Below are 129,092 nucleotides of genomic sequence, written 5' to 3' on the forward strand. Positions count from 1 at the left end.
AAAAAAAACGTACAAGTACGTGCCCACCCACCAAAAAATAAAATAGGGATAATACGAGTATATAATTATAGACTATACAAAAATATGGACACGATTCAAAATCGGGCAGTGCCCATAACTCAATTTAAAATGATGAAATCCAAATAATTGCTTGAATCAGTGGATAATTTGCATGAAGTAAAATAAGTGCTGCGCTTGAAATAAGACAGCAAAATCCAGGTAGATAAAATTAAATGTAATAGAATCCCAACGACTTCCTCTGTCTCTGATAGATATAAACAAAATGTTTCAAATGTCCGTATACGATTATGGTAGCTGAGAAATCGCCAGGATTAGCCTTGCAGTAAATATATATAAATAAAGCTGATCTCGAATGCTGTAAATTTTGGGTCTGAGTTTCCTATATCGCATAGAAATATACAAGTCAAAATCTATGGGAGACATCGCTCGCTGTCTATCTCGTCAGATTGCTATTTTATTCACAGCGTTTGGAGCAAATGGTAACATTTCAGAATTTAACGAAGCTCAAGTTACCCAGAAAAAAAATCCACTTGTTCATAAGTAAAAACTGAATTTATTCTTAGGCCTCTGAAAAACATTACTCGTAAGTAGCACAAGAGTCAGAATTCACGTCAATATTTTCTTCAATTTCGGTCCCTCTGAAGCAACAAACTCAAAGCTTAGCAGTATGCCGTTCGATTCAGGAGAGAAAAAATATAATGAAAACTATGCGAAATGTTGAATGATTTTCAGCAAAAACTTACAATCATATTAGTTTTTCGTTTCTATTTCGACCTTTGGAGCAAGCATGATATTTTGATTGCGATTTTAGTCAAAAAAAAATTAAATCGTAAAATTAAATTGTAACGTTCAAGGTGGGGCAATTTTTTTTAACAATCAAATATCCGAGTTTCACTCCTTGTTCCGAGCAGAAGGGCATTTGTCGATATATGCGAAATGTAGAATTTTTAGCAACAGAATAAGGCTACGCATAAGCAAACGAAATGGCGTACTCATCAATTCAAATCGTATTGTGTACAGCAGTGGTTCTTAAACTGGGTTCGATCGAACCCCTGGGGTTCGGTGGAGCTGTTCCAGGGGTTCGACGAAGGTGCTCTGAAACAATTGCATATTATGAGACTTTTTTATCACCCTGCATACTAATTATGCAAAAATAACTATAGTTCATGATGACTAATTACTAATGACTTGAACAATTGAATGGAACAATTAATTGGTGTTACCCTTATTCATATTCTACCGTACTAATAAAATTTAACTCAATTTTACGGATAAATCGAAGATAGGCAGTAATTGTACATGAATGAATGCAAAATCATAGCGTGTTTGAATTTCACTAGGTGATAAATTTGCGACAAGGAATAGTTTATCGCAGAGCTTTACCCGAAATTATTATGATCCATTCAGGACAACCTCGATATGGCGCCGAATTAATCCTATCTCTATTTCTGTAAAATAAAACAATTGGCAAACGATTTTATTCGCATTTCAGCGCAGTTTAAAGTTTGAGAACAAATTGCTTGAACTACCAACGTTTATGGGGTATATTATCATCTTTCGGATTTTCAAAGTTATTTTTTATCAGTTTTCGCCTGTTCACCCGCATAACTTATACAACAAAAACCATCTGCTCATTCTGCCGCCAACGTCATTGTGACAAAACAATGGTTATTGCCACATGGTTATTGATATCTAAGGTTTCATCACAATGTTCATATTCTATAACCTTGCAAGAATTAGCTTCCGCTTTATGACGTTACGGTTTGGCTTCTAATTTCAACCGTTCAGTACAATGGGGTTCGGCGGGAGCTTGCAGAATAGCGCAGGGGTTCGGCAGGCTCACAAAGATTAAGAACCACTGGTGTACAGTGTATGTGTTATGCTAATAATACCTTATTATGAGCGGAAAGACACGACGAACGTCTACACAACATTTGGTGGGGAATTATAGCGTACGCATGCTGTTGAAGTTTTAATATTGTTGTATTCAATCTTCGGAGGAGGAAATTTTGCAATACGAAACTTATCCCCGCTCCGAACAAGGCCAGGTACAAGCAGCAACTAGATTCTCTCCACAGACTTACCTCGCTGTCGAAGTTATCCGAAATACTTGGTTATTTCTTTGCATGCTTCGATGATCAAAAATCATTAAAATAATAAGTTTCTTTTCAATAGTAGTATTGGTTCATATTTCGATTAGTTTATCATGATTATTTGGTCGCACATACTATTTTGCAATGGATTGAAGCTTCTCGTTTCACCGCACACTATATTACTTTGTTTTCGATTCCGCACCGGTATACTCATTTTACTGTTTAGTTATATGTATAGAGTAGACCATATGAGGTTATGTAAAAAAGCTTATGGTATATATGTGAAATTTTGCTACTTGTATAAGTTTAGCGTACTATGTATGAACCGCGTACGTGATATTTTAATTTGGTTCTGGGGAAGATATAATACATTAGTGTGTATTGGGGGTGATTGCCGCAGTGTTTAACGCGAGTGCACACAGCCCTCAGTACCATAACATGTCTCCGTATTCATCACTTGGTTTGTATTTCCCCTGCTCCAAGGTCTGGGTCGCCGACATGTATTAGGGCGAGACTCGCACGCTAACTTCTTTTTTTTACATATATCTCGTATTGTCACAATGTTCCGATTAGACACTTCTGTTCTTTTCACTTGAATTCATCTCCGAGTTTGAAGCCAGGTTGGAGGGTATCTTATTATCCCATGCCCCAAGATGAGATTGCCCATGTAGTAGGTTATAGTAGTTTCGTTTCATGTCTTACGTTTGGATTTCATTTGAAGTTTAGGCAAATTTTCAGATTTAATAAAAGCTGAATATCTTTCATAATGTTATTGCTAGATTTGTCGTCACTCTGCTTCTCGAAATCGTGCGCAGTGTGAGAGCAACTTCAAAAAACCTTGAGACGTCTGAAATAACTTGCTGAAAAATTCTCCAGTTTTACTAGATTGGATCTCCAAACCAGTCAAACTATGAGGTAGTTTATTTGTTTTTCATGATTTTATTATCTAAAAACTATGAAGCAGAAGATGCAATTTTACGAGATTACTTATTCACGAAGTCTTTAATAGTGTATTTGGTTGCAACACTATCTGGCATGAACCGCCAGCAATATTGGAAATGCAGGTTAAAATTGAAAAAAAAAAACGGTAGGAGCGCATTAAGACTTACCAAGACCTGGGTAATGATTTCATGGTTACTATATAAAATGTTCAACTGTGCCTCACGTGCAACGACATGAAAACAAAAGACAACAGGTCGAAGCATAGCGCAAAAAATTACAAAAAAAATAGTTAGCTCCCACTGTTTATCACTGTATAACTCATTGGATAATGAATAATACATTACACAATTAATTAATCATGTATATAATACAGAAAACATAGCAAGCTGTCGACCTAACAAAATATATATATGTAGTTGTGTCGCGATCGGTTGCTGTAATGTGGCTGTGAGATCAGAAGACCTAAGATTCCGAATTGGTTTTTGGTGAAAACAGAAACTCGCCAAGTGGAATAAATAGCAAATAGCATCCGACCTCAAGTCTAGCCGGCGAAGAAGGAAATAAATATTTCATGGGGTGTGACCGGGGTCCCATAATGCAATTTAGAATGGTTACATATTAGTTGGAACCGGCAAAAACAGTCTATATAATGTGTCTGCATAATAGTATGAGATAACATAGAAATGTATATTACAATGTAAAGACGGACATTAAACAAGCTCCGTGACAGACTCTCTTATTCAAAATGCACATCGTCCCCTCAAACTAGAACAACGTTTCCTATAGATAATTGCTCGCATTGTACACACGAGCTCATAGGGGAAATAAAATTAGGGTAGTTGCGAACGAGTTTGTACACACAATATAAAATAATATTATTCAATCACAGTGGTAATCCTTCAAATATTTAGGTCTTTTTATAACTGGGTTCACTAGTGTTCGTCAGTTTAGAAATTGCGAAAATCTCCCACATGATTAACTATTCACATCTGGGCCATTACCACGGGCGCAAACATGATTTATGCATGATTTAGCCATTATTTGAGTTTAAGCACCAGAAACACATCTGATTACTACAGAACATGGCTCGAATTGAGACAAATTATCACGCGCCAATAAATGTAAAAAAATCATTTTTTGTACCATTTGTTTATATTACCGGAAGCCATCATTCTAGTACATTTACATATTAATGATAACACAAAAATACTTGGTAAAATCACAGTTTCACTTGAATAAGCAACTATTATTAAATACAGAATAGGAATTTAAGGACGTAGAGAAGTTAATGATAATGAAAAAAAAATCAAATTTCACGAGTTGCAGTTTGTAACGAGTCAAGTGCTTTTAAGATTTGTTCCTCTGGAACATTTTGTTCAATTAGAGCTTCTACAAGACGGAAAGTCTTCACACTTTCCGTAAGTTGCTGTCGGCGCATTGTTGCAAATGCTGGATCCACGTTGGTGACCAATGGTATTGTCCCTCCAACCTAAGATGAAACAAATTTTGATTTCAACGGTTATTAGATTTTACTTACGAAGGGAGTCAGTAGGGATGAATGAAAAATTGTTACCGATTTCACGGTATGTCTATATGCAAAAACATCACTTCCGTTTAAAACTCTCCAATCATAAGTAGTTGACGAAATAATTTATTATTACATAGTATGTTGAGAAATATTTAAAGTTGATATCTGGAAGGTTTTAGAAGGTGATTGGATTCAAAACTCGGTTTGCTTTAAATTTGTGGCAAGCTTATGTCTTTAGTTTATCCGTCTATTAGCAAATTTACCAACAATTTTGAACTTCTGAAATTAGATAATTTGAGTTGAATCATACGGAGAGTTTAACATCGTTGATTAAGTTTTAAACATCATTCCACATACAATAATTGAATAATCCCAGAACTGACTTTGGGCCATTCACCAAACTTCGTTACAAGTTTAGTAGCAAAGCATCAAAAAGTAAAGTATGGCAGGAGGACTCGCTTTCAAACAATGTGTTACTCGCCAGCTGATGGAAGCAAGTGAGCTGGATAAGTGATCAAAAAATAAATTTTGTTCAACGAGTACCATGGGCAAGATAGTCGATGGGAGTTCCGTCAAGGCAATGTCAACAATTATTTCGATGTTACCTATACGCAATAAATGATCGCTGCATACCCGAACAGTCAACTCGTTTTTGTGTTTGATTATAACAAATTTTGGCAAATACGCCCTGTGCCTTTTTGCGACGTTTGGTTAATTTTGGAAATTATATTAATGAAACAAAATTATAGAAAATGAAGTATCACTTTGGTGTGTGAAAAAAATCTATGGTGTGTATAGTTCAGAAAGAGATTCATAGCCCTTCCCGAGATAATTTTTTAAACATTCTATCCTATTCCTATATTCAAGTATGGATACAAGTTAGTTTGTTAGTTAATCTTTTGTTCAAGATTAATTTAATTAAGATTAATTAAATGCAAATTAGATGTACCCCAAAAAACTTTACCAAAGTTATTTTATCAAACAAACCACAAACACTACTTTTGCCATGCAACTGTAAATCTGGCATGCTGTAGAGGCATTAGATAAATATTTGTGTTCTATTGTGGAGTTTGCAAGAGCATGAAACGGAATATCACAATTTAATTTCATATACCGGTACATTAATGAAATATTTTCCACTGTGAAAAATAAGTAACTGATGCATTCCTACTATCAGGAATGAAATTTTGATGAAGAAGAATTTTGCTATTTTAAAATTTATTGTGAATAGTAGAAGGATAAAGTACCTTTTCTTGTAGTTGTGATCCACGGGCGCTCCAAGGTCTGAAATCCTGACCACCATATTGTTGTTGTGACGAATAGGAATTGACATTTTTTGCGCTTAAAATGCAAAAAAATTAAAATGCTATGTGTGATCAACTCAAAGTATTTTTCATTTTATCCTTGTACTTTCGATTTCCTTGGTGGGTAGGACATTCCACTAATGGCCAATGAACAAGCCTATTTCATTAGGTTTTTAAAGTTGAACCTTGTTTACTCAGGGAAAAATGAAAACGGAAAAATGAAAAACACTACATTCCAGCAAATTATATTCTTAACATAATTATCACCTTTTTGAAATTCTGTGCTTTTCCAACTTCGATTGCATCTTTTGTGTTCCGTTACCTTTATAATGTTGCGTTTTACTATGTGTTTGGAAACTTTGGTCTTCGGGTTTGGAAATTTTACTGAAAATTCCACCATCAATTGAAATAATATTCGCAGAAATTTGTTTTGAAGATGTATCAAGTTGAGATGAGCCCCAAGCTATTTTCCTGGATAATTTACCACAAGTCATATATTGGATTTATGTTAAACATCAGTTAAAAATAAATGATATTCCAACTATATGGTTTTTAGGCATTAATTTTTTCGATTACATATATTTTCCTTTCAATTTGTTCGCTGCACGATAACCAACATTGTTTTTTTTCGCGTCACCCTTCACCGTGAAATGCCATTTTTGTGTTGTTTTCCTAGTTTTTGTTTGCATCAAGTGTATGTTCATTTTGATGAAAAATAAACTACTGACTGACTGACTGACTACTACTGACATGGATTAGGAATGTCTATATTTAAGCATCATTACTTATTTTCGAAGAAAACTTTGGCGCGTATCATGATTTTATTGTGAAAATCGTCTCTATTTAAATATGAAAATATAATCCTATTCATGAACAGCTTCAATTAGATTTACCTTTCTGAAGTACCATAATCATTCTTTACTGCAGCAGTATTATTTGTAATTCGACTTTTATTCCATGCTAAATATGCTCTAACCTGGAAACAATAAAAAATAGCATCACCTCCAAGTTTTACTTGTTAATGCACAAATCATTCATGAAAAATAGTTGAAGGAATAATCTGTGACAATTGAGTCAACATAAAAAAAATCAACTTATATAAATGAAATGCATCCGAAAGCAAGTTATATACCGGTAATTTGGTATGCAGTATACTTCACATTCAAACTATTTAGTTTTTAAATATGTCTCCCATTATAAATTGCAAAGAATCATGTTCACCTTATCCCATAACAAATCAATCTCTTGGTCTGTGGGCGTACCATTCAAAGGTATTCTATGTGTTATATCAGTAGACAAATTTTTCCTCCATGAACTACTTCCATAGGTTATGGGTTTTGAACTTGTAACATTTATTGTCACCTATAAAATAATAACACTAATAATATAGAAAATACATATTTATCATGGAGGAGAGATAAGAACATATAATCTGGCGAAAAACCGGCCTCTCATCCGGCTACCAGTCCATGTCACCAGGTTTGGGATTGGTTAGCCAGTTATTTTTTTCGTTTTCAGATGTGTGGACTTGATAGTGGAGCAAGTCATAACCGACCAGCGGTTACATGAACCACCCCACGACGGCAAGGAGTCTAGCCATCCTCTTACACATAATTCTTCCATAATTCTTCTCTCAGGATTCTACAGACTCACACAAGGTAAAGAGGTGCAGTAGCGAGCATATTCCTAATGCTATCAAAATGTGCCACACCGCTGAGTGAGTATTCCTAATTAATGTGGTGCAATCTATTCCAAAATAATACACTACAAAAAAACACTTGAATTGGAATTAGTACAAATTTTGATGGCAAATACTGACCTGATTTCCTTGATTGACATTTCTGATTTCATCACTTGGTTGCGATAAGTTTCCTTGACTTTTCAAAGTACTCATTGTTACAGCTTCTCCTCTGTTATCAAGTTTTCCTTTCCGATGAAACATTATCTTATTATGTAATACTGATGCTCTTTTGTTGTTATTAGCGGCAGGCGAACGTTGACGAGTGACACCTTAAACCATTATCATTCAATGAGTCACAAGAGATATCCATATTTTAAAATGAGTTTTACAATTTAGTTAGATTTTCAAGTTTTAACTTTGTTGACATAAAACCAATGTTATACAAACTTTACCTGTATGTCTTAACATAAAGCCTGTATAGTCTGCACTAAACGATTTGAGCATAAAAGGACCACGAAATTACTTTACAGCTCAGCCCAAACAAAAAGCATAATTATGCACTTTGATTAAGCACAAAATTCCAAATCTACCTTACCAATACAAGATGATTATTGTAGAACATAACAACAAAATGCTTGAAACAACAAGTGGTACATTGTGCTAAGCCCTAAAATTAGTTCGAATTTCGAAGGAAATTATTCAAAGGGGTTGTTACAGTCAATCTCATGGTCACGGCTTCCTCAATCATCCATGCAATAGGTAGCCTAAACACCGATTTGAACAAAGTAGAAGCACTGAACTTGTCTAATTCTTACACTATTCGTGAATACTTTGTAAGCAGTTTCTCATTGATAAAACTCAAATCTAACAACATTTTATAAATGAAAATTCCTAAATTTCTTGAAAGGAAAGTGGATAAGATAGCTCATTCGTACTGCAAACTCTGGCATATGTTCTGATTACCAGTCAAGGTTGGGTGTAATAATAGCTAATCAGTTTCTGATGCATGGCAGTGAGTTTTCAGAATATAATTCCTTCCACAAATCTCAGAGGACCACACTAGCTTATCTCTTATACCGACATCGTTTTGAAAGAGGTGTGATCCAACTCAATTTCTGGATTAGGTTTCGGAATGCTTCAGGCATACTCGTATCATGTACTACTAAATAATGATTCCAATGACAAGCATATCTGCATGATGCCTATAACGTATCAGCTTCATTAAAGATCGTTAGATACAACTTAGACACAACACAAGTAAGATTTTTAAAAAACAAATTAAGATTTCATGTAGCGGTATATTTGTATAGGATTTTTGATATAGGACAATAAAGCCGATAAGATAGGTCACTGTGGCTGTAGCTAACCATATACAACTTAAGTAGTAAGTGATTTACCAAATTTATTTCTTGCCATTGTTGTAAACTGCTTGTCTGAGGAAGTCTGACTCTGGTCGGACGAAACGTTACAGAAATACATTTGTGTTAGTGTGCAGCTGGACTCTTTAATTGAATAACTTAAGTAGTGTTGCAAAATTTTTTATAAAGACCTACCTGCACTATTGACAAAAATTTCTCCCGGTGAAGCTTTAACATCTCTAGAAGGTTTGGAATCTTCATTTGGATCTATAGAGTAATTTATACAAGTAGACATTGACAAATTTGGTGATTTTTTTTGTGGGGGTGGATGAGGTTGGATCTTTACAGAAACTTCTTTGGCTTGATAAAATTTTCTGCCGCTACCTCTTCCTTTACCACCTTTTATTGCCCTTGCAGGGGATGTTTTGGGTCGAACTGGAATTTTTTTTGAAGATTGTTTGACAGATTTTTCTGAATTTCTCACTACTTGCGGTTTGGGTACTGGTGATGCCTGAAACTGTACAGGAGTGTTTTCATGCATATCAAGTGCGGATGATGTTCCATCATTGTATTGTACTTGATGCCATCTTACACTTTTTGTTTCTGCAGAATGAGCACGATTTCTGTTCCTGTCTCTGTCATCAGTTGTAATAACATTGATTCCATGTAGCCATTTCTGACGCGCAATACCGGCTGACTGATAAGCTGGACGTGCGAACGCATTTCGCAATTCACTGTCATATTTGGAGTATCGTCGTAAAATTCCTTTCAGTGCAATTCGTTCTTTCTTGTTGTCATCCTGATCACATTGTGCGTCATCAGATTGCTCATCAATCTTGTCATTTTTGGGCGTCTTCTGGCCTATTACATTATCAGGCGAGGTTACGAATCCAATTTTAGTCACACTGATTTTTTTTGTAGCTGCAGGAGTATTTTCTTGTCTCATTTCAAAAGTATTTGCAATCGCTGTAGGGTCTTTATTTGAAGTTACAACTGCATTTTTTTGGTTTTGTTCTTCATTAAAAAATGGACTTACAGGGGTTGACGTTGTTCCTCTACGAATGGATGCAGAAGTCTGCGAAGGTTTAATATCAATATAAGGTGTTTCTGGAACTTTTCGGGGCTGTTGCGTAGGTTTTCTTGACTGATGGAGGACAATAGGTGTTTTGTTGTGAATTATATACCCAGCACTCGAAGTCCATGATTCGAAATGTTTTTGTGAAGTTTTGGTTGGAGAAATTGGTAGGTTAGGTTTAGATTCTTCGTAAGATGATCTAGAGCGTATATTCAGTGATTCAGTAATATTGTTGAATGAATTAGTCTTCTGTGATTTATTTGTCATTCCCGCACTCCAAGGCCTGTACGATTTCACATAATATGTTATTCGGCCTGTTGTAGCATCTCTTTTGCAAAGCACACCAGTCTCAAAACTATGCATAATAGGTTTGCCATTTGCTTCTGAAACACTTGTATTAGGTGGCTCTTTATTTTCAACATAGGTAGTCAGAGCAGCATTGGTGTAATTTGTCTGTGAAGTAAAAGGTTGATTAGATTTACATATTTATCATGGAGGGGGGGGGGGGGGAGGGAGGAAAGTCGATGAGACAGCTTAAGCATATGGCTGACCACTGCCTCTCGTCCGATTACCAGTCCATGTTGGGTAAGGCATTGGATAGCCAGTTATTTTTTCAGATGCATGAACTTCGTGATGGAGGACGTCGTAACCGACCACCAGTTACATGAACCACCCTATGGCGGCGAAAAGTCCAGCAATCCACTCGCACATAATTATCCCCCATGGGATTCGAACCTGCAAACCCACACAGGGTAATCAGAGATTTGGTGGCGAGCGTTATTCCTGATGCTTAGCACGAAGTGCTACACCGCTCAGCCAAGGAGACACAAAAAACTAAATACCCTATGTCACGCTTCATTTATATTTTAAAGAAAATCGATAGTTTTTAGTGTAATTCGACCTACATTTTGTAATTGAGGTGATGGAGGTATTTCATGTTCTGTTGCAATATGATGATTGTTTTTATGCTGGAATTTCAAATCACTGCTGATAGTACTATTAGTAGAATTATCATATTTCTTTATGTAGTTAGTTGAAACAGATGAAGAACCAGAAAGTGAACTTCCATGCAGTGAATCTTGACCATCATTATCTATAAAAACAAAAACAAGAAAATTACAAACAAGCCAATTACAGAGTCAAGAATGACGGGTCGTGATTGATTTTCATCGACTAAATCTCAAAATTTATGTGGAAGATTAATGCATAATAGAAATAACAACATGGCAAGGTGGCAACTGCATTATGCAGAATTTTTGGTTAAGATACTGATTAGTACGATAATACAAATAGATGAATACTAACGTAATCAGACTTCAATATTTTAGATTTTACTTTCATTTCTCTTTTTTGTGGATAGAAAATATGACATTAGTTAATCTTATATACAAAAATGTTTTCTTTAATCTGCAGCAATATCTTATACTGAACTCACCATCCAGCAAGTTGACATCCTGTTGTAATCCACTTTCTGCATGTTTTAACTCAAGTATTTCACGATTTATATCTTCAGAAAACTCCTATGTTGAAAATTATAAAACCCATATCAATTCCTGGAATGACTCAAATTAGGAGAGGTGTTTGGTAAAAAAGAAGACTGAGCATTTGGACCAGAATGGCTTTCAAAAGTATTTTCTGAATAGTCACTTTCTGGGTTAATCAGAAAGATGGAGCTTTGAAGCATGTTGCATACGTGGTAGTATGAATAGATTACAATTTGTATCTGTCCAACAAAACTTTTTAGTCATGCTTTAAGCTTATTTGCGTTAGTCTTCCTGAACTCTTAGAAGGTTTATTCATTTTTAGTGATTGTAGGTTTATTAAAATTATATATTACTATCGCCCATACCTTTGCTGTTTGTGGAGTTGATCGTGTTGTTTGGTTCGGTGTTTGGTTTTCATATTGTCGAGGTTGATGCAATGATGTAGGAGTCGATCTAGGATGATAAAACATAAGATGATGTCAAAAGTATTAAGCAAAGGATAAACGGCCATTAAAATGTCACATTTTACTTTTGAGATCAACAAAATTAACAAATACTCAAAAGAATTGACAATTATGCAGCATGAATAAAAGTAAGGACATGCTTGCTCAGAAAAAGTGAATCACCATCAATTTCCTCATCCCGATAGCTTTTCGCACCCTATTCACTAATTTACCAATTATCTATATTCCACAACTAACTTTGCATAATCTTGATATGTCACAGTTGAATTGACACCATCTCCGTCACCTCCTCTTACTCGCTGCAAAATCTCCTCAAGACTTGGTATCGTTTGAGTAAGTTCTAAGTAAATAAAATATGGAAAAATTTTTTTCAAATAATTCATTAAATATGTCGCAATGGTTTGAAAACATGTAGACACTTCGTTAATGGTTTTAACACTTACTACAAAGACGTCAGGATTCCAATTTCTAAAAAAAACTCGTTGTCCTGATACAACTATAACTAAACATTCCTCCTAACAATACAATACAACAATGAGAAACATGAGAATATCGAGTATTGGTAATCAATAGGCTTTGTACAATGGTAGTTTGTACCCAACCCAAAATGTGATGGAGAAATCATGTGCACTCAATTCTAATGCTATATTCAACCTGGGTCTTGACCAGAAAGAAACTTGTTTCATATATATTTGTCAAGGTATTATCAAAAAAATGTTGATCCCTTAGATTGGTGTGAAAGTATAATTATAAAAGCATATATAGTATATAGGCATGATTATGAAAGCAGAAATGAGTCAGATTGACAAGTTAAATACATTGGAAGAAAACAAAAAAAAATAAGGAGGTAGGTATTACTATCAAGACTTGAAAGGGACACATGTGTGAATAGGAAACTGGGACTGGATTTCATTAAAACTCTGGAATCAAAATTTTTCATTTTGGGCTCTGCAGATCAACAAACTCAGTCACTAACAACAAGTCACTGGAAATACATATATTTTTGGCAAAAGTCCACATATGCCCAATTTTTCCATATATATATTATGTAATTAAGACAGTATTTTGTCTGCACATGGAGTGTAAAAAGAATCAGAATTCAATATCAAATATGTGTCATATTTTTCTTTTACTAAATTTACAACTTTATTAATCATAGACGCAATGCATTCATCTCAAGTTCAGTTCTCTAAAATGACCAAAGAATATTGCCAAATTGCAAACATTTTATTATCATCAGATTAAAACAGCAATAGTTAATTTTTCTTTGATTTGGAAAAACTTTTTGCAGGTAACACAGCTCATGAATCTGAGTAAAGATTGTGTCTGAGTTCTAAACTATATTGCCAAAAAATGTCAAAACAAAACACTGTTAATGAAATATAATTAACACTTGTAAAACAAAGCAGACATGTTCCCCACACTAATTTTGTTGATGAAGCAAATCATTTTAAAATCTGCAGTTGGTCATAAACATGAAACAATGTTATGAAAATATAATTAACGTAACACTTGTAACAGAAGGCAGATAGCTTTTTAATACTAATATAGGTAAATGATGATAACGGATCATTTCAAAACCTGCAGTATGATCTTTTCTATCTTTTGCATTAATGCGAAAGTGTTGATATCTCTCTGTTGCTTCAATTTGTCGTTGGCGTCTTTTGAAAAGTTCAAGTTCCCTTTTTCTATTTTCTCTTCTCTCAGCCAGTCTTTTTCGGTCTTCCAGTGCTCTGTTTAAAGAAAATAATACTGAAAAAAATGGAATGAAACAACAGATGTTGGTTGAAAATATTTACAGAGTCTGGTAAACTATAGTAACAGGGATGTCCAAAACAAATTGAATATTCAAAGTTCATTATATTCAATATATAAATTTATGAATTTAGGAATAATCAAGACTATTTTTATTCGAAAACTAGACAAGCCGATCAAATTGTAAGATATCTTAACTGATAAGAAACAATACAGAAAAAAGGATGACCATTTATATTCATCTCATTTTAGATGTGATCAATATTGAGATATAGTAATTCATATAATTTTTCACATAAACTTGCCCCCAATTTAGAATGTAGGCCTATTCAATATTCCATATTCAAAAATATTTTGTCAGAATGTATTCGGAATAGTGAAATATTCGGTTTTGGCCATCCATGTATTCAACTTCATTAAAACTTCACAAAGAATAAGGGCAATGAATAAGTAAAAAATAACTCATTTAAGATATGCAAATGTTGCTAATAATAAGACTATTTAAACCTTGAGACTTGGGTTATGCCCAACTTTCTCAATTATAAATAAATCCATGACGTTCGTTAATGATTCGATACATCCATTAGGGCGATTCATGACAATTTAAATTATTAATTAAATGAAATTTCAGGATAAATTATTAATTTTATTTTCTGACAACTGCATTGTATTTCTAAAAGTTGAATGTGAAGCCATTGGGAAAATTCAGAGAAGAGATATATTATAGTGTTTGTCCAATTTACACACAGATACCTTCGTCTTTTATTGGTAGCCAAAGAAAGTTTTTTCGCATGTTCTCGTTCTAATCTTCTCTTTTCCCAATCCTCTTGAGTCATAATTAGAGAATATGTTTCATTTCCAACCTGAACCCCATACTTTCGACCACTTCCAGGCATACTTTATAGATGGTGCAATCGGGTGTACAAGAAGCTTCTTCACGTTTCAAATGAGTAGCAAATGCAGTAGACAAAAAGATAAATATGACTATAAAATAACTGGTAATTCCATAGTTTTTTCATTCTTTTGTTGCAGAAAATAAGAAAGTTTATTTTAGATATAATGAAAAAGAAGTCTCAGCATGGATATGGGTCGATCTGTTTTCTCTATTTCTATTTTCTCTTCCTAACTACGAGAATGCTCATGTTGATAGATGGTTTCAAGGTATAAACGAGAATATCGGTCAGAAACCGAAGACTTATCGATCGAAAGTTAGGGGATCCCCCAAAACAGCGCTTTTACTCCATAGTGACACCTTGTGTCCCATCACTAATTAATTAATAACTTGCTAATTATACTACATAATTTATCCAAAATCAATAGGTTTCTGGTACGACATATGATGAATGCACATGCAAAATCTGGAGCAGATTCAATCTCGCTTTCGTGAGATATCACGTGCATCTAACAGACAAACAAACAGAAATTCACTGTTTGATTACAGAAAGAGGAAAGGATTCACACATTTATCCGGGAGGAGGAGTCTGGAAATCCTCTCGAACATAATTATCCCTCACAGGATTTGAACATACCTACCCACGAAGGGTAATCAGAGGCACGGTGGCGAGCGCATTCCTAACGTTTAGCATGATGCGGAACACCGCTGAAGATAAAAGCATGAGGAGCGCATGGCAAACAACTATTGGTACCAATATAATAATACTAAATAGTATTCAAAACCAATGATATTGTTTATAATAATTTTAGAATGTTCTTCACCTGTAATACACACATACACGACTATAGTATATTTATTTAACTAGGGGGTGCGTATTATGCATTGGTGCAGGAACATATCAAAGAATATTAATATATTATTTATTCCCGGGTATTATGGTAAGTTGCTTTTCTGGACCTTTCTGAATTTTTTGCCCTGATTCAGGGAAGGGGTGTCTTATTGAGCGACTATGCCTATTTTATTTTTCTAGGGTCGGTTTAATTTTTGTATGAGTCTTCTCAAACATGACTTTATATCTGATATATTTTATAATGACCTCGACGAAAAAGTGTCAGCCAATCACTTAAATTAGGCAGGATAAGATAGGATTTGCATATTTGTCCCAGGGGAGAAGAAAGTGAATAAGACGGCTTAACCATATGGCGAACCACGACCTCTCGTCCGGTAATCATTCATTAATCATGTCGGGTATGGGATTAGTCAGTCATTTGTTTTCGGTAGCATGGACTTGATGGTGGAGGGAGCCGTAACTGACCAGCGGTTACGTGAACCACCCTACGGCGGCGAGGAGTCCAGCAATCCTCTCACACATAACTATCCCTGCATGGGATTCGAACCTGGGAACCCACGCAGAGTAAGCAGAGATGCGGTGGCGAGCGTATTCCTAACGCTTAGCACGATGAGCCACACTGCTATTATCTTACTGTAATTGTGTCTGCCTGCTGCCAGGCGGATAATTTATGTAAAGATAACTGGCATGCTGGGATAATTCATTCTGCTATGAGCTGATAAGCGGCTTGTAAATATTCTACTAATTAGACAAAGAAAGCTATTAATTAAATTTACCAACTATTTACTTTGAGTTCGCAAACCTAGTTTGCACATTGAATACTCTAAATATCATACAATCCCACATATGCGTCAAAATTCTCAACAGACAGACATGAGATATCGCGACAAAAACTCTAGAAAAGGCCGTAGCGACGTTGTAGCAACCGTCCGCAAACAGTGTAGCGACACCTAGAGATTAATCGATCGTTCAATAACATTTGTTTTATCCACGGAAGACTTTTCATATCATAATTTGTTTGCGAAACACCAAATCAAGATTTCAGAGTTTTCAGGAAAACTATTCAATTAAGTTGCAGTTACATTGATCAGTTTTGGTAAGATGTGAGGTGTTCTATAAAAACAGCACATTGCAAGGTACATGCTCCTTTGTGCAAAATGTTTTCCGTACTAACAGTAATGCTGTCTCATGTAATGTCTATCCAAATATGACGCTGTTGAACCGTATATATTTACGGTTGAACACTGCGATAGTGAATGAGGATGCGCTATATCACACAATCACAATCAGTCTTTCCATATCTTCCACAAAATTGTAAATTGCATTGATTAACATATTTTTCAATCAACTTTTAGGAAATCAAGAACGAACTATTTCACGAATTTGCATTTTATTTTTAATAATATTCGATTCGTCATTTGAATGTAATGTATTTACTATCTATGCATATCATTGATGCAAATCTTTATCAGCTTTTATGACCTCCTGAACGCAGAATCTCGTTAACGACTGATACATAATTAAGTCACACCCATAAATATCCAAGATTCTAGGCTGTGAAACTAAATACTCAAAAATAACTAGCTGATAAATGTGGGTAACCACTTCCTAATAAAATTTGTTGCAGGATTGTGCCGAAAATTTTGACAGTGTGGATCCAAGAAAGGTTTTAGTAGGAGTTACGCCTCGAACTTTTCGTTATATGTATGGTATGAGAGAGCTATGCAGTCAATTTCCTCGTGGTTATGAACTTAATCCCTATCCCTAGCGCAATTGAGCATACAAAATAAAAATCCTTCTCGTTTTATAAAATGAGTTTAGGGGGTGTAGTTTTGACAGATACGACACATGAACCAGCTGCTAATGTATATGTTCAAAAATCTCTAAATCAGAAGCGAAAGACCATTCGAGACTTGGTGATCGACATGTTAGTCACTAATGTCGATGGGCACACAACAACGTTGACATACCGCACGCACACATCCTTATTATAAAATTTTCCGTTTATTTATTAGTTAACTCTCGGGATGTGTGGACGTGACTCAGAGCTTGCGACAATCTTATATCTTTCTACAACAATGTTTTCAATAACGTTAATTCATTTGCTGCATCAGTTTTCTTTGTTGTTGATTTTTTTGGAATAACGAGTAAACGTTTGGCTGAATGACTGATTCGAATATATGAATATATTATATAGAATATCGTTGATTTCGCAAGCGAAATTATTGCCACTTTCGATATAACATGTCAATATATATATATATATGTATATACTGTATATGTATAATACTTTAAACTGTACCCGGCTATTTTAATATATGTAATTATTGTTGTAAATTAACGGACGTAGGAAAATGTGTATGTGTAATATTATTGCTCAGTGTTTGTAGTAGGAAGTGACGCTTTATGTAAGAACAATAAACAGGTGGATCTTCGCGTAACGTATCCTTCTTCCTTGAATAACTTAATGCATTATCTGCCTGAAACAGTAACGGTCGCTCTACCACCGATGTATGCTTGTCGTTTAAATGCAATAGGTCAGAGTATTTTAGAAAGTAGAGTAGTTTTGTTGTTACGAGACAATATCTTTTGGAGATATTGACCTAATTCTTATGACGTCGAATGTAGTCACAATTACGCAGAGGTTGATTTTCCAAGCCATTGTTGATAATAATAAAACGTAGGCTACATAATAAAGATACTAAAGGACAGCAAAATACCTTGAAGCAATTACCCCCTGAGAAATAAATATATGGCGAGGTGGACAGCGTTGGCTGTCGTGTACAGTTTTGATATATCCACGCTAAAGATGTTAGAGTCATATTCAGTTAAATTAGGGCTTCTATTTAAACATGAGAAATTTGGGAAGTCAATAATCTGCGAGTCATAGAGCGGTTATTGGAAAATAATCTGGCAATGTATTTCACTATGTCCGTTCAGGACGTTCATTGAAACATGAAGGGAAGTGATCACCATTCTGCTCATTTCATTGTCAATGAATGTTTAGAAGTTAATAACAATTTGAGTCCATAGAGCGATTTTAGCAAAATAATTTGGGAAATAGCTTCGCTGTGTACGCGTAACATTACAGGTTATACTGGGAGGTTTTCGTTTGTCTGCCTGGGAGAAAATTATAAATGATTGCAACTTATTTAGTCTACGGTAGATACCAGTCTTTTTATTGCCCTTCGGGATGCCCACTACCTAGCAGGAAACGTCGGGTATCTCTAAATTTTACTCCAGTAGCATATTTATGGGTTTAAGCAAACTATGTAACTACTTACTGTACCGTAATAATTGAACGACGAATTCACTCCAAAACGTTTTGCAAAGTAATGCATCGTCGTCATAACGACATTGGAAATGCGCTGGTTCACTAAATGAAGTTTTCTCAAAAGTATTTTCGCAATAGTATTTTACTATTAAATTTCGTTAAGGTCAATTAATTGTTAATTGACAACAAAAATGGATATACCACCTCCTGTCCCCAACAATGAGATAGAAATGGTTGACACAGGAAAGGGACCTTGGTTTCCGATGAATATGGAACCGGCTCAACAAAGAAAGGTATAACCGATGTGACTTTAACTGATGATTGACATTCTAAGTAGAATGTTCAACAAACTTTCTGTTTTTTTTGTCGTTATCTGAGGTTAGAAAGATTTTTCTCTCGAAAATAAAACACAAATAGTTTTACCATATTAAGACGCCGTTAGTCAAAGCCCTTGAGCATACAGCATTTAATCTTTGAAGTAATTGTTAATGTGAATATTGTTCCTAACTTTTTATACTGAAATATTTGTAAAATAATAAAATAATGTAATAAGCCGTAAAAACAATTAGAAATTAACCGTTTCGATGACTGTTTCTAGGTTCGCAATCTAGTGCTTGCAGCAAAAAATGGCGATACGGAACAAGTCAAAGAGATTTTAAAAACCGGAGAAGTTCAGATCAATAGTAAATATAAATGGGTGAGTACATAGGTGCATTGTTTACAATTACTTATATAGGTAGGTAGTGTCCATCACTAATAACATACGTTTTTAACAAACATTTCAAAGTACAGTTGTCGAAGGATGCAGGACAATAATAATATCAAGTCTAAAATGTTTGTACTTTTTCCCTTGAACAGTGCTTATCGCTGTCATTAAGTGAATTTCATATGATGCTATTATTCATATTTTTCTGTGTGCTTTCAGGAAACTCCGTTAATGGTCGCGGCAAGATCAAATAACATGAATCTTTGTCAGCTATTACTTAATCATGGCGCTGACTGTAATGTCAGCAGAGTTATGCAGGTAAGAATTATTGATAAACAAAATGACTTTAAATAAGAAAGCAATTCAACATAGGAAAACAGCTTGATTCGAAATCAAGAATCTAGACGAGTAAATACCATGAACTCAAGGCTTTTCAAAAATGTTTTACGAAAAATTCAGTCTAACTTGTACTATAAAGTCATATTTCACTCAATGTTTTCCATACATACATGTGGGATGGGTTTAAATAATAACAAAGATATATTATTATTATCGGGAGTCATAAGTGGGCTGCCTCGCAGAGCTAAAACTATGAACCATGCTGCTCCGATCATTGAAGTCTAAAAAGTTTACACCCCTGTCCTTTGACACTTTTTTCTAGTTTACCAGATGAACTTTTTTATAGAAATAATATAGTTATTTTAATAATCCATAATTTGTAGAGATTGCACTCATTGGTCTTGGCATTAATCGCCAAAACTATTTTTGCATACCAAGAAATGGTTTCAGCGTATTCTCCCGAGTTTCAAAGAATATATTAGCTGTATATACATATGGCAATGACTGTATATGAATTGGGTGTATCTGCATATGGGTGGGCGATATGTACATATGGCATGGAATGTATATGCATACGACATTGGTTGTATTATATGCACATGAGTTGTCTGTATGTACATATGAGTTTGTTTTTTGTGCATATGAGTGTGCTGTATATGCATATGAATTGGCTGTCTATGTATATTAGTTAGTGTAAATACATATAGCATTGGCTTAAACTCATATACATATGCAGCCAATGTTATATCGACATACAGCCGATTTTTTTAAATATACATTCATTCAAGTAATGTAGTCTACATCGACAGCATGTATACTTAACTCAATATACATATACAGTCGTTCAAGTGATTTACATACAAGAGCCAATGTCATACTCACATACATCCAATGTCATATGCATATACAGTCAAATCATACACATATATATCCACATGTCATGTGCACATGCAGCCATATATGTACAGCCAATGTACATATACAGCAAACTCATATGTGTATACAGGAAACTCATATACATATAGCTCCAATGCCAATATAAAATATACAGTCATTCGGATAATATACACAATTACATATGTAGCCAATGTCATATGCATATACAGCCAGTTTTATATAAGATGCGTTCATTCAAACAATGTGCATAATGTAATGTACATATATAGTTATTGCAATTACTAATTTTAGCAATACAGACCATGTGAGTTTGCAAAGGTCATATGCATATACAGTCAATGCCATATGTATATACAGGCATTGTCATATGCACATATAATTAACTCAATATACAAATATAGCCATTCGAATGATATACATAACTACATATGCAGCCAATGTCATATGCGTATACAGCCAATTCTATATGTTATGCATTTATTTAAATAATGTACATATACATCATATATACTCAACTCAATATACATATACAGTCATTCAAGTGATCATATTCACCTACATCCAATGGCATATATACATATACAGCCAAATCATACACATATACAGCCAACAAAAGATGCATATACAGCCAACTTATATTCATATGCACATGCAGCCAATGTCATATACAGCCAACCTATATTCAAATACAGCCAACTCATATGTACATACAGTCAGCTAATTGCATGTTCAGTCAATGCCATATGTATATACAGCCAACTTAATATTTATATATAGCTATTCGGATGATATACATAATTACATATGTCGGAAATGTCATATGCATATCCAACCAATTTTGTATAATATGGATTCATTCAAATAACGTGCATACACAGCATATATATATATTCAACTCAATTTACATATACATATATTACAGTTACTATTTTTAGCTCAACACAGAATATGTGAGTTTGCAAATGTCATATGCAAATACAGTCGATGTCATTTGTATTCACAGGAATTGCCATATGCATATACAGCCAACTCAAAATACATATATAGCCATTCGGATGATATACATAATCACGTATGCAGCCAATGTCATATACAGCCAATTCTATAAAGTATGTATTCTTTGAATTAATGTACATACATAGCATACATAACTCACTGTACATATACTTTTATTACAGTAATTTTAGCAATACAGAACATGTGAGTTTGAACCAAGCAAAACCAATAAAATTCGTATCAGTCATATTGCACAAAACTCTCGGATGCTTTTGAATTGGAAATACAAATATGAGAGTAATATAGTTGCTTGCGATGATTGTTTTCAAAAAAAATCCATTCGAACTGATGGTTTGGTGATATTTTTGTTTTAGCAAACACCACTTTGGATAGCTGCATCATATGGAAATCTGGAAGTTATGAAGCTTATGTTAGATACAAAAGGCTGTTCACAAGCTAATATGGTAAATATAATGTTTACCTTTGAAAATAATCATTGGTATTCGGTTGTTTATGTGGGATGTGCTCTGTTGAAAATAAGCATCTAACAGATTTTTATTACCACAATTGTTCATGAAGTGTTTTCACTATATTTTTATTTGGGATTATTTCCTGTGGTAATCAATTTGTCTGAAAAAAGGGGGGGGGGGGGGGGGACGGCAAACTTTGGTCGCTTGCGGGCCAAAATTAAGGATTGCAAGTCATTGGCGGGCCGCATATGTTTTTAGTAAGTTGAAAACCGAACGGATGATACTTTTTATAATAAAAATCAAGCAGTGATACATCTCTCGAAAAGAATATCGATTTATTTTCTCGTTGCATTGCATCTCAAAAAATTCCATATGAGTATTTTCGGCGCCATTGAACCCTTTGCACTTAGCATCAACTTTTCTGCGTTTTGTTGTCATTTGTCTAATTCTAATTAAATTATTATTAAGCTCATTAAACGAGTAATTGTGAATTTTGTACTTGTTAGATTATAATATAATTTAGTCTACAGGTGTCTCACTATAAATTCTAAAACGTAAAGAATATAATCGTCAAAACAGCTGCTTTGCTACTATAATTCAGTGAAGCGTCGCGGGCCGGATGTTGCTAGGAATTATGAAATATCCAGACATGATTTGATTCATGATGCATTGATTTCAAGTACACGCGCATGTTGCATGACTTTATTCAATGTTTCAAAATCTTTACAGAATAATTCACTGCGACTTTGTGCCATCATGAATTTCCTGCATGGATGTGAAGCAATGCTTATATCCGGTGCTGACATTAATGCTCCAGATTCTACAGGGGTATGATATACTAGTCTTATGTTTATTATTGATTTATATGGTTAATGGATATTTTTCATTTTTTTTATTACTCTGAGTTTGAGTCAATAACACATCTGATTTGATAGCACGAACTCGGCATGTTTCGCTTGATCAAGCAGTCTGATTCTGTAATTTCATAACTACACATTACCATCTTTGGTACGTCATTATGTAATGAATTTAGGTAACTTAAGGGTTTGCCTGTTTAAATTACAAACAATATTAAAACTTATTTCCTAATCTTGTTTTACAATGGTACATTATGCACAGAACCTTATCATTTATTTATATTGTCCTTCAATGAATTTCAGTGCACTCCACTACACTATGCTGCTGGATCTCATAAAGAAGAATGCCACGAGTCCAAATATTGGAAAATATGTAATCCGGTTAGCAAAACATTTTTTAAATCCGATCGGATAATAATTACAAATATTCCAAAATAGCCTGAATATTTTTTGTAATCATTAGCTTACTAATTTAGGATATTTCGACATGGCCAATCTTTTTTATAAAAAGGTTTTTGAATGATTTACACGTAAAAGAAACCCACTCATATTCATAAATAAGATGACATAGCATTTGCAAGTTACGAGATTTATTGTCACTATTCTAGAACTGTCAGGGCGCATAACATTCGAATATACCGAATCCTATCTCAACTCTCATTTAGGAAATCTTACAACTTAGAGATTTCTACCCACCAATTCGATTTGACCGGCGTTTTCCACTCAAAACAAAGTCGCGTTTTTTTGCAAAAGCCACAGTAAATGACTCTTGTTTGGGATGCCAAGTTGAAGGTATTCACACCGACAGCTCCTTTTTTTTGCTCTATCTTGCGTCTATTATCAATGGTATTTGGTCCCTAATTATTCTCCCATACGAATGCTATATTTACGCGCCAGTTACATTGAAATAAGTTTATGTTTTATTACAGGATAGTTGGATGCATTATCATGGTACTCCATTTGAAACGGCTGAATTATTAGCCATGTGGAATGCCAATGTGCATACTCTAGATTCGACACAGGTCAGTTACGGTGGTTGAAAATATTTTCATTATGTAAAATTTTTAATACTATGAACGGCATTTATAATTGAATAAGCGTTAGAAATATGTGACGTATTCCAATTTACAACTAAATATAATTCTGATATTGCAAACATGTAACTAACTATTATACTTAAAATTCAGACAACGAGGAGTTAGCTAATATTATTAGTAGCGATAAGTGTGTTATATGGTACAAAGTATTTTTATTGTTTGATCTAGTCCAAAATAAATCCATAACATCATATTAAAAAAAAAAATTGTAAAATGTTCCCATCGTTTTTTTAGTCTACACCTCTGCATTATGCATGCAAAACAGGAAATCAAGATATCGTTAAACTTCTCATAGAAAACGAAGCTGACGTAAATGCTATCAGTGGGAATGAGCAAGTATGTCTTTCTCACTGTGTTGATAGTTACCATTTTGTAACAACCACTGCATATCACCTGGACTGCAGCTGACGACTAGCGCTATATTTATCGTTTTGAATGTCATGTGTTATTATGTAAAGCGCCTCATGCTTACGAAAGGAGATATACATTTTATGAAATATGACAGAACCCATTGTTATTGAGTTTGATACAAAAGAAAATTCGATATTGAAATTTGAATTCCACCACCGGATATAACTTGATTTTATCGATTCAAGGCAAATATTTCCTTCATAATTTTATGCACATTAAATACCCATAAAAGCTTGTAACGCACATGTTGCAGGAGGATGCCAGAAACTTTGAAGTACACGAATATGCTATCATTGGCGTCTGTGAGTTCAAGTTAGGGATCCTGAGAACAAATTTCTTGTCTTACTATATACCCATTGCTTAACGAGAGGGCTAACAATACGAATTTTGTTTGTTTGATGTACTCAGCTACGACTTGTCTTACTAATTCCATGATCCATTCGATCGGTTAATTCATCAAAATAATATGGTATGACTCAATCGCACATACTGTCTTCAGTCACGGGTTTGTCACGAAAAAAGTAGTGTTATATTAAACTTTTGTTCCATGTAATATGCATTAATAAATATCGCTTGCATAGGTGACTTTACTTAGACAATCTATCGCCTTCGCTAAACCTCCATGTATGACGAAAATGAGTGTACATGATACACGTATTCTATTTCCGATCATTTTGTATTAATTACTCATATAGTCTGTTATACATATTTAACTGCTTCTTGGTACATAAAATAAATATTATTTTTATTTCAGAAAACTCCGCTTCATATTGCTGTGAACAATAATTCTGCTTATTTAGTAGAAATATTGCTTAAACACCCAGAGATCAAAGCAAATATAGTTGATGCCGAAAAAGACACCGCGCTATTGACTGCGATTCAATTGCACAATAAGGTAAGAAACATCTGTAATGTTTTTGGACTTGAATGTAACTTCTCACAGTATTTATTGTTACAGGAATGTGTGCGGTTATTTCTTGCACACGAAAAGTGGGCAGAATATATGTCAGTTGCAAAGGATGTGGATGGTAGCAAAGAAATAGAAACACCAATGAGACAATTAATACGTTTGATGCCAGATATTGCCGCTCTTGTGATGGACAAATGTATCGAACTCAGCTGCTATAAAGATCCAAAACACCCAGAATTTATGGTGAAAACTTTCATTACTATTAGCGCAAGCTGACAATGCTAAGCAAGATAAAATTCTTGTTCGAATGGAATATGATTTTATGGCATTCAATATTTAGTAAATATTGAAATTTAAACTAGTTTCTTGTTATTCAGGCGCGATTTAACTTCGCTTTCCTTGATGACACATATACAAGTAAATACTGGATGGTACATAGAGGCTGGAATGATATTAATAACTGCATAGAAGGGTATGAAATAAAGTTTTTTGATATTCATATTGCGTTGTTAAAGCAATCCAAACAATATCTTCAGAAATATTCATTTGGACTTGAATATACCATACTTGTCAACATATTAGATTTATGTATTGTGATGGACAAAAAGGATAACGTGAACCGTATTTAATATATTTGTGTTTTTTGCAGATATGAAAATTGTTCTGAGACAACACCAGTATCCACGCTTAATAACAAAAAGAATGATCGCACCGATGGTTTGTTTAATATTGGAAAGAGGATAACAGAAACAGGTAAGATTATTTTTTATTGGTCTATTATCAGACTTTCTCATAAGGTGAATAACATTTGCATTAAATTAAAAGCATATTATGTATGTAACATTTTGTTTGCTCATTAGCACATGATTTAAATCTTATTACAGATGGACCAACAACGCACTTTTCAGATGGTATGTAGAAAATTTCAATATCTTTAATGTTAATATTTAAAAAAAAAACGCAACATGTGTGTGTGTTATGAACTGATCTTGTGTTTGGAATTTTGTAGTTAGCACCTCGCTTTATAAAACTGACCTCTGATTTTAGCATAAAATGTCCACGGTTAGCAAAAAATTTACCCCTTTCGATCGTAGTATTCATTCTATCCGAACAAGTAAGGAACGAAAATATGCCATTATGAAGTTGCTCCACAAGTGTTCGGTTTTATAGTCGTAGAATTTTATCATTGTATTTGGTTTTGCAAGAAATATTGTTCCATTCCACAGCCGAAGCCTGGAATCTCAGTGATAAAGAGCACACTAATAAAGTCACTCCGGACTGTGATGAAAGAAGTTTTATTTGTAATAATACTGTAATGAAGTGTAAGTTGACAAGTCATGCAAAGCCTTACACTGAGAAGAGACAAGTAGTGAGAGACAATCATCCCTTAACTATTGCGGTGAGTTCAAGGGCTAATATCAAATATATATTGTACTCCACCAATTACTGAAAAATCTTCGTTCTAGCAAAAATCCCATCGACGTTAACTATGTTTAAAATATATTTTACAACTTGTGAATAGCTGACCAAAGGTGAGAAGATGACCAAACATGGCTTCGTTACTTTCAACAAGTTTATTAGTGTGACAAACAAATAGTTAGAAAAATAAAAATCTTTTCACTAATTAGAATTATTTTTCTGGAAAACATTTGGAACACAAGTGAATAAAATTCATGTTTATTACTTTTACTTTTTAGTGTCATGAAAAATGCAACCTGGTTCTTGGTCACCCTCTAGCAATTGCTCTCATAAATCACAAATGGCAGAGTATAGGAAGTTACTACTTCTATGGAGGGCTGTTTATTTATGTGGCGTATGTCGCAATGCTCACATTCTATGTGAAAATGACGAATGTGAGATTGCATGTTTACTTGTGTTCGCTTCTTTTCATTTTCTTTATGTTTGAAATTCTAATAATTTTATTATACTACATTTTATCATATTATTTTAACAAGAATTATTTGCGACATTTATTTGAAAATTGAAATACAAGGAAGGTATTATTGATATGATTCATACCATTTTTATAAAATAGCCCAAACTAAGTAACAAGCGCTTACAGATTAAGTGTATTCAGCCCTACATAAAAGTCATGCTGGAAGCTTAATGAAACTTCAACTGTATTGAAATCCTTGTAGCCATCACAAAGTATTTATATTACCCTTTTTGTTATGTAATTATACTGAAAATCATTTATCAATCTTTGTATTGCTTGCGATATTATAAGTTCAACGTTTTTGCGAATCGGAAACTTTCACACTATTTTTATGGCATAGACAGAATAAGGTTTTTACCGCTCAAGGTTTACATTTTAGCAACTAAATTCACAAGTTCAAGGCAAAAAATGTTTTATGTAATAGCCGTTGTTAGCTATACATAACCGTCTGTTTATTCATTCTAAAAAAGATTAGATTTCACATTTTTTGTCAGTCCATTGCTCTTTTTTCAGACTCATCATTTCACGAACGAAACCATTAATACTACTGATGCCGAAGTTAGAAATGGTACTAGCGATGTTTCTGTTGGAGTTGTATCTATAATTCTTCTTGTAATCTCTTTTATTAGCATTGTAAAAGATGTAAGTACATAGGATATGCCATTGATAGATATTGTGGGAACTACATTTGAAAAAAATGCGAAAACCAACAAACCGGCATAATATTTTTGCTGTCATATTTTTGCTTATGTCCAAAAGCATCCAGAAGGTTTCTGATACAATGTGAAGTGAAATTCGTCCACATTTCAAACTCTATGTCGACTAGGATAATTATTTTTTTTATCTTTGATGCGTTCTTTTCTAACGAAAAATATAAATCTTTTTCAAATTGGTTCAGTATTCGAAAGTTTTTAGGTTTTAGGTGCTGGATATGGTTTAAAAAAATCAAAATGGCATATATTTTGTGTGAAAGAATTATACAATGATGCACGTTCCAGTATTTTTATCAACCTGATGACATTTGTCTGCCAAGAGCTCGCAAAGTCATTGATTGTAATTTTTCACGCTTTATAAAAAGCCCGCTCTGTCTGAAGCCTTATATATATAAGGTTTACATACGTTTTGAGTAGATTTGTTTATTTTTCTTTTATCAGCTGGTTTCAATAGTTGTTGAATTTCCTTCCTATTTATTTACATTTGGACACTGGTTGAAAATGTTAGTTTATATCTGCACCTGTATACTTGTATTGGATGATGGCTTCTTATCGCATGAGTTGGTAAGTCGAATGTCAGCATGCGATGAATCTTTATAGTCCAGAGCGTTTATGCTCGTTATTATTATAAATAGGAAAAACCATATAAATAGTTAGTAGTAACTATACACTTGAACAAGGATGTAGATAAAATAGCAGTAAATCAATTTTTTCGTTTAGTTAATTAGGCACTAAATTGGCACTTCAAAAAATCGAATATTTTAGCCAAATATTAATCAAAGATATTTAAAAACGTATTGTTTGTTTTAACAGAAGGATTACCCACTGGCAGCGATCTGCGTCTTTACAGCGTGGTTTAACATTCTTCTGACGATGAGACAGCTACCAGTTATTGGAATATTTTTCATCATGTTTACAAGAATCCTGAAAAATTCTTTTATTGTCATATTTATTTTCTTTCCAATTATTATAGGATTCGCAGTGACATTTAGTATTCTACTGGATTTCATGGTGAATATACTTATTTTTTTTAATTATAGTTTAAAAATACTAGTACTTATTAGTAAGAATAAATGGGTTTAATAGCTGGCAATTTCAAATGTATTACCTAAGAAATAAATATATATACATAAATATATGTTGTTTATTCCAAATAACTTTTAATTAAGATAAATTGAATAATCATACTCTCTCAGTTCTGTAAAGCTTAACCAATAAAAATATCATAGAAAATAGTTAGTGCAGTTTGTCTAATGAAAATTGCAGTCAATGTTTTTTGTTTCTTGTGAATTCAGCTTTCAATAAAAAAAACTACTTCATGTCCCACAACAGTTTGTAAATGTAAATAACATTACCACAAATACAACCCACACAACTCTGTTCCTGCAAAACTGTTCAGCACCAAATTCCGTTTTCGTAACACTACATTCTCATAACAGCGCATTCCAACTAATTTTTATTCCGCATAAAGCCGTTTAGAAAGAAAGTCTCGCTGGTATGAATAACCATATAGTTATTTGTTTACAAATCGCATAATCTTTTAAAACATGCACAAAGACACATATATATTTAGTTTCAGTTTATGTAAATTGCCTTTATGTTTAACATAATTTGTTGTAAAATGTTATAATGATGGTAAATAAAATAATTTTAGCCACTGTTCAAAGGAGAAATGTCCATTGCAACTGTTTTGGTAATGATGTCTGGAGAGGTTGAATATGTGGATACACTGACATCAAACAATGCTCTAGTAAGAATTGTTTATGATTAATTTTGTGAGTAGCCTAACTGTTAGAGGGCGTGCAATCATGTGATCTGAACGAAATATTTGCTGCGAAATTAAACTAATTCACTAGTTTACAAGTGTGCATTTCAGGATGTTACAGTGGTTTAGATATTGGATCAGGAAATATTATAAAAAAATACTATAGCATATATATTTTAATATATCCATTTTAAATTTTTTTGCTTGTAGAATACTAATATCCGACACGCAGGAATTACTCTGACAACGTATGTTTTTTTCATTGTGATTGTTGTGATCTGCCTTCTAAATCTTCTGGTGGGTCTGGCTGTATCAGACGTTGATACGTTACACAAAGAATCAGAAGCAGAGATGATGTCTTTAAAGGTATTGTTATTATTGAACAGTAACTTGATACAGATATTAGTCACCGCACATTATACAATAGTTTTTTTATGCTGTAGTGTATTGTTTTCGCGATTTCGAATTATGATGGCAAGCTCCGGCGAATTTGTCCATATATTTTAGAACTAGTTCAGAACACTTATTGGTACAAGCTAAGAATGAAAAATAAATTCTAAAGTATATTTAAAATCAATTTTCATAATTTAAACACTAATTTTCTCTAAATGATTAAGAAAAATATCAGAAAATGAATAAACAAAATACATACAAATGTAACAATCGTTATAAAACATTTGTATATGGTAAACAACATACTCAGTTTTCAACAATTAACCCATTGCAAGAGTTTTAAAACGTAATACTGAAAAAAATACTCGAATATGAAAAACGTTGTTTTGGTAAATTGTCGCAAATAATTGTTTCTAAACCCCACAAATTCAATTACATTATCGTTATCCCTTGGTTAAATCAGGAATATTGTTTCAAATTTGCCTTAAACTGATTTTACAATCTTTTCAGCCTTTGGCTGTTGAATGCACCAATAATCAAATATTTCACCGTCCTACAGGTATAAATAACAGAATCAATCTACAAATGCTTGCAAATTACAAGTGTACGATTGGCCCGCTCTGCTACGAGCTTATCCAGATTACATACGATACCAGCATTACTATTATTTAAATTCAAAAATATTTATCCAGTCGCATACTCCAATAACACTTAAGGCAAATGTTAAATCGGAAATATAGTGTCACGGACTTTCATATTGTACTCAAAATGTAAAAGACGTATGAGTGATATTGTAATAATAATATTATGATAATGCCGGTATCAAAATCGACACGCGTAACAACCCACTATATTAGTACAGGGCATACTGGGAACAATAAATGTGACATGTTTTATTGCACTCAAACTAATCAATGATAAATTATCATATATAGTGTATATTTGGCTTATAATTATAATTACATAATATTTGTAATCTCGGATACTAATGCGAGCAATGTTGATTGACAAATACCGCCCATTTTAATGAACTCATTTTGCAATCTTTCAATATTCAATTCCATTCAACATGTGGTTTCTTGCGTAGTTTCCTTGTTATTTATAAATTTCATTGTCCATTTTATTGCTTAAATTAAATAATCAATCAGACGTAGTCTGCTACCTTTTAAACAGAATACAATAAGACGGCAATGCACACATTTTTGACAAAAATGTACCAAGTTCAAATATGACGAGCCTCTTTGTCCGTCATTTCTCACTCTGCCTTATGCATTTCCCATACAATTTCTGATGCCAAACCACGGAAGAGTTATAGACGTGTTGTCCGTAATTACCTTAGTTGCGGGATGTAAGCATCGTACTGATGGTGTAATATTTACAAACTACTCGACTCTGGTAGTATGAACCTCTGATTATATATGTATTTATATTTACTTCTATTTACAATTTTGTTTATTTGTTATAATACAGTATATTTATATATCGTCATGACAATAACTAAATTGTGTAAGTCTCTCTATGGCTATTTTGGGTTTTTCATAAAATAGTTATTTATTTACGTAATGCTGCGCACCAGTCGAATAACTCAGATATATGCCGCAACGCATATAAGGGATATATAAGGTGACATATAGACATGCAGATTTTTGCAATTGTTCCGTAATAATAAATTGTTTAACACGAGACTACTGTGATGTCACAAAGGTCAGTAAACCGACTTAAGGAAAATGGGCGCTTGTGGTATTCAATTATTTGAATCCAATTCATATCACCGTATTTCCCCTAAAATAGGACTGGGTCTTATTTCAATATTTTCCTGAAAAATGACACTAGAGCTTATTTTCAAAGAATGTCTTATATTTTCATTATCAGAAACACAATTACAAAGTACAAATATAAAAACCCATGTCCTTTTACTCATAAATAATACGTTTTTATTCAAAATAACTGCAAAACATAGATTATCAATCATTTAAAACGATCAGAGATTTCTGGTTATTGACTAGGACACTAGGTCAAAAAAACGGGGTAATTGGCTAGGTCTTATTTTCAGGGTAGGCCTTATTTTTGGGGAAACACGGTAGATGACTAGATGGATGCAACGGCTTTATATGCAATAGTTGTGGAAAATCCAATCATTGGTAGGTGCGAACAGGGTGTCACATTGATAAAAATATATTTCAAACATGAAAAATGATGTTATGAAAACTGATAATTCATTTTGGGATTAGACATCGTATGTATATACCGTAGCTTACAAACGTTTTCTGAAATTTAGTTTTTCAGGATTGATGGATATATATAATCAATGCAAAATTGTGTATGTCCTCAATTTGTAGACATATTTCTGCGTAAGTCACAGTGACGTCACGCCATTATGACGTAACACGCCATTATGACGACTGCGTTATACTAACACATTTAAATCGGGCTACGATTAACAAATTTAACCATGGGAAATTATTTACTCTTGATGACAAAAAAATATCTCAAATAAACTTTTTTATGTTTTACTCCAAACCGATAAGAATGTCTTACGCACTTTTGTTATGAGCGTGACAATATATATTTACATATATATATCATTTCCTTTCTTCAAGTAAATTATTTTATTATCCTCTGCTTGTCGTTTATTTTCATCATATATATGAACGCTTTATTATTTGTAACATCACATATAAGATGGGTATCTACATGCTGGCTCAAATTTTTAGCAATTGACGCATTGTAAAACTAACGTTTTTACAGGCAGGTAACGTCATTTCTGGAGAGTATTACTTTTCACTACTACCCGGGAGAATTAGAAAAAGCGCAGCTTGTGGGTGCTTAAAGTATCAGCCGAATAAAATCACTTCATGCTGCAGTGCTGGTCTAACAAAGATGCGCGTTAAAAAGAGAATTTGGGCGTGGTACGTGACGTTTTTGAATTTGTTATTTTAAGAATCTTTCATGTGAACAATGATGAAGAATATTTTAAATTTTTATGTCCAGAAACGTATAATAAAAACGAACTCATTTATTCATAATTCCGTACCAAATTTGTCTATTTTCCGTCTTATTCAAAAAACCGACGATTTCCCTTTTACTTCATCACATTGTTTTATTTATTACAGGTTTAGTGTGTTTGATTTTAATGACTATCGACTTGGAGCAACTAATTTAATGAAGACACTTAAAAAAGAACAATCAGTAAGTTAATAAACAAATAATTAAGTTTTGCATCAATTACTCGTATATAGAAATTAGTATTAAGTATGTATAGAATTCCGATAGAAGTATTCGAACCATATCATCCCATGTATGGTGCGGTAATTAATAAAATGCTGATTTTCTCCACAGAAAGCCTCGTTTCCCAATATTATTCAAGGATGTGTAGTGTAAGTAAGATAAATAGAATGAATCGATTTTTGGAGATTTAGCCCGAACGTTGCTGCCCATTTTCTTCTACATTGATATACAAATATATGTATACCCTGTTTTGTCATACCCGAGATTTTTGTTGGTTTTGTGGCATTTGATAATAGAAAATTGGTTGTTCATATTTTCAGGTCAATTATATGCCATAGCTAGTTTGGTTTGAACCTATTTGAAGTCCTATTGAGATGATCATCAATACTAAAAAACTGCTTTGCCGATGTCGCATTTTCTTAATAATATATCTCCACCATCCTGGCCTAGATGTCATTTCGCTGGTAGAGCTGCAGTCTGCAGTACCTCCTTCAGTCCGTTGGCATGGTGCGTCTGGTGTCTCAAAAATGTCGTGTGCTACTTATCCCGCGCATGTCCCACTTAACCTGCTTATCCCACTGTGTCCTACACTTGTGCCAGTTATCCAACACTTGTATCACTTGTCCTACTCCTACGTACCCCAGTTTTCCCGCACTTGTCTGGTCCAAACAAGTCCTATTTGTGTATAACTTCCCCTACTTGTCCCACACCTGATCCAACGGGCCAGGTGGGACATGTAGGACAAGTGGGACTCACGAGGCAAGTGTGACACGTAAAACGAATGGAACAAGCGGGACACGTGGGAAAAGTGCGACGCAGTGTGGAACAAGTATATTTAATTAAAAGCTGCGCATGTAAAATGGCGAGCATAAATATCGTGGGAAAGAATGCACTCCGTGTCATGGTCGGTTACATAATCAGGCTCGATCTTGGCTACATTTTAAGTATTCATAAAAACCATTAAATTTATTATTTTTGTTGTTGTCGCCGCGCATTCTGACGCATAAGGCGCATAATGTGGTTCAGATACCGGCGATTATGAAATAGAATTTTCAATATCAGTCCGACCATGTGCAATTTCCAAGGCGCGTGAGCCAAGAGAGCCGTGTTTAATGTACGCGTATACGTACATTGCATATTATGTTCCTGGGTCTTCTAATCTTATAAACCGCAGTACAATAAACAAACTGTGACACTATGTGCCTGCACGCCCCAACCCATTTTGAACTCCCGCAGTACCCATGAATGAAAAAGTTTATTGGATAATTTTTCCGTCGCCGTGATATCCAACATTAATATAATGAAATTATGTTCATGATTGAAATGACTCATGATGTAAATCATTTTTACAACATTGGAACTTTTGTTTTTTACAGACATATGACATGCTACGTAGAGAACTTTCAAACTTCCAAAATCAACTGCATGCGAATGTATTCACTCCTCATGTTGATAGTAATGGAATCGAAAGAAAAAGTCAAAGCAAAAGATTTGTAGTTCCAGGGGCTCGAATGTTAAAGAGGCAAAATCTGCAATAAGATGTAATTTAAAATACTGGGAACTGAATTTTTTTCGCTGAATCAATATATTTTCTGGTTCTAGAAAAATTCGCCGCAGGAAATTTCGCCGCAAGAGCATTTTCCTGTAAAACAAGTATATATTTGTGATAAAAACAGTTAGGTTTTTGAAGTACCTTTTTATTTATAAAAGATTCGTTATTTAAGAACATACCCTAATCCTAACCTTATAAGCCAGACTGTTTTTATCACAAATATATACTTGTTTTACAGCAAAATGCTCTTGCGGCGATTTTTCATGAAGAGAATTTTCCTATGCGGTGAAATTTCCTTCGGCGAGATTTCCTACGGCGAATTTTCCGGACACGATATTTCTCATTAACTTCTCTCTAAATAGAGTATTATTTTTCTTTATGCTAAAATATACATGTTTCAACTGGCATTGCATATAATGATGTACCGGTATATATATATATATATTATGTATGTATATTTTATTATGTATATATCATAAATTTGCTTTCTGTCTTAATACAATACTACGTATCAACGTTTAAAAATAAAATAAGAATACTAATCTCATCATATCTGTAATAATTTTATATATTTATTCATAATTATTTTTAATAAGTAGCCATATTCGTGGAAATTAACTCGGTCTTACTGCTGAAGCATTAAAAATGCTCTGCCCCGCGGGATCTCTCTGTTATTCAATACTCAATATTCGAAAATTCCACCAGATGTCTAAATTTGTCTAGAGTTTTTGATATTAAATTATAATCTTTCAAATACAAATATTACACGTTGACACTTTTTTTTTTACTTTTGTGATGTGTTTAGAGTTTAACTCTGTCAAAACTTTTAACGCCGTGATTGCTTTTCGAAATTGCTATCTGTATTAACCCTGACTATTGTAACAACATTTTCTACCTTTACATCATCAGAAAAATTTGCTTGAATGGGAAAGTATAGATAGATATGATTGCATTCATTGTGAACTATTCTTTGATTTGTTGCGATTGAAAAAGACGGGTCACTTAAATTGTATATATATATAACGTTATACAGGCAGATGCAATTTATTAGGCATTCTCGTGCTAGGACACGGAAATACTTGTTACTTTATATATGACGTGGGGATATGTGAATGCAAGCTTAACGCCAACATGGTATTATACGAACTGCGTCAAAAAAAAAAAAAAAAACGAGAAAACCCGTTTCAAATAATATTTATGACAAATTAAACAAATATTTAAATAACTGTGAGCGACCTTCAAAACTAGATGTGCAGCAATTCTTTTTTAATTAAAAGAGCAAAATTCAATAGTTCCAATCAGGTAGTTGTATCCGAGCACTTGAAAACTAATAAACAAAGGCAGCAACAAAAATTCGAAAAAAGAAGAATGATGTTGAGTTCAAAACAGGCAAAAAATGAATACTACGAGGGGTGGGGAAGGATGTATCACTGTGTAGATGCAGGATAAGATTAGTAAATACATTCCTCGAATAATATTCTCCGACCAATAATGAGTACTCCAGAAGTATGTGCACCAAGATGGCGGACACCGAAACGTCGTATGTGTACCAGGTTTGGGTTAGGCCATAATTTTAGGTACAAATACTACGGGAGTCAGTCACTTGGCTAGTCACCGAATTCGTAATGGAACTAAAATAAGAAAAATTGATATAAAATTATGGCCTAAACTCAGATTGTCCCATTAGCAAAAATATTTAACTCATTTAACACGTCACTGTGAATCAGTTCATGATATAGCATCGAATTCTATATAAGTCGTACGCTATTGTAACAGTGGGCATTGAGGGGTGAAGAGTGGAGTAAAGAAGTAATCATCATAAACAAGTTATTTATATAATATAAAATGAATATAACCTGGTACACATACGACGTTCCTATACTAACTGTGATGAGACTATACTAACTGTGATGAAATTACTGTAATGAGGCAGTAAATGATGAGTGCGCGGTCCATCCACGTACAATAATTTATACTATAAAACAATCCAGATCAGATCAAGGAGCCGACGATATCAGTTCATTTTTAACCGATTCCGTATCGAAAAATTGACCGATATATCTCTAGCACAAACAAGACTAGTACCGGTAATTTATTTTGTCTGATTGTCTTCTCTAATAATGCTGGGCAGTTCAGTCCACCTGTTACCAGTGATTGCTCGTGAATTGAAATAGTATAGTAATATAGTATATATATATACAGATATAGTAATAGCGTCCATACCAGCTTGAAAACACTCGATCTTGTCTGATCTCGAAACCGATACTTGAACTCAGATTACTTACAAACTAAGTGCACGAATAGAATATCATGCATTACTAGAAGATATATATATAATCGTGTCCGGAAAATTCGCCGTAGGAAATCTCGCCGCATAGGAAAAATCGCAAGGGCATTTTGCTGTAAAACAAGTATATATTTGTGATTAAAACAGTTAGGTTTATAGGGTTAGGGCTTAGGGCAGGGATGGCGAACCACTGACCCGCGGTTCACAAAGGGACCCACCGAGTTTTATTCGTAACACGTCAACGCACGAATAAAATAAAAAAAATGCTAATATATCAGTACTCAAAATTGATAAAACCGGCCTTAAATTAATTTAACAATAAGTAAACTATTATAATTTACCGTCAGTTGGGCAGTCAGGGCTGCGATCGCTCATATTCAAATTATTAATTTTCGGGTCGGCATGGTAATTTTCAAAACCCCTAATCTTGGACGCATGTCTGCACCGCTGTGTACCGTCTTTCAGCTATTGGCTCTGATATCGTTTATGACATAACAATGCAATTGGTCTTTTCATCTATCGCAACATTTTGTCTTATTCAGAAGCGCATCTGCAGACTGTTTTAGGGGTTATACGAGAACTAGATGCAACTTAGTATTGCATTTTATCAGTTTCTCGCCTACAATACCAAAAACAAAAATCATTCAGACTCGAAATAAAAACCTAGAAATCTGAAATAACAATGAGGAGGTGTAAAAGTGCTTTAATGTGGTTGAAAGCTGATCGAAAAAAGTAACACTATCAGAGTGGAATTCCCTCCAAACTCTTTGGAACCGTAAAATAATTTGCTGAATCATCCTAAACGTTTTTGGTTATTCATATGCGTGTTTTCGTACACTAATTTCATAAAATCGAGTGCCAGGAAAAGTCCCTGCTAGAAGTGCTGCATTAGTGAAGCCCAAAACTACACCAACACCAACAGAAGCTTATAACATTAGTTTCAGAATTTTCCTAATTCCAAATAGGTAATAGTTATGTAACAGTTGCTTTCAATTCTGTAGTGAATATCCTTCTAAACTAAATACCGGTGAAATTTCGCCGCAGAATTGAAAGCAACCGTTACATAACTATTACCTATTTGCTGAAAGATACGTTCCATAATATAGATCAGATAGTTGCATTGATAAATAATTGAACCATCTAGGCTTGCACGTAATTGACAAAAATCAATTCCGTAATTACGGCCAAATCGATTACGTAATGACCCCGTAATTGCGATATTTTTTCACACATTTAAACCTATAATAACAACCAATTGAATCCACTTCATTTTCGATTGGGACATCGAGTTTGGGTTTTCATATTCCTGGCAGTACTACACGCCGGCGACAGATGTTGGGACAAGAGTGAATTCAAATTAATTTTATTCTGATTTTTATCTTTTGTGCTAGCTTTGATTTCCTTTATCACCTTCGCAAATTAACCGTCCCAATTATATGCGATCAATTTTATCATTACCGACACTGGTATACGGATATTTATGAAACGATAGTTGACTTTTTTAAAATCGTATTAAAAAAAATGTCGGGTTTCCAATTTATCAATGCCACGACGAGCGTATGCTCTCGTTTGATTATACTTGCGCTTGCCTCGCAACGAAGACTTGTTATTGCACCGTTTATAACCTTATTCGACTTTACTACCTAGTCAGCATTTTATAATAATTATTGATGCGGACTTATTGACGTTATTCCGATTACCATGCTTCATTTTACATTAAATCATTTCGCGGCCTAAATGTTGTAACATTATTTGCGACAAATTTAGATCAAATATTAATTATTTGCGCATAATTTAAATACCGTACTTATGTGACATGGTATTTCCGAAAATACAAAGTTATATCGCAAAAAAATGCGTATTGTGACATTTATTTTGCACTCACGAAAAAATTAACTTATTTTTCTAACTCAAGTCGACGATCCTATCGGCCAAGATTGACACAAATTTGGTCGAGTGTCGGTGGTATTCAAGAATCAAAATAAGTTGCCGTATTTGGTAAAGACAGTTAATCATATTTGGCCGAAATATTGCGAGGCATTGTGGAAAATATGTTGAGCAAGGACAAGTCCGGACTGATATAAAACGATAAAACCGGTAACAGAACATCAAGATTTTGTAATTGAAAATGGTTTTCGCACAGAATAAACACACTGGCTCATACTTGATAGTAGTTAAATTGAGAATATTGAACTGTTGCAAACAAAAAAACGATCGTCGAAATTCTTAAATCTCGTTGCCTTGGTTAAATATAATCCAATGATCAGGACATTTTCAATTAAATACTGCACAAAGATAGTTATACATTGAACATTTAGGCTGCAATTTAGCTTTTTTTTTTAAATTTCAATCATGCATTGTGGTGGAGAAATCCCACTATTTAAATACGGGTAACTATAAAAATAGAATAGGATTCTTGATTCGATTTGAGTATTCTAAAACAGTGGTTCCCAACCACCGGTCAACGGTCCGCAAAGGATTTTTACCGGATCGCGGGAAATCCCGTCATATTTTTGTTTCTCTGCCGTCTCAATCGCTTTACCAATCGCGAAAGCGCTCGACCAACAATTACGACTTTACGTAATTCGTAACTTCCCTTCCGTAACTCGAAATAATTCCGTAAATCTGTAAATTACGTGCAAGCCTAGAACCATCATTCAAAGCCGTGGTGTGCAACCTGCGCCTAACAAGGAAAAATTGTGCGGCCCGAAAAGGAGGGCCAATTCTGAATGGTGTGTGGACTGCGAAACGAGTTTTTAATTTGTTTAATCTAGTACGCGCGAGTACTCCATTGCGTTGCAAAGCCTATACCGAAGCGAACAACACATGTCAAAAGATCAATAACCAAAATTATTTTTGTTCCTGCAACTATCAGAAAGCCTCCTGTATGTGAAATAGAGGCGAGACTCCCGATTTCACCCCTGCCCTTCTGTATTGAGGGTTACACACCCTTAATTTAAAGCAAATGATATATATCGAATAAAGAGATAACCTATTTTAACCATGGTGCATAAAGATAACAAGGCGTGGGGCGGATTCCCAGGAAAATGTTAGAATGCAGATTAAACTGGTGGCATAAAAGTTCCACATTAGCATTTTCACCTTGTGACTTGTCGACAGATAGTATTTCTAAAATACCTGCCGTTCCCTTTTTGTGTGGCTCATCCCGGAGTCCACATTAAGCATCTAAACGAATTTCATAAGAAGCTAAACTTGTTTATTGTAAGTTTTCCCGGAAAATAAATTATTGGTCTAATAATACAATATAATACTATTTGAGATAAAAATAATTCTACACAGAATAAAAAGGGAAATATAAATATTTTCGGTTACCATTCAATGTCCCATATTTTTCTACTGTCCAAATTTTCTACAATAAATATGAACTACAAAAACAAGCATTACAAAATAGGATGTGCACCAAAATGGCACACAACCTGAACCCTAATCTGGTACAACTACTATGTTCAGGTTGTGCGCCATCTTGGGCACATACTTCTGGAGTTCCCAAAATAGCACAATAGCATACCCCAAATACAAAGCTATTGGTTCATATCTGATATATAAAAATGTTGGGTATGTACCAGAGTCATCTATTTCAATGTATTATAAAAAGGTTGTATACAATTGGATATTGTATGTTATAGTTTCAATCTATTGACTATTTGTTAGCGTATTTTATGCATGCTGTTTTGATCAGCTTTTTGTGGAATAGAAAAGATCGGTTACTCGCAAATTTTTCTCAAAATTTTGTTCCTTGCATGAATCATTCTGACATAAGAGAAAAGTCCATGAAGTGATTATCCCAATAAATCCCTAAACCAACTAAAATGAAAATATTTATTAGATACAGGGTCCTATCAGAAAAATATATGGCAATCGTACACACTGCACATGAGTAATTATAAAATTTTACAATTGCTTGTCAACTGTGCGGCAGTAAAGAGAAAAGGCAGATGTATAAAATAGGCTGTTTTTATATAAAAAATACACATTGTGCATACACAGTTTTGCCTAAAGTATAAAAGAACGAAAAAACAGCAAGACAAAATAAAATTGCTGGGAATGAAATTTTTAGGTGATTTTTATCGAATAAATCTTTAAAAAATACCCACAGTAACAATAATACATTCAAATCCATTGCAACAAAATGCTTTTTGATCCACTTAAGTGTAAGGAAGCACAAGTCAAGGTACTAAAAAACTTTGTCATATAATCTAAGGTTAACTATGTATAATTTTAAAGATTGGTAATGCTTTAAAAACGATGTTGGCACAGTGTTACAAAAAACAGCTTATTGAAAAAAACTTCATATCAACAAAAATTTTTAGGATATAGTCCTACTATATAAAATATACAGCAGATGTCGCCAACATGATGCCCACATGAACAAGTATCTATCACAGGCACTGAGTGACATGCTATCCATTTATGGAAATTCATTCATATGACATTCAAAAATTTCTAATGCTATATTAAAATTACATGCATATAATTTCCTATCTATGATCTACTACTGGTATGCATCTAATCTTTACTGATAGCAATTCAGGATGATTCATGAAAACATCATATACATTCTCATTTACGAAATACGCTGTTTGAAAACTTTATTAATAGACATTGCCAAATTTCATGAGGTTTTCCGGACCAACTATTTGACGTAACAATAGTTTGAAGAGCATACTTCTGTCAACTTTGGATGTTGTGATTTTTTAATTGCTTACTGGAATTTCTCCAATATTTTGATTATTTAAATAAGCAGTGATTCAGAAACTGCTAAATATCAAGTTTCCTTACTGAATATATCCTATAGGTAATTAAACTTACAAAGTAGTTTTTTTATAGTATGAAAACAGTGAAGAACCATCTCTAGCAACGTAAAGCATGTGTCAAAATAATCAGGAGGTATTTCAATACATAATGCAGTCATACAGAATAGAGATTCAATCTTTTAGTACACAACCTCTTACTCACTCCATTTACAGTTCCTCTGCACAAAAGGATTGCTGAACTGTACTGTATTTAAAATAGTACAACAGCGTTGATGTATGCACGTTCAAATGAACCACCCAAAATGTGTATATAAAATATACCAACTATAAATTAGAGGTAAATAAAGCTGGTAATATGCTGTATATCTTCATACTCACAAAAGCTCGAAATGTTGATTTCTTTTTATGTTCAGTGAATAATAGCAAGTAATATTAGCATAAGCAATAAATTATTTCACACTCCTGGCACTTAGTTTGGCTTCAACAGAAGTCACTGTACTCACAGAGTTCCATTTTCTAGCAGATGATAGTTTTCTAAATCACAAAAAAATACAATATTGTTAGAAAATGGACACATATATTTGCTGGTATACATACAGATACATACTGGGATTTCATATAAAGGCTTTGATACATTGGATAAGATTCACATATTTATTACGGGGAGAGGAAAGCCGACACAATAATCATATGGCGAACCAAAGCCTCTCGTCCGATTACCAGTTTATGTCGGGTATGGGATTAGTTAGCCAGTTTTTTTTTCGGAAGCATGGACTTGATGGTGGAGAAAGCCACTTTACGTTGGCGAAGATTTCATCAATTTTTTCGACATAACTATACCTGCATGGGATTCGAACCTGTGAACCCACGCAGGGTAATCAGAGATGCGTTGGCGAGCGTATTCTTAATGCTCAGCACAGTGGCCATATCGCATACAGCTAAAAATCTTGATGGCACTGAGATTTTAAGAAATTACTAATGACATGATATATTTTGCGCTCATGTGATGTCATATTTTAACTAGCACCAGATTGCGATGGCCCATTTGTTTTTCTCAAATAACATAGTACCAAAAATTAAGAGCAAAAACAAACCATGTTTACCTGGGTAATGAAACTATAGATGTTGAACTTGTGTTTGAGCAAAGTGAAGGTATTGACGCTGAAGATTTGATCATTAACGGGAGATATTTAGGATCTGTTCTGTAATTGAATTACCAAAATTATTAGGTTGAAAAAGGGTACATGTTTCAATGCGTCACAAAATCTAAATAACAATAGAAGATGAGTGATGTTGAAATATTCACAATGCCAATCTTGCATTTCATGTCTGTTAGATAAGAGAGCAAAAATATTTCCTCATTGACAACTTTTTTCCAAATGTTTGTACGGATTTGTCTGAATTGTGTCGTTGCTTAAGCGACGTTCGTTAGATGATTTCAGTACACAGAGAAACAAAACCAAGTTTGTAAACGTCAAATTGCAAAAGGGACCAAAAAAAATGTTGCAAGAGTAAATTCTTCCGCTCTCAAGGGTTGGTACGAATAAAAGTACATCATGTTATTAACAAATTCAAAAATAACCTTGGAGAGGAAAATAGCTTGCTTGTTCTTGACATCGTCCAGACATGTTCCATAGGGACAGATCGAGTACTTTGAGTTGAATTTCCTAATAAATGTAGACCCCGTCGACAAAATGTTTCAAGTAACGATATTCCTGCATAATAAGAAATAATAAACTTTCATATTTATGCTGAAGATAAGAAAAGTGGATAAAACAGCTCAGTCATATCGCGCAGTGTTTCCCAAAACTGGGTTGCCTAAAATGTTCTTGTGTCGCTTGTTGTTCAACAAAAAACTAAAGGTTACTAATTTTCTTTTTGTAGATAATTTTTTTGTTCATTTTATATTTAGTATTGAAGTGTTGCTTAATAGTAATTGTATATGTGGGAAGTATTACAGTGTAAAAACTCTGCAGCATTTATTTTGTTTTGGTTAGGTAAAACCACATCACTCAAAATCTCGCTGAGGGCAAACTAGCAAAATTTTCTCATTTTGTTTTATATTAGTCATTCAATTTTGCTGTATACTGCCATGCCATCTAGTATTCGAGCATATCCTTGGGTCACAATATTTTGGATTGCTTGAAAAAAGGTTGGGAACCACAGATATAGTGAATCACAGCCTCTTATTCCTGTTACTTGCTCTAGCCAGGCTAATCCTATGAACTGGAATGCAGATGAATAGGTATTAGAACAATAGTTATTTCATTATATTCATCCACATGAAATATGAGCCTGCAAATCCCTGTATGGGATTTAATTGTGTATTGAAAATCATGCTTCCATATCCTAATACAATACGAATACAAGCAGAGGTAAAAGTCATCTATAAATACATTGGGGTCAAACCCCGAAACTTTTTGTGAGGACGTGATCGGTTGACACTTAATTTTACTTTTCATGAGCTATGCCTGTTAACATGGTCCCATACAACGACTGTCCAACAAAGTGTAGATATAGAATAGTTGCTAAAAATTTTTTAGTGTTGTTGGGAAAATCAGTAAGCCTGTTACCTATACCTATTTAGGCTTTGAGAAGTGGCAAATTTGAAAGCATATTATGATAATATATCACTGTTATGTAAAATTCAATTATTAATAAAGGCAAGTAAAACATTGCAACAAATTTTTTCATGTTTATTGGTTCGTCTGCGTTTTTTTTACACCAGTGAACATAACATGAACTGCAAGGTCAAAAACAAGAATATTTCTGGGTGCTGAAGGGACACTGCTATTTAAAGATTGCTTGGTACGACTTCGATAATTTAATTTTGCGTCGTCCCAAGGCTTCCCACATTTGAGTGACAAGCTTGTCTTAATCGTAACATCATAATACTTCGTAGCAACTCAATCTAGGAGAAATAGTGCAGAATATGAAGTTTTGTTTGACCCAATACAGTACATACATTTGTGAACAATCTTATTTTATGTTTAGCCTTAAAAACATATAATGGTAAACAGTTTCTTTGATAATATACTGTTCCCAAATAACAGCTCTCCATTCAATAAAGGATGTTTGCATGGTAATTAAAAGGGCACTTGAAACAAGGTTACTACCTATTGTCTCACATCTGGTTGATGAAATCCAAGAGCACACAACACTCGTATTAAATAAATAAGAATTATTGTGTCGTCAAAGACAAACATATGTAACTTTTCAATAATAGAAATTGTGTATTCAATTCTGAGTATTTCTATAGATATATAAGTCATAATATGACATATGATACACTAATACTGCTCACCTCTTTGTTTCTGATTTTGATACTTTAATTCCCACATATGTAAAAGTATATTATTGTAGCGCGGTTGTTCAAAATAATGCATATATTTCCTAAGAGTGAAAAAAAAATAATAATTGAAATAAATATTGATGGGCAGTCAAAATAGTTAGACGTAAAACAACTTGTTGTGTAAATTGAAAAATTCCGGAGATAGCGAATATGGTTCCCTTACATTTGAACCCACGACAATTGCACCTATAGAAATTTTTTTTGTTTTATGGATATTTGAACCCATACTAACCCTAACCCATGGTTTTAGCCCCCGCATATAGATTGAACCCGCGAATATACACATGGGTTCAAATGTACGTGGGTTCAAATGTACAGTCACCGGCGAATATGCCATGAATGTGAAATATAAAAATACTAGGTTCTAGATTTGAAGCCAAATACTACTAGTATTGTGGCAAGTATAGTATTTAAACTTGTGTCAATTTTTCTCAGTTTTTTATTACACATTTCATCTATTTGGTTTAATTGAACTACAGTAAATACAATTTGTACATCACAGTAAAAGAAAAAAAAAATACTCTTTTTACTGCAACAGAGAGCATGTGAATGTAAATTTTGCTGAAGGACCCAGTAACAATTTTGCTCTACGGTTCCAGTGTCGATTCTGGTCATATTTTTAATGAAGTTCAATATAACACATCATTCAAATGCGAAAATAATCGTGTAATACCTACAAATTTATGACGAAGTACTCAAAATTTCAGGCACGCAGATGGTGATGGTCAGTGATGTATTGACTATAACTATGATGTACAAGTTGTATCAGATTATAAGAATTGATGACAAAGAAGGGACGATTTCACTGAGACACAAAAATCCTTAGATAGCTAATTCTTTTTTTACAAATCATCTCCCATACCGTGTCTCTTCGGCTCCTGGAAAAATTCGTTCAAATCTTCCCCTTCTACTGTTTTCATCTTCGCTCTCAACTAACATTTGAATATCATTTACGGTTAAAACATCAAGCATCATCATCATGAGTTCAATCTGGAAAATAAACATGTTTGATCGTATAAAAGAGTAAAAATAAGATATGGATCAATCAATGCGTAAGATTACAGTTGAGTTTCTGAAATTAATACTAAATCAAGCTCTTTGTGAGATATCAAGACTCAAATTGCCTGGCTTTTTAACTTGCACCACCATCAAATATTATTGTTTGTTGTTGTTACACGTTTTCTGTGGTAACTACCGGTATTTAAAATTTGATAAATCTGGCTAAGCAGGGGTGACATTGATGCACTGGTGCAGTGGTTACGTCAATCTATCTAAAGTATATGAAACAGTTTTAACAGGAATAACAGTTTTGCCCTTCAACTGTATATCACTTTGCGTACTTAGCATTGCTAAAAAAATGAAACAAATGTGTTGCATTTTGATCCATCGACTCATTTGCTCAATTTTTATAAAATAATAAATTACATTCTGCGCCCACATTACAAGCTTGCCATTTATTCATATCTTTGTTTTTTAATATTCAATTATTCAGTTATTATCTGATTAAAAGCTGTGTTTATATACTATTCAATATGAATCCAAATTTATGAGTAAAAATGATTAAAAAAGACCTAGCAAGAGTAGCAGTTTTTAAATAACACAACAACCAACAACAAATGACCTTCCTTGTAAATAAATCAAAATATTGTTGTTTCGTGCAACCAGCCCTTTTCATCCAGATACTGTTTTAGATAGAAATTTGCCTCTTATTCAGATCACATAAGAGATTTATTATTTTTCTTACCTCGTCAAACTGTTTAAAATGTCGAGCAAAATATGTATGTTTGGCCCGTGTATCGCAAGTTATTTCTAAACTTTCTTTTCTCTTGTCTTGACTGAAGCTTGAACCAGAATTTGAAACTCTACAAAATGCAACAAAATAACAATACAGTTACATATAGCAAAGAAGCAGATAAAACAGTCCATCTGTTCGAATAGTTCACAACGAAAAATATATTTACGGTAAGCATTATTTTTGCACTTACACAAAACCCACTGAAATGATATTTTTAGTTAAGCATTGCCAATATAATTTGGTGCAACTCATGGTAGCCACATTACATACATGAAAAACCACGATTAGTTCGGGTTATCTCAAGTCGATAATATTTTATTTCTAAGAAATTAAGCACGGTATCTTACATTCCGTTACTTGTAGTTTGTGTATTGATCATGAGCTCTCTTTTATCAGGAATTAGAAATCCAGCCAGATTGAACATATCTGATACCATCTGTCCTTTGATTTCAACATCCAATGGTGAATTTGAATGCAAACTTAACAAACAGAAATTGAGATTATTTATTTCTAAATACTGTCAGAATTTTTTAGTTGAAGTTATTACTAGCTATGTTCTTTAAATTTTTTTAAAATCAGATTATGAAAATAATGAACAAGCAAAAATATCTTAGAAAAATGATAAATGGCTCGGCGGTATGGCGCATCATGCTGAACATTCGGAATACGCTCGTCACAGCACCTCTGATTACCCTGCATGGGTTCGGGGGTTCAAATCTCATGCCGGGATGTGCGAGAGGATTGCTGGACTCCTCGCCGCCGTAGGGTGGTTCAAATAACCTCTGGTCGGTTACGACTTCCCTTCCGAAAACAAATAACTGGCTAACTAATCCCATACCCGACATGGACTGGTAACCGAGCAAGAAGCCGTGATTAAGCTGCCTCATCGACTTTCCTCTCCCCGGGATAAATATGTAAATCCTATCCTAGATAGCATAAAAATTTACTTCAACCAAATAAATACACAGTAGAGCCAAACATTGGCTGCGTACCAGAGCATTGAAAAATTCTAAGATAATTAAAAATTAGAAGCCAATTGCAAAACCAATTATTGTGCCTATGATATTTCACATTGACTTGGATAATGATTACAAATTATTACCTGGGTGAAATATTAACTTCCAAAATCCATGGTTGATATTTATCATCGAGCATAATATCGAAACCAAATAGTTCATGACAGCACGACCGCCTTCTACAATTTGCTTTTACAAGACTATTTATAAATTGTTCAACACTAAAATAAACATTAATTTAATGTTAAAACAAGAAATAATAAAATGTTGGATTGCAACATGTTAGGAAATAATGACACATTCAAAATCCAGTAAAATTCTCAACTGCTTTGTCATAATGAGTCTCATTCTCAACAAATAAAATTTAAAATTTTTCAAAATTCAGTTGTGCATTTTCTGCTCCAGATTGTTTACCATAAAATATCAGAAACCTTAAACTTACAATATCAGTTAAATCAATTTTATTTCACAATGATCATTTACATGTTCTGCAGTGGCACGTCGATAAGTTGCACAGTGATGAAGTGAAAAGTATTAAGGAAACACTGATTCAAATGACAAGGTGTAATATCCCTGATCATCACAAAAAGATCCGATTCCAGCCCCCTCACCAATCCAAGACAATACATTCAAAATGAACATGGATATCGAAGATTGTTGAAAATAATATTTCCAAGCATAACTATAATAACAATGAATGCTGGAGTCCTCTGTTCAGCCCAGATTCAACAGAAAATATTATCAGAGGTGTTTCTTACCTAAGAAATGAAAATCATACCATACCTTATTAGAGTCTTTGTGACAATATCCTTCATTTGTTGCCATATTTTGTCAGTATTGATGCCCTTTTCTGTTTGTAAAAATTTCCAAAGTGCTTTCAAACTCCTGAGAAACGAATTGTCAAAAGCTATGTAATTGAATTGATATGTACTAACTTAAACTACTCCCAAGTCTGCTATTTATCAGCATTTCGTTGTTTGGCAGGACCATAATTCTATATAATTTCAAATGTTGGCATTTCATTGATAGCCTATATCTTTGCTCAAGAGATAGGTAGTGTGACAATATGAGTGAATAGGAAAGCCATTTTTTTATATTTAAGATAGTAACAATATTTGTGTTGTGTTTTACTTCATATTTATTCTAATAATGCTTGAGTTTACAGATTGCATGAATCAAGGTCCTCAGTTTCTAATTCATTACAAAAAGAATACAAGGATAAAAATCAAATAAAGATAACTACTTTAAGTCTAGTTTAGGTGTTCAACTCACTTAATTGGATTTTTTTGATATAGAATAAATTCTATGGAAAAAAATTGCAAAACAAGATATAGACAAAAATCAGACAAAATATTTGATCCACAACAATGATTTAAAACTGAATCATGTAAAGACTTTCTATAAAAGTTTATTTATCAAATTCTAACTAAAATTTAATTACCAGGAAGAATTATAATATTTGGTATGAAAGCAAAATTGAAAATCATATTATAGTGACACATAATATATTGAAACAGGGCTAGGAAGCCGGAGCTGGAGCCAAGCTTAGCATGTTGAATGAAGCCGGAGCCTGAGCTACCAGGAATTCTAGTGGCTCTAGCACCTGACCTTCCAATTTTCTTTAGCATCTATAATTTCCTAATACTTCATACAAATAATAAAAACTATCCTTTTCAGCTCATAAATTTTTTAAATTCGAATTTAAAATATTATTTTTGAGTTCCGACGTAAAAAAATGAAATTTTGGCGCCGGAGATACAGTGATTTTTGAACCAGATCCCCAGATCTGATTAAAAGACCTCATTATACTGTTGCCATTCTAACTTACTGAGAGATTTTACATTAACAGTAGATGATATATAAATTATTCAATGAAATTAATTGAACTTGATAAACCAAGGTATGATATGAAATATCCATCTACTAAACATTGCAATTTGTTATACTCATACCACTTGTGACCTTGACAAATATTGACATCATCATTTTGCTGGAAATCTCCGGAATGCTTATTAATACTGTAATTTGTTAAATGCATATATCTGTTTGGCAAATGCTTCGTAGAAGATGAATATCTAAAGAAAATAAAAACAATATAAGAGAAAATCAAATTTTATGAAATAATTTAATCTATTAAGTAGAGTGACATCGGGATATAGGTCGCTTAAATGTGTATTATTATTTACGACTTTTGTTAGTATCTCAAGTTTGACTTTTTTTTCTCAGTATGATATAATTTTAGTCTCACTCCCTCATAGGTGACGCTGCTCGATAACCATCACTGGTTTTTCGCGTCTCCCGTCACGCTGAAACGTATTTTTTATATCGTTTGTAATTATGTTTGTCCATTGTATACTTTTGGTATGTGATAAAATAAACTACTGACTGACTGACTGAATTTAGTTTAGTGCCTAACTGTTTTCTACTGCTAGACGTAATTTCATAATTCAGAGATTTTTCTGTATTGTGCCTAGACAAACCCAATTTAACTGTATTAAAAGTAAAGAGCAACAAAGGCTTTCTAGTACGCACAAGTCAGCTGTTAGGCATTGTAACGTCATAGGCATAGATAATAAATTAGACCCAGGTGAATGCTCTGGGATTGGAATTACTCACACATACCAGATTACATTGGATTAAAGAAACTAGTTTCGTGGATTGCACACCATTTCAAATTGGCACTTTTACGTGGGCCGCACAAATTTTCATTGTGGGCCGCGGGTTGCACTTGTATAGAGTACAAATTTTTACTAAAATCGAGCATTTTATGCTTGGATTTCATTTGATACATTTATTCATTTGAACATTGCAAAACATGTAAAAACTGTTTCACTACCATGCCAAGTCAGTTTAGTAATTGGAAAAAGTGATGGGGATGACGAAACTGTCAAAATTCAGGAAGCTCACGAATGAATAAAATATTTGAAGGTAAGAAAACGAGGAAATGAAGAAAATTGGCAGCCAGATATATCGGTCAAACCCTACATATAATATAGGCAAGCTATAATCATTCAATTACAATAGCAGGAGTCTGAGTTACAGTTTCTAATAAATGATGTGCTTATGTCAGAGTCACAGACTTCTACTCTGGGGCTTGCCAACTTACTTCCATAAAAATCAAAATCTAGATATTATTTCAAACACACTTAGCTGTAGCGAATCTCACAAGGCCATCATCAAAGAGGTAGATACGAAGAGGATCAAACGAAGTAACATAAACGTAAAGACGAATATCAAATTTGTAGCCGTTGAGCAGTAACGGACGAGATAAATATCTGTTAAAAGCATACAATCATTGTTACAATAGTGATATCATGAATAAAATGTTTTGAAAAAAGAAAAAAACTTACTTTTGTACAAGAACAGGTTTCTTTGTTGGAATTTGATTCCATTTGTGAACTAATCTTATTCCAATACCTCGTGCTGAAGCAGGCTAAGAGATAAATATTGGCAATGAAAGTGAGGATGTCTGCAAAAATCGTGGCTAACCCATTGATGAATGAAAGTTAAATTTGAATGCATATTTAAATCAAATCAGTTGCAGAGTGATGCTGATAACAGGGATGGCCAGCGTGGGTGTTATTTGGCCAGTCGACATCAGTAAGCTAAATTTTGTTGTATCTCTATCTTACTTTTGCCCCCATATACACAAAAAAATGTTTGCCGGCCAAATTGTACGTTGAATAAAAAACGCAAAATTTATTATGCAATCATCATCAACGAGGGTTATTATGCGCCAAAAATGATAAAGGAGTGAATTCGCAACCTATATGCGAAAATTTGTACAAGGTGGTTGATATTATTATGAACACTAAAATCGATATTCAGAGTTTGTAATATTCGGCTTTGATTTGACATCCCTGGTGGCGTAACCGGAATCAAGCATAACAGGAATTGTATCTAAATTCCTATAAATTTTTAATTTACAGATGTGTTTCAACTATTTCTAGAATTAGAATTACCGTAGAATATATTTTCTTGGATTATGGTTGATAAAATAAATGTGTTCACCTACCGGTTTAATTATATATTTTTGTTTTGAGCCACCTTCTTCCCATGCTGACTTTAATAATTTTTTGTCCCATGGTAAAACATACGAGTGAGGTATGAATCCAAATTCCTTCTTTCCAAATTTTGCCTTTTCAAACAATATTATGATAAGACTAACAATATGACAAAATCATTTTCTCATCAGTTATAGCATGATTGAGTCGGCTTGCCAAAGTAAAATGTTACAAAATGTTGGAATATGATCTCGAAGCTTGACAATGAAAAAAATAGGCTTGAAGGACAAACGACAGCTTGATAAATCTCTTTTCGCCTTGCCCAGAATAACATGCCATCCAGGTCAAGACAGTTTCATCATATGGCGAAACACAATCTCTTGTCTGTTTACTGGACCAGGTTGGATATGGGATGAATTAGCCAGTTGTTTCAGATGTTGGAACATGATGGTGTAACCGGACAGCAGTTACGTGAACCCCCTACGGCGAAAGGTTCACGATTCCTTGCACATAATTATTTCCCATAGGATTCGTATACATAATCAAGCAGGGTAATCAGAGGTGTGTATTCCTGATATTCAGCACAATGCGCCACACCACAGAGCCTTCAGAATTAGTTATAGTTAAAATTCTAATTTTTTTGTATTCTAATTTGAAAAATGTGAAAACCAAACAAAAACCAAGCCTGACCAAACTTTTCAGCACTACAAGGGTCAATCACCACGAATATAATATATTATGATAGATGAAAATTTTATCATTGGACATGATACAATTACTATATATTCCATATAAGAAAAAATATTTTGTTTGGGTCATCCTTGATGTTACCTGCATCCGAGATAAATTCCTCCATAACCTATCTTTTCTTCCCACCTGGAATGATCCAGGAAAATGATTTACCTGAAACAAAGTTGTGCAAATGAAAGGGTTATATACTATGAAAGTTCTATAAATAATAGTAATAAATAAAAGAGAAAATAGATTTATTTTAAAATTATAAAATTTTCAAACTAATTTAGTTCACATTATGAAGTTGAACGTTCTAAAAAAAAAAGATTTACTTGTACCATTAGATGTTAATATACCCATATTCTTTCCCTAAAACTACTTCATTTATCTAATCGTTGAGTTACTTGAGTATAGTTCTTGGTTGGCTACGAGAACATGATCCAACAATAGGAAATGGTCACAATGAAAATAACAATAGCTGTCATTTAGTCTATCATCAAGTAAAATGATAAAGCATCTCAAACAACAATCTTACTTTTTGATATTGCCTCAACGACCTAAAGCCACTTGCTTTCATGTGTTTTCCAAAGTAACCAATCCAGTCATGATGTTCTGAGAAGTAAACAATGTGTTCAATCATCCTGAAGCATTAAGTCTCTGATATTTATATCAAATGGAAAAGCAAGGCAATGCGTAATTATAAAATAAAGCTTTGGATACATAACTATAGACTCTGAGAACACGTTTGGAACTTAAAATCAGAGTACGGTACTTTGGTCAAAATATAATAAGTAAAGACATTAAAGATGATAAACAATTAAAGAAATGATATCTTGATGAGGGTGATAACTGATAAGATTCACCAGATAATGCAAAATACATGATATACACATATTTTGAGAACTTACTTTTGGATGGTTTAAATCCTGATCTTGCAACAGTGTGCTTGACAACGATTGGAGTTATCGGACTCATTTTCCAGCGTAATAGTTTTCGCAAATGGGCGGGAAGTTGTTCAACTACAAAAATGTTAAAGATATATAAATGAAAAAATGGAAAATTACACAATCTGACTTAACTTGAAAAATATTTTGGGCCTCCATTTAGATTTGCTATCCAAATATTTTGCCAATCCTAGTTATATTTTAGTCCGTGCTTGATAAATTTAATAACCTTATTAATCCATGTCTAGTCTCAACTTAATTATAAATAATATAAGGTTCACTAACAACACCAGTCTGGTCAGTCTGCAAGGCAATAAGATGACTTGGTTTAAAATAACTTTGAAGTAAAAAATCAATGTATGTTTATATTTTATACCTTTCTCATGCTTGGTACCGAAGTTAATCACAGAAGGGCAATTGCTGAATAAACTATCTATCATTGCAGGCTTGATGAAAGTCTCTTCTTCCAATCCCTCAGTTGAATTACAAGTACGAACTGAATCTGACATTTCAATTTCTACAAAAACAATTGAGGTATGATGCTGCAAGTTAATACTGTATAAGTTTTAACTAATTAGGTCCTAACGTTTTGAGTAAGCCAACTATACAATATAGATAGAATCACAAGCTGTACTAAAGGAAAAAAATTTTGTACATGAATCGCTCGTGACCTCGAGCACAGGTCTTGCTACATTTGCTTGATATTTCTTTCAGTGGTTGCTGTCACCAAGCCGTAGCACAGAAATTTGAATAGGATAGGATATACATATTTATCCCGATAAGACGGCTTAATCATATGACGAACCACAGCCTCTCCGCCGGTTACCATTCCATGTCGGGTATGGGAATAGTTGGTTATTCGTTTTTGGAAGGCAGTGGCCATGTACTTACACATTTAAATGAGAAAATAAGCAGCTATAAACTGCATTTAAAAATATATTCATATAATGCACCCATGAATCTTGATGAGATCTCCTTTCTTTATTTTGTATTTAAACAATCCTATTTGAAATGTACTTTTCCAAGCACGGTAAATAATTACCAATAATAAGGCTTGTTTCGTTTCTGCTGAACACATAAATATATTGCCCAGACTTTGTTGATACTACCAAAGGTGTTCATAAGAACATCTGAAGAGTACAACTAAACAAAACATTAAATTTCTACCGTCTTGAGAGGTTACCAACTAAAAAAGTAAATTTTTTCAAATGAGAATCTGTGCCTATTTTCAGCACTACAAAAAAGGGGTTTTTCATACAGCCCTCCAATAAGTAGAAATAAGAGGAAAAATTGCTTCTCTGTTTGTCACTTGAGCACTAATATGCGCTTGTAATTTTATAGAATTAGCTGTGTTTTAACAGATATGTTTTCCGGTTTGTGTGGTTTTTCCCTGAATCAGCAAAACCAAAGGGTCAAAAATCAATCAACTTTATCTAATTGGTGGCCCTTTTCTTTTTGAAGTACCTGGTGGTAGCCGTTTTCTTTTTCTTTATGACTACCCAACCGTTATCGGGCACAAACAGGAAGTGCTTGGTTGCCACAAAGTTTTTAAAAAGAATAGAACATATAACGGTTGGCAGTACGAAGTCAATTAAATAATGTGATGGGCAGACACTTTAGTCTCAAGAATAGTTATAAAATTAATTAACCCAGGCCAGGAAATACGAAATATATTTTTAAAGATCTTGCATGACCAGGTTTGACAAGATAATTGATTGTGCGAAGCTCTATAAGAGTACCGATATTCACCTCTAGTTGTAATTTGTCAATTTGTAATTCATCAATTTGTGAATATAGAATATGGATTCGTGGCCATTTCCTAGTTCTAATTATAACAAGATAATAAAAAGACATCATCCCTATTTAGCTTCTTTCATCGACTCAGCCCACTTAGATTTCTTAATGCTTAGGACTACTAAACACTTTACTAATGGCCAATACCTAGTCAGTAATCACAGATGGTATAACAAAAATTTCTTTCTTGTAATATTGGTACTTGCTTAATTGAGATAAGATTTTTGATATTTCATTCCAGACTAGAAGAAAGTTGCTGAAGAGGCTCAATGGTATGGTAAACGGTGGGCTTCTGTAAGTTAACAGTTTAACATAAGACTGGGATAAAATTATCAGTTTAATTTTACATCTAACCAGTGATGAAAAATTTCATGCAGTTTACAAAATATTCAAGAAAATAAATATGAGACGACATTTGCGACAAGCATGAAAAAGTATATATAAAAAGAAAATTGTTACCCTCAGTTTCTGCAGCATTGTCATCTTCAAGGCAACTTATCGCTGTGTCATCTGCGCAGTCAATGTCGTTTCCATCATCTTCATCCAAACAGTAAGAATCTTGACATCCAGATTCCTCTGGCTGAAATAAAAAAAAATTATAAATGTGTCAGAAAAAAGATTTTTTTCACGGCGACGACCAATTTGCGCCCAATTTTTTTGTATCTTCTTGAGTATATTTTTACTGATAACAAGTCAGGCAAAGTAATCAACCACAAATATATTATTCCAACGCATTAATGCATTCACACCCTAAATAAACCATAATAAATTAAAATCTTAGCTGAGCAGAGAAAATGAAAAGTGGCACAAACAAACAAATTTTAATATTATTGTTTGAGAAGAAAATCATCGAGCATACATTTTGGTTTTTTACATTTTTAGTTACAATACATTTTTGAATGTCCAGTAGCTAACCAATTTTCATATGGAAGTTTAATCTACAATACCAATATAGCATATTTTGTGTTATTTTCTGTTATTTGTGTCTTTAAAACATTGCTGTATATTTCACAAATATTTAGTTCACTCAAAGATGAAAACAACAATTGATAAGATTATTTTTCGGGATGAATGTTGCTTGCATACACCAAAACTATATCAAAAATAGGATAATAATGAATGACAATTACACCATTTTTTAATATTATTCTAATTTAAAATTAATTTTATCGTGAAAGTGGATCATAAACAATATGTGCATACTTGATATAGGGCTATAAAATGTATTCAAATAGTAGCCTAATAGAGCTTTCGATAAACTAACCACTTCTGTTCCAAAATCACTTTCTAATGTTTCGTTATCTGCATTATCTTGCGTGTGTACAGAGACTTCATCGTTATAATTTTCTGATAAATCAGGACTCTCGGCCAAAGGTCTGAAACACAAATATATAAACCATATTTTGTCCATCCATAGGGATGGGCAATTCAGAATAATTTACTATTTTAAAATACTCTAGAATTGAATCCAGAATACCAAATGCTAGCTTCTTCTTATTCAAGGCAAGCTATTAAGCCTGTAACTGCTGTAGTTACCAGGTATACTTATAGTTAAGTGGCATTGGAGTATATTACTATTCAATTTACTAAACGAATATTTGGGCCAGTCCATGTCGTTAAAGTTTGTCTAAAAGACATTCTTCAGGAGGAACAGAGAAACTAAAACGAACAAGAGAGAACAAAAGCTAAATGAAAGAAACTTATTTGCATTGGTTGTGAATCTAATCAACCTTATTATACTCTAAAATTCCCACATAAGTTGAATTTATAGCAACTGATGTTGCTTTCAGATGAAAACGCAGTTTTTATTCTTCATGAATACAAATTGATCAGGTAACTAAATGTCCTTGCCAACATAGTTAACAATAGAACTGGTGACAAAGTGAAACCACCATCACTGCCTGATGAAACATTCGAAAACTATTTTATGTTGAATAAAATAAACAGCAATTCAAAAATTTTTCTTATGTCTGCAATGGCTAAAACCATGATATCTCATATGAAACATTGAAGTTAACTACAAAGCTCGGGGTGCCAGCTTTCCCAATACTTTCCTTGAATGGCATCCCTTACACAGTCATTTAATGGTCTGTGTTAACATTATGTAAACAATTCAATTGCATTCCAATCATTATACAGAACACCATAGTAGCCTACCTACATGGCCATATATTATTACTTTTAGTGAAAATGTTAATATACCTGGAATGTATTTCAGAATAGGAATTTCCTGTTTCATTGCTGGTTGGTGATAAAAGAGAAGGTGACCTTTCTAGATGCTTCTTGTTTTTTAAATTTGCAGTGTGAGGCCGACGTTTCTTACCATCGGGATGTTTAAAATTCACTCTACCATTTTGAGGGGTGCTAGATGCATGCATCTTCGTTTCAGAAATTCCAAGCTGCTGAATAGCTTTTGTAACTCCTAAAATTGGGCTTGTGCCATTGGAACTTTTTAATTTTTGTCGGAATGATATGGATGGAACACTTTCTTCAGCACTAAGCATTTCTTCAGTTCTACTTGTGGTGATCTGTAAACTTCTTTCATGAGGTAATTCTGAAAGATTGGATTTTCTATGAGCATAACTATTTTGTACTCTAGAGTTCGCATAAGATGATGCTGATGGAGGACGCCTTGAAGATCCTTTTAATCTACCATATCCTTGTTCACTATAAGATGATAATTTGGAATCATTCCTAGATGCAAATGTATATTTTGAAAAAGGAGTCACTCGTTGATTATGAAGATTACTGGAATAGATGCTGAAATCTCCATCTTTACCAGAAAGTAGATCTCTAGAAAAAGTACCATGAGCAGACATCATATTTCTACTATAATTTCTTCCATTGTAAGATTGTCTGTATTTTATTTTATCTGTATGCGAATCAACCATACCGATTTGTGGTGTCACTAATTGCTTTGTTCTGGGCATGGTATTTGTGACTGCAATGTCTTGTAGCAAATTTCCAATAGTGACAGATTGTTTTGAAGCTGTATCATTTTGAAATTCTCCACTTTCAATGAAAGTTTTAGAGAGTCTTGAAATATTATTAGATTCAGGATTGTTTGCTTTAAAGACGTCAGTTGGTTTAACAAATATATCTCCCGTAGCAAGCATATATGCAGTTTCTGCACTTCTTAACGAGTTGATAGCATTTTTATTACCAGAAACTTGTCTTTGAAGCAAAGCATTTTCAGGAAGACTTTGACAATACAAGTTTCGATTTTCATGACCAATACTACTAGATGGTCTCAATGGAGGTACGAGATGCATTTCCGCGCTGCTTTTCGCACTTGCATTTCCAGATAGAACTTTTGATGTGACGCGAGTTTGCAATCTGAGTGATGCCAAATCCCTACTTCTTATTTGAGTTTCATAATTTGCAAGCTCTAGGTGACATTTTGTTTCGTCAAGATTCATGCTGATAAACTTTCACCATACTCATCAACTACAATCAAAATGAGATGAGTGACTAAACAGCCAAATCCTATTAAGTTACATCATGCTTTCATATCCATTTGTGACAACATATTTCCCAATGTCAATTTAAAGAAACTTTACTATCCAAGAATCTGGAACTTTCGAGCAGATTAAATATGCTATCCAGGTATAAAATTAATAACCAAGTATTCCTTAAGTCATATGTGTTGTAATTTTTTTGGAGGTCATGGGTAACTTGATTGTATGTTTGCATTCAGTCAACATCGATGCATGGTGAAGTTTATTCAGTCTTGAGGCCAAAAAATCGTATTACATGTTCAGTTTAAAATAGTAAGAAAATAAAGCCTATCTAAATAAAACAAGTAGTAAACCCTATTTTAAAGATTGGAATGCTCAAATAATGATAATTCCGTCTTTTCGCGTGTTTTTAGTAAATTTAATAAACTCAGTTTGTATATAGCCTACATACCGTATTTCCCGGCGAATAAGTCTAACCGGTCAATAAGACGAGACCCGTTTTTAGGCCTGAAAAAATTGGTTTTTGCATATAACCTGCCATTAAGTCGAGATAGTAAAATCGCATCAACAGAGGAATCTCAAATTACCACGCAATGCCTTTTAAGCGGTCGCCGCATTTGCGCATTGGTTAAAATAGCCTATAATAACGTTTTCTTGTAGCGTAATATTCAATCCATAATAACTACGGAAATTCAAACTGTCTTTAAATTTTAATCTAATTGTGTTCAACTCGCGATTGCGTCCACCATAAAAGAACATTACCTAATACATAATAAGGTGACACCAATAAAATGAAAATTATCATACTCGCTTAATAAGACGACCCCCCCCCCCAAAAAATAAGGCCAAAAAATTTGGGTCTAGAAAAGCGCCTAATTCGCCGGGAAATACGGTATATAAAAATATAGGCATGCTATTTCAGTTCACCATATTACTGTATTAATTGGATTTAGATATTTCCGAATTCATGATTTATGCACGTTCTTGTAATTATCTATTTCTTGAGTCTCCGACAAATATGAAAGTCTACTCTAAACTAAAACTACTACACCTTCTTCGATACGCTTTATTTTAAATATAGGCTAGTGAATGCATGCGACCTTGATTTAAGCTAATTTTCCTAATAAAATTTCTTTGTAAATGTGCGCGGCAGAAAATCGGAAAAATTGGAATTGTCAGAATCGTAGAAAATTCCCACGCATAAATCGAGTGTTCCTACAGATTTCTTATCATACTGTACGTATTTGATCAGGTTTCGAATAGCGATTAGAATAAAAAAAATGGTACCTACACAAAACACATTGCTAATTTATATTACACACACAAAGTCTGTAATGCCGTATGAAAAAATTCAAGTTATTTTTATGGATCGCCCACAATATTTTTTCTTGTGAATTAACGAACTAATATATAAAACACACTAATATTTCAGTGATAAATTGATAATAAATCTGGCCTTAATTCAATTTAACTGAAAGTGAACTATTATAGGTTTTTCGATAATTAAAGCTAAACTACACAATTACAACCAAGGATTTAGAAGTCTTGCGAAAAAAAGCAACGGCAATTTTTTTTTTTGTATTGACGCAGACATCGCTTATATCCATGACCCGCAGGCGTCTTCTCCGCAAAAAGTACAATTTTCGACCGATTCATAAAAAAAGTTTTGCCATGCATGTTTTAGGCAAGATATACTAGGCCGACACCATTTCGTGTGGGCGCCCTTTAAAAATGATGTCATGAGCTCTATAAAAATCACTCATGACGTCACAATATACTATGGTTTTGTGGAAATTTATTATGGCGTCATAAACATTTTCAAAAAATGTTAAAACATGATAGTTCACAATTTAGCTACGGACATGTTTTATTTACACGTGTACTAATAACCGAGTAGATCTCGTTCAGCTCTTAGCCCAAAGCCGCTCTCATAATTAAAGATAGTTTCCATAGGCTCATTTCACCTAACACCATTGCATAGCCTCCGCAGTTTTTTTTTAAATTTTGATGTCAAGGAGCCCGTGGAGTGGTTGACTATTATTTATGAACTCACAATAAACTTATAAAAATTATCTATTGGAACTTATAAAATAGATCATGTCATATTGGATTAGCGCCTTGTTTCCATATTTCGACGCTACCGTTGTCAAATCTCATTATGACGTGATTTCTTCTTTGGGCAGTCACATAATCCGCCAAGTCAGTAGGCTTTAATTAGTAAACGAATGGCTCCGTGTAGAGCACTTTCAGAACTTATGCCATAGACCACTTTCACAGTCAACTTATTGGAATTTGAAGCATTGAACAACACTTAGTATAGCTCATGAGATTCTCTCAAAATCCAGCATTAAATTTGAGGTTGATTGGTGAGGCCATTTTAAGCAGAGAAACATGTTAATAGGCCGTTTAGAATCAGAGAATGCGAGGCTGGATGGTTTCATCGAGCTTCCTCTAATTCTCCAATTCTACTAAAGATCGCTGACGGTAAAAGGTAATACTTTAACAGAAGTTGTTCAAAACTTGTGATGACTCTCTTAAACTATTTCATATAAAAAAGTAAAAATGATCAGTTCTTTTACAACAAGTTTCAATTATTCCTTCATTTTCGATCATTGCGAAAATTTGATTTGCCACCTTGTGTATCAGATTCCGTAATCCCGTTTGTGACCTATTTCATTATATAAGTCTAAACCCAAAAGCTCCAAATTTCAAAATTGGACCAAATATTCAAAAGTTTCCACATAGGATACCATATGTGTGGACTACATACATGTATTGAACAAATCGTGTTCTTACTGATTCAAAAACTTGTGAGTATCAGTAGCCTATATTAAATGTCTTATGCTCGAAATTGAAGAATAGGCCGTATGTTCAGTATGATCATGTCAAAACGAGCTGCTACTATTCTACTATAAATAAATCGTATTCATGGCAGTTCTCATAAAATCTTTTCTATGAAAGCTTTTACATCACCCTATTGTGTAGTAATGGTGCCGTCATTGGCGGTTTTCGATAAGTTTCCACAATTTCAATCGTTTGTGGAATGCACATTTATCGTTTAATTAGTTATATTGAGAAAATACCTGGATATCTACTTCAATGTGTAATTTGTATTGAAACAGGGTCCTATCTTTAAGTCGTTTTTAAATTTGTACAAATAAGTGAACATTATTTACGCGTGGAACGTAAACGCAATAAATAAACATATTCTGTCTAAAAGGTCTCCTGACCTACAATAAACTTAGTATCTGGTAACTAAGCAACACTGTAAAACATTTCCAAACCTTTGACCACATGAATTCACCCGACCTTTAACCTCAAAAAACGGTCGAAATAAGTATATATCGAAATTTTTACTATAATAAAGAGAGTTTCCCTGGGTTCTAAGGTCGGAGAAATGTCCATAGCAAAAATTATGCTTATTTCGCGAGTTGGCGCTCGCAAAATAGTTTACTGTTCACAACCCGCAAAGAGGTGACAATTTTGAATGGTGTTCCCACAAAACCAGTTTTTATTTTAGTTAATCCGGTACGTGCAAAGCCTATACCAGTACCTGAGTGTCACTGTCATATTAGCATAACTAGCTAGCAAAAGTTATAAAAACGTGTTCTCGCTGATTCCCTTTTAATGTCGGTGTGACAATAAATTTGAATAGCAGTTTTCTTTAGAATTTTTTGCGTTTTAACTCAACATTTCTACAACCGAAACTACGAAATTAATTCGTTCCGGAAGCACCTTTCGTAGAAAATTCCGAAAGTAGAGAGCTTTTTACATATATATGCCCTAATCCGTTCTAAGCCCTCACAAAACTAGGACATAATATGGTACTCCCAAAGTATGTGAACCAGGATGGCGGACACCGGAACGTAGTATGCGTACCAGGTTAGAGTTAGGCCATAATTTTATTCCAATTTTTCTTATTTTAGTTTTATTACGAGTTCCTACACTAGCCAAGTGACTCCCGTAGTATTTGTACCTGGAATTATAGACTAACTCTAACCCGGTACCGTTATGTTAGTCGTTGCCTGGCCTACACATGATACGTTCCAGTGTCCGCCATCTTGGTTCACATACTTCGGGATTACCGAAAATCTTACGTTAGCTGAAGCAATATTTTTACAAGTAGAATTTTCGTAAGTTGAATTTTTCGTATCCAGAGCCTTTTGTCAGTAGAGTTTCTAGGTGTGGCACGCGGCTTTACCCCGAAAATAAGACCTAGCCTGAATTTTAAGAATGATTTCAGTATAAGCCCTCCCCTTAAAATAAGACCTAGTCAATAACGCGAATTGTTTTTACCTGGTCGATAGCAAGAAATCTTTCCCATTCGTTATAAATGATTATTCTAAAACGTGTGAGATCGGAAAACGTGTCATTTAAGTAAATAGATATCGGTTTTCATATTTGAAAATCTCCTAAATTTGTACTTTTTAATTTTGTTTTTGGTGAATAAAATTATAAGACATCCCCGAAAAAAATGCCCTAGTGCTATTTTTCGGAGGAAAATTGAAATAAGACACTGTCTTTTTTTCGGGGAAACACGATATCTGGCCCTCCTGGAATAAAGGTTGCACACCCCTGCTTTAAACCATCTGCCATTTGAAAGTTGCCTACTGATAGGTAATTTCAGACTCGTTTATTTACGTAGTTTTCCACTAATTGATGATCACTGTAACAAAACTATAAGAGAAGTTGGCCATTGAGTAATTTGATTTATCCCTAAATATTTGAAAAAAGCTGTAAACTGGCAAATTTGAAGAAGAGTGCAAAACCACGAAATTGTATGTATACATGTGTATTTCTTTGTCTTATTGAGGTTGGAAGCATTGTGAAAATACTTGCAGTTGGCCTACAAGCAACAGCAGAGGAATAGCCTACAAGCAATACAGTGATAAATGAGCCCGGGCATTCCAACTCTTATATTTATCTATAAACCAAACTATGTAAGAGATTTGATATTTTATCCTAAATCTACACAGATGGCAAAATAAACCAAACCAAATTATCCCATAAGTGGTGCATACGTTTTATGCCAAACCAAACGAACAGCAAAATATGCACGGAGTTTATGCAAACCACAGACCCCCACGTTTAATTTTTTTAATGGAATTATAGAGCATTTGCAGATATACCTTCTCACGCCTTTTTCAACGCCACTTTACTCAATTCTTGAACGATTTACTGAAAACTTACTTTTCTTGGCTGGTTATCAATACCCTTTCGCCATATGAACGATAGATGAAAATGCGCGCTCGTATACCTGGGATAACTTCGGCAGCGAAGTAAGTCTGTGTAGCGTATTTTAAGATATTGTTAGATATCAGTGGCCGCTTTCATCTAGCCTTGTTCGGAGCAAAATGCAGTGAGTAAGCGTCGTATTACGTCATTATACGATAAAAAATTGCTTCCACCCCCAATTTCGGCCTGGCTATGGTCAATGATTATGAATAACAGGAGAGCTATGCTCAAATATGTGGACACGTAGCGCCACCTAATGGCAATAATTTTGATGACGTCATAGCAAAAAAAAGTAATAGCCTTCTGAAGAAAATTTTTATCTTTAACCACTGAAAGTTTCAAAGCAATTGGTCCAGTAATCAAAGAGAAAAGCGACTTTTTAAAAACGTGTCAAAGAACAAGAATAACAACATAATATTGAAACGATCGCTATGTCCACTACGTGTCCAATAAATATATTCATTTTGGTGTCGACCATAATACAATAATGTTGCTCATTTGCGCAAATAGGCTAAAATGCGATCTATTGGAATTGGGAAACAGCGATAGGTCAGAATTTCACTCCTAAGCAAGATGTAGCCTACAGTATATTTGTCTCGAAATCATCAAGTAAATGAATGTCATAAAGTTCCCGAAACTTCCATACTTTTTAAATGTATTGTGTCGTCACAAACGATAGATACTGCGTTCCTATATTTCCAAAAACAAATCATCCGTTGCACGCAGTAGGCCTATATTCTGAAAGTTCAAAATGTCTAAAGCCCCCAAAACGCAAGAAATATCCAAAGTTTATGAGATACCAAGCATAAAAAATGAACCTGAAAACGATGAGCACAGCACTCCACCACCTAAGGTCAGTAAGAGAATTTAAAACTTCAGGTTAGAACAATGTCAGGGGTTGTGATTAAAAAGCAACATTCAAGAAGTGTTTTGTAGATATGATTAAACAAAGTTGACATGAAACTAGACTTACATGTTTTACGTTGACATATATACTGTACTTCATTGCTCACAGCAATTGCATCAGACACTGGGGGAGCATTTAAGATAGTAGTTGCATTTAATGAAACTAGTTGGCTATCGAGTAATCACAGTCGCAATCATATAACGGTCTTAACGGAATGACATAACTAGCTAAAATCAGACGCGTAAAAATCAAACTATTTCATTCTCTCACATTAATCGTTATTACACGCTTGGTTTTTGATAAACGTAATATACTAAACGAAAGTGACATTTGTAAAAAGAATATGTATATATATCAGTTTATTTATTTTTGTATAAAATTTCCAAAATATACGTTACAGAAAGACTTCACTGCGCCATCGGATGGTGTTGTTTCCATACTAAAAAAGCCAGCAGAAGTTAGCCCTAGTTTTGTTCGACTAATGTATGATGCTGCAGACGAAAGTTCAGAAAAGAGATCGGTTACTATTTGTGATGAGGAAATGGTCATTATAGATTTTCCGGGTAGACAGTTTGACTTCAGTACCGAAGATGACATTGAGGTATGTATGCTAGTATCACGTTATGCAGTTACATGCAGTTGTCGAAATTCGACCTATAGGCATTCATAAAACATGCCATTTTGTCTCAAATTTCTGTCTGTTCCAACTCCTATTACTAAAACTTATGCAGGTGATTGGTTTAACTTGTTATTAAATAAATACAATTTAATTTATGTCTCAAACATCAATACCTGAGCAGTTTTTCTATATTTAAATATTACTATATAATCATGTTATAAAACAAAAAGGCAGAAAGAAGCGGGAACATGAGAGATGTAAATTCATGAAAAAAAATCTATGCATTGGATTGTCAGGCCATGCTTTTTCTGCAGAAATTTTGGCTCAATAAATGATTATATAAAGAACTCGAGGCTCGCTATTTCGTAGTATAAGTTTATTATCTTACAATATTTCCCTATACAACAGGCAAACGAACAATTGAACACACATTCAAAAGTAGACGATACACCTAACGGAGGATGGGGTTGGGTGATAACAGCATCTGCATTTTTTCTCAACGTAATTATCATCGGGACTCACAATATATTCGGATTGCTGTTTCTTGACCTTGTTCACGAGTTTGGAGAATCGCTATTCAAAACATGTACGTATGTAAAGGACTTTTTCTCTTCTTTTTTTTGTGATAGGTGACTATAGGTTAATAAAACTACCAGCAACAGCACTCGTAAACGAACGAAAATAAATATTTTCTCGTTAGCAGTGCGGTGCGCCCTCAATACTACTGAACTTCGTTTTCATTTAATTAAAATCATTTTAACATTTTCATTGTTTTGTCTATTAGTCAATAAGGTCGCGCTATACATCGTAGATTGTGGTATCTGATATCTGTTCTTCCAGCAGGTTGGTGAAAAATTAATAATCGGAAAACATACCGGTTGCTGAGTTGATATACAGCGAATGTTCCCGATTTCAGTTTATTGTCTCTCCTGAATAGGCCTGACTTGTGCAATAACAGTAAACCAATGTCCCCCCGTGGTTATATTCAATAGTTACCTAATGATAGCTATCGAATTTGGAAGAGAAGGGACATACTAAAAACAATAAGCATTGATGGTCCCCGATACATTCGGTTATTTATTCGAATCATAGGCTACTATATACTACTACCACCCGTCGCTATTGGTTTTGTGTAAACCACGGTGTATGAAGATCAAGCAATATTGAATACTTGTTTTTCTATTCGAATAGCAACAGTTGGATCGATAGCTTTTGGATGCATATTGATATTCGGACCAGTAGGAGGTATCTTGTCCAACAAATTTGGTTGCCGGATCGTTGCCATGGTGGGTGTTGGAGTGGCAACGATGAGCTTGCTTTGGTCTTCATTTGCTACATCTATCGATATGTTATCTTTGACATATGGTCTCGGTTTTGGATTTGGCACAAGTCTGAGTTATATGCAAGGTGTTGTTATTGTGAGCAAATACTTCAGGTGAATACTAATTTATCAATCGATTTCACATCAGCCAACAATTAAAAATGAAATCTTTAATGAAAAATATAAATATAAATAAAATCACAATAAATAGCTGAAGATTGTGAATAGTTTGTATTCTTTCTTCAATAAATGTTACAATAAACGTCAAAAATACACGAAACACTCGCAAAAAAGAAAGTGATAAGCAACAAGTCTCCAATGGAATAAATACTTTAATAAAGTAAAAATTACACCCTACACATTCCCACACTGTTGTCATTTATACTCTTTCTGTTTTCTTAGTTCACGAAGAGCCTTCGCAACCGGAATTGTCTTTTGTGGTAGTTCTCTGGGAACTGTAGTCATGGCTCCTATTTACAATCTTCTCACGTACCATCTGGGTTGGCGTAGCGCACTGAGAATGATAGCTGCGATTGTATCAATAACTTTTCTATGCGCTTTGACATACAGGTAATACTTAAGTTAACTGCCGATAAATATTATAATAAGCTATCAACTTGAGTATGCTAGAGCCAGTATCACGCGGACTAAATGAATGTACAATCGTAATTCGCCTCTATGGTAATCACTTGTAACCATACACGAGGAACCCTCTTGCGGTGCATAATTTTGCAAATCAATATTTGGGATGTATATTTGATGATAAATGTACTAACTTATATCTTATATTTATGTAAATTGTGACTATTATTTGCTCTGCACGAAATGCATTCATTGCGAAGTGCTTATGGTATATATAATAAAAAAAATAAAATAAATTCAATCTTCAAGCTTTATTTTAGTTTTTTCAAACGTACTTTTTAATCATTTGCAGATAAACGAAGCTATTTAGATTACATTTTTGTCCATACAGGCCTCCAAATTTTTGCGAACAGCCAGCGCCAACAATTGAGGAAAGAATTCAAAGATCTCCCGCGAAGAGATTCATTATGGACCTTTCTTTGTGGAAAAACAAAGCTTTTATTATCTGGGCCATATCGGTTGGTTTATGCAAATTGGGGTACTTGGTGCCGTTTGTGCATTTGGTAAGTTTGGGCCCGTTTTTTTTTCTCAATTTCCCTTCCATTGCTACTCAGTGAACTTCCACGTTAATTTCAAAGGCATTTTTGTAATATATATCTGAATTCAATAGAACCAAAAAATATTATCATTTTTTATTCTCTTCCACAATTGACGCAGGTTAAACACGTTAACGATATCGGCGGTGATCGTGATTTTGGTTCGAGTATGCTCAGTTTGATGGGAATCACGTCAGGTATCAGTAGATTGCTATTCGGACACATCGCGGATTCACCAAAAGTTAACCGATTGTATATGTCACAACTAAGCGCACTTGTTATGGGCTTGACGAACATCATATTTCCAAGGTACAAATATTCAATATAATCATTACTCTAACTAACACTATCCCATGTCATAGATATCTTGGTGCTATTTGGAACAAGATCTCACTTGCTTAATTAACGTGATCTCAATTAATTTAATAAAGAAAGTTTAATTTCATAGAAATTCTCATATAATCTCTCATATCGGTTACTAACACTTTCATCGTCATCAAAATTAAAAATTGCGCATCTTGTGGCTGTTCCGCGTTCGCTGCCATCTGGTAGTCAGCAGCACCGGTAGTCTACTGTGAAAAATTGCATACCGTACTACATCGTTTTGGTTTTCGTGTCCACATATTTGAGCATCGCTCTCTTGTTTAGCGGAAAAATTCATAGAAAAGACACAGTTAACTGCAGAGCTGACACACTAAGAGCTACATAAGTTTATTTCTCTGTTTACACTCCAGCACTATTAATAAATGCAATTTAATTTATGCCTCAAATAACAATAACTGATTGAGCAGTTTCCCTATATTTAAATATTACTATATAATCATGTTATAAAACAAAAACGCAAAAATAGCGGGAACAACACGAGAGATGTAAATTCATAAAATAAATCTATGCATTGGATTGTCAGGCCATGCTTTTTTCTGGAATTTTGGCTTAATAAATGATTATATGAAGAACTTGAGGCTCGCTATTTCGCAGTATAGGTTTCTTATCTTACAACATTTCCCTACACAACAGCCAGACGAACAATTGAACACACATTCAAAAGAAGACGATACACCTAACGGGGGATGGGGCTGGGTGATAACAGCATCTGCATTTTTCTCAACCACTTTATTATTTGTGGGCCGCGCCACATTCGGAGAGTAATCAAATAATCGCATTTCGTGTTGTTTCGTAATAAAATTTATCAGAAAAATCTCTTGACATATTGTGTGGTGTTAGTATTTCTTTACAGTGTAATTATCAGATAAACAATGTACTCTTGATTGCTCTGGTTCTGTCGTACTGCACACTTTACTGTTTGCGTGTTATTCTATTGTTTACAGTGTTAAGTTGTGGTAGTGGTGTTCTTATGTTTAATAAAGCCTAGAATCGGTATCCTGTTATCTTTCATAACAATTTATTAAACATAACTTAACGAACCAACCACAATGGAGCAGCTTCCGTCGGAGCAGCACCTTCAACGATACAATCTAACAATTTCGATGTTGGATCGGTGCCAGATAATGCAGCGATGACTATTAGAAGTAAATGCTTTTTCTGTGGTAATAGTAGACACCCACGATCGAAATGCCCAGCTCGCGAAGTAGTCTGTTTCAAGTGTCAAAAGAAAGGACATTTTGCAAAGGTCTGTCGCGGAAGAACTATTTCGAACAATGACTCCAGCAGTCGCATTGACATTTCAGCAATGATACCACATTCAACATTAGCTACTATTCATGACAAATCTTATACTCATGTTGGATACGCTCCGTCTACATTACGACAAGCCACAGCCTTGGTAGAAGTCGGTCAACGAAAAGTACGAGCTTTGTTCGACAGTGGTAGTACGGAAAATTATATTCACCCAAGGCTGGTAAAATCTCTTAGGCTCAACGTTCGTCCGACAAAGAATGTCATTTCCATGGCATCGTCTAAATGTTCAGTAGAAGTTCTTGGATGTACTGAAATGGATTTATACTATAATAATCATAAATATTGCGGAGTTAAGTTTGGTGTAATCGACAGCTTATGCGCTGATATGATCCTCGGACTCAATTTCCAAACCCTGCATAAAAGTGTAAGATTTCACTACGGTGGTAAAAAACCTGAATTATCAATTTGTGGTTTCTCGTCATTGAAAATAACCCCACCTGAACCATTCAAACATTTAACTGCGGACTGTCATCCAATCGCCACTAAATCGAGAAGATATTCACACGAAGATAGATTATTCATTCGAGACGAAGTAGCAAGACTTCAGCGAGAAGGAATTATCGAAACATGCCTTTCGCCATGGAGAGCTCAAGTCGTTGTGGTTAAAGCAGAAAATCGAAAGAAACGTTTGGCAATTGATTACTCGCAAACTATTAACAAGTTCACTTTATTGGACGCTTTCCCATTGCCAAACATTTCAGAGTTAGTGAATGAAATCGCACAATATCGAGTTTTTAGTACTGTTGATCTCACTAGCGCTTATCATCAAGTTCCACTGAAACACCAAGACAGAGAGTTTACCGCGTTTGAAGCCGAGGGAAATTTATACCAATTCACAAGGCTGCCTTTCGGAATCACAAACGGGGTCTCTTGTTTTCAGCGGATAATGAAGCAGCTCGTGAAAGAAGAACAACTGCGAGGAGTTTTTCCATATTTGGATAACATAACTATTTGTGGAATGACTAAAGAGGATCACGACAAAAACCTGGCTGCTTTCCTGGAATCTGCAAAACAACGAGGATTGAATTTTAATGAATCAAAAAGTATATGGACTACTCGAACATTGCCGATTTTAGGATATCAAATTGCTGAAGGTGAAATTCGTCCAGATCCCGAAAGATTAAAACCTTTACGCCAACTTCCAATACCATCAAATTCTAAAGAATTGAGCAGATGCATGGGATTCTTTTCATACTATTCTAGATGAATTCCAAACTTCTCAAATAGAATCAGATCATTAACAAAATCGACCTCTTTTCCTCTTACTGACACTGCTATTGGAGCTTTTTATGAACTAAAACAGTTAATAGAAAATGCTGTTCTCATTGCCGTTGATGAAAATATTCCATTTGAATTGGAAACTGATGCTTCAGATATTGCTATAGCAGCGACACTAAATCAATCTGGTCGTCCCGTGGCATTTTTTTCACGTACATTACACGGCTCTGAACTTAAACACCCTTCGGTCGAAAAAGAAGCTATGGCCATAGTTGAAGCAGTACGACATTGGCGTCACTTTTTAACAGGAAGACGTTTCATCATGAAAACAGATCAGAAAAGTGTCTCTTACATGTTTGATTTGCGCCACAAAGGTAAAATCAAAAATGAAAAAATAACAAGATGGAGAATTGAGCTATCCGGTTACTCTTTCGATATCGCATACAAACCAGGCAAAGACAATGTTGCACCAGACACTCTATCGAGGATTTCATGCGCTCTACCTTCTACTAATATCCTCACTAAATTACATGATGCTTTATGCCATCCAGGTATATCTAGATTCGCTCATTTTGTTAAGGTCCGTAATTTACCTTATTCGACTGAAGACGTTAAGCGAACTGTCTTGAATTGCCGTGTATGCAGAGAGATAAAACCTAAATACTATCGGCCTGAAGCAGGAACTCTTGTAAAAGCGACTCAGCCCTTTGAACGTTTAAGTATTGACTTCAAGGGACCTCTTCCGTCGAACAATCGCAACAAATATTTTCTCTGCGTAATTGACGAGTTTTCACGATTTCCCTTTGCTATTCCAACACCTGATGTTTCGGCCGCCAGTGTCATAAAAAGTCTAACTCCATTGTTCGCTGTATTTGGAATGCCTGCTTACATACATACTGATCGTGGTTCGGCTTTCATGAGTTGTGAGTTTAAAAGATTTTTGCAAGAAAAGGGTGTGTCTCACAGTAGAACAACTCCTTACAATCCTTCGGCGAATGGTCAAGTAGAAAGGTGCAATGGTACAATTTGGAAAGGAATAAAACTTGCTTTAATGTCAAAAGGTTTGCCAATTGAATGTTGGCAAGACGTTCTATTAGATGTTTTGCATTCCATCAGATCACTATTGTGTACTGCAACGAATGCAACACCACATGAACGGTTGTTCAATTTTGCAAGAAGATCTACCACAGGATATGCCGTTCCAACGTGGCTGACAAATTCTAAAATTGTTCTTCTCAAGAGACAGATTAGAAGAAACAAATCTGATCCATACGTCGATGAAGTGGAACTTCTAGATGCGAACAGACATTACGCTCATATTCGGTATTCAGATGGTAAAACCTCAACAGTATCAACAAAGCATCTTGCACCGTGTGGTGATGGTACGTCGTTTGGAAGTGAAAATAATGGAAGTTCCTCCGATAATCAACATTCTCAATTACCTGTAAAGCAGGCTGATACAGCAGATTCCGACTATGTACCAAAAATATCGCATCCCGTTATCAACCAATCAGAAATTCAAGAAGGGGAAGAAAAGTCAAATATTCCTGGTGATGATGAAAAACGCGAAACATCCCCAATGAAGAAGATAGACACCCCGGCTCCTAGGCGTTCTACTAGAGAAAAACGTCCAATTGATCGTTTACATTACTATGAGTGAAATGTTTATTAAACTTTTGTTAAATAATCTTTTAGGAGGGGGAAATTGTGGTGTTAGTATTTCTTTACAGTGTAATTATCAGATAAACAATGTACTCTTGATTGCTCTGGTTCTGTCGTACTGCACACTTTACTGTTTGCGTGTTATTCTATTGTTTACAGTGTTAAGTTGTGGTAGTGGTGTTCTTATGTTTAATAAAGCCTAGAATCGGTATCCTGTTATCTTTCATAACATATTGTTACATCAATAATGTCACTGAATTGACTAGTGTTATGGCTAGCTGAGGCAACTAGCGAAGTTGAATGATGTGCTTAGCAGTCTAAATTATTATCTAGCTTTCTATCTTTTTGGTCGGGAATATATGCTAACAATAAAGGCATCATAGAAAACTAAAATTCGAATGCGAATTTTTGTTAGCCTGGGATGGCTATGTCTGATAACTATGTGTTTGCACAATAATAGTGTTTGTTTCGTATTGCACTGTTTACCTATTCTTGGCACTATTGTAGCCCGCGAACAATGCAAAAATAATTTTGTGGCCCGCGAAGCCGACAACCTTGGACCACCCTGCTCTAACACTATCCCATGTCATAGATATCTTGATGCTATTTGGAACAAGATCTCACTTGCTTAACGTGATCTCAATTAATTTAATAAAGAAAGTTTAATTTCATAGAAATTCTCCTAGAATTCGGTAACTAACCCTTTCATCGTCATCAAAATTAAAAAATGCGCATCTTGTGGCTGTTCCGCGTTGGCTGCCATCTGGTAGCCAGCAGCACCGATAGTCTACTGTGAAAAATTGCATACCGTATACTACATCGTTTTGGTTTTCGTGTCCACATATTTGAGCATCTCTCTCTTGTTTAGTGGAAATATTCATAGGAGAGGCACAGTTAACTGCAGAGCTGACACACTAAGAGCTACATAAGTTAATTTGACTGTTTACACTCCAGCACTATTGAGACTCATGCAGGCAACATATCTACTTTCATTCCAACAGCGGACCGAGACATATCTTTGGCATAAGCAAACGTTCGAAATAATAACACCTCAGCATGTATAGGAAATTGAACATTTTTTAAAATGTTGATGCAGTACATTGAATGCTATAGGATTGCTTTGCGATTGTCAATACGTAGCTTACAGCCTTCAGCCCTATTGAAACAATTGCAATGGCGCATTTGTCCAAGCTTGACCACGACGGGTTTACGATTACCTTGGTTATTATTGTTGTTACAGTGGTAATTTTCACGAAACTTTAAACGAATTTCAGCATTCCGTCGGAGGGCGGCGTTCTTGTATACGTGCTTATCTTGGGACTCGTAGACGGTGGAATAGAGATATTACTTCCCGTGATGACACTGGATCTTGTTGGAAATGAAAATATGACAATAGCATGGGGATGTCTTCTTGCTGTAATATCGTGTAGCGCTCTTGGGCCTCCAATTGCGGGTGGGTGTATGAAACATAAGTTGTTTTTACACATTGTAATTCTTCTGTAGTAGGTAATAATGAGGATCGAATATAAAATACGGCACCAAAACAAATTAGCCTACTGTTTAAACCGGAGGTTCCAATTTCTGCCCTTCCATAAAATCATTTATTAATTTTCCCGAAAGTTGAGAATCCTTTTGAATACAACTAGTCCATTTAGTTTTGCCTTAGTTAAAAAAATATTTGTTTATACGAGCAAAATATTGCGTTGTCTGCCTGGTTTATAGTTGCGATAACAATTCAGACCACAATATCGAGTAATTTCGTTTTGCTATTTTCCCTTCAACTAATGCATGCGAAGATCATGCACCCTCTAAATTTCATCTGTAGGCCCTTGGCTTTATGGACACCTGATCAGGAAAACAGGCTTGAACAATAAATGCAGACTATGTTCTAATATTGTGTCAAAATACGTCTTAAAGTTTATGAGAAACTTTCCATTTCTTGAATGATAATATCGTGAAATAAAAACCGTGATATTCCATTAAAATTGTCTGTTTCGACTAACAACTTTAGCGCATTCACTTACGAACTGACTGAATCTACGTCTTAGATATGTGAAAACTTTCCTACAGACAATCGATATTGCACTGTACTAAGTACCTATTTATCAATAACGTAGAATTAAACTGATCGTTATCAAATTGAACCTAATAAAAGAAACGACGTCTTTTTACAGGTGCTATCCGAGATATAGAAGGAGATTATTCTGGAGCATTCTACTTTGCTGGTTCTCCAATGATTCTTAGTACTTTTACATTATTCCTAATTCCATTGTGGGCACAAAAGCAAAGTCAACAGCCTGCTACAAGCTTTTTATCAATTGATCCATCGAAATTAGATATTGACCCGACAGAAGATGATCTCAAGGCAGGCGATACAGTTGATCGGAAATCATTTCCCAGTATTTGTACAATTTTTCACTCTTCTAAAACCGAAAAGTAGAAAACGCCTTTTCTAAACATTTATTCTATTGCTATAATTGTTGAATAAATTCCGTAAATCTCAACTTAAATAACAAGGTTCAGACTCCACTATATATGAAATCGCAATTTTTGCGACGCTTCCGCTGCCACGCCATATTTTGAATTTTTAAATTCAATCAGCCATTTTTGAAACTGCCTATAGATTTTGAATTATTACTAGAAAAACATGGAAATTGTTAGTTTCATCAGTTTTATTTATTTTATTGTTGATATCAAAAACGTTATCATGACAGAAAATGAATTTGTTATGAAATTTTAGTTTTGAAGATAATTTTCTCCGCCAGATGCGATCGTAACCCCCAAAAGGGACCGCTTTAGCGCCGATCATACCAAAAGCACCACGAGTAATCTGGTTTCCTACGTAGGCTGTAGTGAAGTGACGTAACTATTCGTACGTTGAATGCTTCCGACGAACCGCACTAGATATTTGACAGCTTCGCCGTTTTCGAAGTAGCACTCCTGTGCATATGCAGCCAACTAAATATGCATATATATACTACCAATGCCATATGCATACATAGCTAACTCAACATGCATATACAGCCATTCAGGTGATGTTCATTCAGAGTCAATAGATTTCATAAGCGAGTACTCCATCGTCTCCATGTACTGTTAACTGTACCAAGCAATTGCCTCTACATCAGTGCTCGTCAACCGGGTGTATAGTACACCCCAGGGTGTACCAAAAAGTTCAATGGGTGTACCACATCGATAGGGTGTACCAGGGGTGTACCGTACACACTAACACATGATATGCTAATTAAATGCCTAATGCGCTGAAATTGGCAATGGCATGTGATATCTATCCAACGGTGACCGTACATTTGAACCCATGCGTATATCCACGGGTTCAATCTATATGCGGGTGCTAAAACCCATGGGTTAGGGTTAGTATGGGTTTAACTATCCGTGAAACAAAAAAAAATTCCATAGGTGCAATAGCATACAGGTGCAATTGTCATGGGTTCAAATGTACGTGGGTTCAAATGTAATGGAACCCTATCCGACCTATACGTGTCAAGTTATGCATAAGGTAGCCTATGTCTGGTAGTACGCGTAAACAACATGTAGAGTAGCCAAAGAGAGCGGAAAGGAGGCGGCGCGAAGTATGTGCATTAGAGCGTAGCCGGAAATACGAGCTTTTGCCTGTCATTGCTTGAATAAACTATTGCTTACAGCCAGTGGTGGGATTCAAATGTTTTGTCAGCCGGTTTTCTCACAAAAAAGTCATATATTATAAGTGTTATTTTATTATTATTATTGTATTAGTAATGCTAACTGGTTCGCTGATTTCAAAAAAATCCTTGAAACGGTTCTATAGAACCGGTGCAAACCGGCTGAATCCCACCACTGCTCACAACCATTGCTTTCATGCAATGCCGTTTGGAAAACAAATTTTAACAGACTGGATATATACCAACTGAGCTGGATGGTAGTGACTTCAATGTGATTGAAATGCGATGCAAAAATACAATTCCACCAGGGTGGAATTTCCTTCCAAACTCTCACGAACCATTGAAAAAATAGCATAAAAACGTAGCCATGACATTGGATTCATGTTTTCGCGCATGAATTTCGTAAAATTGAGTACCAGAAATCACCTCTGTCATGATATAAGTGCTGCATGTGTAAAAACTACACAAACTACTGCCTAAAACTACACAATATCAACAAGGTTTTATGACTTGCAGAAGATATGTAACAGCAAGTTTCTCATTGTTAGGTATCTATGATCCATCGTCTTTTTTTCGTGATAAAAAAAATATAATTTATTACCATTATGACCTGCTCATTAAAAAGATTCGCCATCCCAGGTATAGAAGAAGCTTATACATGCCATCAGGATTATCGTGAGTGTGTTATTTCAATAATTCATCGGTTGCCAAACATTCTGTTCGTGCGGCGCCAAATTATCAGAGAAAAAAAATTCACGGCGCACTTCCTCGAAAAAAATGTTGCTTCAAAAAAATCTTCATGTCATTTGAAGTTTGTAAACATGTAGGCCTGAGGAATAAAGGCAAAAGGTCATCTCATCTCTGCCTGATTTGCGTTCAAAATGCTAAAAAAACGGGATAAATATATAAATGCTATCCTATCTGTACGGTTACAGGTAGGCGAGTAATCCGCCAGCCGCCGGAATGAAATGTCAATACGATATACAATGAGCAACCGGGGCAAAATCGGCGTCGCCCCGTCGACGTTCGGCGAAGGCTTTGCGAGCGAAAAATGAACCATGTCGGGAGAATATGGCTAGTGTAGGCAGTCTGTGCAACCGATATTGAGGTATTTTTCGAATATTTTTTATTATACCGAAAAAACAACCGGGGCATTGCCCCGTTTGGCCCTATTGACGCGCCGCCACTGGAAATGACCGTAGCAAATGTCCGCTGCTGTTCTGGCTCATCATGCGATTGAGCCTTATTATTAGGACTGGGGATGGTTAATTGGTTAACCGATTTCAGATGGTTAGCGGTTACGATTTATCTTAACCGTTAACTGACATCTCCGGTACAAATCATCTTTATAATGTACAATTTCCTTAAAAATGATTACGTCATCGTAAATTTATCCCATGTGCCGTTTAATTCAAAAGAATATCACTACCTGCTGGTAAGTACCCATTAAATGTGAAAAATAATTGAAGTACCAAGATTGCTGATTATGAAAATTTGACAATGATAAATTCAGAATAATTTTACGGTAAAAGATATTGTTCACGATTTTATTGCAAAATCGTCTATTTAATGTGCGCAGTTGATGTTGTTTTTCTTTATGATATGTCAAAGCAGAATTTGCACATCGAACACTGAAAATTTGTCACATAAATTACATTTGATAACGGAATCGGGATGCGCGAAGCACGCTGCATATGTCTTGCAGCAGAGCGATCGCGAAACTATATCGATTAGTGAATATTTTGAGAGTTAATCACACGAAATTGCTTTGTAACCATTGTGACGTAATAAGCTAAAATCATAAATTATTACGTCAAACGTCACGCTGCGATTACCCGGTTAACGTGTTTTCCCTGAAATTCCCAGCCCTACTTATTTCTCTCCAGAAAAATCACACTATATGGAAGCGTTAACGGACACAGATAAGCGAGCTATCAGGAGCTGCGGGAGACGGCCTCGTCGTCTACTCTTTCAAACCCTCTTCCTGCACTAGCCCCGCCCCTATATTCAAACCACTTACAAACTTCGATGCTATCGGAGGTGTAAATATTTCAAATCCCATGCCCACCACATCAGTGTGTAATAAATTGGATAGGCAATGACGAAACGGGAAGTTTCCATTTTTCCAAGTAAAGTTCCCTTTTATCTACATTGGCAGATCGTGCCTTGTTGGGAGCAAAAGTCACAGAGAAAAAAAGATTCAGATTTTCAGTAGTGCAAAATTGAAATATTGTTGCTTACTTTATTGCCAGAATTCTATAGCACAGGGGTGAGATAAAATGTACTCAAATGTCTTCTGGGACGCTTCGCACAAAAGCTATGTTCTCTCATGAATGTTCAAAACGAGTCAACGACCCAGGTTTTGTTTTTTTGTGTCACCCCATAGCTGCAGATATATGTTGCAAGTGTGGATGCGTACTAGGCGTATATAAGTATCAACGTGACGCGTTTACATATACGTCAGCTTGTACATTCTCAAAGATAATTTCAATAAGCGATGGCATTGCTAAAATACACTGATTGAATCTCAATATACTGCTGCGTAAATTAATGTGGATGGGAGCACCCTACAAAATATAGCCAAACCAAATTTTTTTCAAATATTTACTTTAATCATCAAATATATATAAAAATTTTGAACATTGGAATTAACTGAGATTTATCAATGAAGACATTATTTAATCAATAAATTTACAGTTTATGGCAACACACAGCTGCAAGCTTTCGAAATGAAGAAATGGAAAATTTTAGACTGGCTGGCAGAATCAGAATACAATAGGACAATATAAGTTATGGAAATTACTTTGCAAATTCAAGGTGTTTTTATTGTTGGAAAACTTCTGTAGCAGATTCAGCTTCATAACTAGAAGTATCATCAACATAATGTGCCATGAGACGTAGAAGAGGTCGAATATTCAACCACCACTGAGACACCGGAGTTCTTTTACTGAAAAATTAGGATGATAGTACAATAATATAAATAACAAAACAATCCATAACTGAAACCTCACAGTGATATCCATTCATAGCTCACATCACACATCTGTCGTCAAACTTGACATGAAATTAATACAAACATGGGAGACAGATGGAGGTTTTGTTTAAAAACAGAGTCACGTTAAAAACCATCCACAAAAAGACGGACCATCAAACCAACTAGTTACCGTGATTATATTCAAATAAAATATTACCAGATCTAGAATAATTTCAAACTTCAAAAGTTAGGAAGCAACAGCAAATATTTGTCTTAGATGAGAGCAAAATATAAAACTCAATGAATAAATCATGAAAATACAGAACATTTGCAGTTAGGTGGGTGGAAGGAATATATGATCCAAATCTCAATCTCAAAAATTACAAACATGAGAAACTGCGAAAAAATAGTAAACTTGTTATTTTATATATTTTTTTATTTGAATCAAGATTGGATTTGTTGGTAAGAAATGAATTGAATAGGTTTTTTACTACGCCAATCATCTATGTCCTCCGTCCTAACAGAATAGATCCCAAAATTCGGCCACATGAATGCTCGTAACATTACTCTGTCTGTTACATTATTTGTTACTGAGTGCTGAAATGCCATTCTTTCAAGCATAGCTATGTTAAAAAACAACATTGAAAACAATGACTATATTCATATAAAAGCTGCGCCAAAAATATCAAACTTACTCAAAGTTAGTTTCCTCTTTCAGACGTTGGATCGGTTGAAATTCCATTGTCCTCTTCCTCATTCCAAGCAGAGTAGCAGATTCCTCTGACCGGCATTCTACTTTGCCTGCACATCAAAATAAAATGTCTTTTTAATAATATGGCAACACAAATTCTCATCCAATCGATCTGAAATTAGGGAGAAGCGAAGGAAACATAAGCTACTACATAGTAGTAGTAATGCAAAGTATTCGAAAATGCACAAAAAGATTTTGCTGTGGATATAAAATGAATGTGGTTTAGGAAAGAACATAAACTCATTTGAAGCTTTTACTTGATCAAAGCTTTTTTCTTGAACCAAACTGGGCACTCTCTCATTGCGTGAAACTAGCACAAATCAGAAATTACTACTTCTTATTTTTTGTCAAAGAATGCCCATCAACCCACATGACATGGCCATGTGATCTGTATCAATAGAGTGCTCATTCATTTGCTGGAAGCTACCCAACGTATTTTTGATCCAGCCATTTAGGATTTGTATAAGCACAGTGTACATCATCTCAGATAATTTTGCAGTAAATTAGTATTTAACTTTACACTATCAAGACTGCAGTATCAATATTCCATTTTTCAGCATAAAAAGTAAAGTTAGAAAAAAAAATCGATAAATAAAATTTTTTATCTCTCTAACCGTTTTCATTAACATGTTCTTGTATTTGTTGAGCAATCCAAAAAGCTGCCTTTGCCGCTGTTTTAGTGGCAAAATTTCTATCAAATGGAGAAGGAACACCACCCTGAAATAAAAAATGAACAAAATTTAAATTACAAGCTAAATTGCGGGCTAAAGTAAAAAAGGAAAAAATTCAATACTTTTATCATGCAGTTCAACACATTTATGTCATTCAAAAATTTAATAGGAGAAAAGTCTTATGATCAGTTACCATTCTAAATCATGGCCAGTACTGATTGAAAAAATATCAAAAGACTTACCATTTATCACTTAGCAGTGTAAAAAGGGCCTGCAGTCAACAAAAAAAACTTCACAAACCTGCTGCATGTGTCCAAGCACATTTGCTCTACAATCAAAAACACCTTTCCCCTCTTCTGCATAAAGATGATATATGAAATCAGTTGTGAAATTTTCACTTGCTTTTTCATTTCTCAGAACTAGACCTCGCTGTGTTTTTCTGATCATTTTAGACTTTAAATGAGTGATATTTTTCTGCAAAAAAAAAACATAATAAAGTTAGCAATATAAATACTTTTTAATTGTAACATAGCCTGCAAAAAATTGAATAAGACACTAAAATTTTCAAAATGTAAAAATTTGGTAATAATGTTTCAGAATCAGTCATATACCCCTTGGCCCTTTTAGGGCGCTCCAGAAGTATGTGTACCAATAAGGAAGTAACTAATTTGGTCGCTTACTTTACATCAAGTTGTGTGAAGAGAAGGAAGAAGCCTATGGGCAGGGGGTATAGTCCCCGAACTCGTAATAGAACTAAAATATTGAAAATCGGAATAAAGTCATGACCTTACCCTAACCTGGTATACATACTACGGAAGTACCCTTTCCAGAGAATTTGTTTTGACAATATTTTGTATGGCTTTATAAATCGTTCTATGATATAAATTATATACAGCATTCCTTCTGGTTATTGTTCGTCTCATCATAAATCATTGGACATGGGTCTTGACTCATTGAACCATGATACTGTTCATAGTATACACTACACTTTATATGCATAAATGCTCAAATTTCATAAAGTAAGGAGAAAACGTTTTATTTGAAGTGCTGTTGCCAGTTGCATTACCAGTCTGGTTATATATTTTTTCGTCTCTGTTTTGGAAAGACAAGTTTGTTAGAAGTATCAAAAATAAACCTGAAGGTCTTTTATAGTGAAGTGTTCTTCATTGATATAAGCTGCATCTGCACCTGCTGCCAGACCAGCCATTGTGGCAAGATATCCACAATAACCTCCCATTGTTTCAACAACAAAGGTTCTTCTCTTTGTTCCACTTGCTGACATTTTGATGCGATCACATGTCTGTAAAAACAAAATGAATTTCAAATAAACAATAAATACAAATATGATATCTGAATAGTTTAGCAACAGGAAACCTTTTTATAGCTCCTAGCAAATCTGTGATCAATTTTATTCAATAATCATTCCACTTTAGTTGAGAGCTCCACATTTTACATTTTCTGTGGTCTAGAGCAGTGCTCCGCAACCGGTGTGCCGCGGCACACGATGCCAGGTGTGCCGCACAGGAATTGCAACTTTTCTCTTCTTTTCACAAATTATTTTTCATCTTTTGCTAATTTTGCGTTAGTCTACTACTCTACTCTACTAACGTAAAGTTAATCTGCTTTTACGTTAGCTTGAGCGACACCAATTCAAAATCCTGACACCCCCACTGTGCATTTGTGACGTGACAAGGAGTGGGCCTTTATGTCAAGCAAGTATATTGTAAAGCCTATTGTCGAGGCTAAAACATAGCACGTGTAGTAATCGAATATAAATAAAGTGGGAGTTTGCAGAATCAGTGGCCAGTGGTCTTTGATTTTAAAAGTCAAAGAACGTTAAAGTTTAGCAGAATGGATAAATTTTTAAAAAGAACAACTGATACTGAGCAACATATTGTACCTAGCACAAGCAACGTTATAAAAAAAAAACTTGTCAAAAGGAAATACAGGAAAGATGACGTCAAATATGAATTTTCTCGCTGTGGTAACGGAGATGCTCCAAAACCAGTCTGGGTTATTTGTTGGGAGCAACTTTCAAATGAAACAATGTTTCCGAGTAAACTTATGCGCAACTAAGTACGAAACGTGCCGTTCATGCACACAAGAATATAAATTATTTCTAGCGGTTGTTAAGTCAAAATAAGGAGCAAGAGTGCTTTGTGAAGTCATCTTTTACCGTCTCCGAAAAAGCATTAGAAGCTAGTTATCGTGTTGCAAAATTGTGCGTCACGTAAGGATCCTAATATAGAGCGATTGTGCTCATTAAAACAACCACAAATCTCTCATTGGTATATGAACATAAAACAAAGTTACACTTTGTATTTTTCGTTTGTTGTGGTGTGCCGTCAAATTTGGCAAGTTTTATAAGTGTGCCGCAAATTTAAAAAGGTTGCGGAGCACTGGTCTAGAGCTAGACTCTAAACAGTGGCATTCAATTGAATGAGTATTTACTGTACAAACTCTCTATGATACTTTAAATTTAAAACAGTAACATTTCTGATTGTTTAAAAAACACAAAATTTGCAATTCATTGTAAAAATATTTCACTAAAATTGTTAAAAAAATTTCCATTAAAAGTACAAAAGGTATGGGAAAAAAAATTATAGTTCCTAGCAAAATAAAATATTCCGATAAAAATGCTAAAAAATTTTGCTAAAATACTAATTTAATGATATAAAAAAAGGGTATGGGAAAGAATTATATTTCCTATTACAATGAGTTCTGGTTGTTTTTAGCAATTCAGTATTAAATATAGGTAATTACCTCGGTGACTGTGTTCAGAGCAGTATCACATCCAATGCAGAGATCAGAACCAGGAACATTATTTGACAGAGTAGCTGGTATAACTACATATGGGATACATAGCTCCTCATACTTCTCACGCAGTTCGGCCAATTGTAATACACCATGGAATGCCTGAAATTGTAAAAAATCAAGAATTTGACTGAATTACTCGGTTGACAGGTGTGATACAAAACATGAACACAAGAATGAAGACAAATATATCCATGGAAAATTATTCAATTGTGAATGTTTGCGATCTGCAATTTGTACTCTTAAGGGTCACAGAACAAAAGAAAGAAAAAGAACATTTGGAAGTATATTATATTAAAATATCGCATACATTTTGAAAGCATAAATTTGGGCTGGCCAGGGGGAAAATAAGGAACACCAACAAAAAAGCACCAATAAAATTAGGTGATATGTGGTAACCATAATGTCTGAAAAGTCCGTTGGGGTTTTATTTAGAAGTCACTGCCATTTTCTACTCAACAATATAAGGGTTGTTGAGTTCTCTTATTATAGTAACATGAAACTGAATTAACCTACCTCAAATCCCCCAATACATATAATGCCATGAACTGAATTCTCTTTTATTTGCTTGGCAATATTGTCCATGTTACATTCCATAGGTAGTGTTCTAAAATGACATTGAACAGAGTTAAACAATATGTTTAATTCTTGGGGAACAACAGTTTTGTTCTGCATATAAGTTTGTTCAATATAAACTGCAAAGTATATTTCCCAGCATGATTCATAGTTGTTTAAAAGAGGGAGAAGATTTTTGTCTTCAAAATGACACTGATATTATAGCGATAACAATAGCAAAACAATTTAGTTAAAATATGATCCATAGAAGATGGCTTCTGGAGCCCACACGATCAAATGGTGATTAACATAGTAGCTGATCAGGTATGTCTTAAGAGCCCATGCATCTGGTAAGATGGACTGACAGATCCACTGCTCACATAGCCGAGCTGGAGTGGTAACTGGGCAGGAAACAGTCCCTCACAATATCATGAAAACATCTTGAAAATAAAATAACTATACCAAATCCTATGTACATTTCTGAAATTTCTAAACAATACTAATAATAATAATAACATACCGTTTAGTACCAAGTTTTGAACCACCTTCTCCGACCCAGTTTGCAACATCAGGCCAGGAATATTTTTCAATCTAAATAGAAAGGAAAACTTGGAAAATTTCAAATTTCTCCTTCTGTTGGTTCATGGTAAATGGTAATGAGAAAATGGCACTGTAAAGGCAATAATGATTTCTGTAATTAATATAAATATCAGTAGATATTGAAAGTGTTCTATAGTTCCGAACCTTCTTGGCATTATGTCAAGCCAGGTGCCACTTTTTTGATGATACCAATGCTAGGCTAAGGCCTTACCAGTACGGATGAATTAATGTGGTGGTGTGGCTGGATTTAAGATTTTAATTTTAGGCATTTTAATATTCAGATTTTTGTTTAGGCCATCTAGCTCATTGAAGTTAGTCATTGGACCTTTTTATGCCAATGTACTTGAGCATTGTTCCCTTGTTTTTATTTTACAACAATCAACTTGCGTTCTAAAAGCTGTAACTTTGAAATAAATTTTATGAATTAAAAAAAATTACGAAGTAATTGTTTATATTTGGAATTTAGCAGTCTGATTTTCCTGGATTGATGTGTGCAAAATCATACATAGTCTTCGATGCCCTGGGAGTAATGCGAGGATCCAAAGTTCTCCGATAATCAAGGCAATACCAATAAGTGGAAATTTCATTATTTGATTCACCATCAATTATCAAATATCTTGCTCATTCGCAAGTGCATTATTTGATTAATAGAAAAACTTCATCCACTTCTTTTTACAAGTACATTCTGTTTCAGAAATAAAACTGGAATCGCAAAATGTAGCTCAAACAACTGCAAACAGCAAATTGGAAAATTGAAAACCTGTGTTATTCAAAATTCTGTAAGGCTCACCATTCCTTTCTCTAATCCTTCAAAGCCATTGTGAATAACAATTGAAGAAAAACCAGCAAAGAGACAAGTCCTGACAGCAGATCTGACAGCGGCATTCATTCCAGACGCAGGTGCTCCGACATTCATGATGGCTATATTGTACGGTTTCTGTTAATGTTAATTTTTTTTCAATTTAACAAACTTGAAATTTTAACCGGTATGTAAAGAAACACGATTTGTATATACAGCATATAGTGAAATTAATATGCATGATAAATTTGTAGAAATGACAATCGACACATGCTATTGTTTAGATTAAAAATATAATGATTGAAAATGTTCTAAATAGAAAAATTGTAGCATGAATTTCAGTGTATATAATATTTAGGTGTGGAAAATTCCATTGATAATGATGATCATTTTATGATCATACCTTCCTACAATTTTCCCAATATTCAGGATTGCAAGTTTTTCACCGCCGGCACCTTTGTTGCATATTTACACATGATAATTAGTGATAACCCATTCAAATTTCAGAAATGCCTAAAAGAATCTTAGTTTTGACGGACTTTTCATCCTATCAATTTCAGTGCCTAATCCACGATGAAGGATAATGTTTTATTTACATCACAACAACACAATTACACAAACAACATTAATTTGATGGACGAGGTTGCTTTTCACTGCACAATTTATCCATTCTCAAAGCAATTTGGACAAGCAAACTTGTAGGACTGACACGATGGCAAGTCTTGACCTGTATTTTGTCATAATATTGGTAATAGCTGAAAATGTTGCCTCACACATGTAGGTTGTTGCAAAAGGCACTAAAATTCTAATGGTCCATTCTGACAACAATGGATATTCGTCCACAATGCTCAACAAAGAAATGCAATGTTTTTTTACTATCAGACTATTTTCATGATGTTGCGGACTATCTGTGCAGTCATCGAGAACTCCCAGGAGTCCGCGGACCTCAGATTGGGAAACCATGATCTAGCTAATATTTTCCTTATTTTATTCATTTAAATAAAAATGCTGCCAGATTGAACAATGCTAAATTAAACAGTAATGAAGTATTATTACCTTAGTCATATTATCAACATGTTCATTGCTCTTTGTGATAGCACCAAGTTTTTTGTAAATGTCCAAATTTCCCATGAAGGTTCTGAAATAATCAATTAAAAAAAATCAAGAATTTGCCCCATTACGTAAGTATTGTTATTACCGGTAATTTGAAAATTTTTTGAATAGAAAAGTTATTGAGTACCGGTAACTTCTTTCCTTGGTATATTGTATAAAAATCTTATTACTATTATGATACATAATGTTAACATTACCCTAAGTAGCTGATAATATTGTTCGGGTTCTGTGACTTTACTACATATCAGGACAAGGACAGCTCAAAAGGTGAATTCTAAAGAAGATGATCCAAGAAAACGGGGAGAATACAATTGTTTAATGTCTAATCTCCCTAAGATTTTATTGAAACACTTCAATGAATATTTATTGCACCACAGTATGATTGTATAAAGCAGCGTTTCCCAAACTTTTTTGGCCACGGAACACTTACGCTTTTTATCTCGCCTCGCGGAACACCAAAAAATGAAAGGGTAAAATAGTGCAATTCAGCGGTTCCCAAAGGGTGTGCCGTGACGCACTAAAGTCGTCAAATGCACCGCAAAAACTAAAAAAATTGTGTTAAACATAGCTAAAATATGAATGAATGTTTTACATATTGCAAATGCTCTGTATATGAATCAATATACCGGTGTTCATTTTTCCTATGTCGTTCACTTTCTATTACATAATGCCTTTGATGTTACGTAACAAAGGAGATTGAAGTTCTTGCTGCAATTTCGCGAGCTGCAGACCTGCAGTTTATTTATCTGCTGAATCAAGTTTAGCGAATTTTTTCAGCATTTCAAAGTAAAATCAGGCAGAGATGGGGAGCGAAGAGCTGACTTTTTACCCTTACATGTTTGCCTATAGCATTGGTTCACAAACTGGGGTCCGCGAAGCGATTTTAGGGGGACCGCGAGATAACTTTAACCTCGGCGCAGAAGCACTTTGATTTGAAGTAAAATTTTGATGTCATGCTTTTACAGTGTTTCTCCAAAGCACGACACGCTCTACCATAGACATTATTACGTAAAAAACGTTGGTAAATGTGGCAAGTCAGGAGATCAGAGCGTATTTAGATATAACGATTCAAATTTTGGTTTAGCTATGAAAAGTTCCAGAGGAAAACAAAAACCACAGTCTTATCCTAATGTCGCTGAGATGGCACTAAAAATGATCATTCCATTTGCAACCACATTACGAATGTGACGAAGCTTTTTCTTCATTACTCGATATTGAAACAAAATGTTGAAACAGAATGGACGTGAGTTACGATATGAAAGTTGCATTATCCAAAACAGAACCCAAGATAGAAGAACTGGAGCCAAGCAAGAGCACCCATCTCATTGAACTGTGTCAATGTCATTCAATATATGAATGCTTGATATACCCCGTTGCTGTTTGCTTCCATTTCTTTAGTGGACCGCAGGTCATCAGAAAAATTATATGGGGGCCGTTAAGAAAACTTTTCAAAAAGTTTGAGAACGACTGGCCTATAGTATATAGCAATACCTAAATGATTAGTGTCAACTTGATAATGAACTAGACAGTAAACAAGCTAGGAGGACAGTTAATGATATTATCACTACCCTCGAAAGGTTAGGCCGACGGTGACGCGATATTGAACGGTCGCCAACTTCACGATCGCGATGGCGACCAATTTAGTCATAATTTTGATCCATTTTCCACGGAACACTTGGAAGACGCTCACGGAACACTAGTGTTCTGCGGAACACAGTTTGGGAAACGCTGGTATAAAGGGAGGCAGTATTTTTGTTGATCTTAACATCTCATGAGAAGCCAAGGTTTATAAAAGTAGCAATTTCAAATATTTAACCCTTTACACCAATATACATATCCTTTATTCAACCATATAAATATTTTGCTAAACAACTTTTAATCGAGCATGTGAAAAATTCAAAAATTTTTCTAACAGTTTCGACAACTAGTCTGTTAGACTTTGATTTGGAAGCTGTGCTACACCCTCCATCTTGAAAAATCAGCAAATTCTCTCACAAGCAAAAGTTCAGCACTTTATCATGAATGATGATTCCAACAATGGTGATATGTACTGTTATAAGTGAAACTAAATTGATCAAATAAAATAAGCAATTTTTTTTATAATCAAAAAAATTCCAGATATTATTTTCGACAAGTGTGGGGGTCAAAATAAGTTTGGTAAGTAAATCTTTTTTCAAAGTTGTCTGGTCATTCAAACATGAAAGGGCAAACATGCATGTAGGAAATGAAACAATGACAATGACAAACCATATGGGACTATAGGTCCTGTACGAGTAAGAGGTTGGCACCATTAGCCAGAATGAGGGGAACCATACAATGCAATGTAATGTTGAGCAGAACATGATGGAAATAACCAATGTTGTGGAGAATATCTTTGATAATAGTCACCTGGAAATTCTCATCGGAATCTACTTAAAAACTCTAGAGAGATAAGAAAATGATTAATCACACAGCGAAGTCCACATTTACTACAGGATGAACCACCATCTGCGTATGGTTTTACAATAGCTGCTATTAAAAATTTATCAAGATCTTACTATGTTATATGAGCAGCAGGTCATCCCTAGTCTACTATGTAGCAGAGAAGAAAGATGAAACAAAAGAAGGGATAAACTTGTGTGAAAGGTAGAAACAAAAAATACAGTAAAAACTGATAGAGGTGATTTCTAGGTTAATTTTAAGAAGCATGCTTATCACCAAAGTGCTATGCTCAGTACCATGTTATTTTTTTATTCATATTTTGTACTATAACATGTTTCTTTCTAAATAGAATATCTGGTTTCCAATCTCAATACAAGAAGTATTACTAAAGTCAGGTTTTATCGTTTAGAACAGTTATTCCAAACCTGGGTTTGATCGAACCCCTGGGGTTCGGTAAAGCTGTTCCAGGGTTTCTACGAAGGTCCTCTGAAACATTTGTATATCATTAAGATGTTTCTACTATCCAGCTCACTATTTATGCAAAAATAACCTATTACCCATTCCCAAGATATTTTTGAGAAATATGTTAACACGAAAAAGGCACTTTTCTCTTGTTGCAATTCATGTTCCAGCTTTAAAGTTTTAGTTGCGCCCCTGACTAACTGTTCCAAACGTCAGGGTTCAACTGTTTTACCAACATGGTCATTGCCAGTTTATTAATTTTGGCTATATTCTTTTTTTTTAAATCTTTTTGTCATATATTTGTAATATAAAATATTGTGATAAAATGGAGAACATCAAGACTATCTATCGTTTCTATTGCATTTGTAAATTGCCAGGTTGAAGACTGAAGCCCCAGACAAAATTTTGTTAAGTAATTATTAAGAAGACTTACACATACTTATCACATGGAGATAAAAAAAATCTAGACTTATAATGCAGAGAAACAGGTATAATATAATTACCTTCCCCGTAAATTTGCAGCTTCCTCAAAATTTAAATTATCCATTGCTTTCTGTACTGCTTGTGTCTTGAGAAGTAAAAAAAATGCATGTGGATAAAATTACGTTCACTGATAGATTATGAATAGTACAATAGTTGACATTGATTATATTTGAGTCAAATTTACTAATCTATTTCACAAGTGTTCCTAAGATGCTGGAAAATCTGTTTTTGCACCCAAGTAGAATTTTAATTTACATGTATTTAAGACTTATTCAAAGAATCTTAAAATCGAAACTTTGAAGTGAGTCATTCAACAATAGTTCTTATTTACAACAAAATCGGTTTTGCGAATAAAAACACAAATGTACAGGTTTACAAAACATACTTGCAGGAAGAGCTGGCTTCATAGTTGCTGGAATGTTCAATTATTCTAGGTATTGAATTTCTACTTTTCAAATAATCAAATTATTCACAGATAAATTCCCAGCAAACATACCGTCTGAACACATTTCATCAAGGGCACACGTATAGCCTGGTTTCCATCTAGTGATACAACATATGCCGGAGTTGATGGTGTGGCTTCTAAAAGAGCCAAAGTAGCTTCCGCTCCCATTCTTGTTGCAAGAACTCTATCAAAAGCACTTGGTGCCCCTCCACGTTGTACGTGACCTAAATAATCAAAAATAAGTTGACTTCAAAGCAGGTGTCAGTCTATGGATATACAATTTTTAATAGCATCAATTTCTAAGAATTTGCTTGAAGCAAGGAAGACCCATCAGAGCACAGAGCAACTAACATTCGGTCGGTACATTAAACAAGCGCCAGTAAATTCCAATCAAATTCTAATCGACACTCGCTGAAGTACCGCAATTATTCATAATGAAAAAAAAACACGTGCATGACAAATGATTCTTTGTTTAATTCAATATTTGGACCAATCATACTTATTTTTCTTTTTGGAGATACACCAGCCAAGAAGCTAGATTAGAAGAAAAACACAGTGATAGCATTACTGATTGTTATCGTGTTTAGTAAATTATCTTTAATCTGTAACTGAAAAGATGTTTACATGATTTACATACACAAACACATGCAAATAAAATGTACCAGGGAGGTATGTGTAAGCACTCACAACTACATTGCTATTACAGACTTTATTCACATTACAAACAAGACTCATTCCAGTTAATATAAACTTGTATATCTGTATAACTATACACACGACAAGTACACAGGACTTAAAAGTCACCTTCAAACATGAATAGGTATGGGTCAAAGGCCAATATATTACAGTATATTCAAAAGTTGATCCCATTCTATATTTTATTTGTAAACTATTGAGAAACTAAAATAAAAGTCAACATGAACAAGTACTCCACATTTATTCTGGGCCAGTACTACATGTAAGGAATCATGCTTAAAAAGTCTTTCCATATTCATTTTTGAATCTACCAAGAGACAGAGAGAAAGAAAAATACCCAAGACTGTGATCCGTGTATCCAGCTTGAGTTTAGTTTTGATGACATTCTTAACATCTTCCGAAGTGATGCGTTCACCTTTTCTGTTTATTGCACCTTCAGCTACTATGACAACATTCAAACGATTCCCCCATGATCTGGCCTGAATAGAAAAATTATTTGTGAACATTGAAAATATTAGTAATATTTTATTACCATAACTTTGGATACAAATAAAGCTACCCGTATTTATTCATTATACGATACTATCTTAGTGATATTTTAAACGAAAGAAAGATATCTATTTCAATAAATATATAAAAATCTATGCTAAAATTATTTAGTAAATTTGATGAGTGATTCAATGCAAGGAGGATTAATTGTAAAACCCCAGATTTAGGTCTCTATGCGTTCAAATATATCTCCAGGAAACCATGATCAAATTATCAACGAGGGCCATACAAACCATAATGTAGACATTCTTGATGAGATGCCCAAATTCAAGCTGGAAACTGGTAAAATTGTACATTGAAAGGCATTTGATATTGTGAGAGCTTTAAATGTAATAATTTACTGTACCTCATTTATTAAAAGCACCCCTACTAAATTGTCCTGGTTGTTCTCTAAACAGAGTTCCTGTAATTATGCACTCGCATGATTTTACTGTCAGACCAACTACCTTATTCTATGGTATGCCCTTAGGCCAGTGGATCTTTGTGTGTATGATGCAATGGTTTTGAAGACTATGTGATGAGAACAAAGAGTAACTTTCTGTAACATTTAGTCTCACAAATGTGTTTTTGGACTTTATTTTTAGGCATAGTACTACTTTCAATTTTATGTCCTAATTGATGAAAAGATATATTTGAGAAAAGTTTGGAATTGCATGGCACATTATATTTCAAGTAGTGATGAGTTTACGTGCAAAGATTAATAATGTTATGTATAAGCAGCCTTGATGATCTTCATAAGTCTCGTATGCTGACCCATACAAAACAAGATCACTGACTTACTGTTGAATTAAATGTATCATAGCATCGCCTTACTTTAAAAAATCTTCAATTCAAATGAGTTTTCTCACTAGCATGCTGCACAGTATATATGTAATTAAGATGTTATAACTAAAGGACCTTTTAATTTGAACCTCTAAGAACTCCACAATCTCATTGAATTAGCCTTAAGAACAATTTGAATGTATCAATACTGAACCTTTTATTAAAAGTATTGTTTCCATTCTGGAAGGTCAGCCCGAAACCACATAACAAGTTGTCTGGCCTTCTGATCCTGACACATAGCTTTCCAATTGCTCTGATAATATGAACAACCTTGCTGCAAGATTCATTTATTCTCCAGATTCTAACTCACTTTAAAAACTGACATATTCTGAATGTGAGAATTTTAGCCAGTAACATCTATATTGAAAACTCAGTAATATCCCCAATTTTAAATATCATTATTTCACCACCAGAATAGCAAAACCCACATGGGTCAACTAGCCAAATAAAATTTTGTTTCACAAAAAAAAATATTTCCACAACTCGTGATGTATCATTCAAAAGGGAACTTTTTTGAATTGCCAATTTATAGGTATTGCCCACTATATCAATGACTACAAGTCAATATCCATGGGTGCAAATTTCCCTCGATATTGCAAGCGTTATTTGTGCCTTACCATGACTATGAGTGGTAGGTGACTTTAAATTTATTATATCACAGCGTAATTCTGAACGGTCCTATGTAAATTTCTTTTTGGCAGCAAAAGGTTGTTACCCATGATACGATAATGCCACAAATGAACGTCAGATACACTCGAGTTACACCTATGTGGGATCCCAACCTTAACATGCCATCTGCTCACCCTGCTGGTTATGATAAAGAACAAAGACAGGCCCGTGGACACACTTACATTTTCCAACTTGGTGCACATCTTTTCCTGCCAGTCATCACCAGGGGGATCTTCAGGAATAAAAATCCAGTCAGCACCACAAGCAAGTCCAGTAACAAGTGCCAGATATCCACAATGACGTCCCATAACCTGTAAAAAAGAATTAGTGAATTGAAACAAAAGTGTCAGTGTCAGTTATATCTCATCTCTTATCGAATTCAATACATTATTTTTATTTACTAATTATCAATGTGAAGGATGATGTTGTTTTATTGTGTCGGCCAACGCGCTAAAATCAACTTTTGCCTTGAAAATTCGCAATATATCGTTCAAATGTCAATCTGAAAAGCGAGTATAAAGTTTATTATGCTTAATGTAACTCTTTTTAGGCTGCTCACAGCAAAATGTTTCCACAAGTTATTAGGTGACTACTGACTACCATGAGGTTTGTCCCAAAAGATTTTTTCTAAACCGACATGTTATTCGTATACCTTTAACCTTGGTATAAACATAAGGATAATACTTGGTGAGATATTTATATCATATTACTTATCGATCTTGATCGGTAAGTATGTTGATAAGTATTCGTCTGTATGTCTGTGTGTTAGATGCACGCGATATCTCACGAAAGCGCGGTTCAATCTGCTCCAAATTTTGCATGTGAATTCATCTTAGCTCGGATCAGAAGCCTATTGATTTTGGATGGATTATGTCGTATAATTAGCGAGTTATTGATTAATTAGTGATGGGACACACGGTTCACTATAGAGTAAGACCACTGTTTTGGGGGATCCCCTAACCTTCGATCGAGAAGTCTTCGGTTTCCAACCGAATTCTAGTTAGAATATTGTTAAATTATAAAACAACAATTGTACCTAATATGTCATCTTTCAAAAAAAAAGAATGTCCTATTTTAGTGCATTTTTATGATGGTGTCACAGTCACAGGTGAAAAATTATGGGTAAACATCAAACATTTTGTAAAATCAATTTCAGTAAATATTTCACAGATATTACATAGCTATAAATGCAGACAATGACATTCCTAAAAATCAGAACAGACCAAGCTTTAATCTAAATGAAATCTCTTCCGAGCAACAAAAAGCATGATTATAAATTACAAACCATGAGATAGATAATGTTAAGAGACAAACCGACCTCCAATACAAAAGCACGTTGATGGCTGTGAGCAGTAGTTAAAATACAATCAACACATTCAACAATTCTATGCAAAGCAGAATCGGCACCAATTGTCATGTCAGTTCCACAAAAATCATTGTCAATTGATCCAACCTGAAGTAAAAAGCATTATTCCAATTAATTACTTTTTTTTTTATAAAATCACATAGAGATAGTTATAATATTAAATTAACTAATGCGCTAATAAACTTCAACCTTGTATATAAATAATCAATTCATTCATATGTAGAAGGATTGATCAAAGTGGAGTATATTTGACAATCTTGATTTGGATAATATTTATATCAATTCAAAATTTCTCTTACCAGTCCAACAATGTTCAAATGACTATACTTTAATTTCTGTTCTTCATCTATCTTTCCTTCATTAACGAGATCTTGTAATAAACTTGGCCATTCTTCACGAAACTTATTTGCACCTGTCAATGATCCATCACCACCTACGTATAGTGTTTAAAAGAATTTCATTTAATGTATGGATATTGATTTACAAAAATAGTAAATGAATTCATCATCCAATATAGTATGTAAAGTCATTATTTAACATATGTTACATAATAAAATATAGATATTTTTCATATAACAATCCATTATAAGTTTGAGTATTGCCATTCAAATATAAGAAGGACCTAACAGTATCAAAGCATTTTCAACAGCTGATATTTTTGTCGAATTTAAAACAAAACTAAAGGCATAGAAGTGGGTATCACTTGAAAAAGAACATAATTATAAACCATTGCATTGTACGCCCTCCAAATAACTAGTGACTGATCTTGCAATGCTGAAACATATAAATTTATCGAATTGCTGCAACACACTTTCACCCAGACCTTCCTTATAAGGAGAACAATTTATTCAATTACATTCGTACCTATAGCACAAATATTAGTGATTCCTTTAGACACTAAATTGTATGCTGCTTTCAATCTTCCAGATCTTTCACGAAACTCTTGGCAACGAGCACTTCCTATCACAGTTCCACCCTTGAAAGAGAAATAAAAATTAGGATGGAATGAGATGTTGAAAGGTTTTTACATGCAGCTGCATGTAAATGTAAACAGTGGCAACTATTTTCTCTACACTCACCAGCCAGAACACCAGTCATTAAATAAAGTTTATCCATTTCATTTAAAATCTGTCGCATACAAGTTACAAAAAGAGTTTTGAAATTCTGCTTGTTAGGTATAACTTGGCTTTGCCTATATATAGAGTCTATTTTCCCCCCAAATGTCTTCATACTTTCAATTTTGCATTGGAACGTTTCGTTCCGTTAGTAGGTAACAAAACTAATTTCTAATTGATTTGGAACCTTCGTCAGTCATTACATGGCGTCATGAATTTACTTTACAGAATTGCATAAATTTGATTTTTTTTGAGTATTAGCTTGGAGAATTAGCAAGTCGTCAAAAATCAACGATATTAATGGGCCACAGTCGGCCAACCCCTGATCTAGAAAATTGATAACAATACCTTTTTAATGATTTATACATACCAGCTGCAAAATTCCAGAAACATCTTCCCATCCAGCCTCAACAATATTATCTCCACCGTCAACCATTCCTTGATAACCCTAAAATGTTCAAAAAGAATTATTATGGTATCATGAAAACAATACCATGAATGTGCTACCATGAATGAACATCATACAAAAAAAACCACAAACCTCTTTTATCAAATATGCTTTTGACCCACATGTGATTGCCATCCTAACAACAGCTCTAACTGCAGCATTCATTCCTAAAAATAACAGCAATAGATGTGACATAGGGTATATTATTAATGTTAGAACAAGTTATTTTATTTAGAGATATTTGACTTTAACATATACGAATTTATGGGTCCACGTGGAAGCAAACCCTCAAAGAGCCACGGACAGTGATTTCCTTCATGCACAGTTCTGAACCCAAATTGTGAGTGAAATTTATAGCCACTTGACCACTCAACGTGTAAAGTCAGATTACTAGTTACGTTTGATTTTTACCGTGTTTTTGTCGACTACTCAAGCAAACACAACATTTAAATGGGATAGATAGAGAAATGATGGTTTGTGATTAATAAATGAAGTAAACTTTATATAAAATTCTTTGCATGATGTGCCATAAACCGAATCCTGTTATAGAATCTTCTCGGATGAAAATAAATTGAGATTTGAATCTTCCAGATTCTGCATTCTGGAATGCACATCCATATTCGATGTTTCGTTTTTTATTTTGTTCATGATTAAAATGACAATATTCAAAATGAAAGCATTCTGACTTATTTTTGAACCAAGAACATCCTATGTCGAATTTACCAAATATTATTTGCTTCAGATATCCAGTTATAGATATTTATATAAAACAAACATCTTTCTCTTATTTCTTGAGGGCTCTTACTGCCACTGTCGAGAGCCTGACTTCATGCACATCCCACTGTAAATCATCAACACAGTCCACCGCTCCAACATTATAGGTACTTTCATACTATAATCGAATTTCATGTGCAAATGAGCGTTCAGTAGTTCGACAAAAAGTAGTTCATTTGAGTGACCAACTTGGAGAGAAGAATTAGGTTTGTAAAAATGGACTTTATAATACTTTTGTTGATTATTCATATCAAAGTACAAATTTCTTGAATTTTATGTTCAAATGACCGTGCATAGTTCAATAGTTCGACGAAAGGGAGTTCATTTGAGTGACCAACTTGGAGAGAAGAATTAGGTTTGTAAAAATGGACTTTCTTAATAAAATTTTTGTTGATTATTCATATCAAAGTACAAAAGGAGACCCTACAAAAGTATATTTTCTTCACCTTGAGAATCACCCCCACTGGTAAATACTGCAATTGCTTTTCCACGTCCCAATTTTTTTGAAGAAGTAATCCTAGATAATCTTCGTCTTATCTTTTGGTGCCTGTTCTCACTACCCTGATGACATAGAGTATGTCCATCTTTATTTACAGGGACTGACATTTTCTCAGAGTACATTTTATTCGTTCCACATTACAGCCTTTCAACTACGACTACCAAACTATAAAAATCTGCTTCAAAAATAGTGGATGTTTCACAGGTATTGTCTAGTATACCGGTAGTTATATTCTCAGATTCTATATGCAGATATGAAATAAACTATTCCCAAAAAAATAGAATCGGAATAAAATAACCAAAAGTCACAATGCTTCTTCTATGCATAATTACATGCTCAATTCACGAAAGCAACGAAGTTACAAAAGCTCGCTGTAAAAATCATTTTGTTTGCGACCTTAGCACTGTGGCAAACACTGCCACTCAACACTGCCATGTTTTCTTACACTTGTACACAGGGTTGCCAGATCCCAGCGATCAAAAAAAGCCAAATCAAGACCTAAAAAAAGCCAGAAAAAGCCAACAATTTTACCAAGTACAAAAGCCCTTGGCACAATACTGATGCTGCTGTAGAGCCATCAGTTCATTTAGTGAGCCACACAAATGTCTTTTTCCATTATTGAAAGTTGTATTTACGGTTGCTACTTGCTATCGTGTTGATTTCCACTTCAGCGGGATGAAGGGTTTAAAAGTAAAAAGGATTAATTGAATGGCAGCACCAGAATCATCATTCTACACAATACAGTCAAGCTGACACTGTGACATCTATATAAAAAAGTTTTAAAAAAAATAAGAAGGAATACCAAGCGGACAACATTTTACAATGCAATATATACATACACTGTACAGGGTGCCGTAGTATGTGATATACCTACATGTTCCTACTTAAACTTGTGATATACCTCAAAAAATTCTCCCTAATTCGTACTTTACTATTGAAAAACTTTTCAGTTCTCAAATTTTGAAACCATCAATTTTATTACAAAATTATCTAACCACGTGCCGCGTGCAGGCAGACATGGGGACTGACCACTGATACTGTGATAGCTAATTTTAGCGTAGTTAATCACATTGTTCGTGAGACTAAATTTTGATTACTGCAACTAAACTAAAGCTCCACATAGCCTAAGTCATAATTAAAATTAAGTTATACAACTATTTTTTGGAAACAGAACTAAAACTGACAATAACACGCAAAACTATAAAAACGAGGTAATGTTTTAAACCCTGCTTGAACATCTGTCTGAGCGGCTGCAGAAACTACAATTATTTCTTGTTGGTTATGGTTAAGCGTTAAGGTAATAAACAAGGAAATCGATGCTCGGGGAAATCCAAAATGTTAAGTAGCTAAGCAATAGGCTATTGTTACACACTAAATATTGATTTCGTGTGATTTTAATGATAGACACTAAAATAGACTCAAAAAGCCAAAAAACGCCAAAAAGCCAAACGGAAATTCTGACGCCAAACGCGTTTGAAAAAAGCCAAAAATGGCAAATTTGGCGTTAAAAAAGCCAATATGGCAACCCTGCTTGTACATTGGGGTAGTACCCTCAGTGGTAGTACCACCTGATGTCGTATAAAGGTCGTATGTTACTATAACATTATAGTCACTTTGGTATGTTGGCTTTTAAATAACAATTAAGGATAAATAAATTAATCTATTATTGTGAGATACCCGGTAAATTTTGGTCTGAGACCAGTGGAAAATTATTAAGATAGATAACTTGAATTTTGATCTTCCCATCAAAGAATGTTTTATGGGGTTTGGTGACATTCCTGAATTCAATTTATCAACTGTGTACTATTGGTTGCCGCCGGATCCAGAAACGAAAACCGATTTTTGATGTTTTTTATAAATTTTTTTGTGATAATCGTGACAACGAGAAATATACAGCAATAAAAAATTGTGAAATCCCGTGACACAAAAGAAAATGGCATTTATTTATATAATCTTCGATCAGTTTAATTTTTGCTAATAACTGACAAATGTGCTATCGTTTTTCTTTTAAGATTTGCTAATTGATTGTTCATAGTATATACATAAAATGTTAGATCATTTATACCTTAACAATGGATAAAAACGACATGCTGCAGATAGTAAACCATTGACTGATCTTCTGTTCCGACGCATTTCTTGTCGGCGAATGCATGGGAATTATTGGGCGAAGAGACAACTATACTTTGTAAAAATCTAATGTTTTGAAGCACGTAACGTGGCATATTTGATAGTAATAGACAGTTTGTAACTTTAGCTCAATGATTTAGCTAATGCCCGAGAGCTTTTGATGCGACCTTCGAACGCTTAACAAAAATTGTAGTATTTTGTAGTACGTTTTTTTAATTATTTAAATGTAATACATTTTTCTAACCTTTTAAAGTGAAATTGATTATTCACACAGAAAACGACAATTTACTGAAAGTAGATTCGGAGGATTAAATTTTTTTGTTTTCAATCTGACCCAATTATGGATACCACTCAAGCTAGCAAAAAAATACTTGAAAAAAAAAAAAAAATTCAGGATTTAAATGAAACGCAAAGTACATGGAGAAGATGGCATTTTTGAAGAAAAATGGGAGTTGGAATATTTTTGCATTTCTTAAAATTCTAAAGCACATTGTTTAATTTGTCACATTTCCATCACTAAAATGAAAGAATCAATATATATATATATATAATGAGACATAATCAGAATAAGCTCAAAAGTCGATATGGCAAATTTAAAGAAAATTCGAACTGAAAATTTGTATGTGTTTGTAACATATTATTATAATTATACAACTACCTAGTTACTAAAAATCAATATTATTCATAACTCAACGGCTCTATGCCACGCAAAGGTAGGAAATGTCTGGTCCAAAATGTCTGGTCTGGTCTGGAAGTCAGTCATTTGTTTGATTTAATGTTCTATACATAAAATGATAAACGTAATATTTCTGCACTACTTAATTAAATTAAACATTCTCAACGATCCAGATTAACCGATGATCATGTGACCTCACTAATTAGAGTTGGTACTGTAAAATCATTTCAGCCTGATATTAGTAAGCTGGGGGCACAAAAGAGGTGCCAAACGTCATTACATATAAAGTAAAACAAACATTGAGTTTATCTGTAGTATTCTTGTAAATTTTAGGTCTATATATTTACCGTAGATTAAGTCGTTTTCCATATATGTATTATTGTTTCCTTAGGCTCATCGAAACTTTGTTCAAAAATGTTTTGAATAGTTGTACATAAAAATTCCTGAATTTTGATTGAAAAGATTTTACGAATAATATACGAAATTATTATCGTATATTTAAATTTAGTCGAGATAGTTTGTGCGACCTCGACAATAATTCTAAAAGCAAATTGTGTCGCAATAAATCGTTTTCATCCTCAATTTCGATAGTGACCGGACATTACGAGAATGTTTTCATTTCTTGCAATTTAGAGCGTGTGGAATAGCTCTTGAATACTATTTGGTATATATTGCAAATTTTATCGTTTTCCCGACGTCGTTGATGACAATCAGAAATGAAATCATAACTGCCGGCATGAAATATTTATAGCAGCACTGAATCGAATAATAAAACACGATTTCCGGTCTTATTTCCACATCATTGACGGATGAAATTCAGGAATCGGGTTCATTCATTTGATGGCGCCCCAGAAGTATGTGCACCAAGATGGCGGACACCGGAACGTAGTATGTGTACCAGGTTAGAGGTAAGCCACAATTTTATTCTAATTTTCCTTATTTTTGTTCTATTGTGAGACCCGGGACTAGCCAAGTGACTCTCGTAGTATTTGTACCTGAAATTATGCCCCAAACTTAACCTGGTACATATACTACGTTCCGGTGTCCGCCATCTTGGTTCACATATTTCGGTAGTACCAATTTGATTATGACAATGATTTTAGTTTTCATTTGGTAATTCTTTATTCTTTCTATGTGTACATTTTCTATTTATTATGTGGTAATTTAATTCTAACATGTAAGTTCTACGGGTTTACCCAGTATTATAATTTATACAAATGTTATGTCTGAGGTTTGTGTAGGCTTAAGAACGAATTGGGGCATTTATATGTAAACTGCGTCCTTACAGAATTTTCTACTTACAAATGGCTTCCGAAACGAAATAATTTCGTAGGTAGAGTTTCTACTGTATTGACAGCCAATTGTGATTATTTTTTATAAGATATCGTTTTTAAAAAAGTACCAAGATCTACGATAAAATTCCAAAGTCTACCCAATATTGGTACAATTAATAAATTGCTTCAACGTACTTTATCTTCATCAAGCCATAGTCAGGATTTTCAAAAGTGGTCCAAAATAAATATTAATCGCCTCGAAATCTTCGCGGAGCGGCTCCTGTAATTGTAGCGCTGAAAGAACCGACTTTTTACTGGTTAATAATTTTTCAGTTGCGCTAAGTACTCACGACCAATACTAGACTATATTAAAATGTCTTTCTTTGTAAAATTAATTGCGATGCGCAGACTTACGTCAAAATAAGAGCATCACCATAAAATATAAAAGCAATACCAAAGAACACTAAAAAATTTAAAAACTTTCTGAATATACAGTATTTATCGCTAGTTGTGATTCGAATTTATTGGCAATGTTGCTAATTCTACAAATCCGATATGTTCTCACAACACTGACTCCGCTCTGCCACTCCTATTATTTTTTATTTTTCAACGCTAGAAAAATCCCTAGGTCTGGGGTAAAATATCAAAAAACTACGATTTATTTTAGTACAATAAAAATTGACAGAATATGCATTACATTAATTATCTTACATTTCAGAATAACCACAGTAAAAGTTGCATGTGGCCCCGACGATAGTTTCAGAATGCCTTAAAACAGGGATGTGCAAACTGCGGCTCGATAAGAAAATTTGTACGGCTCGCGGAGAAGAGCCAATTTTGAATGGTGTGAACAAAACGAGTTTTTAAATCATTTAATTTGGTGCGTGCGAGCAATTTTAATCTTTCACAAAGCCTATGCTTATAAGTGAGTGCCACGGTCATATCCCTAAAACAAGCTAGCAAAATCATGTTACGAATTGCACAATTTTATAAAAACGCGTTTTTCACTGAATTCGACTAAAATTCAGAGCATATGAGCACACATACATAAAATTCAAAATTTTATCATTATTTTTTTTTATCGCATCATCGTTTTCTCACTTAATTTCGCTAGTAACACATTGTATAAACACGCGGGGAACAAACGTGTCAGATAATTTTTTTGCCGTGTCGCACAGGGATGCAATGTTTCGTACATGTAGAAAATATTATGTTAACCGACGCAATATTACGAGAAGAATTTTCGTAAGTTGATTTTTTGTATCCAGAGCCTTTCATAGGTAGAGTTTCTAGGTGTGGTCCGCGGCTTTATCCAGTAACATGTATCTGTCCTTCTGTCAATGAAGGTTGCACACCCCTGCTCTAAAAGGTATATCGCAGGCATAGTGAAGGAATTCATTGAATATCGTCACGCTAATAACCGAATTGCGTAAGTCATTTTTAGCGGTTTTGAGTTTTTCATAAAACAGGTATTTATGTAATGCTGCGCACCTGTCTGTTAACTCAGATTTTATTTTAAGAATTCCAAAACCCATAAAAATAGAGATTTTGTATAATATGCAAATTTGTTCAATTGTTCGTCATAATGAATTATCACTGGTAACGCAGGACTATTGTGACGTCACAAAGGCAAAAAAACCTCGGCGAAGGATTTTCGAGTTTTTGCATCTCAGATTCTAGCTTAGCGCTTATAAATTTCAATTTATACTACAGTATAGGAAGGCATGCACTTGTGATATTCACTGTCTGAGTCCAATTCACCTTGGTTGGCTTTTATATAAGGGTACATCGCTGTTTTATTCTTCATATTTAACTTTAGTCTTATTTCGGTGGATGTGCAGAGCGTGTTGTATTGATGAAATATATATTTTAAACACAAAAAATAATGTAATTGAAACAGATTAGCTATTTTGGGGATTAGACTTCGTATATACTAAGAATTACATTCGTTTTTGGATTGTTTAGTTTTCAGGACTGGTACATATAGTCAAGTTGCAAAATTGCGTATGTCCCCTAGTCATAGACACATTTCTGCCTAAGTCACAGTGCGTCATTATGACGTCACATAACTGCGTCATACAAATTAACTTAAATCCGGCTACGATCAAAAAGTTCAACCATGGCAAATTATTGACTCTCAATGGCATAGCAATTTCATTAGGAAGTTTTTTACGTTTTTCTCAAAACTGCTAAAAATGACTTACGCAATTCGGTTATTAGCGTGACGATATGGTATATTTCTCAAGGGCAATTTACCAACTCAAAAAGAGCTTTCATTCAGTCACCAACCTAAAGAAACTAAGGGTATTTTTCGTTTCATTTTATATATTTTACAATGCGGAACCAAACAACCTATTGAAACAAGATGCTTGCAATGATATTCTGAAATGGGGAGAGTTTGCAGCGGGAAATTAAGCGAGAATAAATAACGACGTGAAGGTGCTCAGAGCCCAACGTTACGGATCAAAATGAATTAGATCGGCTAATATGACAAAATGCAATTGCACGCCATTCAAACATTTCCACAATCCTCACAAATTGATCAGAAACCACCCTCTGGTCGCATATCCCCCTTTGGATTTATTATACGATGTCACGCACATGTTCGCACTTGTGGCCAATTATAAATTTGTCCGAATACATCATATAATTTATATATCAACAGTGTATATGAATACGGACGTATACACATATTATTTACCATAAAATTTCCCGGTATAATACCCCATTTTACGAGATTTCCGGCTTCAATTCCACACGGCTCCGCCATAAGAAACCGTATGCTGTATAACAAACATGTAATATTAAAAAGGAATGCCTAAAGTGGCATGTATATTAGATGACATGATTATCACCGGATCAAATTAGTAAGATCACCTCAAGAATGTGGAACACGTCTTAATTAAAGAGATTAAAAGAATATGGGTTGAGACTGAATTTAACAAAATGCGAATTTGTAGATCGTACTACTTTCTTCGGCCATGATATTGATTGTAACGGACAACATATGACAGAGAAACTTGTCAATTGTGGATGCACCGCGTCCTGAAAAGGAATGTATCTCAAGTTCGAGCATTCACTGGTATGATCAATTTTTATGCTAAATTTTACAAAGAGTTAGCAAGTGTGCTACAGCCAATTTATTGTCTATTGAAAATGGGTCAAAAGTTCGTATGATCAAAGTCGTGTGAACAAAGCTTTTTAAAAGCGAAGCAATTGATTGCATCTGATCAAGTATTAGTGCATTATGACCCTAAGAAACCAGTGAAATTGAGTTGTGATGCTAGTCAATATGGTATTGGTTGCGTATTATCAAATGTAATGAAAGATGGATCAGAGAGACCCATAGCTTTTGCGTCACGAACATTAACAAAAGCAGAAATGAACTATTCACAAATTGAAAAAGAAGCTCCGTCCATACTATGGGGTGTGAAAAAGTTTTACCCATATTTATATGGTAGACGGTTTACACTGGTTACAGACCATCAACCACTAACATCCATTTTCCACCCGGATAAATCAATTCTAAAAATGACAGCTGCTTGTTTAGAGCGTTACGCAATGTTTCTAGCATCCCACCAATAGCATATCGAATATCATAAAACTGAAAATCATGGTAACGCAGATGTTTTTATCAAGATTTCCATTGTCTGAAAATTCACATACAGATGATGAAGAATATTCTCTAAGTTACATTTTTAAAGTATTGCCCATCACAAGTACGGAAATAAGAAAAGCAACTACAAATGATCCAATATTGTCTATGATAAAATACAACCATATTTCAATAGAAGACATGAACTCAGTGTTCATGAAGGATGTTTATTGCGTGGAAACAGTGTTGTAATTTAACTCAAATTACGTTCAAGAATTTTAGAAGAACTACATCCAGGCATAGTCAAAATGAAAGCATTGGCTCGATCATATGTCTGGTGGTCACAACTTATTAACTGAATTGAAAATAGAGTGAAAGAATGCGCTTCTTGCCAGGAAGCGCAAAAAATGCCTGCAAATGCTGAACTACACATGTGGGATTTTCCTTCAAATGCCTGGGAACGAATTCATGTTAATTTTGAAGGACCTTTCATGGATATGATGTTCTTGGTTGTAATTGACACGTATTCGAAATGGGCAGAAGTGATCCCTATGCGTTCTATCACATCGCAAAGAACTATCGAAGAACTCCGACACATATTTGCAAGATATGGTATATGCAAACAACTAGTGTTTGACAATGGATCTACTTTCACGTCGCAAGAGTTTGCAAATTTTATGAAGAAGAATGGCATACGTCATTCACGATCTGCACCGTTTCATCCGTCAAGTAGGCCTAATGGTATGACAGAAAGATTTGTCGGAGTTTTCAAGAGTTCTCTTCTCCGAGGAATTAGAAAGGTGATTTTTTACCCAAACTGATAATTTTTTACTAGCGTACAGAAATACACCTCATTCGACAACGAACGAGTCAGCAGCCATGTTATTGATGAAGCGATTTTTACGTTCACGTTTAGACTTGGTCAAGCCTGAACTAGCATCAAAAGTTAATGAAACGCAAACTAATGTGCAAGATTCAAAAAGAAATCGTGAAACAAGATATTTTGAACTTGGTCAAGCAGTCTTGGCTCGTGACTATTCTAGCAAAAAGAGAAGATGGGTCAGTGGCACAATTATTAAACATCTTGGACCACTGACATACCTTGTCAAAATTTCTAAGGGTGTAACTTGGAAACGCCATATCGATCAGCTGCTGAAAGCTGAGAATGATGAACTTTGTCGAAGATATGAAGAACCGGAATGGTACAATTGGAACCGGTCAAGCACATCGACAGATGACAATCCTGTCCAGCCACGGGGTAATCAAGGAGCACAGCAGCATCCTAGTAGTATATATTTACGGCAGCATTCTATACCCAGGCGCAATCCTCTCAGAAACAGGAGACCGCCTGACAGATTAAATTTATAGTGATATTGATAATGAACATTGAATTGAGGGTTTATTGCAAATGTGTTAATTTAGTGACATTGTTCATTTCTTTCTAAGGGGAGTGGGGTGTTGTGTATTTAGGTGTTAGGTCATAGCTTGTTGTTTTTATCACGGACTAGATTTGTGAATATGATGTCATAATTGTTTTCTCGTAATTGCTCCTTGCTTTCACCTGTCTGCGTGCTTGATATTGTACCCTTGTGTTTAAAGTGTCTAGCGTTAAGCTGTGTTATACTGACGTCTGACTTTGTCGTATAATAAACTGTTGTGGCGTACCAAAATTAATATCACCACTCAGGTTCTTTCTGCCAGCTTATCGGACACTGAAGTTGCAATAGATGTCGTTCACAAAACAATCTTCTTGCGGTTCCAATCACAGCAGAGTAACTAAGTTAACTAACTAGATTAATTATACACCTGTAAGAACTTAATACAACCAAATACTCCAATAAGAAATACAATAAACAAATAAAAACATGAAAAACACAGTACAAATACCGTATGATACATACGTAACACAAGATACGGAATTGGTCTATGACGTCACAGTCATGAACTATTTACTTATAATGGGATATGAAAAACCGGGTAAAACATACCTAGATATACATAAGAATAACTAGTATGACACTAAAAATACAACACAAATCCTATCTTACCGACAAACACGTAATATACATGGAAATACGCATAAAAATATGGAAATCACACAGGAAATAAACTGCGAAAATAGACTAGTTACGGAAGTGTTAAATACAAGCTAACTAGTGAACAGAGCTATGCCAAACTGGAGAAATAATAAACCTGCACTACTAATATCATTTTACAACAAAAATTACATAGATTTACGGCATTAAAACACTATAATAATAACCTAATATACAGAGGAATATCTACACTGCCGGCAGTCTGACAAACCAGCTACAAGAGAAAGTTACACAGTTGTTCACTAGTGACTCAAGTGGTAAGAATAAATATGGGCGTACAGAATAAAACAGAGTTATAGACGTGGTCGTCTCATTACTCCCCCCTTTTTCAGATGGGAAATTACAAAGAAATTTTCCATCTTCAAAATTGAAAATCCATAAAAATATGAAGAAAATATAAAGAACTGTACACTCAAATGAAATGTATATCTAAAACAAAACAATGAATTGTTAAAAACATGATAAAAACACTATCACAGTCAAATCAAATGTAATCATCCAAATATCTAGGCCTTCGCCTAGTACGTTGGTTATTATCAGAGTTCGCATCAACTGTAACTTCTTCTGGTACAGTGTCTGGCCTTGAAGAAAAAGGTAATTCTTCAAATATATCATGAGCAATCTGCTCATCATTTTCCATAATAGGTTCCACATCAGGTAAAATGTCAAATCCGGTTAAGTCAATGTCGTTGTCTTCTTCATCTTCATGAAGGTAAGGTCTTAACTTGTCAACGTGTACAATTCGAGAACGTGTTCCCGAATTCTTCTGGATCCTATACAAGTGATTAGGTAAACAGTCCACAATTCGATAAGGTCCAATCCAAGGAATACTCAGCTTGCGATGCTTTGGTGGATAATAATACCACACCAATTCATCTCTCTGGAAAGTGAGTGGTTTAACACCCAGATCAAAATTTCGCTTTTGTCTGGTTGCAGCAGCATTTAGATGTTGCCTAGCATGAAGAAAAGCTTTTTCAGTTGCACAGGAAAACCATTCGACAAACTTAGTGTAACAAGGATGAGTTGATGACTCTGGTTTGCCAAACATAACATCAACAGGCATCTCGATTTCTCGTCCAAGCATTAACTTGTTCGGTGAATATCCTGTACTATCATGTACAGTGGAGCGATATGCCATACAAAGATATGGGAGATGGTCGTCCCAATCATTTCGATTCTCATTCACAAAAGCTTTCAACATCTGCTGTATGGTCCTGTTGAAACGTTCAACTTGTCCATCTGAACGAGGATGATATGGAGTTGTACGAGTCTTTTGAATCCCGTACAATTGACACATTTCTGAAAATAATTTTGATTCAAAGTCTCTTCCTTGATCTGAGTGGAGAATTCTTGGTACCCCAAATCTCGAAAAGAATTGAGTAACCAATGCATCAGCAGTGGTGTCCGCTCGCTGATTTGGTAAAGCAAAACATTCCACCCATTTAGAGAAATAGTCCGACAAAACCAAAATGTGTTCATTCCCATTTTCAGTTACAGGCAATGGTCCAAGAAAATCAATGGCAATCCTTTCCATAGGAGCTCCAGATATAAGTTGTTTCAAATCTCCCTGTCTTCTTCCGTAAAGCATCTTTGTTGAAGCACAAGATTTGCAAAATTTGCACCATCTGAGAATGTCCCTTTTGAAACCAGGCCAATAAAATCTGCGCCTTATACTCTTGAAAGTTCGATTAGCACCAAGATGACCTGCAGTGCGCAAAAAATATAGCTTATGGAACAAATCCTGCCTCAAATTTGATGGAACAATCAATTGGATATGCGATTCTATGCGATTACAATCGGAACAGTCTGACGATGATTGACCGGGCTGTTTTGATATTGCACTTACAATAACATTACTCACAGCCACATCACCATTGGTACCACAATCAGAACAATCTTCTCGCTTGCATTTGCGAACCTGGCGTGACAATCCATCAGCATTGCCATGTTTCACGCCAGGTCTGTGTTCAATCTTAAAGTCATAAGCGCCAAGTGTTAATATCCATCTTGCTAACATTCCTTGAGGTTCACGAAAATTGATCAACCATTTCAGAGCAGCATGATCTGTGCGAATTCTGAACGGTTTCCCGAGAAGAAAATGACTGAAGTGACGAACAGCCCACACCACAGCTAATAGTTCCCGGTGTGTAGCACAGTATCTACGTTGAGACTTGGACATAGTCTTACTGGCATGAGAAAGTACACGTTCATTGTCGTCCTGAACTTGAGATAACACTGCACCAATCCCAAAACCACTGGCATCAGTATCCAATACAAATTCGCCGATTGTCCTCGGAAAGCTAAGAATTGGGGCAGATGTCAGACAATGCTTCAAAGTTTCAAAAGCCTCTTGACATTCAGTACTCCATACAAAGGAAATATTCTTCCTGGTCAATCGAATAAGAGGTCCAGCAATTGTTGAATAATCTTGAACAAACTTCCGGTAGTAGTTCGCTGTGCCTAGAAAACTACGAATATCGCTGACAGAATTTGGCGTTTTCCATTCTTTAATAGCCGCAACATTTCCAGGGTCGCAACAGACACCGTCAGATGAAATAAGATAACCAAGATAAGAGGTGCTTCGACGCAAAAGTTTACATTTCGAGGGCTTCAAGCGTAAACCGGCACGGCGAAGTCTTATAAAAACTTCCCGAAGATTTGAGAGTGCCATTGAGAAATCACTACCATGAGCCAAAACATCATCAAGAAAATTGAAACACCCGTTCCACAGAAGATCACCAAGGATATTGTCCATCATCCGTTCGAATGTTGCGGGAGCATTCGCCAAACCGAAAGGCATCACTACAAAGTGAAAATGACCACGGCCTGGGATGCTGAATGCTGTCTTTTCACGGTCTGCAGGATCAACCTCCACTTGCCAATATCCGCTAGCGAGATCAAGAGTTGAGAACCATTGTGCTCCGTTTAAGGACTCAATGATATCCTCAATACGCGGCAAGGGATATGCGTCCTTGTATGTGACGTCATTAAGCAATCTAAAATCCACGCAAAATCTGGTAGAACCATCCTTTTTGGGAACTAGGACAATGGGAGAAGAATATGGGGAATCGCTGGGTTCTATGACACCCTGAGCCAGCATATTATCAACAGCTTCTTCGGCCATCTTCCTACGCGCCCATCCCATTCGACGAGGAGCCTGCCGAATCGGCTGTGGTGTGGTTGTGATGATCCTATGCTTTGCTGCTGAAGTACGGCCTAGTTCACCATCTGGCCCTACAAATACATCATGAAATTCACAAATCAAATTGACCAACTGTTCACGTTGACTCGGGGTTTAAATCCTCAACGGAATTGACCATGTCATGTAGATGTTCTGGTAATTCAGAAGCTATAACCCGATTATCGGATTCGTCAACTTGAATTTGTGCTACAAGTTGAGGATGTGCAATACCAAGCAAAGATCCAGCCCTGATCTTAAGTTGTCTGCCTTTTTGGTTCACCGCTAGAACAGGAACAGTGGACTTTCCTGGATCCACAACAGAAGAGATCAGCTGAATGCCATCAGCGAGGAAAGAAGAATTCAGCGGTTCAACAAGAGCAGCAACGTCAGACAAATTGCTTTTCGGCCAAGGACGACTAAGTTGTGCAGGGATAACAACCTTAGAATATGGCGGTATAGTAATATCTTCTCGAACAGTTACACGACAACACGGTACAGACTTTTCAGTAAACAGTTTGATTTCATGACCCTCTATCATCATGTGTCCAGGTGATAAGTAAAGAACGCAATCATGTTCTCGGAGATAGTCCATGCCCAAAATACCATTAGACATACCTAGGTTGGCAACAACAACAGTGCGTCGCGATGCAAAAGAATCAATAGACAAATCAACTTCCAATGTACCCAGTGGTGATAAATCATGTCCTCCCACTGCAACAAGAGATTCTTCGAGCGGTGCTAAATGTGCTTCTTTCCCACCTATAGCCTCAAAGATGGAAATGTCGATCAGAGTAGTCATAGCACCACTATCTACAAGAAAATTGAACGGTTGATTGTTTACAAGTACCTTCGCATGCCAACTATTGTCATATTGCAAGGAACAAATATTCAGGTCTATATTCTGGTTCGTTGGTCCGTCATCAAGTAATAATTCAGCGGACACTGAGGACCTCAAGCCCGCTGAGTGTCGTTTAAATTTGCGGTCGAAGAAGAAGCAGCTGTTGCAGGATCAGCGGGATTCTGAAGATGTGGACAATCCCGTTTAAGATGACCAGTCTGCTTGCAATTAAAACATGCCTTGCAATCCCTGCCCCAGTGACCATGTTTACCACAACGAGGACACGGGTTGCGTGGTACACCATCAAAAATGCGATTGTTGGCACGCGGTTTAACATATCCTATAATCTCATCCAGTTTCTGTACAAGTAACTTGATACTGTCTTCAAGAGAAAAGTCGCTTTGCTGATTAACTACATTACCAGTATTGCTCTGTTTCACTGCTGCAATGCGCGGTTTAGACATGTTCTTTCCCTCGGTGTGGTTATTATCAACAGAGTAATACAGCGTCGCAAGAGACAAAGCCTTTTCGAAAGTATCAGGCTGTTGCATGGTAACATGCTTGATCATGCTTTCATCGGTTAGACCGGCAAGAAATTGCGATTTCAAAATATCATCTTGACCAGTAATATCCAGATTTGGGTAGGCAAGAATAACAAGCTCTTTCAACTTATTACCGTAATCCCGTGGCGCTTCATTTGGCTTAATCCTACGACAGTGAAATGTAGTACGGTAGGAGCTCTCATTTCCGGCAGGTTTGAAGAAATGATTGAAATGAGCCACAATATCACGATAGCTAGTACGTTTCATATCTGGTAAATCTTTCAACACATTTAGAGCTTGACCTGTCATGCAAGTAGCCAATTCTAATCCCGCAGTGTCGTCATCCCACTGATTATAACTGGTAACCAATTCAAAATGGCATAAATAACTGGGCCACGTCATGACAGTGGATCCATCGAAATACATTGGCTTTTTGGCATTTCTTGCCATCATCGTAGCATTAGCTGTGCTATTGAGAACACTACGACTAACATTGGCATTTGAGACACTACTAGCGCTCACTGGAGGAGCTGATTGTGTAGCCACTGTAACCATTTTCGGCCTAGTACTAAGTTGCCTTCTGACATTTGTGCCCTCATTACCACTATCATTCAAAAAAGGAATTGTAGGTGCAAGGTTACTCACATGACCATTTTCCAAAAATTTCACTTCTAATGTCTGCGAGAACGTGTTCCGCTTCCCTTCTGGCTGTCCATCTTCTGATCCAAAATCAGAAATTTCATCATGCTTGAGAACAGGTGCTGCTTTTGGAACAACTGTTGCTGGTGTTGAAGTGATCAGGCTGACATTTGGGTCATGTGACATGGGCTGGGTTTCCTCAGGATCAGCAATTTTTCCTTTATTGACCACGCCAGAAATATCTTGCAGAATGCTGTACATCTGCTCAAATGACGAGCCCATTTTTGTATTTTGGAATTCAACTGATTCTAGTTGACTTCCAATCTGTTGTACACAACCGTCCATCTGTTGCATGCGACTGTCTATCAGTTGCAAACGGCTGTCAGTCTCCTCTTGCTTTTCCTCTGACTCCCTCAATTTTGCCTTCAATACCTGTATTTGCAGATGCAAAAGTTCATTCTCCTCTTTGGCTTGCTTTGGTGCCGGTACAATCTTTCTTCTCTTAACCATTTTTCCAAAATATCAGGCAACCGCAATTAAAAAAAAATTCGGCAACCTCAAATGTCCAATATTGTCCAAATATTATCCGTCACAGACTAGCCTACTTAATCGGCTTAGTCTTAATAGTCCCTGTGTCAAATAATATATTCTGGCGTGTGCTCGCCAAAAATTCGTATATGTGGCGTACCAAAATTAATATCACCACTCAGGTTCTTTCTGCCAGCTTATCGGACACTGAAGTTGCAATAGATGTCGTTCACAAAACAATCTTCTTGCGGTTCCAATCACAGCAGAGTAACTAAGTTAACTAACTAGATTAATTATACACCTGTAAGAACTTAATACAACCAAATACTCCAATAAGAAATACAATAAACAAATAAAAACATGAAAAACACAGTACAAATACCGTATGATACATACGTAACACAAGATACGGAATTGGTCTATGACGTCACAGTCATGAACTATTTACTTATAATGGGATATGAAAAACCGGGTAAAACATACCTAGATATACATAAGAATAACTAGTATGACACTAAAAATACAACACAAATCCTATCTTACCGACAAACACGTAATATACATGGAAATACGCATAAAAATATGGAAATCACACAGGAAATAAACTGCGAAAATAGACTAGTTACGGAAGTGTTAAATACAAGCTAACTAGTGAACAGAGCTATGCCAAACTGGAGAAATAATAAACCTGCACTACTAATATCATTTTACAACAAAAATTACATAGATTTACGGCATTAAAACACTATAATAATAACCTAATATACAGAGGAATATCTACACTGCCGGCAGTCTGACAAACCAGCTACAAGAGAAAGTTACACAGTTGTTCACTAGTGACTCAAGTGGTAAGAATAAATATGGGCGTACAGAATAAAACAGAGTTATAGACGTGGTCGTCTCACTGTAATATTTCTGTCTACTGGTGATTTGGTAATACCCAAGACATCACAATTTGATTGTCTTTATATCAATTTTATGGCATGTAAATAAAATGTGAGTTTTTCTTCAATTTTCCAGTTTTCTTATAACATAATTAGATTGCAATTGCAAACATTGTGAAAAATTACTTTTTATGACTCTATCACTAATCCAATATTGTTTATTTCAATTTTATTTTGTAAAAATCTAAAAAACAAAAATCAAGGATAGTGAGTTTACTTTGTATATAGAATATTAATCATTGGAACAAAATTAATAATAAAAACTTAACCTCTCGTATTGTGATTCTGTTGCCCAAACTTCATTATGTATTTATACCTCCAAAACTAATTCCCTTATTGTGGTTTGCTGGGAATTCCCCGTAATCTATCTCCGCAAGGCAGCGTCATGTCAATCAGAAGCCCGACAGCTGTGACGGTGCCGACCCGAGCATGACGCTGACGATTTGAGCATTTTTTCCCCTCCTGACGCGCTCTTGTTTTTCTCTCGTTTCTCATGATTATCTTCGATTTAACTATTTTCTCCTAACTGACTTCCCCAATTCGACTTACATTTTCCAAATTGTGTTCATTCAAAAAATATATATGTTTAAATCCTGTTTATTTAACTTCATCTGCTGCTGTTTACAGCTATTTAGGTGTCGCTGACACGTTAACTTTATAGTTTATTCGCGACTCCTCGTCTATTGCAGTCGAATTATTGTACGTCTGTTATTTCTTCTCTCGATTTATTTTTACTGTTTATTTGTACAATATTTCTTGCATGACGGAAATAAATATCTGAATCTGATACTATTGTATTAAGTTAATGATTTTTCGTTCCACTTTAATCTAATTTTCGAATTTGCGTCGGCTTCGATCATCTTTGTCACCTTCGGTAGATTAACCCAATATTTTGTGGACAATATTTTCAGCACTGACCTCGGCTCAGGGCGTTGGCTCAGGGTATGGATATTTATGAAGACGATTGTTGGCTTTTTATGCTTTCACTACTTTTGTCTGCATTATTCTCACATTAAATCAAAGTCGTCATTACATGATATCTTGGTGTTGCTTTGAGTTAAAATATTGATGAAACAAATCGGCAATAAATGCATTTTTCTGTGTAGTCACAATGATATTTAAAATCTCTAGAAATTTTCATACGATTTCAAATAACCTTATTATTTGGTTTGATGTTTTTTAATTTACAAAACGATTTATTTGTGTTTTTGTGCACACGAAGTTAATTTGTGACTTCATTGCATAAAATTGACGCGTTCGATGGCTTCTATGAAATGAATGCAACTTTTCATGTTGTGTCGTTGTAAACCTATGGTTATTGATTTTCGGGTAATCCCCTGGTTTAGCCTTTTAGTGACTTCATCCAACTAAACTTTCATCGGAAGAAATTTCTTCATTTTAGGGTTCAGCCCTTCTGGGATTTCACCCATCTCACGACCCGTCAGAGGAAATTTCATCCACTTCTTGCTTCAGCCTTTTAGAGACTTCAGCCACCTCTCCGTTCGTCGAAAAAAGTTTCATTCATATCTTTTTTATAGGGTTCAGAATTTTAGTGACTCCAACCACCTCCGTTTAATCGGAAGAAATTTCTTTATGATTCAACCTTTTATTGACTTTAACCGTCTCTCCATCGACCAGAAAAAAATTTAATCTACTCCTTTATTTTATTTTTCAATGGTATTTTAGTGTTTTTTCAATTTAACCTCATCCGTTCCTTAAGGTACGGTAACGTTTACAGGCAGACAGGTGAACTAGACAGACCTATGGCGGTATTGTTTTATGGGAAGCTCTAATACTGTAATATAACGGAGGGGACTTTTTATCAAGACATGGAGATTTGGTCAGAGAAGACAATGTTTTGTAGGCACAAAATAGTTTGTGAATGAGTGCATTTATCGTCCATAAATTTTGATAAATTAATTCATTGGAACAAGGCATACGGACATAAGACTGTAAGAAAACTACCTAATAGATCTATGCAGAATATACCGGTAATGGTACGGTAAGGTAAATACAAAAACCTCAAATTTTTTTTTTCCTATCTAATTTTTGTATTATTAGGTTATTGCTGTCTTTCATTTTTTGCGCTAACAATAACATGGTTACTAATTAATATATATTTATGCACGGAAATCAGGGGCGTATCCAGAAATTATCAAAGGGGCAGGTTCTGAATTTTTTTTTTTGCTAAGTTAGGTCGAAACAGCTTGCGAGTCCGATCGAACGCTGGAATACGTGTCTTGGAGGTCTAAAAAGCATTTCAAGCTACGGAAAATTGCTATCTATGACACAGAAAATTGATTTTATTTTTTTTTCCTTTTAAAAGGGGAGGTTTCGACCCGCAAAACCACCCACCTGGCTACGTCACTGACGGAAATTGACTGGATTATAATATAGATTAGGTGAATTTTGACAGTTTGTGTATTGGATTATGTTTACGGTAATTAATAAATCACATTATGAAAATATGATAACAGTATGATTTTTATTTGTACAGTTGTATAACTTGAACTTGGTGGAATGGGATTTGAACTTGAAAAATATCTAATGGAAACCTAAAACAATACAATGTTGAGGCAAAAACCAATCTCATGTTTAACGATATTGTACTCTATCTATAATTTGATTCTAAAATATCAATACGAAAAGTCTGTTTGTATTGAAATTTATTTGGCTAAAAATAGTATTTTAATTCCACAGTACCAAGGTCTGAAGGTACATCAGTACCATGTTGTTGTTTACATTTATAGTTTCCTCCATAGCATGTTTGTTTTGGATAGAAAATTAGGTTGCAAATTTTCATGTGTTTCTTATTGTCTTTCGATAAATCTACATTTTCACACTGTGTTTTTTGAATATACTGGTTGTGATTACCATGATTGATGCTTTTACGTGCTTCACAAGCAAAAATAAGTGATTAAGATAAAAATACGACAAAACGCTGGTCACCAGCCAATGAACTTTGCGTATTGACGAAGAACGTAAAACCTATTACTGTCATCTTATTTTTTTGAATTTAGTATTCCGAATTTCTCACTCCTGTTCCTAATTTTCAATAATCATTTCATCTTGAGATCCCATATAGCGATTTTCCAGTTCTACCTTTCTCAACCATGAATTAATTGAAATTTACTATTAACTAGCTCTTATAAATAGGCATCATTATACAGAGATGATTTATAGTTATGTTTTAGGAGAACTTTAATCCTTCTAAGTTTTGATTCATTACTCTAAATCATGGATGCATACAGAGAATTCAAGCATGCTTACAGGGGATATTTTGTGGATAAACCAAATTATTTGTAAGTTTTTGTGTACTTTATGTATATATTCTATATATTATTATCTTAAACTTCTACTAGAGTCACAGATGGCTAAACCTGGATTATTTTAATACTCTTAGCGTGATTTTGGAGGTGCTTTGATCGGCAGTTGAAAAACAGGGTACTGTCTTTGTCATGTCACAAGAATTTATGGCAACATGTTTGAAATGAATTTTGTCTAGAATGTGTGAATGTATTTCATATTGGATTTGTTTTGGGCATCCCTGGCATTGATCGAAAAAAGGCAATGCAAATTTGGTGGCTTTGCGATGACCAAGAAATTTCGGGGACGGCCATTTATTATTAACATCTTTGATTAAAAAAGTTGCCTAGAATACTATCGAAATATTATAACTGGACTCAAAATTTGGCAAGGCTTTGAATTTAATTTTTCGTGTTATATCTCAAAGTTGTATTTGAAGTTTCCAACTAGAAGAGAAGATCTGATTCTGAAGTAAATTGTCTTTCTCAACTGCAACTATCTTTTCTGACCCTTCTTCGAATCTGCAGTATCATTTATTTTCAGGTGCACAGAAGATCTTCAGGTTACAGTTAATTTCAAGGAACTTGATGGTTTTGAAAATTTAGTTATACTTGCTTATAACTTATTATTGGCATGCCCTGATCCCGGACTTGGTTATCTAAAAGTATTGCACAGATATGAAAAGTTAATGAAAAAGTGAGTACTATATCTTATGCCATCATATATATTGAGACATGTCATCATATGAGTTAACTGTCAGACCAGTGATTCTCAACCACAGCTCTTGCGGCGCTCAACTATTGTTCCTGTGGCTCTGATAAACCCTTCCAAAATTTGTCAATGACTTCAAATTGAAAGTCTTGAGTAAGGGAATTTAATGTATGTCATCGTAGGTGTTAGGTCATTTCGAGTTCAAGCTTGTGTCTACTATGTGTGTTCAAATTCTTATTGAATAGTTTTGTGGTTTCAATATTTTGACTACTCAATACTTAATTGTATATCATCCAACTAATAAAAATAATGAAGCGTTTATAAATAATGATGTTGACGATGACATTCTTTGCGTGCTTTTGAATTGTGTATATTGTTAATTGTCAAAAAATATGCGATAATACTGCCAATCACCAAATACTTGAAAATATGACTTTGCACTCAAGTCATTTGGTATTGAAGGTGTCTACCGAGCTATAGCAACTGGTTTTATACAATGGGAATTATGTTTCATGGTTTCCATTTATTGATTTGGTATTTGCTGATTAATGCCCATTTTTAATATCTGTAACGATCCAAGCCAACTTGATCTTTGAAAACACAGAGGACATATGAAGTTATATTATACAATTTTATTTTGTATTTGTTTCATCATATCACATGACAGACCATAATCATTGATAATCAGAATTATAGTATATGCAACTAAATGCAAGTCTAGGGGATCTTTAGGCGAATCATTATAATAGTCTGTTCTGGTCATACTCTAATACGATATTCATCTATGGGAACTACTGTGTTCATTGTATCTTGTTTGATTTAGATTTTATTCGCTCAGTTACTTCTAACTTCACCTTTCTATTTTGCAGAAACAGAGTACAAAGGAAGACCACAAACCCAGTTAAGTTTGCGACAATATGCTATGTCTTGCATCAATATTGTGTGAAAATTTTGAGATCGCCCTGGAGGAATGATTATCTCATAATTAAGGTAATTATACCATGCTAAATATTTCTGATTACAATAACACCAGGGACAGAAGTATCATATGTTTAGTCGGAATTACTTCTAATGGATATACAATATTCATCCTTAAGTATTTTTCGATAGTTATGTCAGTCAAAGTTATACCATTGTTTGCTTCGAATTACGAAAAAAGTATATCACTTCCTCTTTTCATGAGCCTATATGGTGCACATATTCCGTATCTCTTAGCATCAATGAGAGCTCTTGTTTACCTGGCTTTTGGTAAACATTGGCTTTTGTTTTTTTTTGTTCCTCAATATACTTATCTTTCTTTCCTGTTAACTCGTAACTGCATATCTGGTCTGAATGCAGGAACATACATGGATTTATTTATCTTATGGGTTTGATGCCTTTTACAAAACATTTTCAACATACATATCCAATTGAAAGTTAAATTTATATTTGTACTGATGCATTTGGCTGGACTTCTCCAACTTTTATATTATCTCATGCATAGCGGTGTGAGGCTACTGGCAACAATGCTGTGGTAATTTATGACGTGCAATTAGTCTTTTCATTTTCAGTGTCACCTATAGGTGAATATTTATGGGGGGCCATTGCCTCTGTTTAGGATTGTTCTTTTTCATCGAATTACCCTTTTCTTCTTGTGGTGAATCCATGTTTTATAAGATTGAGTACCAGATATTGCCTCAACCTTGATGAAGCACCAAGTTTCTCATTGATTAACTTTTTGTAGTGAATTACTTCGTAATTTGACTAGTTTTTCCATAAATAGCCTACTTGGCAATTTAAATATTTCTAAAAACTGTCCCTGCTATGTTTTTAAACATTAATTTCTAATTAAATTCTTTGAATATTATTTGATAATGAGGAAGCTTCCAGGATATAAATACAACATCCCACCTACAGCAATTAACATGGTGACATCACTTCACACGCCATCTTTATATAAGTAGTAGCTGTCATACGGTGAATAGTGCCAAAGGTTAAATATTTAATTAAAAAATGCTGTTTTTTGCTTTGTGTGGACAAGGTAGCTTATAATATCGCTATAACTTGTTGCTTTTTTTTTATGTGTCGAGTTGTGCTATGCTTCGATAATATTTATTTTTCCCAATGTTCCAATGGATTTATTATGTAATAACAGGATTACAGCGGATTCTACCAATACACTTTGTATGAACATCTTGCGCCTTCCATTATCGAAGAACTCTTACACCTTATTGGATTTGAGTATGAACAAGATCTTAGTATGTTCCAGTTCAATCCTACTATGAATCAACAGGTTGTTCAATCAATAACAGAAGCAGGAATTGGATTCTTCTTGTCATATGTTCATTGCATGATTTCACATGATGCACATTTCAAAAGAAAAGTTGCGGTGAGTTTTCAATTAGAAAATTTACTTGCTCTGATTCAGAGATTTCCATATTTACTATATTCAATATTTTATAATCTTTGTTTGGCGCTCCAGAAGTGTGTGTGTACCATATGGAGGTAACTAATTTTGTTTGCCCATTTTACACCAAGTTGTGTAAAGAGAGTGAAACCTATATGGACAGGGGGTATATTCGCTTAGCTAATACAGACAGTCCCCGAACTCTTAATAGAACTAAAATAAGGAAGATCAGAATAAAATTATGGCCTAACGCTTTTGTTTTAAGAGTAAATTAGACTAGTTTCAGTTGTAAATTTGTCATATTGATCAATTGAATTCTCACAAAATGACCAGGAACGCTTTTCACTCATTTTCTTGAAATGTAAAAAGTAGAGAACCTTTCTAATCATTGTTAATCTGCTGCCAGTAATTTAGAATGGAAGAAATCAGGAACAATAAAGAAATGAAAGAAAACCCAAACTTCCTTTGTAACACAGAATCCATATGTGAAACATTTCTGAAAATTCCAAGAAGAATGCCATTCAAAATTGAATGTATTCAAATTTCAAAGTCCCATGGACTTTCATTCAAAATGGAATAGTTCAAAGGCCCATGGACTTCCTTTTAATAATCGTTGACTCATTCATTTGTAAACAGTTTCCGGAGATACTTCTACCTCCTACTGGAAGAAGTGGAGGAAGCACGTCCCTATTATTATTTCTGAATTCATATAATAACATTCGTAAAATGTCAAATTTGAATCTGCAAAAGCTTTATACTCTTATTCTCTCTATATCGAATATAAAATGTAAAACATCTGTATAGAATTATACTAAATTTTTCAATAGCCCAGACCATATATAGAAAGTACAGGTATGAGTTGGGCGCATAATGGACTAGGTTACATTTAAAAAAGTTAAAATACAACCGATGAGGGATGTCCAAAACAAATCAAATGTTTTAATTAATCCGACTTTGTCTGGTTTGACACTTAAAATCGGTGCATTCACAAGATTCATTCATGAAGATATCTTCAGACATTCTGTAATTAATGTTTTCAATTTCAGACAATGAATTACTCGCTTCAACAATCAAGAATTTCAAAACATAGTTCAATGCAATCCTATAATTCTGAACAGCCGAGTACAAGTAGAATGAATGGGACAAAAAATATCACAAGAAATGTTGATTCATCAAGCATGAACAATTTCAACACATCGCTTGAGAACTTGAGAGAAAAACGTTTGAGAAATTCGGAGTTTAGTAATCCTTATCCAGTGGACATGAGGACTCAAAGTCGATCTAGCAATCATGGACAAGAAAAGGCTGCTACAAACCTAATGATGAATGATATTTATGACTCCCACAGAAATCCGCTTAATTTATCGAATTCTAATCAAAGTGCAGGTGCCAGTAATTCTGTGTCAGTGCGTCAAGGTTCTCCACATTCTGACTACATGGATGACCAATCTCTCTATTGTGGCGCTGATTCTAAACTTTACAATTCCAATGGTGACAATAATAGAAATCTATCATCTGAAAATTCACTCAATGAAGTACTTTATCCACCAAATATAGTGGAACAAAACACCCATTCTCTTGATGTTCAAATGGAAAATTTCCGCTTTGATGAAGGATCTAGACAAAAAGATTATGCTATGGCAACTGCTGCACATGGAATTAAAGCTTCCCCAAACAAACACGCTTCCTCCCTTTCTGCAAATTATGTCAAGTTTTATCCTCGTAGGGGTTCGCCAGATGGAGAAATAACCACTGAAGGCCACTATGATCATCGTGCACCTGAAAGACAAAACAAGATATCATCATCTAGAATATATCCCAGACATTCCACAGAACAACGTCACATATATCATGACATAGATGATAATACCCATTATGGTCAGTGATTGAGAGTACTGTTATGCCAAGGTTGCACAAGTTGTCATCAAATTACCTTTATGCTTATTGGTTTGTAAAGGCATAGCCTATTTCATTATTACAACATTACTTTAGTAGTCTTAAATTGAGGAGATGAAGTTAATTTTATGTTATAGCTAGCATGGTAAAATCTCAACCATCAAAGCTTTGGTGTTGTTATGTGGTGATATTATATATATAAATCAATGATCCACTAAGGATGCAGATTATTTTTAACACCTTCTGTGTGTATATTGTGATCAGTGTTTATAACATGTTGTGTCCTGGACAAGATAATTTTGGTTATATTTCATTGCTAATGGAGTCTGACTCTGGTTTGACACCAGTGTTTTGCATCTTTTGAGCTCCAATAGTCCATACATAATCAGATTATCGGGAGAAAATAATGATAATTAATCACAAAAAGAGAAATCGGCAGCCTCGATGAGGCGAGAGAGCAGAAATGTTCCTAAATTAGCAGCAATATTTCATACATAATGGCTATGATTAATTGTTAAAAGTCTATCTCCAAGCATGGCTAGAAAAGTCAAAAAAAAATAACTGAATGGTGATAAGATTGCATTTTGTTCATCGAATTGTTTTTGACTTATTGTGCACGCTCGTACACTGATTTTAAAATAGCAAATGCTATTCATGTGGTCCAAAAATATTCTTTGACTTGTAATACTCGTATATTTGAAATGTTATATTAATAAAAAAAATTGTAATATTTGTACAATGGCTTGGTGCAAGTTGCTAAAAAAATTCAGGATCACTTGTAGGAAGTATTTTCTCTGCCATTTCAATGTTCTGTGAGTTTTGTAATAGCATCTATATATTTACTTTATAATCAGTATCACAAGGTTTGTATGCAAAGTAAATATTTTGTAGATTTATTTTTCGATTTCTCTTGAATATCAGTTTCTGCTCAGCCTTCCACGCATAAAAAAAAACTGTATCTATTTCACACAAACGAGTTATTCTTTTTTATTTGACTTTTGTGTCGCACATACACAAATTTATTAATTGAAGCGCCTCATTAACCACCCTATTAATAATTTTATAATGGTTGACATTGCCAAATTTATCGAGTTAGGTGCATGAAGAGGTCGGCTACACCACTTCGTTCGCCAAATTGGTATAGTCCAGATTGTAATAAGTACCGTACTTGATATTACCGGTAGCAGAATAGCTTGTATACATGATTTAAGGCAATGCTGGGGTGAACCAATAGGGTATGGGAATATATCGGCTACCAATATGAGATGAGCATTTTGTTCTCGGGCAGCCATACTGAGCAACGGTATCCGATGTGGCTGACTAATAATGTTTGAACACGGTTAGTAATGATTGACACACTGAGAAACTTTTGCTGTCTTGAAGTTTTCTATAAATATTCCACTAGATAGTGAATACGTTTATTTAAACTCCTTACTCGGCATAACAGACGATAAAACAATTAATTAAACTGACTGCGGAATCGCAGTGCAAACAAAACCATAAGTAAAAGGCACAGAGCGTATATATAAAGGTGTTTCCAAAGAAAGTAGTACGGTGGTCACCTAAAAAGAACTATACCACCTCATTCACTTTAATCATATCTATCCAAATTGGAGTCCAGATCACATTGATCATTAAATATTATCAGGAAGCGACAAAAATTTCTCCTGGTCGAATGGTTCCGAAGTCTTCGAAAGACTGAAAACAACAGAGGGAAGACCGAGATTTCTCAGTAGCCTGCATCTCGCTGCCAGTAGATTCTATTTTTAACAACATAATGAATACGAATGAAGTTTTGCAGTTATTATCTGATTTGAAATTACGTAAATATTAATTTGTTTTATGTCATATTTACCAATCAACTTCATGCCCATAGCAAAATAAATAGTGATTTCCGACATCGCTCAACATCCAGTAATATTTTGGATACTCCCGTAGTGGGTGTACCAGCAGGTTAGGGTTAGGCCAAAATTTTATTCCGATTTTTCTTATTTTAGATCTATTGCGACTTCGGGGACTGTCTGTGTTAGCCAAGTGAATATACTCCCAGCCCATAGGTTTTAGTTCCTTTACACAGCTTGATGTGAAATAGGCGTATTGGTACACACGCTTCTGGAGCGCCAGAAAAAAGATAGCAATGCGGGCAAGCGTAACGAGATAAGTACCGATATAAATATATTTAATAAAAAAAAGTGTTCTCAAGCAAAATATTTGGTGAAATATCGGATCCCGCATGACTCGAAGGAAATCGAAAAAAAAAGTAATTGCCACTAAAGGGCGCACGGGGCGAGAGATGTTTGCTTGAAAAATACGTACTGTAAACTATTTGTTACATTATATTTCTTAAAAGTCGATTTGTCTCATTTGAATTAGACGTACAAATAGCTTATCAATAGCACATAGAATCGATAAAGATTGTATTTTGATACGGAGGCCGGACTCAAATATGGATAGTACTTCTTTATTTTATTTTCATTGGATGCAATCTGATACCAATTCGCATTTTGAATTGATGTGCCGATCGATTATAAGACTAACAAGATTTTTAAATTCTCCGAATAGTCCAAATTACAAGAATCTGAGTCTAACACGATAAAGTTATCAATAATTATGCGTAGATGTTGTTGTTTTGACTTTCGATATGTTAACAAATTGTATTTATTCAACATAAGATCCTCTGATTTTTTTACAAAATCAGTATTTCTCACGTGTCACGAGTAAGGATGCTAAGTATGATTACTTTCAAGTATTTGATTCTTATCCGATTCCTAAATTGTCGGAGAAGCCAAAATAGAGTATGATATATCTGACTGAGAGACATCAATGGAGAAAGCGCTCATCTCTCATTAATATTATGTCATTTATGATCAATGCCTCCGATGTCTTTTAATTTGCACATACTTGGGAAATTAGCAGTGACATCTGATGATGATACATACGAATTACCTTTAAAATCATTCATGCTCGAACACATAGTTTCTATAAATGTGTTTGGAGGGCGCTCCTAAAGTATGTGCACCAAAATGGCGCACAACCCGAACCCAAACCTGGTACACATACTATGTTCAGATTGTTAATATCGCATCCAAGCATTTCAAAAGAATATAGACCAGGGGTGTGCAAGGTTTTCAGACCAGGGGCCATAAATTTTGCCCATCTAGACTGGCAGGCCATGTAAGTATGAGGTAAAAGTTACATTTTATGGACAATATTTACAGTGTTACAAATGCCAAAGTGGAAAACGATAAGTCTCATGACAAAACTCAATTTCATCGCAATCCAAACAATTTCCTGAGCTATTTTTTGCTAAAACAGCGAAATTTGGTTTTAGTTTGATTGTGGCGGCATCAGGCGGGCCAGATTGAATTACCCAACGGGCCGGATTTGGCCCGCGGGTCGTAGTTTTCCCATGTCTGATATAGACTGATGCCCAACACAACACTGTATATTTTAATAAGGTATTTCGGCCACGGGTGTATTTGAAAAACGAATAATAAGCTTCCCGAGGAAAACCAATGACAACAGGAATAAGTCCAAAATTTATTGCCATGTTGGGTTCTGTTATTGCGCTGGTTAGAAAAACGGATAATCAAGTCGTTTTATGCAAAAACAGTCTTGATGCATATTTTTTGTTTTTATGACATCTACAATGTGTTCTAATTAGAGAGCCGCAAAATATGGTGCCTATTTTATATGTAAATTTATTTATCGAGCTAGTAGAAAGTTGTACGGCATTGCTATTATTGAATGCTCGAGGATTCATTTTCTTATGATGGGAAATCAGAGTCTAGGGACGACCCCGGCAGCCTGGAAAAGTTTGGGTTGCATTTTTATTCGAAGATGTGACCCTCCAGCCCAGTGGTTCTCAACCTTTTACTGACCGCGTACCACTTTACTGTTTTTACTATGGCGCGTACCACCGACAAAGCTCCTTTTTTGGCGTGGGGAAAAAGACACAAGAAACATGCTATGCGTGTATTTTATAATGTGGCACTATATCCTTTGTGGCGTATCATGCAAAACGAACAAAAACATGCCCATATCGCTTCATTTAAGGTGGGCAATAGCGGGCGAGGGCGATCTCTAAAGACAAGGACCGATAGCGCACCAGTGCTATGGACGTTTCCCCGACCATTGACCCGGAAAATGACTCTTATACTTTACCATTGCAAACTTTATGCTTATTCTGAGAGTGTTATGGTGTGTTGGTGCATATAAACTGGTTTACGTGTTTGAAAACCATAATTTTTATTAAAATTAATCAACCATGGGCTGTTTGCAGGTACTGATATAGCTAAGTTTAGCCTTTAGTCCATCGCAGCATTTGCGAGATTTAATTTCGATCACTACAACTAAAGTAAAGCTCTGCGGAAGACATAATGACAATTAAGTTGATTAATTCACTATTATTTTCTTGAAACACAACTGAAAACTGACAAATATCACTCAAAACTACAAAAACGAAGCAATGTTTGAGCGACAGAAGTGTCTGAGCGGCTGAGTGCAGAAATTGCAATTGTTACGTGTTGCGTCATTATTGACTTATTGCTGATTGGTTATAGTTACGGAAATAAACAAGAAAACTGATGCTTGGGGAAACATCCATAAACGCTGTTCAGCGAATACATACAGTAAGGAAGATAAAGCGTTGCCGGCATTTTTCAGCCAACTGAAAGGTTAATTGTTGCAATAATTCAAATCTGCTCGCGTACCACTTGAAAATCTCCCGCGTACCACTAGTGGTACGCGTACCACAGGTTGAGAACCACTGCTCCAGCCTATATACCACAGGGCGTAGGCTACATATTTATTATATTTACATTCCCTTTGGAAATGAATCCTGGGTCTACTTTAGTTATGTTCATCCCCTTTAAAATAACCACAACCCACCTAACGCAACAATGTCTATCAGAGGTTATGCAGGACTTTAACGTTTAACGATGCTTTAACGTTTATTATAGGGTCGCCAGAGAAGGGGGGGGGGGTACTTATATTGCATTCTATCAGGGCACCCTGATGCCAAGTTTTCTTACGCAAAACTTGACATGAAACATATTTGAAACTATTTGTCAAAATTCAGTAAAATATTTTATAATAGTGAGAGATTTTAATATAAACTTACTCGCCGTGATATCAAGTAGGACTCAAATTGTCAAATATTCTGACGTGCATACTGCTCGTATGTACTCCAAACGGGGCTCCAGAAGTATGTGCACCAAGATGCCGCACTATCTGAACATAGCATGTGTACCAGGTTAGGGTTCAGGTTGTGTGCCATCTTGGTGCACATGCTTCAGGAGCGCCCATTAAAGTCGTTTTCGTCAATAGGCCTACTATCAATTGAGCCCCTGAACAGAAGTCAAATCGCAGTCAATCAGCTTTTCTTCAGCTAAACAACCTTCACAGCTAATTGATAATTCCTATTTCATAGACATTTTCCTCTTATGTTCAAAATAATCTTTCATTTGCGATTGCAATTCTGTGTGAAAGTAAGGTATCGTTGGCCTTACAATTACTTGGTGCTTACAATTATATTACTATTTTTATACCGGTGTCATGGATCTCTTGGCAAAAGAAAAAGAGCAAACGGATTCAATAAAGTTCACTTCCGGTGATATATACAATTACAGTTCTTAAGGCCGTTTCATGGCGGCTGTATTGCAAAATATATGAAGTTAATCACGGCATAATTGTACATCGTTGTAATATTCGTTTCTGAGTACAAATTTACGTTTAGTTATTGCGTATCCTTAAGATGGCAATGAAGAGACAATTTTATTCTAAACTTGCTTAGAAAGAGAATGCAGTTCTTTCTATCGGATTGTCACTTTTTTTCTGATAGTTTCAATGCGTTATTGAATATTCGAATGATAAACGATTTTGATTCCGTCCGACACCTAACGCTATAATGAAAGAGCTCGGATTTGCCCCTAATTCAGTTTCCGCGACTAACTTGTCTGTGCGTTAGCATAATTAGACAAAGCAATTAAATTATGACGCACAGAATAAGGTTGTAATTTAGTTGTGCACTGGATAGTTCTTGAATAAACTACCGTTCTGCTATTTCTAACATGATTCCCATTATTTTCACTTCCTCGTGAATAAATAATAACCAGTTTGTCTATTTAAATAAATTCCTTTTATGGTTATATTTTTAGTTACTTTAAAGTTGGGCCTGAACAATAATAGGTTAATTTTTCAATAGTTAACTAAAAGTTTCTAATTTTAAGTTTAAGTGGAGCCGCAGAGGTTTTTTCTACGATAATTTTGTAATTATGTTGCGTTTACCACCTTGTACCATTTCGGGTGTGAATATTCTCTCCCGGTGCACATACGCACCTTTCACACCAGTGATGGAATAATAACAAGACATTTTCACAGCTTTCCGTTTGCTGTCTTTTTATGTGCGAAGATAGTAAATCTTCTTTACTGCTGGGTAATTTCCTTTTCAATTCTTAGATTTATAATATAGGTTTGTTTCCTATTATTACTGACAACTAAAGTATGGATCATAATTGACTGACTTACAAAGTTTTGCTAAGCGATAGTTTTTTGCCTTCGTACGGGGAATTGGTATTCTGCGCATATTCAATGCCAAATTGTCGAAAAGGCCTTTTCTCATCTTCATTTTTACACAATACACTATAAACTATATACAATGGTATATTAGACCACAATGATT

General features: G+C 34.7%; 6 protein-coding genes across 8 annotated transcripts; 3 read left to right on the forward strand and 3 right to left on the reverse strand.

Annotated features, from left to right (window-relative positions):
• Nucleotides 1-4,172: 4,172 nt before the first annotated feature.
• LOC120348459 (uncharacterized) lies at nucleotides 4,173-14,722 on the reverse strand. The gene is made up of 13 exons (XM_039418581.2): nucleotides 14,459-14,722; nucleotides 13,532-13,683; nucleotides 12,188-12,290; nucleotides 11,852-11,939; nucleotides 11,438-11,522; nucleotides 10,908-11,095; nucleotides 9,123-10,455; nucleotides 7,708-7,898; nucleotides 7,110-7,250; nucleotides 6,782-6,864; nucleotides 6,156-6,359; nucleotides 5,832-5,925; nucleotides 4,173-4,545 (listed from the first exon to the last, which is right to left on the reverse strand). The coding sequence occupies exons 1-13, from the start codon at nucleotides 14,599-14,601 to the stop codon at nucleotides 4,363-4,365; spliced, it is 2,988 nt and encodes a 995-aa protein (XP_039274515.2). The 5' UTR covers nucleotides 14,602-14,722; the 3' UTR covers nucleotides 4,173-4,362.
• A 3,593-nt stretch (nucleotides 14,723-18,315) lies between these two features.
• Nucleotides 18,316-36,010, forward strand: LOC120348650 (uncharacterized). 2 transcript variants are annotated; one of them, XM_039418838.2, is made up of 23 exons: nucleotides 18,316-19,017; nucleotides 19,323-19,421; nucleotides 19,650-19,748; nucleotides 22,037-22,126; nucleotides 22,862-22,960; nucleotides 23,293-23,370; nucleotides 23,919-24,011; nucleotides 24,321-24,422; nucleotides 25,252-25,392; nucleotides 25,441-25,650; nucleotides 25,785-25,879; nucleotides 26,057-26,160; nucleotides 26,292-26,318; nucleotides 26,634-26,806; nucleotides 27,105-27,260; nucleotides 27,857-27,985; nucleotides 28,498-28,620; nucleotides 28,870-29,067; nucleotides 29,711-29,806; nucleotides 30,032-30,187; nucleotides 32,963-33,123; nucleotides 33,328-33,403; nucleotides 34,819-36,010. In XM_039418838.2, exons 1-23 carry the CDS (start codon nucleotides 18,916-18,918, stop codon nucleotides 34,978-34,980), a joined length of 2,769 nt encoding a protein of 922 aa, XP_039274772.2. In that variant the 5' UTR covers nucleotides 18,316-18,915; the 3' UTR covers nucleotides 34,981-36,010. The 2 variants fall into 2 exon arrangements, with proteins under 2 accessions (XP_039274772.2, XP_039274773.2); XM_039418839.2 differs by having other exon boundaries at nucleotides 18,324-19,017; nucleotides 25,456-25,650; nucleotides 34,819-36,009.
• A 4,006-nt stretch (nucleotides 36,011-40,016) lies between these two features.
• On the reverse strand, nucleotides 40,017-59,511 carry LOC120342420 (uncharacterized). Of its 2 annotated transcripts, none has more exons than XM_039411245.2 (20): nucleotides 57,896-59,511; nucleotides 56,958-57,069; nucleotides 56,153-56,273; nucleotides 54,276-54,416; nucleotides 53,864-53,974; nucleotides 53,491-53,567; nucleotides 53,055-53,126; nucleotides 52,235-52,357; nucleotides 51,570-51,652; nucleotides 51,366-51,494; nucleotides 50,172-50,294; nucleotides 49,003-49,104; nucleotides 48,306-48,440; nucleotides 47,551-47,682; nucleotides 47,153-47,270; nucleotides 46,271-46,398; nucleotides 45,361-45,449; nucleotides 43,639-43,771; nucleotides 43,160-43,258; nucleotides 40,017-42,590 (listed from the first exon to the last, which is right to left on the reverse strand). In XM_039411245.2, exons 1-20 carry the CDS (start codon nucleotides 59,110-59,112, stop codon nucleotides 42,506-42,508), a joined length of 3,330 nt encoding a protein of 1,109 aa, XP_039267179.2. In that variant the 5' UTR covers nucleotides 59,113-59,511; the 3' UTR covers nucleotides 40,017-42,505. The 2 variants fall into 2 exon arrangements, 1 of the variants encoding a protein (XP_039267179.2); XR_005569501.2 differs by having other exon boundaries at nucleotides 42,536-42,590; nucleotides 43,160-43,253.
• A 5,582-nt stretch (nucleotides 59,512-65,093) lies between these two features.
• Nucleotides 65,094-75,552, forward strand: LOC120348233 (monocarboxylate transporter 10-like). The gene is made up of 9 exons (XM_039418342.2): nucleotides 65,094-65,239; nucleotides 65,694-65,894; nucleotides 66,321-66,498; nucleotides 67,104-67,347; nucleotides 67,636-67,803; nucleotides 68,207-68,378; nucleotides 68,533-68,720; nucleotides 74,264-74,442; nucleotides 75,164-75,552. Exons 1-9 carry the CDS (start codon nucleotides 65,138-65,140, stop codon nucleotides 75,427-75,429), a joined length of 1,698 nt encoding a protein of 565 aa, XP_039274276.2. The 5' UTR covers nucleotides 65,094-65,137; the 3' UTR covers nucleotides 75,430-75,552.
• Nucleotides 75,553-79,235: 3,683 nt separating this feature from the next.
• Nucleotides 79,236-97,873, reverse strand: LOC120342241 (ATP-dependent 6-phosphofructokinase, muscle type-like). The gene is made up of 20 exons (XM_039410997.2): nucleotides 97,619-97,873; nucleotides 96,492-96,565; nucleotides 96,321-96,398; nucleotides 95,700-95,811; nucleotides 95,135-95,268; nucleotides 94,788-94,922; nucleotides 93,652-93,780; nucleotides 91,767-91,908; nucleotides 90,785-90,957; nucleotides 90,309-90,373; nucleotides 86,866-86,947; nucleotides 85,801-85,947; nucleotides 84,931-85,001; nucleotides 84,372-84,462; nucleotides 83,805-83,957; nucleotides 82,177-82,341; nucleotides 81,342-81,515; nucleotides 80,985-81,087; nucleotides 80,315-80,420; nucleotides 79,236-79,592 (listed from the first exon to the last, which is right to left on the reverse strand). The coding sequence occupies exons 1-20, from the start codon at nucleotides 97,791-97,793 to the stop codon at nucleotides 79,469-79,471; spliced, it is 2,433 nt and encodes an 810-aa protein (XP_039266931.2). The 5' UTR covers nucleotides 97,794-97,873; the 3' UTR covers nucleotides 79,236-79,468.
• Nucleotides 97,874-117,222: 19,349 nt separating this feature from the next.
• Nucleotides 117,223-123,394, forward strand: LOC120345913 (uncharacterized). Its single transcript, XM_039415506.2, has 5 exons — nucleotides 117,223-117,413; nucleotides 117,961-118,113; nucleotides 118,998-119,118; nucleotides 120,263-120,496; nucleotides 121,561-123,394. Exons 1-5 carry the CDS (start codon nucleotides 117,349-117,351, stop codon nucleotides 122,398-122,400), a joined length of 1,413 nt encoding a protein of 470 aa, XP_039271440.2. The 5' UTR covers nucleotides 117,223-117,348; the 3' UTR covers nucleotides 122,401-123,394.
• The last annotated feature ends 5,698 nt before the right edge of the window (nucleotides 123,395-129,092 follow it).

Source organism: Styela clava, chromosome 1 (genome assembly GCF_964204865.1).
Source record: "Styela clava chromosome 1, kaStyClav1.hap1.2, whole genome shotgun sequence".
Lineage (NCBI taxonomy): Eukaryota > Metazoa > Chordata > Ascidiacea > Stolidobranchia > Styelidae > Styela > Styela clava.

Coding starts and splice junctions, on each gene's coding strand:
- LOC120348459 (XM_039418581.2), bottom strand. CDS start 14,601: ATGCCTGGAAGTGGTCGAAAGTATGGGGTTCAGGTTGGAAATGAAACA. Junction 11,096..11,437: donor GGATGTCAACTTGCTGGATG/GTGAGTTCAGTA, acceptor TTGTTTTTATAG/ATAATGATGGTCAAGATTCA. Junction 7,251..7,707: donor ATGTCAATCAAGGAAATCAG/GTCAGTATTTGC, acceptor ATTATTTTATAG/GTGACAATAAATGTTACAAG.
- LOC120345913 (XM_039415506.2), top strand. CDS start 117,349: ATGGATGCATACAGAGAATTCAAGCATGCTTACAGGGGATATTTTGTG. Junction 118,114..118,997: donor TATGAAAAGTTAATGAAAAA/GTGAGTACTATA, acceptor TCTATTTTGCAG/AAACAGAGTACAAAGGAAGA. Junction 120,497..121,560: donor ATTTCAAAAGAAAAGTTGCG/GTGAGTTTTCAA, acceptor TTTCAATTTCAG/ACAATGAATTACTCGCTTCA.
- LOC120348233 (XM_039418342.2), top strand. CDS start 65,138: ATGTCTAAAGCCCCCAAAACGCAAGAAATATCCAAAGTTTATGAGATA. Junction 68,379..68,532: donor TGGTGCCGTTTGTGCATTTG/GTAAGTTTGGGC, acceptor CAATTGACGCAG/GTTAAACACGTTAACGATAT. Junction 74,443..75,163: donor TCTTGGGCCTCCAATTGCGG/GTGGGTGTATGA, acceptor GTCTTTTTACAG/GTGCTATCCGAGATATAGAA.
- LOC120342420 (XM_039411245.2), bottom strand. CDS start 59,112: ATGAATCTTGACGAAACAAAATGTCACCTAGAGCTTGCAAATTATGAA. Junction 53,127..53,490: donor CGTTGAGGCAATATCAAAAA/GTAAGATTGTTG, acceptor ACTTTGTTTCAG/GTAAATCATTTTCCTGGATC. Junction 50,295..51,365: donor GTGAGATTCGCTACAGCTAA/GTGTGTTTGAAA, acceptor TATTTTCTTTAG/ATATTCATCTTCTACGAAGC.
- LOC120348650 (XM_039418838.2), top strand. CDS start 18,916: ATGGATATACCACCTCCTGTCCCCAACAATGAGATAGAAATGGTTGAC. Junction 26,807..27,104: donor ATCATCCCTTAACTATTGCG/GTGAGTTCAAGG, acceptor TTTACTTTTTAG/TGTCATGAAAAATGCAACCT. Junction 30,188..32,962: donor CAGAGATGATGTCTTTAAAG/GTATTGTTATTA, acceptor ACGTTTTTACAG/GCAGGTAACGTCATTTCTGG.
- LOC120342241 (XM_039410997.2), bottom strand. CDS start 97,793: ATGTACTCTGAGAAAATGTCAGTCCCTGTAAATAAAGATGGACATACT. Junction 96,399..96,491: donor AAGCATATTTGATAAAAGAG/GTTTGTGGTTTT, acceptor TGAACATTTTAG/GGTTATCAAGGAATGGTTGA. Junction 84,463..84,930: donor TCAAAACTTGGTACTAAACG/GTATGTTATTAT, acceptor ATGTCATTTTAG/AACACTACCTATGGAATGTA.